The sequence below is a fragment of the Jatropha curcas genome, chromosome 7, assembly GCF_041381405.1.
Source record: "Jatropha curcas cultivar XTBG-Jc1 chromosome 7, XTBG_Jcur_1.0, whole genome shotgun sequence".
In the NCBI taxonomy this organism is placed as follows: Eukaryota; Viridiplantae; Streptophyta; class Magnoliopsida; order Malpighiales; family Euphorbiaceae; genus Jatropha; species Jatropha curcas.
In genome coordinates, this window is record NC_143157.1 from 14,618,551 (window position 1) to 14,762,729 (window position 144,179).

Consider the following 144,179-nt stretch of genomic DNA (forward strand, 5'->3'; position numbering starts at 1 on the left):
AAAAACAAATTATGTTCATATTTTATCTTCATAAGCTTCTCTTCCTCCTCTTGTTTGCATTAGCTCAAAATACGAAGCTCATTCCTAACAGTGCAGGGAAAAATTCCTAAATTTCAGAAAAAAAAACTCTAATTTCAAATCAATAAAACAGAAATTGAAAAAGAGAGAAGCTTACCTTTACCCAATTATCACATAAGAGGATGAGGAATTTCAAGAAAGTGGAAAAAAGAAGAGAAAAAAAAAACGAAAAAATCGAAATCAACTGAAGAAACAAAAACAAAACACAAAGAAAAGGAGGCTCAGAATAAAAATTGTTAATAAATGATTAACAATTTCCAAGAATATGAGCAAATGAGATAAAAATCCCATTATGCTATAATTTCCAAGAATTGCCTCGGCAAGATAAATAATTTATGACAAAATATCATCATAGCCTCTTTAAAGGGATGTTTTGCATATAATTTGGATGAAATCGTTGACTGCACTGACAATCAGACAGTAAAAGGCAACAGTAAAGGCAATTATACTAAAATTTGATAGTTGCATGAGAGCAAACCCTGATTCTCAAATTAATAAAATACACACATTGATACTTTGTAAAGTTGGAGAGCAACTCATTTTCCTTTATAGATCATGTCATTGTAATAGGAAAAATGATTGTATGAAAATGAGCAATAGACAACAAAAAAAGTTAGAAATAAAACAATGAAATTCATACAAAATAAAATAGTAGAATGATAATTGTGGAAAAAAAAATAATCAATACTAAACCTTCAAATAAGTAGTAGCTTTTTGTCTCTGACAAAAAAATAGCGAAGTTGATAATAAAATTAGCACTAATTTTATTCTATAAAATGTGATTATCAAAATTAAATAAAAACTTCAAAAATTCATATATTATGAATTAATAACAAACCTTTAAATAAGTAGCAATAAATCTGATAGCAAATTTACACCATTCTCATACCATGAAATTTGAATTATCGTCCAAATCAAATCAAAACTTGAAAAAGTCAATATAGCACAACAATTAAGTATAATTAAGTAAAGTTCATATTTTTATCGCCTTATTCCAATTTCTGTGCAGTAAAACAGTACATCACTAATAAATAAGTAATCCATTGAAACTACAAAAAGTCCTCAAAAGAACATAAGCAAATAAAAAAATATTACCACTCATCTAAATAAAAAAAAAGTTTTCCAACACTTGTAGACATTTAGGATAAGATCTAGCTGCATTAGGAAACTTATCATGCCCCTTAGAATTAGTGATTGCGTCATCTTGGGATACTGATTTACCGGTGTTCCGCCTAGAAGGTCGCTTTGCAATTATCCATGGACCAAATTTGTCCACCACCTCCAGCAAGATCACTACCTCTGGCACCGCCTGGACCCGAGCAGCTCTCGAGTTAGAATGGTTATGCTCCGAGTGTGCATTGTGATGAGACTGAGAATGAGAGACAGTAGACGAGTAGTCCTCCTTGTGATGGCCATAGATACCACACTCAAAACAGATGAGACTTATACTTTCATACTCAATGCGTCTAATCCTTCGTCGAAATTGGAACTTAGACAACAATTGTTTAGATAGGTCTACTTCCACACACATTCGCGCAAACTTGCCACGAGAAACGTCAAGAGTAATATCATCTATTCGGACTGGCACTCCAATGTGTTGCCCTAATTGCCATAGAAACGTACGAGAATAATATTCCACTGGTAAGTTAGGAATACGAACCCATACCATCGCTTTTTCAATTTGAGCCACATCAAGATCAAAATTTGGCCGCCATTGACACACGGAAAGATAATGGCCTGCCACCATCTAGGGACCATCATACAACATTTTCTCATACTCGTTTTGATTAGTGAAACGAGCTAAGAAGTATCCATTCACTAAATCAATAAGCTCATAAGGGGACATAAGCCCCCATAATGTACGGAGATGATGTTGGAGATAGTTAAACCCTATTGACCTTCCTAAAACCTTTAGGATAACCGTAAACCGCCATGGCGCACGTAAAAATTTCTTTTCATCCTCAGAAAGCCAAATTGTAGGACAATTAGGATTGTCTTCCAATTCTGCGTCCTCATCCGATTCATCCTTCGAGATATCGTCCTCATATTGCCAAACTATTCCTGTGTACTGTCATGCATAATCATATCCCTAAATGATTTTTTGCGCCTCTGATCTGTACCAGTCCCATGACAAACCTCCTCAGTGTCAGCATGGTCACCACCATCACTCAAACCATCCCTTAGCTTAACCTTTTTGTTGCTTCTGTTCAGTTGATTCCACTGCTTTGTTAAGGAAGGAACAGCATTAACTTCAGAGCTCAAGACGGGAGCCATTTTACTATTCTCCATCGGCAATAAAATTCCATTGAAACGTTTTTTTTAGGTGAGTTTGAGTTTTATTCTTAATAATAATTTTTTATTTTCTTTTTCGCTAATGAATAATTTGTAACTATTATCATTTTAATTTAGTAAGAGATTTATATCTCGATTGCAGTAAATAGTTGGCCTATTGATGATTAAACATTTTTAATTTTTTTGATATTTTTTTCTCTTATATCCTAAATTTGTTTGACTTAAAAAGAAAATAGTATTTAGAAAACTAGAAAAAAAAATTATATATTTCTATTTGGGCCACTTTTTGGGATTTCAAAAATTTATGTATATGTGCATATATTCATTTCTCTAATGCACTGGATAAATAATACGACCACTGTGGCCAAAGTGACTTCCATTATCAATTCAGATCATCTTCTCATTTCTTTTCTTTTACCTAGCAGTAAAAAATAATTTATTATTATTTTTCATTATAATTATATATAGATATTGATTTGGTATTGAGGGCAGGGGTTAGAGATTGAGTAATGACTTGATTTTCTTTTTGGACATCTAGTATGATTTTAAAAATCTGCATTTATAAATTAAGGACTAAAGGATTAGGTCTAGGATTTGGGTTCAACATTCTTCTGAGACCACTTCATTATATAAAAATAGAATTAATTACATAAGAAGTAGCATTGTAAATAGTTCGTACGACAAATTGTAATATAAATTAACCACTTGTATTTATTTTAATCTAAACAAAACTTATGCTTTAATATTATATAGATAAAAAAATGAGTATATGACAAACATAGTAAATGTGCAACGCACATTATACAAAAGACTAGTTATCTCAAAAAAGGGACAGACGTAAAACTATAACTTTTCATGAATGACTTATCACAAAACCATAAATATTTGAACCTGATTCTATAATAGAATTATATATCCAGATGCATAATAAATAAAATTTAAAGTGGGATACTTTATAAATACCAGCCAAACAAAGAAGAAAAAGAGCCTTCCTTTTTGCTAGATACTATCCCTTTTATATCAAAAAATGGATAGATAAAAATTTTGACTATAGCTTTTTATGAATGACTTGATAAAATATAAATTAACTGAGATAATATAATTCATAGGAGAAAAAAAATATATTTAGAACTTATCCGCAGTGCCGGATGACTGAAGAGGAGCGGAGGTGATTGAAAATGGAGCTGCAGATTGTAGCTTTTTAATTAGGGTTATTGATGTTATATCACAATAATTTAATGTTTGAAATTGCAAAAAATGGATGGAAGGGGTATAAATTGTAGCAGACTGAAAATATAAAAATATGACAATCTATTTTTAAAAATATAAGAGTAAAGTAGTTTTTTCGCAAAACATAAGGGTATAATTATAATTTTTCCTTAAAATAATTAAGAATTATTAATTTTTTCTACTAAATGAAAAATAATGTGGCTATATTATCAATCAAAATATAATTTTTTATCATTAAAATATAAATAATATAAAAACAAAATACGTAATTAAAAAGTAGTATTTATTAATTGAATTTTTATGCCGTATTATGGAATTCTTGGTAAGTAACAAAAATTTATTAAAATTTTAATTAGTACATTTATCTTAAAAATTAGAAATTTAATATGTGCAACATCAATTAGGTAGACTAATGAATTCTATATTTTAAATTTTTATTATTGTCACATGATGATCTTAAAATGGATTTAAATATTTTTTTTATTTACAATTTCATTCTTAATTATAATTGAGAAAGCTATTGCTATACAATGTTGAAATTGAGATAAAATTAACAGAAAAATCAAAATAGAGTAAAATTGTAAAAACTTCTAAAGTTCAGGGTATTTTGATAGATTATGCCAACTAGTATGCAGCTTTAGAATTAGATCAAAATTAAAAATGAAATATTATAAATCTTAGGGTAGTTACTAGTTGAGTTAAAATTAGGTTGTTTTGAATTTTAAACTAATTGGGCTTTAGATGGGCTCATAAAACATGAGAATGCCTGTTCGGCCGACTCATATATGGGGTAATTATTATTTTTATCATATTTTGATTTTTGTACGCTATGGACTTAAGTTATGGGCTTGTAGTGAGCCTTTAAAATATTTGTGGCCCATAATAAGTTTATTAATTTATAGTTAGATAAATATTGTAGGAGTTAATAAGAGGTGATTATCAAAAAGAATCAAGAAACTTTCATCCCCACCGTTAAGAGCAATCGTGTTCTTCGCGTTAAAACATAATCTAATAGTAAGTGTATATATGATTTGACAGTAGATTCAGATTCAAATCCTCTTTTCTCAATATTAAAAAAAAGAGCAATTGAATCTTCAATTGCACTAGTAATTCGAGCGATTAAAATAACGTACGCTTGGTTTTGATAATCACCTAGTATTTTATAAAAGTCAAGCTTAAACATTAGAAAAGGCCCGACAATCAACACTAAGAATCAACTCTAACAAACAATCAATCGAATCAAAAACAAAAATCAATTTCAATTTTAATTTCCTTTCAAGCATTGTCTTTTTTTTTTTTTTTTTCAAAGCTTCGTCAATTTATAATTAATAATTTCAATTTCAATTATTGTTAAAATCTATTTTCTACATAGTTCTCCTGCGATTTTTATTCCTTGCGATAGCGAAGTGCTTGCCATATATCCAAAGCGTTAAAATCTACTGGTTAGATATTCAGAGGACGCAAATTTTTTTCATCTCAATTTACTCTCTCTTTCCTCACTTTAAACCCTAATTTTCCTATTAATTAATGATTGTATCCTGAGCTCTAATTTTACTTGATACTTATATATTCAAACTCTAATTACAAAAAATTTTACAGGCCAATCACCAAAAACTAATTAACTTTTACAGTAATGCTCTAAATCATCCTTTTGGGCGAATAAAGCATTAATCATCACGTGTATTATCTTCGTTCCTAAATACTCGTAACATTGGAGAAAATATTATATTCTAAAATACTAGTCATATTTGTGATTTCAAAGAGTAATATTGCTTCAATTTCTCAAAAAATTTGGTGTTTAGATATATTAAATTAAAGGTAATATAATCAATGATATGAAATTCTAAATGTGACGAGAATTATTTTTTATTTTATTATTTTTTATTTTATTTTTATATAACCATGAGGTTTGATTCCTCTCGAGCCATAGAACGTAGTGCGCTACTGGAGATCGAACATGTGTTCGATCCCTTACAAGAATTGAGGACCCCAACCAACATCTTGTTGGTCATTAAAGTTAATTTTTTTTAATCTTTAAATTTGTATATTTGTGTTTCTCTTTTAGCAAAATTATGTATTAGTTATTGATTTGGTTACTTCTCACTGCAACTTATAGTGAGGTTTTTCAAGATAGGCTCATTATTGTTGTTGCTATGTTTATAAATTTGAGGTTCAACGCAACAAATAACGATGTCATTATAGTCTCTGTACCCGCACCATATCTACCACTTAACAATTTGATTTTTATTTTTTAACTTATATTTTAAAACTTAATTTTATAAACCATTTCTATAATGTTTTTCCTTCTTTAATCGTATATATCAAACACAATAGTATTGATATTCTTTCTTATGATTCCTTTTCGATATTAAATTATTGTGAGATTAATTTATTTAGATCTGACTCGTCTATAAACCAAGCTAATTAAAAAAGGAAAAGTGATAAGTAAGTCCTTAATATATTAATGATCTTTATAATCCAATCTATAAAGCACTTATAGAAAGGGGGCAGCCATGAACCTTTAAAATTAGTTTTTATACTCAAAAATATTGTGAGGAATGAGAACACTCATGGAAAAGAAAAGAAAAAAAAAAAAAAAAATCTTTTTGAATGGTTATTATTATTATTTATTAAGAATAGGGTGAAAGGAAATTTAAACTTGAAACTATGTTGAAGTCATATTCATTTACTGACAAACTATGTCTCTTGTGAATGCTTGGATTGGATGATTCTTATAAGAAAGGGGGACGAATAAATTGGAAACACGGTGGGACGCCATTGCTGGTAGACATTGCAGAATCGAGGATGACTGGTTCAGAATGAGGCTGAATGTTTATGTGTGTGCAATTTATAGTTAGAGGATGTTTTATATTTCCATAACATTGCATGTGGTAGGGTTCATCCTGTCCCTCAATTCCATTGCTCAGGTTGCAGGTGACAGTTTGCAATTCTTGGTTTTTAATTGAAATATCTGAGCTTCTTGTGCTTATTTTCAGAAAGGGACTTGAAAAATATCCAGCACATCTTTTTGGATTTTGATGGGTCTTCTTCCAGTTGGAGTTGTTGGAATTTTCAGATTGTAGATATTTACTACCCAAAAATGTTGGAAATAATTACATAGTGAAATTATTATTATGTTTTCGTAAATCATCAAGATTTTTTTTAAAGAGATTATTGTTGGCTCAAGGGTTAAATCTCGGATTTTGATAATTAATACAAAACAAATAAATTTAAATTTATGCTATTTGTGCTAATTTTATTTTATGCAGAATTTCTTTGGAAAGAATATCATACAAGGCAAATCCTACTTTGAGTGAGAAGATTTTGAAGACCTAGTAGCTAGGTATTTAGGGAAACTTTGTAGGATAGAGAGAAAGTCCATATATGAGCACAAAAATCTTTTTCTCTCTCAAAAATATTTTTCGGAAAATTAGTTTTCTTCAAAATTATTTATTTTCGAAACTATTCCTTCAAATCGAAAAGATTTATTTTTCCTAAAAACTAAAGAGATTTTCTTCTCTAATGTTTTTGGTAATAAAATCATTTACTTTTTCGGAAATATATTTTGAAAGATCTAAGGTGTTTCAAAGTTACTCGCTTACCTTAAAATGAAAGGGAAATCTCTTTCGGTTTTGGTAAGTGCATCTTTCCGCAAATAATTTCTCTCCAAAATAAATGTTGTCGAAGATCTTTTCTAAAGGGAAGTGAAAATCGGGTTTTATTCTCTTACCAAAAAGGGATAAAACAATTTTTGGCAACAAAGATTTTTAACATCTTCAAAAATTAGGAAAGGAGATATTCTGATTTCTTTCCAAAAGGTGACAGCTCTTTTGTTTCCTATATAAAGGAACATTCGTGCCTTAAACATTTGGTGAAGTAAGAGTATTTGTTTTAAGAGCACTCTCTCTCATTGAACGAATCCTTTTCTCTCAAAACTTACTCTACCCCCATTTTCTTTTCATCTCTATTCTTAACGTTTTCAATATTTAAAGTGAAAAGAATTTTTACAATTTCTTTTGAAAAACAATTCTGTGTTCTAATCGATCTTCTAATCTGATAAAATTGTTTTTCCTGTGCTTATATAGGCATTTCTTTCTGTCTATTAGAATCTGTATTCTATAGTAGACAGGCTCTTTATTTGTGAAACTTTTAAGTGTAATAGCTTAGGTTAGAAGCTATTGAGATAAAGGTTATCAAGCGACCTTCTCCATGTGTGGGATAATAATGTCTTGAAACGAGTTTTCTGTACTCTACCAAAAACAGAAAGGGTTGAGGTTAACTAGAACCTTTGGAAAATCTAGTGGGACAAAAGGGTAGATCTAGGTTTTTGATCTATTGCCTTGTACTGTTGGTTTGTCTCTTACCCTTTAAAAGAGATAACTTAGTGGAGGATCTCAAGATGCGTCTTGGGAAGTGGATGTAGGCGAGTTAGTGCCGAACCACTATAACTCTCGGTGTTAATCTCTTTATTTCTGGAGTTTGGTTGATACTGTCTCTTTTACACTCTTGTTTAATTTTAGAAACGCTGAAATTGTTAATAATTCAGATGTTCTAAAACAGCAATAAGTTTATCTATCCTGAACATTAGAATTCTGGTATTCTAATATAGTGAATATACAATGTTCTAACTGTTGTTCTATTTCCAGTATAATTCACTGGTTGGGTTTCTATTTTGTTTTCTAAACTTTATGAGGATGTTCTAATCTTGATAGCTCTCCATCGTAAAGTTGTTCTAATTTTTCATTAAAGCTCTGTGAAGAAGTTCTAAACTTAATAACTATCTTTCACTTTGCTTTATATATGGTTTTGCAAACTTTATGAGGAAGTTCTAAGTTCAATAACTTTCCTTCATAAAGAAGCTCTGATATTGTACAAGTCAGTGTGAAGCTGTTCTAATCAATAGCTGCACTTTGCACAGACTTTCTATATCTGAAATTAGAACATTGTGAGGAGATTCTAATTCATATTCTACTCTCACAAAGTTCTATGTGTGTTTTTCCGCTGCACTTAGAATTCTAATTCTTGTTTAGAATTTCTAAAATTCATTTCAATTCTTAGAAAACCCAATTCACCCCCCTCTTGGGTTGTGCCATATACATTCGGGACCCACAATCTGGTATCAAAGCGTTGGCTCTTGACTTACCTAAGCTTAACCGCTTAAGAGATAAGATCCCATGGCAACCCCACTTCCTCTTACTTCTTTAGAAGGACAATCTGTTTCTAGACCTCCTTTGTTCAATGGCTCAAATTACTCTTACTGGAAAACTAGAATGGAGAATTTTATGAAATCAGTTGATATAAATTGTTGGAGAAATGTTATAACTGGTCCTCGCATTCCCATGAAAACTGTAGGAGATGAGCTAATTAGAAAACTGAAGAAGAATATACCGATGGTGACTGGAATGATATTGCTGTAAATGCAAAGGCCATTAATATTCTTCATTGTGCTTTAGATGCAACTGAATACAACAAAGTGTCTGGATGTAAATCTGCAACAGAGGTATGGGAAAAACTTAAAGTAACCTATGAGGGTACAGATAGAGTAAAAGAATCCAGAATAAATATCCTTTGGAGAGAATATGAAATGTTTAGTATGAAAGAAGGAGAAACTATTGCAGAACTAAACTCTAGATTTACCAATATAGTTAATCCTTTGAGAACTCTCGGAAAGGAAATTTCAGAAGATGAGCTTGTTAAGAAAATCCTTAGAATTCTACCTAGAAAATGGGATTCTATAGGAACTGTTATGAATTACAAAGAGACTCCCGTCACCTATGATTATCTTATAGGAGCTCTTGTTTCAGAAGAAATGAAATCTTCCTTGACAACGGAAGATAAGAAAAAGAAAGGACTGGCTTTGAGGGTAGATTCTAGTGAAGAAAGTTCTTCTGATCTTGATAGTGATGATTTAGCACTTGTTGCTAAAAGATTTAAAAAGTTCTATCGAAAAGGTGGAAGGCCACAGAAAAAGTTTAATAAAAAGAACTTTTCATCCAAAAATAGTAACTTGCCCAAGAAAGAACCTTCTGAAGTGGTTTGTTATGAATGCAACAAACCTGGACATATCAAGCCTAATTGTCCTAAATTGAAAAAGAAGTCAATGAAAGAGAAGCTGAAGCAGGCTTTCGTTGCTGCTTGGAGTGATTCAGATGATTCTAATCCCGAAAGCCATGATGATCAAGAAGAAATTGCTAATATCTGTTTAATGGCTACTATTGATTCTGACTCCAAAGAAATCAGCACTTTAACTTCAACACAGAAAGCTGGAATCAATGAAACAAATGCAACGATCCATGAGAATGATGAAAGCACTGTAAGTATTTCTGAACCCGAATCAGAAAGTGATCTTCTAAATACTTACAATAATCTTTGCAATGAGTTTGAAAAACTTGTTAGAAAGCATAAAGTTCTAAAGAAAGATTTCAGAAAATTAAAATCTGAAAGTAATCATTTAAAAGATGCTTTTTATCAAGAAGTTACATGCAAAGATCTTATTATAGAAATCAAAGATCTTAAAAATTGTAATAATCGTTTTTCTGAAAATCTGACACATCTTGAAGAAAAATGCAAAAATCTGAATTTTGAAAATGAATCTTTGAAAACTGAAATTAGAATTCTAAAGTCAATTTCAGAATCATTTTCTAAAGAGAAAACAAGTTCTAATAGCATTTCTAAACTGAATCGTGTTTCTAATCAGAAAAATGCTATTTCTAATGTTGTGACTTTAGAACATCAAAGTTTCAACAAAAAGAAGAATCATAGTGCACCTGTTACCACTAACCCTCCAGGACCCAATATGAGTTGGGTACCTAAATCTGCTTGATCTTTTCAGGTGTGCCTAAGGAGCGAGCTGAAGACAGAGATGTGGTACATGGACAGCGCTTGCTCTAGGCATATACTGGTGACAAAAAGAAGTTCACCAGATTAGAAAAGAAAAAGGGAGGTACGGTAAGCTTTGGAGACAAAGCAAAAGGTAAAATCGTTGGTATTGGTGTGGTAGGGTCTAATCCTTCAATAGAAGATGTATGCTTAGTAGAAGGATTACATTATAACCTGTTAAGTGTGAGTCAGATTTGTGATAAAAATAGAAGAGTGATCTTTGAACCTTCTCATTGTGAAGTTCAGAACATGCAAGATAACAAAACCTTATTCGTTGGAAAAAGGTTTGGAAATATATACCTAGTTGATCTCTCTGATATGCATAACCAGGATATATGTCTAGTATCTATTGATAATTCTAGTCGGTTATGGCATAGAAGACTTGGACATGCAAGCATGCACCTTATTTCTAAACTGTCTAAGAAGGATTTGGTTCGTGGTTTGCCAAAGTTGAAATTTGAAAAAGATCACATTTGTGATGCTTGTCAAATGGGCAAACAAACCAGAACTTCTTTTAAATCTAAGGGCATGGTTTCTACTTCTAGACCTTTAGAATTACTGCACCTTGATTTATTTGGTCCAATTACTCCTTCTAGTCTTGGAGGAAAATTCTATGTATTTGTTATTATAGATGACTACTCTAGATTCACCTGGACACTCTTCCTTAGAAATAAGGATGAGTCATTTGACATGTTTATTCATCTGTGCAAGAAAATACAAAATGAGAAAGGATACAACATCACAGCAATTAGAAGTGATCATGGAGGAGAATTTGAAAATCAGAAATTCAATGCTTTTTGCAACGAGACAGGAATCTTCCATAACTTCTCAGCACCTAGAACACCTCAACAAAATGGAGTGGTGGAACGCAAGAATAGAACACTTCAAGAGATGGCCAGAACCATGCTAAGTGATTCTAAACTACCAAAGTATTTCTGGGCAGAAGCAGTCAACACTGCTTGTTATATTCTAAACAGGGCTTTGAAAGTGATGATGTTGTAGATTCTAATCCTGAGAAGCAGAATGAGCAATCAAAACAACTAGAACAGCCAGAAAGCGATCAGAATATCAATAATCAGGCTGAACCTGAATTAGAACTTGAAGATCAGAATATAGCTGAAAGCCAAATGCCAGAAACAGAAAATGAAGATTCTCAATTACCAAAAGAATGGCGATTTCACAAGTATCATCCCCAGGAAGACATAATGGATAATCCCTCAAAAAGGATGATGACTAGAGCTCAACTTAGAAGATATTTTGGTAATGTTGCTTTTGTTTCGCAATTAGAACCTAAAAATTTAGAAGATGCTCAAAATGATGAAAGATGGATTCTTGCTATGCAAGAAGAGCTAAATCAATTTGAGATAAACCAAGTTTGGAAACTTGTTTCTAGACCTAAAAACCATTCTGTTATTGGAACAAAATGGGTGTTTAGAAATAAGCTTGATGAACAAGGTAATGTTGTGAGAAATAAAGCAAGATTAGTGGCTCAAGGGTACAACCAAGAAGAAGGCATCGACTTTGATGAAACCTTTGCTCCGGTTGCTAGACTTGAGGCCATTAGAATGCTTTGTGCATTTGCATGCTTTAAAAACTTCATGTTGTATCAAATGGATGTGAAAAGTGCTTTTCTAAACGGTTTTCTAAATGAGGAGGTGTATGTAGAACAACCTCCGGGCTTTGAAATTTTTGATAAACCTAATCACGTTTACAAACTTACTAAAGCTCTTTATGGTTTAAAACAAGCTCCTAGAGCTTGGTATGAAAGATTGAGTAAGTTTCTATTAGAAAATGGTTTTTCAAGAGGAAAGGTTGATACAACACTTTTTATTAAAAACAAAGCACATGATATTCTAGTTGTACAAATATATGTTGATGACATAATCTTTGGTTCTACTAACGACCTTTTGTGTAAGGAATTTTCTAAGATTATGCAGGGTGAATTCGAAATGAGTATGATGGGAGAATTAAATTTCTTCCTAGGGCTTCAAATCAAATGATGTGAGAATGGAATTTTCATCAATCAAGCAAAATATAATAGAGAGTTGTTGAAATGATTCAAAATGGAAAATGCCAAGGTATGTAGTATACCAATGAGTCCATCGTCAAAATTAGAAAAAGATGAAAAAGGCAAAGACATGGATATCAAGCTGTTTAGAAGTATGATTGGTTCTTTGCTATATCTAACGGCAAGCAGACCAGACATACACTTTAGTGTTTGTCTTTGTGCTAGATTTCAATCGTGTCCCAAAGAATCTCATTTAATTGCTGTGAAGAGAATACTAAGATATCTTTGTGGAACTTCTAATCTGGGTCTGTGGTATTCTAAAGATGATACATTTGATCTTGTTGGGTATAGTGATTCTGATTTTGTAGGAAGTAGAATAGATAGAAAAAGCACGTCTGGGACTTGTCAATTTCTGGGTAGCGCCCTTGTATCATGGTTTAGCAAGAAACAGACATCAGTTGCTCTTTCTACTGCAGAAGCAGAGTATGTTGCTGCTGGAAGTTGTGTTGCACAAGTTCTATGGATAAAACAACAGTTGGCAGACTATGGACTAAAAATAGAAACAGTACCTATCAAATGTGATAACATAAGCGCCATCAATTTATCCAAGAATCCAGTTCAACATTCTAGAACCAAGCATATAGAACTCAGACATCACTTCATACGTGATCATGTACAAAAAGGTGACATCATAATTGAGTTCATTCCCACAGAAAAACAATTGGCAGATATCTTTACAAAACCTTTGAATGAAAGTCAATTCTGCACAATTAGAAGAGAACTTGGTATGTTAGTTCTAAACTCGTAACTTTAGAACTCTGTAAGTATGTTCTAAACTGCTTTCTAATTTCAAGAATAGAAGATTTGCTGTGTTCTAATTTTTTATTCTGTGTGAAAACTGATTTTTGTCTAAAACGCACGTTGCCCTGATATGACTTTCTAAAGTCATTATCAGAATCTTGCTTTAGACTAAAACAATTATTTTATTGTGTTTGTTTTTATTATGTTTTTTTTTTTTTGTCTTTAGTGCTTTGGCGATTTTAGGGTTTTATTTTATTTGTTTTATTTCCTTTATTTATTTTGTTCCTTGTGTCTTATTTATCATTTTAAATTCCATTTAAAAAATGTTTTTTCTTTCGCCACTTAAGTGTCTCTATTTTGTGTTAACCGCTTAATATTCTCTTTATCTTCTCTTTGAAAACTGAAACCCTAAGTTGTTTTTGAGTTTCTGCAACTATGGCCGAATCTAGTTCAAACTCCTCATCTGACTCTCTTACCGACCAAGAGCTTCAACTTCTAAAGAAGCTTTCAAAGAAGTATGAACAGAAGAAGTTGAAGGAGAAAAAGGCAGAAGAAAAACCTAAGAAAAGAAAAATCGAAACGGGTACTTCACAGAAACAAGCAGCAAAAGCTCATGACAAAGGTAAGTCGATTCTCTCAACTTACCCTCTTATGCGCTCTTATGTGATTGACTGGAAGTTTTTTGGTGGTGATGAGTTTAACTTTAAGGAACTTTTTGAGTTCCAAGGCTGGATGAAGTTTCTGTCTTTAAATGTGCTATGTTATGAGAACCTAGTTAAGGAGTTTTATGGCTCATTGAAAGTCAGTGGGACAGAGGAGATCTCTGTGAAACTTCAGGGTGAAACCAGGGTAATTTCGTATGATGATTTTGGGAGAATTTTTAATATACCTAATGCTGGGTCCAGAGTGACCAAAATCAAAGATGTGGCTAAGGTTAGCGACTATAAAAAGGAAGATTTTGTGAGAAAAATTGTGAAGAGAGTGTCTGCAGATAAACAGGGCTCGATAGAATGCTCTAACCTAACAGAGAGCATAAAATGATTGTATAAGCTTATTGTTCATTATATCTATCCCAAGAGCGCATCTTTGACATATGTGAACCAGGTAGAACTTTGTATAATGTGGCACATTGTTGAGAGAAAACCCCTCAACCTATGTCACATTATTTTTTATAAGCTGCAGAATAATCCAAAGAAGCTACCTTACGGGATGATTCTTACACCAGTTTTTGAATTTTTGGATATTGACTTGGATGAGCATGTTGGGAGTTCTGTTTCTAAGTTGGACAGCGGGTCCTTAAAGATGAAAGATGGGGAAGAAGAGAAAGGAAAGGAAGTAAAGGCAGAAAAGAAGGAGAAGGAAGAAAAGGAAAAAGAAGAAATTGAAAAACAAAAGAAAGTAAAAAGTGAAGCTGAAAAGAAGAAGGAAAAAGGAAAAGGGAAGCTAGAAGAAATAGTAAAAGAAGAGAGGGAATCAGAAGAGAAAGAAGAGGAAAAGGAGTCAGCAGAAAAGGCTGAAGAAGAGGAAGAAGAAACACAAGAAGAGGAATTAGAAAAGGAAAGCTCTGTAGAAAAAGAAAAAACAGAAAAGGAGAGCACTGAAGAGAAAGAAGAATCAGAAAAAGAAACAGGAAAGAAAGAAGAGCCGAAGAAATCAGAAAAAGGGAAGAAAGCTGAGGAAGAAAGTGATGCTGAAACTGAAAAAATTGAAATCAGTGATGAGGAAAAGACTACTGAGGGCAAGGCAGAGCAAGAATCTGAGTTATTGTCAGCTCAACGTAGTAGGGATGCTATGCTAAAAAGAATAGAAGAAGATCTAATAGCAGAACATAACAGGGAACTTGATGAGGCGATTCAACAGTGCAAGACTGTGATTGAACAAAATCAGTCTCTCATCGAGGTTCTGGAAAGGATGAAAGATGTAAATGCCACGAAGTTAGCTACTCTAAAGGTGAAAGGAACGCCTTACGTTCCCTCCTCAGAGAAGCCAAAGAATGTGAAGTATACTGCTGGCAAGCACAGAACACATGGAAGAAAGCCTCCACTACATCCATCTTCTAAAAGGACAGAAAGCTCTTTTGAAACTGCTCCAGCTCAGCCTTTGAGAAGTTCTAAGAGACTTAGAACTGGTCCTAAGCCTATCTAATCTGTTTTCTATATGTTGTGAACAATTTATTTTTTTTCTTTATCTTCGTAGGATTATTTTTTTTTGAACTGTTTATTTTCTTTATTTGTGCTGTGATCTTATCTAACCCTTTTTATATGATGACAAAAAGGGGGAGAACAGGTATTTTGGTGATATTTTGAAAACCATTGGTACGTACTTGGCAACCAAAGTACTGATATATAGTGGTTATCTGTGTGCTAATATTTTGTGTGCTAATATTTTCTAAGTTGTATGTTTACAGATTATCATTTTCTATATGGTCTATGTTGTTGAGCTACATGATAAGCTATGTGATTTTAGAACTTAGATTTTCATTTTAATAACTGTTTTGCAGGTTGAATGTGAGTTCTTTTGTTCTATTTCTAAATATTAGCTTTTATTCTTTTGCTCTGATCATATATTTTGTTTGTTAGAACTTAGAACATCTTGTCAATATCTGCTAGTTCTAATATATATATACATGCTCTGATTATTAGAACTTAGAATTTCTTGCCTATTTTTTGTTGTTAGTTCTAAAATCATTTTCTAAAAAGGCCTCCCTAGTTCTAATTTTCATAAAACAGTTTTATTGCATCTATTCAGGGGGAGCAAACTACATGTTCTAAATTGCTTCATATTAAAAATCTTTTGGCATATTTAGAACTTATAAGCATAAAATTCAGGGGGAGCACATGTTTTTGTGTTTGCTAAATTTATTGGTTTTGTCATCATCAAAAAGGGGGAGATTGTTGGCTCAAGGGTCAAATCTCAGATTTTGATGATTAATACAAAACAAATAAATTTAAATTTTTGCTATTTGTGCTAATTTTATTTTATGCAATAAAACAAATAAACAGTTTTATTGCATCTATTCAGGGGGAGCAAACTACATGTTCTAAATTGCTTCATATTAAAAATCTTTTGGCATATTTAGAACTTATAAGCATAAAATTCAGGGGGAGCACATGTTTTTGTGTTTGCTAAATTTATTGGTTTTGTCATCATCAAAAAGGGGGAGATTGTTCGCTCAAGGGTCAAATCTCGGATTTTGATGATTAATACAAAACAAATAAATTTAAATTTATGCTATTTGTGCTAATTTTATTTTATGCAGAATTTCTTTGGAAAGAATATCATACAAGGCAAATCCTACTTTGAGTGAGAAGATTTCGAAGACCTAGTAGCTAGGTATTTAGGGAAACTTTGTAGGATAGAGAGAAAGTCCATATATGAGCACAAAAATCTTTTTCTCTCTCAAAAATATTTTTCGGAAAATTAGTTTTCTTCAAAATTATTTATTTTCGAAACTATTCCTTCAAATCGAAAAGATTTATTTTTCCTAAAAACTAAAGAGATTTTCTTCTCTAATGTTTTGGTAATAAAATCATTTACTTTTTCGGAAATATATTTTGAAAGATCTAAGGTGTTTCAAAGTTACTCGCTTACCTTAAAATGAAAGGGAAAACTCTTTCGGTTTTGGTAAGTGCATCTTTCCGCAAATAATTTCTCTCCAAAATAAATGCTGTCGAAGATCTTTTCTAAAGGGAAGTGAAAATCGGGTTTTATTCTCTTACCAAAAAGGGATAAAACAATTTTTGGCAACAAAGATTTTTAACATCTTCAAAAATTAGGAAAGGAGATATTCTGATCTCTTTCCAAAAGGTGACAGCTCTTTTGTTTCCTATATAAAGGAACATTCGTGCCTTAAACATTTGGTGAAGTAAGAGTATTTGTTTTAAGAGCACTCTCTCTCATTGAACGAATCCTTTTCTCTCAAAACTTACTCTACCCCCATTTTCTTTTCATCACTATTCTTAACGTTTTCAATATTTAAAGTGAAAAGAATTTTTACAATTTCTTTTGAAAAACAATTCTGTGTTCTAATCGATCTTCTAATCTGATAAAATTGTTTTTCCTGTGCTTATATAGGCGTTTCTTTCTGTCTATTTAGAATCTGTATTCTATAGTAGACAGGCTCTTTATTTGTGAAACTTTTAAGTGTAATAGCTTAGGTTAGAAGCTATTGAGATAGAGGTTATCAAGCGACCTTCTCCATGTGTGGGATAGTAATGTCTTGAAACGAGTTTTCTGTACTCTACCAAAAACAGAAAGGGTTGAGGTTAACTAGAACCTTTGGAAAATCTAGTGGGACAAAAGGGTAGATCTAGGTTTTTGATCTATTGCCTTGTACTGTTGGTTTGTCTCTTACCCTTTAAAAGAGATAACTTAGTGGAGGATCTCAAGATGCGTCTTGGGAAGTGGATGTAGGCGAGTTAGTGCCGAACCACTATAACTCTCGGTGTTAATCTCTTTGTTTCTGGAGTTTGGTTGATACTGTCTCTTTTACACTCTTGTTTAATTTTAGAAACGCTGAAATTGTTAATAATTCGGATGTTCTAAAACAGCAATAAGTTTCATCTATCCTGAACATTAGAACTCTGGTATTCTAATATAGTGAATATACAATGTTCTAACTGTTGTTCTATTTTCAGTATAATTCACTGGTTGGGTTTCTATTTTGTTTTCTAAACTTTATGAGGATGTTCTAATCTTGATAGCTCTCCATCGTAAAGTTGTTCTAATTTTTCATTAAAGCTCTATGAAGAAGTTCTAAACTTAATAACTATCTTTCACTTCGCTTTATATATGGTTTTGCAAACTTTATGAGGAAGTTCTAAGTTCAATAACTTTCCTTCATAAAGAAGCTCTGATATTGTACAAGTCAGTGTGAAGCTGTTCTAATCAATAGCTGCACTTTGCACAGACTTTCTATATCTGAAATTAGAACATTGTGAGGAGATTCTAATTCATATTCTACTCTCACAAAGTTCTATGTGTGTTTTTCCGCTGCACTTAGAATTCTAATTCTTGTTTAGAATTTCTAAAATTCATTTCAATTCTTAGAAAACCCAATTCACCCCCCTCTTGGGTTGTGCCATATACATTCGGGACCCACAATCATATACCTAAAGAAAGAACGTCTAAAGCTTTAATTATTATTATGGTTTGGTAGAACTTCTCTGTGAACTCTTCAAGTTACCTATCCACATTACCATGATAATCGACAGCATCTCTTAATGGAAACAACCTGCGATGACAGTCCTAGTAATAAGCATCCCAACACAATAAATCAGCAATACTATTGGTGTTAGATTATTTAATAATCTATACATGAACCATGTAATTAAAGGGCTTGTTCTAATTAAGGTGGTCCAAGATAATGGTTATTGGTCTTAATGGATAAGGACCCGTTAGGGTTTTAATACACTTCCCTGTTAGGCATCAGCTCTGATACCACTTGTTGGGATTAATGCTCTGATACCACTTATTGGATATCAGCGCAGTGATAAACTCCAAGATTGATTAATAATTTATAACACCAAAAATAATAACGGGAAAGGCAACCAAAATAATACTAACACAAAACACCAAATATAATTGTATTAATAAGAAGCAAACATTCACAAAGCTTAAGGAAAGGATTACTTACTTGGTTTTTGCTTGGTGTTTGCTTGGTTGGTTACAAATGAGAGGAGGGGTGGTATTTATAGGCATTTCCACCTCTTCAATGTACAGCTAAGATTTGTTTACAAAAATGGACGGTCTAGATTACAAGGAACATTCTAGAGTTAGGTAAGACATTTTCATTACATCTCATTTGTGGAGAATTGTGGAGTATTCTAGAATGTGGGCTTAAACCTCCAACTTTGGGCTTGGGTTTCCACCTTTGGGCTTGAAGCTTGCCAAGTATTTAACTTATTATGGTAGCCTATTTTAGTGGTTGTCTTTTCTTAATTAATCGATGATATTTTAATATTCCCCTGCCTTATAAAAGATTAAGGAAATCAACAGCGTAGGTTAAGAGAGGGTGATGGCTACCTCAAACACATACAGTGATAGGTTGTTTGAGAGAGCGCGGAAAGAAAACTTCCGTGCTGTTGATAATTCTCTGACCATTAAGAGAGCACTTACGGACAAAAGGCCAGAGTGAAGAAACATAGATATGCTATTACGGTGAGAATCAAATTGCTGCAACGAGGTAATCCATAACATAGATCTGCTGTTATGGATCAAAGTATGCTTCCGCTTATTATGTATTCTTATTGAACAAATTCTACGAACTATAAGATCTAGGCTATATTAAAGTTATTTTTAACATGTGGTATCAGAGCCTAGTCCCTGTTCTAGATTTGTTTGATAGTGTTTTATTTGGCTTAATTAATGGAAATTAATTTCGTATTGTGAAGTTGATTTATCTAGAATAAACAAAGCCAAAATTATAGAGATTGAAAACTGTTTGTTTTCTTTATGCTTTATAAATAATTCTGCTTATATTTATAAAAAGGAAGGTTATGACATCTTATTGTGTTATGTCGTTAAAGTTTTGAGATCTTAATTTAATCTCATAAAAGTTTTGCATATATCAATGTTTAATGAATGGAAAACTTGTTAGTCACCAAAGTGGCCTTGTTTGGATTAATTTAGACATCGATTATGCAGCTTTCAATTGTTCAAGTATGCGTGATGCCGTTAAATGACATGACAGTTAAAATTGAACAATTGAGATCATTGATTATAATTTATTAGGTTACCCAAAGGTAGACCATTAATTATAATCAATGGAATTAAAGAGACTTATCATTGTTCTAATTAATATGAATGTACTAATTAAAATTGAACAATTGAGATCATTGATTATAATTTGTTAGGTTACCCAAAGGTAGACCATTAATTATAATCAATGGCATTAAAGATACTTATCATTGTACTAATTAATATGAATATCTATCCAAAGATAACATGCATATTGTATGGAGCATTATGGAATAGTTGAAAGGAATAAAAAAAAACATAACTGACTTCCAGAGAGAAGCACGGGGCGTGCTGCAATGAGCACGGTCTTGCCTTGACTTCTAGAGAGAAGCACGGGGGGTGCTGCAATGAGTACGGACGTGCCCTGACTTTCGTAGAGAAGCACGGGGCGTGCTGTAGTGAAGCATGGGCGTGCTTCTCTCTGACTTGCATAAAGGTTCGCAAGTTGCTCCATATCAATGAAAGTCTGTTAAAGTATTTTTCTTCTTGGCATCATTATTGATTAAAGCTATGCATTTAAATATTACCCAATGGTGAATCTAGATGCATAATTAAGGTTGTTATTTGTTTGAATCCATTTTATGTTTACTCAAAGTATTAACATATGAGGATATGCATAATGTTGCAGCTTCTTTTAACATGTTTGCTATGTGTTGCGTCTCCTTTGAGTTCCCGCAAGTATACAGATCGCAACGTAGTAATAAAAGATCGATCCCACGAGGAACGGGTTGAGTTCACTTGCTACTTTACTCTTAATGATGTGTTTACAGGAATACGAATACAAAAGTGATTAATTTCTATTTATGCTAAGGTTAATGTTTAATTAAAATTAAAGATAAGTTTGTAGTCAAATACTTAGAATAATTAATCATAAAGACAAGTGTGTAGTAAAATACTTAGACTAATTGATCATACACAGGATTTTCCCTTTCTATGCAAAAGCTTGTAATATACAATAAAGAATTCTTTAATCACATATGGTAAGATATGATTATACTATCTATTATATGTTTTTCTACATATAACAAAAACCTTATCCTATTAAATATTAAACCTAATTCTTATTCTTTAATTATTTCAATAAGACAGATTTAATTTCAACAGAAATAAGTGAAATATGCATATGTAAATTCAACTCAATGAACTAAATCTCTTTGATCTTTACTAAACTATTTCCTTCTGAGAATATAATCTAGTAATTTTGATTAAACAAAGACCAAAAGATAACTTAAGGAATTTTTATTGAATACTACCAATTAAAATTGTTGCTTTGCATAGAAGAGTTATGAAGAACAACATACAACAAGTCTATAAAACAAGAGAAAGAAGTAATCTAACTCAAGCCTCCGGAGGGCGTCACACCTCGAGGAACTTCTTGGTGTTTTTGGCACAATCAATAACAAGTGACTCTCGTCAATCTTGCTCTAAGTACTACTAACACACTTCTCCTAATACAATCTAAGTGTTTCTGTTTCTGAGTCTAATTTTTACTATGAATCTCTATGTCTGTCTCTTTTTTTCTTTCACTTTGATTGCTATTTATAGAGGAGGAGAGTGATGGTGGTTTTGGTAGTGATTGGTTGGCCAAGAGGTGCTTGAAGTGACTTCTCTTGGGAAGAGTCCCGACCCTTGCATGGAAAGATATGATCTTCTGATGAAAAGGCATCAATTACGTCTCCTGGAAATCTTGACTCGCGCTCGCGCTTGTAAAGGTCGCGCTCGCGACTTCTGCTCCAAATGCTTCTGCCTCTCAAAAGTTCTTTTCGCGCTCGCGCATATGGAAGTCGCGCTCGCGAACTTTGCTGGCAAACCTTCTGCCTCTCAAAAGTGCTTTCTCGCGCCAGTGCAGAAGGAAGGTGCGCTCGCGACTTCTGCTCCAAATGCTTCTGACTCTCAGGCCTGCTTTTCGCACCCGCATATGTGAATCTCGCTCTCGCGACTTGCCTTTTCTGGGTGTAGGTTGCACGCACGACCTCTGGTAGCGCTCGCGACTTGGGCATTTTTCTTTGTTGCGACTTGCTTCGCGGCACGAGGGCTGGATCAAGGATTTCTTCCATTTTTTCAACTTGTTTTGGCCCTATTTTTGTATAGAACAAATCTTTGCTCCAACTGTGTTCCTGAAAATTACTTTGAAACAAAACAACACGAACAAACGTAAAATATATAAAAACAATCATGCATTCATGCAATTTATATTAAAATAACATAACAAGATTTGCCTGCTTTGCGAGGCTATCACTATGGGCACTGGGTTGATTAAGTTCATTGGATTGAACTATGCTGATTGGTCCAAACAAATCCATTATCAGTTAGGAGTTCTAGACTTGGATTTGGCATTAGTCTCTGAAAAGACAGCAGCCATTATAGAGACCATCACTAAAGCTGACAAGTCCCATTATGAGGCTTGGGGGCAGTCTAACAGGCTGAGCTCGAACTTAATGAGGATGACAATGGCTGAAAATGTTAAGCCATCAATGCCCAGAACAAACGATGCTAGAGAGTACATGCTGAAAATTAAGGACTACTCCCAATCGGACATAGCTGACAAGTCCATTGTAGGATCCTTGATGAGTGAGCTAACGACCAAGAAGTTTGATTGGTCACAATCCATTCATGATATTGTGACTGGCATGCAGAATTTGGCAGCCAAACTAAAATCAATGGGAATGGATGTGAGTGAATCTTTTTTATTTCAATTTATTATTAACTCACTTCCTCTTGAGTTTGGTCAGTTCCAGGTGAATTACAACACCCTCAAGGAAAATGAAACATTCAAGAAATCAAGTCCATGTTGATACAAGAGGAAGGGAGATTAAAGAAATTGAAGGAAAACTCTATCAATCTCACATTTCATAATGGAGATAGTAGCAGCAACAACAAATCAGGGAAGAAAGGCAAGAAAAGGGACAGTGCCCCAATGAAGGTTAATGAGGGCCAAATCCGTAAGAAGTTGAAGTGCTACTTCTATAGGAAGAATGGTCACTTTAAGAAGGACTGTCTTAAAAGGAAGATTTGGTTTGAAAAGAAAGGGATTCCTTTTGATCCAACCCATAAACGGAACTAAAAAGGTTTCTATATATGGGGAACAGAATGAAGGCACGAATAGAAGGAATTGGGACTTATAGATTGATCCTGGACATTGGTTGTTATTTGGATCTTGAAAAGTGTCTCTATGTTCCTGAATGTGCTAGAAATTTAGTTTCTGTAAGGAGGTTGGATAATGTTGGTTTCAGTTTTAAGATTTGTAATGGTGTTTTTTCGTTATACAAACATAAGTACTATTATGGTTCTGGTACTATGATTGATGGTTTGTATCGTTTTAATCTTGATGCTGAATTTATTGAATCCCTATTTAATGTTGAACACAATATAGGTAATAAATGTAGTGCACATAAAGAATGTTCTGCTTTCTTGTGGCATCAAAGGTTAGGTCACATATCCAAAGAAAGGATTTTGAGGTTAGTGAAAGGTGAAATCTTACCTCAATTAGACTTCACTGACTGGGACGTGTGTATAGATTGCATTAAAGGTAAGCAAACTAAGCACACATTAAAGAATCCAGCCACAAGAAGCAATGAATTGCTTGAACTTATACACACTGATATATGTGGTCCTTTTGATGTTCCCTCTTGGGGTGGTGAAAAATATTTTATTACCTTTATCGATGATTTCTCACGGTACGGTTATGTATATTTGCTGCATGAAAAGTCTCAATCGGTGGATATTCTTGAGATATTCATTAATGAGGTAGAGAGGCAGTTAAATAGTAAAGTTAAAGTGGTGAGATATGATAGAGGTGGTGAATATTATAGTAAATTTAATGAAAATGGACAATGTCCAGGTCCATTTGTAAAGTTCCTTAAAAGTCGTGGCATTTGTGAGCAATACACAATGCCGGGTACACCTCAACAGAATGGTGTAGCTGAAAGTTGGAATCGTACTTTATGGAAATGGTTAGGAGTGTGCTGAATAATTGTACTGTACTTTTATCATTATTGATGCATGCATTAAAGACTACTGCATACTTACTTAATAGGGTTCCTAACAAAGCAGTTCCTAGACCCTTTATGAACTGTGGACCGGAAGGAAACCTAGTTTAAGACATCTTCATATTTGGGTTTCCCTAGCAGAAGTCAAGATATATAATCCACATGAAAAGAAGTTTGATGCTAGAATGGTTAGTGGATTTTTCATAGGATATCCTGAAAAAGTCAAAAGGGTACAGATTTTATTGTCTTAACCATGGTACGAGAATTGTAGAATCTGTTAATACTCGTTTTATTAAAAATGACCAAACTAGTGGGACTAGTGAACCACGTAAAGTGAATGTGCAAGAGATTCAGATTGAAAATTCAACTCAGGTGGATTTTCCTAATGTCTCTTCTTCGGTTATTGTTCCACTTGTTGTATCACGGTTTAACAACATGGTTGAACAATAAAACAACATTCCGAACCCACAAAATGGCCATATAAATGATGAACTAGTAAATAATGAACAATGCACGAATGATCTAGTGGTTTCACAAGAAATAGCATTACGGAAGTCACAAAGCCAAAGAAGGCCAGCTATTTCTAGTGATTATGTGGTTTACTCACTTGAGCATGAATGTGAATTGAGCATTGATAAGGATTCAGTCTCTTTCCAGAAAGCCATGGAATGTGATAATTCTAAAAAGTAGTTTAATGCCATGAAGGAAGAAATGCAATTAATGATTGATAATAAAGTCTGGGATTTAGTCGAGTTGTGTGAGGGGTCAAAACAAGTTGGTTGTAAATGGGTTTTCAAGACAAAATGGGACTCTAAGGGCAACATTGAAAGATATAATGCCAGACGTGTTGCTAAAGGTTACACTCAGCAAGATGACATTGATTATAAAGAGACCTTTTCTCTAGTTTTCAAAAAGGACTCTTTAAGAATTATTTTGGCTTTGGTGGCTCATTATGATCTAGAGCTTAACCAAATGGATGTGAAGACAACCTTTCTTAATGGTGACTTAGAGTAGGAAGTATATATGGACCAACCAGAGGGGTTTGTGGTCACAGGAAAGGAAAATTTGGTGTGCAAGTTAAAGAAATCAATATATGGACTGAAGTAAGCTTCCTGTCAATGGTATCTTAAGTTCAATAATACCATCACTTCATATGGTTTTATAGAAAACACTGTTGATCGGTGTATTTATATGAAGGTCAGTGGGAGTAAGTTCATCATGTTAATCTTATATGTTGATGACATTCTTCTTACTGCGAATAATGTTGGGTTGTTGCATGATGTAAAGGGTTTTCTCTCTAAGAAATTTGAAATGAAAGATATGGGAGAGGCATTCTTTGTGATAGGGATAGAAATATTCCGTGATAGATCACAAGAACTGTTAGGATTGTCTCAAAGAGCTTACATTGATAAGGTATTAGAGAGATTTAGAATGGAAAAATGCTCCCTAGGAATAGTTCCAATTCAGAAGGGAGATAGGTTTCAGCAAAATGCAATGTCCTAAGAATGATTTGGAACGTAAAGAGATAGAGTCTATTCCATATGCGTCAGTGATTGGGAGCTTAATGTATGTTAAAACATGTACTCGACCTGATATTAGTTTCACTGTAGGAATGTTAAGGCGAAATCAAAGTAATCCCAGGATGGACCATTGGAAAGCTGCAAAGAAAGTACTTAGGTATTTACAAGGCACTAAGGATCATATACTCACTTATAGAAAGTCCAGCCATCTAAAAGTGGTGGGATACTCAGATTCAGACTATGCCGATTGTGTATATTCGAGAAAGTCTACATTTGGCTACTTGTTTCTCCTAGCTAGAGGAGCAATATCATGGAAAAGTGGAAACCAGTCTGTTATTGCTACTTCCACAATGGAGGCTGAATTTGTGGCATGCTTTGAGGCCACTGTTCATGCATTGTGGTTGCGGAACTTTATCTCAGGTCTAGGCATTGTCGACAGTATAGCTAGATCGTTGAGAATTTACTGTGATAATCTCGCAGCTGTCTTCTTCTCTAAGAATTACAAGTACTCTAAGGGTGCAAAGCACATGAATTTAAAGTACCTATATGTGAAAGAAGAAGTGCATAAACACAAAGTGTCAATTGAGTATATCGGTACTGATTTGATGATAGCGAATCCGCTAACTAAAGGCTTACCACCCAAAATCTTCACTGGCCATGTTGATAGATGGGCATTATAGATAAGTCCTTGTTAGCATGATGTTTAAACTTGTATATATATATACATATGGTTATTTTGCTCATATTATTGTGACATTTGTGAAGTCAATTAAAGATGTGTTTTGCTTATTTATGTGTTATCCACATTATAGATGTATACAATAATGGTTTGGGTGAGATAACAATGAAGTTGATTGTAACAATGTATTGTTTATTGAATAGTTTCTCCATTGAAATTTTATGAATTGAGGTGGTCTGTGATATATGGAAGGAATCATGTCGATTAATGACTTGTGACTGTCATAATTCGATAATTTTAATTATAATTAAGGTAAACATGATAGACTTAAGAAATGCACATGGGCCAAGTGGGAGATTGTTAGATTATTTAGTAATCTATATGTGGCCCATGTAATTAAAGGGCTGGTTCTAATTAAGGTGGTCCAAGATAATGGTTATTGGGCTTAATGGATAAGGACCAGTTAGGGTTTTAATACCCTTCCTCTGCCTTATAAAAGATTAAGGAAATCAACAGCGTAGGTTAAGAGAGGGTGATGGCTACCTCAAACACATACGGTGATAGATTGTTTGAGAGAGCGTGGAAAGAAACTTCCATGCTGTTGATAATTCTCTGACCATTAAGAGAACACTTACGGACAAAAGGCCAGAGTGAAGAAACATAGATCTGCTGTTACGGTAAGAATCGAATTGCCACAACGAGGTAATCCATAACATAGATCTGCTGTTATGGATCAAGGTATGTTTTCGCTTATTGTGTATTCTTATTGAACAAATTCTATGAACCGTAAAATCTAGGCTATATTAAAGTTATTTTTAACAATTGGTTCCTCTAAAAATCTACTGAAATTGCACCTTCCATGCACGTTGAAGAAGCTCTTTACATGCATAAATCAAATATTATTTATTTATTCATTTATTTTGATATGAATAAAATAAAAATCCAATGACATAATGGGCAAAAACTCCATAAGTTAAAGGATTCAATAATAATAATAAATTAGTATATAATTCAATAATAAATTGAAATATATGATTTTTCAAATTTAAAATTAAATAACAAATTATAGAATTAAATTGAAATCTAAGCTTTTATTTTTTGAGTAATTCTAAAATTAAATTTATTCTAGTATAGTACTCAAATTAGAAAAGTAAAAGCATTAATTTTGAAGTACATGCCAGGAGCAATAGGGAGCCCAATTTCACAAAGCACAAGAAGAGAATTTCTTTTTTTGTTTTTTTGAAAAGAGGAAAAAAAAAATCTACTGATGACTAAAAAAGCTAATGGATCGCGTCACAATTGAAAGCTTGATTAAGAATCGCTGGCCAATAGCTTTTGGTGAAATAATTTTTGATTTAATTTTCTTTAGTTTTCGGTAAGTAAAAGGGTTTAATATTTGCAAATTAAAAATGAAAATAGGATATGAAGTTTCGTTGATTTCAACGAAAAGAATATTTTATTAGCCTTAGGTTTTTCTTTTTCAAGGGGAAAGGGAAAAGTATATTTAGTTTTATATTTTATAGGTTTTTATCCTATGTAATTAGTAGCTGAGTTAAAATTAGATTCTTTTGAATTTTAAATTACTTTGCCCTTAAACGGGCTCCTAACACATACAGAAAGTCTAATCTGCCAATATCACGATAGAAGGTAATTGTTTGGCTGAATACGTAAATTTATCCGTAGTTTTGTAATTTTATGGTACTCTGAACTTTACAGATGATCTATTGTGCATTTAAATTTATAAATTTTAGTAATATTAAGTACTTTTCAATAACAATATTAATAATTTTTAAGATTTTTGACTATTATCTGCCGAATATCGACTTGATATGTAGTTAGTATGACTTTTGAAATAATAATTTTCATAAATTTCAACTTTTTAACGAGTGTTTAATTGATCTAATTTTGCATGATGAAGTGTTCGAAAAAATAATTTGAAAAATTGAAGTGTTTGATAAGTGTAATTTTATAAATTGAAGTGTTTGACAGGTCAAAGTAAAAAATGAGCATGCTACAAGATTAAAATAAAAAATTCAGAGGTGAATTTATGTGTTGAGCTGTAATTGTTTTCACCATATTTTGAATTTAATGGATATGGACTTGAGTTATATGAGTTTGTATTTTATTTACATCTAAATCAATTAATTTGCCATTAAATATTTGTGCCCTATAATTAGTTAATTAATTTATTACCGGTAAATATCAGCAAAAGTTACCTATAAATTGTGGCTCAGTTGGTAATACAGGCTGAACATATAGAAATAATTCTAGAGTTCGGCGAAGAGAAAATATCATAGCATGAGTTGATTTACATCAATGCACATCAAAGAAATTAAGGAAATCGGGGATTTAATAATCATTTGATACTCTATAAAATTCAAATTCAAGGCAGAAAAAGAGTCTTACCATCAATCTTAATACTTTAACTCCAAATACATAACTCCAAGAATCAACTTAAAAGAAACGATCAACCAAATCAAATAAAGCAATATTCAATTTCAACTACAACAAAATCAGGCAATTTGAAATTCAATTCCTTTCTAGCATTGTCTTTTTTTTCCAAACTTTGTCAATTTATAATTTGAATTGTTGTTAATATAATCTTTTTCAATTTCAACAGTCTTCTTGCAATTCTTATTCTTTGTACTGTCTATTTCATTTAGCATTCGGTGAAGCATTTACCTTATATCTAACCCGTTACAATCTTCTGGTTAGAAGTTCATAGAATAGATTGCAAAATTTGGCACGTTCACTTACAAGCCATTTGTGTAACCTTAACCGTTTTTATATGTGACCAGGAACATTAAAGAAAAAAAAAAAAAAAAAAAAAAAAAAAAAAAAAAAAAAAAAAAAGACTAAAGAGTTTTTAGTTGTAGGTGAACATTGGAAACGCACAAGAACCAATATCAATAAACTTAAAGCTCTCGACAACTTTAGATTTGGTATAATACATAAATTCACTTCTGAACTTTTTTAATTTAATATTGTGGCAATGTTAATTTTATTTTGACCCATTAAACATTTCAACTTATAAAACTACATCAATTAAATACTTTATTTTTCAAAATTATTTTATTAGACACTTAAACTTACAAAATTATGTATTCGATCCTTTATATTTGTGTGTGTATTATTACCAAATTTTATAAGTTTAAAGTAACATAATTGGTCATCCAAAAAATGTAGGATGCTACAAGGTTAAAATTGTAAAGTTTAGAGGTGAATTTATGTATTTGTTCCTTTATATTTCCTTAAGCTCTATTAAATTTTTGTCTCTTTCCTCACTTTAAACCCCAATTTCCCTTTAAAAAATATTGAGGATTTTCCTAAACTAAATATTCTAACCTGAAATCACCGTACCTGATGCTTATATATTCAAACTCGAATTACTGTTATATTTTATAAGCCAAACAGCAAAAATTAATTAACTTTTAGTTCTAAAATATAAATTTGACTGTGTACTTTCGCAGATTATCCTTATGACCTTCTGAATTTTGCAAGGTTCAATCATAACATTATACTTTCACATTTCAATAATAACAATGCCCCTCGTAATAAAATATAAAAGTGCAGGATTATAATTGAATCCCACAAAATTCAAAGGAATACAAAAAGAATCGATAAAATCTCGGGATAAAATTTATGTATTAGGCCTTAACTTTTCTATACTATGAACTAAATCACGATGTCTATAAATGGCAATATTTTTTTTGAATATTTAAATTTGTATATTTGCTTCTCTTTTAGCAAAATTATGTATAAGTTATTAATTTGGTTATTACCGACTGCAACTTAGTGAGGTTTTCTGAAGAGAGGCTCATTATTGTGCTCTATAATGTTGTTGGTTCTTTGATTCTTTTAATCTGTGTGTTTGCTATTATCCTTGCAAATTGGATAATTGCATTTGTCAGATGACAAAGAATCATGAACATGCCTTGTATATCAAACAAGATAATATTAACTTTCTTTCTTATTATTTATCACATCATTGCAAGAATGACTTAACTAGACTCAGTATATGATTACATTCACGGACCAAATTAATGAAAAATAATTTTATTATCTTTAACAACGTCTAACAGTTACTAAAATAACTAACAATTATAAAAATTGAAACATAGCTGAACAAGCCACGGTCATTGATCAAGTTGGATTTCCAATTCTATTTTAAAAACACTAGTTACAAGTATTTGATGGGTTCTAGCACATTTGAGTAAAATGTTTGCGGAATATAAACTTTCACCACAAAGAAAGTAAGATGAAAATTACGTCCTCAATGTATTAGTGGTCCTTATAATTCAATCCATAATATATTTAATTGTCTTATATCAATCAATCATGTATTGAGATAGTTGAGAATCATCTTCAATGGAATAATATCTTTATTACATGTTGCCTTCTCAGGTCCCATTAACCACACAACTCTTTGATAAGTAATTAATTTATATAAAAAATATTCTATATTTTAAATAATTTACATTTTAATAAATTTTAGAATCCTTGTAAATTGTACAAAATTTCTCTCTTTTTTTAGTAAAATAATCTGATTACATTGACTAATATTATTATAAAATAAATATTTATATTTAAAACATGTTTTGATATGTAGGAATTGTTCGAAGGTTATTCCTACTTTATTCTTTTTCCTCGAGTATATGATTAAGAATAACCTTTATTTCAACAAAAAAATTTTAACTTTTATTGGTTTGATTCGTGGAAGGAGCCATAAATCCGGAATAGACAAATCAATCTCAAAATTTTATATCTTTTTGCATGAAGAAAATGGAAAAAAAAAAAAAAAAAAGAAAAGTCTGTCTGATTCAGGTGAAAGGAAATTTGAATTCAAGTCGTACAGATTTTGTGACAGACTATGGCTCTTGTGAGTACCTGGATGGTTTTTACAAGAAAGGAGGACGGATATATTGGAAACAGGGTGGGACTGAATTGCTGGTAGACATTGCAGAAATCAGGATGACTGGTTCAGAATGAGTTTGAACGTTTATGCGTGTTCAATATATAGTTAAGGATGTTTTTTCTGTCTCTAACATTGCACGTGATAGAGTTCATCCTGTCCCTCAATTCATTTGCTCAGGTTGCGAGTGACAGTTTGCAATTCTTTGTTTCTATTTGAAATATCTGAGCTTTGTGCTTATTTTCAAAAAGTGAACTTGAAAAATATCCAACGCGTCTTTTTGGATTTTAATGGGCCTTTTTCCAGTTGGATTTTTTGGACTTTGTGTGGAAATAAAAGCACCATAGATCAGGAGAAATTCTTGAGTAGATTTCGCCCCATTATTTTACCAGTAGACTAAACCAATATTAGCTCGGTTACTAAATATTTATTACATTTGACAAAATACTATTTTTTAAAATATTTGTGATATTTGTAATTTCAGAGAAAAATAATTTTTTTTTCGTGTTTACCCATTGTATATGACCAACAATTATTATTTCAATTTTTAAAAAATTCGGTGTTTGGATATATTAAATTAAGGGTGATATAGTTAATTTATTAAATAATTTATTGTAACTTAGACAAATTTAATGATTTTCTTGAGCGACGTGAAATTCTAAATATAACAAATATTTAAGAGGAGAGGTATATATATATATATATATATATATATATATCCCTCCGTCCTAAAAAGATAGTCTACTTTTTTTATTTTCACACAGATTAAGAAATATGGTTAAAGGACAATTTTATTTATATAACTTTCCTATTATGCCCATCTTAAATAACACATAAGTAATTGTTATATTGAAATAATAACTAAGAATTAATGAGATTATTGAAAATAAGATAAAATTTAATAAGGGTATAGTAGACAATTTACGGATTAATTATAATGCAAAAAAGGAAAATGAACTATATTTTGGTACACAAAAGAGAAATATAAATTATCTTTTGGAATAAAGAGAGTATTTCGTTGCGGCATCAATTGCTTAAAAGTCAAAAGTTGGGAAAACAACCCAATTAAAGACTAAATCATCTTCTTAATAACATTTGCTTTTAATTATAATCTCTCTTGTTGAAAAATAAACTCCTTTCTTTTCCTTAACCAAACGGCACAAAGGAAAAAAAGAAAAAATTTGTTACGAGTTTTCTCTCTTCTTTACTTCACTTTCTTTGTTCTTTTCTTTTCTGTACTAACTGATATTTAATTTGATTGTCAAAAAGTGCATGGCTATAATATTATGTATGCATCTCCTCCCCTCTTTCTTTATATTTGATTGATTTCTGTGTGTGGAGATTTGAACAAGGAGCAAAAGTGAACTAGAAAAATTTTTATGGATAGAAAGTAGGGAGGCATGTGTAAATCTTGTTGGCCTCTACATACAAAGGTTTGAACAAAGAGCAAAAGAAATTGAAACATTTCTCTTCCTAGCTTCAATTTCCATGAATCCAATAATGGGTAGAATCACAAATCTGACTTTTTTTTTTTTACATCATGATATTAGATTTAATATTTAATGAATTTAAAATCAAATGACAAGGCATGATATTAAACAAGGGTTGAAGCAAAACTGGTAGTCATGAATTTTGAATTATCTATATCCATATCCATTCTTGTACGCGTTCTAAACCCATTTAAGTATTCATATCTAGCATACTTATATCCAACCCATTTATAGAAGGCTAAAGGTGTACTCTAGCCGTAGCAAAAGGGGGCGGCGCTATTGGACTAGGGTGTGGCAGCCACAGGGGAGTTGGCAACTGACACATGCTACCTATAGTCACTACCAACTTGTGGCTGCTGCAAATGAGAGTGTGGCCTCAGCACACCCTTGCCCTAGTGCCACTTGGCTTAGTCTAATTTGCTCTAAATTTTGCCTCATTTTCAGAATAAGCCCTTATGTTACGGACAAATTCCGTAACCGTGCAAGGCCAGCATTGAAGAGCGTACCTAGCTGTGTTTCAACCTGCATGGGTTGGGGCGGCTTAGCGGATTAGGCGTTGTTATGCCCTAGTGGTCCTTACTCCATGCAAAGCCTGCGTGCAGGCGGGGTATTGTGCCGCGGGGACAACTGGTCGAGAGTTGGGCCGCTCTCCTGATGAGCCCATGGCAGGGCAAAACCAGTTCGGTACGGTATGGCAAGGCTTGCCTCGGAGCTATGCGGGAGGGCTCCCGGGGCGCCGCACGGGCGCAGTGCTGCGCGAGACTCTATGCCCGTGACAGAGTGGTATTAGAGCAGACTTGCTTTACATCAATGCCCAGCAGTTCACTCGATGATGCACAACTCCAGGGCCAGCGTCAAAAGTACCGCCCTGTGTCTTGTCTCCTCGTGGTGTCGAAGCAATGGCGGAGTCCTAGGCACCACAGCTCCGCGTGATGTCCGAGCAATGGCAGAGTCCTAGGCATCACACATCTTCGGGCGATGCAGATGGCGGCTAGGCATCGCACCTCTATCCGGTGTCAAACCAATGGCGCAGACCTCAGGCACCGAGCGCGTATTTCGGAGCATGTGTTTCGGGGGCAGGCATGGCTACATAAAGCTAGAGGAGTGGGTCGAAGTGGGGCGTAAAGCAAGGACGGTCCAAGGGCAAGTCGACTTCCCTCGGCACGAGGACGTGCCTGGTTTTGAGTGGGGGAGGATGTTATGGACAAATTCCGTAACCGTGCAAGGCCAGCATTGAAGAGCGTACCTAGCTGCGTTTCAACCTGCGTGGGTTGGGGCGGCTTAGCGGATTAGGCGTTGTTATGCCCTAGTGGTCCTTACTCCATGCAAAGCCTGCGTGCAGGCGGGGTATTGTGCCGCGGGGACAACTGGTCGAGAGCTGGGCCGCTCTCCTGATGAGCCCATGGCAGGGCGAAACCAGTTCGGTACGGTATGGCAAGGCTTGCCTCGGAGCTATGCGGGAGGGCTCCCGGGGCGCCGCACGGGCGCAGTGCTGCGCGAGACTCTATGCCCGTGACACTTAGCTCTAATTATTTCACTTTCTTTTGTAATAAGAAATTCTCTTTCTTCTCTCTTTTTGCAACACTTGCATTCTATGTAAGTAAGGTTAATTTAGTCCTATGAACAAGTGGAGCAAAGATTTGATCGTTGAGTTATTCAAGTGATCCCTAAAACTAAGACACGATTCTTTTAATAACTCAAAACTGTTATTTCTTATATTCTTCTTCAATCTAGGTAAAATATTATCCAAAACATGATAAGTGAAATTAAAATGAACCATACTACATAATTCTAATTCCCGATCTTACTAATTCTCTTAGAGATATACATGCAGATTTACAAAAGAATCCTTAAATTGCGAACCAAATTAACTTAAAATAACTTTCTCCACTTTTCGCCTTCTTTTTCTTATTTTTGCTTTTACTTTGCTTTTGGAGATGTGTGATCATTTTAAAGTCTGTATCAAGAGGCTAGAGTTGATACTCTCTATTTTGATTTAATGTTTTTGGTTTATTGCTTTTGGAAGATTTGTGATTACCCTTAAATCTTCATAAAGAGGCGAGAGTTGCTTTATTCTTTATGGATGAAATACACTATTTTTATTCATATATTTTTATATGCCCTTGCATTATATTGAAATTGCTCATTAAAATTGCTTTCATTAGAAGCATGTTTTAATCTTAAGTCAAATAACTCAATTGCTTTATATCAAAAATCTATTCCCTAAGTCCTCTTTGGTTTCAAGTTCTAATACACTTTTCCATTAGACAATTAATTTGGAGTTAAACTTGTGATTTTTCTTCAAGTTCTTCCTAAATTGAACTAAAGATAGCGATTTGTTAAAACAAAAAGATTAAACAACCTTTTCTTTGTGTAGTTCAAGTCCAAATGAGAGTTTCGATTCCTTGAGCGGATTGGATATAATGCTTGGGTGGAATCTCACAGTTGACAAATCTACTAAGGAGTTAAACTTTAATGAGTAAGGTTGTACTGTAGGACCTAAATGAAATTCTTTATTTCACATGTGGTAGACATGTTCCCTCGTTAGTGGACAAAGAATGGCTTTAGAGTTGTATGAACCATAATGAATGAAAGACCTTATTATGTTCATGAAACTTTGTTTTCCACACTCGTACATGCATAAACATAATCGCATATCGCATACCAAGCAAACATACTCATAAGACTAAGAGCCTTGATTCAACTTAAGAAGTCAAAACCTTTACCTCCAAACAACACTGTTCCAAACTTCAAGACCTTTGAAGAATTTTTTGCCCTCTACCTATACCCTCCAAATGGGAAACACTTGACCTTAAACACCATACATCCTGATATCGTAGGCACCTTCCAAATTTGTACCATTTAAGAAACCATTGATCTTAAACACCATGAAACCCTAATATCTTAGACACCCTCCAAATCTCAACCTTTTGGGGAAACCTTAACCTTGAAGCCTTAAAAGCGTCAATCTTTGGGAAACCTTATCCTAAACACCTTGAGATACTTAACCTAAAAAACTTTTTGACAACCATCCTCGTTTAAATACTTCCTTTTAGGTAACCTTAGCTGAGATAGTTAACTTGAAAAATGTTATAGGAAAACCTTTCTCACATAAACATTTCCCTTTAGTTAAACATTACCTTAAACATACACATTTGGGTTAGGCATTAGCTTAAACTTCCACTAGGTAAATATTACCTTAAATATATCCACTTGGGTTAAGCATTAGCTTAAACTATTGCTAGGTAAACATTACCTTCACTAAATATCCACTTAGTTTAAGGCTTAAACTGCCACTACCTTTTAGATAAATATTACCTTAAACATACCCACTTGGGTAACTCTTGCTTGAACTGCTAATGCCTACTTGGGTGAAACTCTTACCTTAAACTACCAAAGCCCACTTAGATAAAGCACTTGCTTAAACTTTCCACACCTTTTTTTGATAATCTTTTACACTTTATCAACTCTAATCATCAAGCTCTTTTCAGGATATAGAACGAGCCAAACACCTACTTATTGAAACCGTGTCCTAAACTAATAAGGGCATCCATTAATGAGACAACCTTTTCTAAATAAGCCCTTACATCCTAAGGCACCTCTCATTTTCCAACGCTCTTACATGGTAAATACCCATCAGCCTACATGTTTAAATCAACCTAACCCACTTCTCTTTGTTTACATAAAAGGTACTAATGGTTCTCAATAACATTGAAATGAAACTAATGATTATGACCCTCCTCGCTCAACAAAAGGAATCCTTTCTTAGCTCTTGTTCTTATTCATTTTTTAAGAAGTCAAGGGTATTATGACATCCCGACCCAGCAAAGCGATCCTAAGAGGGCGGGTAGAGCGAAGCTCCTGGCTAACTTCTAGGATGGCAGGCTAGCTAGGGTAGTGGAATGCGGGAAACAGGAATGAATCGAATCATATATCGAAAAGGGGGAAACTAATCATGAGAGGCGCCTTTTGGTGGAGTGGCTGGAGAGTTGGAAGAACTCCAGGGTTAAGTGTGCTCGCTTAACAAAAATCTCAAGATGGGTGACCTCCTAGGAAGTTTCCCATTTCACCTACGGGACAAAACCGTGCGGATCTTGCCATCTTGTATGGGCGATTTGGCTTGATCCAAAGCGGACAATTCCTCTGGTGATTAGAGTCGGGTGTGACAGGTATGATCCAACAAACTTTACCACCCATTCTCCTATAGTATTTGGTAAAGGAAAATTTCTAGTCTGTAACCTAGCAAATAGATGGGATCCAGCCCAATGATCCACACTCGTTAATCCATGATTCCCTTTGAAAAATGGACATACTACTCCAAGGCTAAATCAAGCTGCCCTCAACCAAAGATACTCCAGTAGGACCTTTACTAATTTTGCATTGCCACTAAGCATGGTATATAGAAAAGTCTTAGAAGCTAACTTGATTGAACTCGAAGTGACAAAAGCACTCCCTCAACCTATTCCCAAGGGTTTGTAATATTGTTAAGCATTGTGAATACTATCAAAGACTAGGGCACAAAACAGATTTGTGCAAAACTTCTTTTTATTTCGAAGTCTGTAATCGACCTTCATGGTCCATCTTTTCAGATTTGTATAAGTCATGACTAGTGGCATTTGCTTTAATTATAAAATTTCAAAATTTTCAAGCTCTTCCTTCTATTTATTCCTTCATTTAAATTTTGCTTGAATAAAACACAAAACAATAATAAACAAACAAAAAGAAAAAAATGATGATCGCAAATTAAATCCGGGACAAAAGAAAATATTAAGAGATTATAAGAACATGTCTAATTGAAGACTGCTGTTGAAAATGAAGGCTAAATAATCCTCGAAGACCAAAGAGGAAATTACTTATGTGTCACGGTTAGAATTATTCTCCTTGGCTTAGTTAGCAAATTCGTTTCTTCTTACTTTCCAAGTTAATTCTATTTTGTATAATTTGTTTAGTAAATTTATTGCTTCTCTTACTTTCTAAATAAATTCTCCTTTATATAATTTGATTTTGCTTCTCTTACTTTCCAATAAATTCTTTTTTGTTTAAATTGGTTTGTAAATTCATTACTTTTCTTGCTTTCCAATTAATTCTCTTTGTATAATTTAGTTAGCAAATCCATTGTTTCTCTTACTTTCTAAATTAATTCTCTTTTGTATAATTTGGTTAGCGAATTCATTGCTTCTCTTACTTTTTAAATTAATTCTCTTTTACATTATTTAGTTACTAAATACATCGCTTCTTTTGCTTTCCAAATTAATTCTCTTTTATATAATTTAGTTAGCAAATCTACTGCTTCTCTTACTTTCCACATGCATTATAACTAAGTATAAGTGGTATGAATTCTCTAAAAAACTAATTTTTTGCAGAAGTATGGAGTCTACAAAATTGAGATATATAGGAAGCCCAACTGGGGATCGGTCCCAAATAATCAACATTTTCTCTTATGCCAATGACATATATTCATTGTCTTTATCCAAAAAAAAAAAAAAAAAAAAAGAAGAAGATGTTTCATTCAAGTTAAGTTCAAAAAATTAATTTATCCCTCTTGTTTATTTAGCTAAAATCAAAACATAGCCTACATTTATTTTCCTTTTATCTAGAAATTCAATTCTCTTCTTGTCTCTTTTCAAGTCATCACAACTCTCCTCCTCTTAGGGCATATATCCCTCAAGTTATTGCTATACTTAGTCCCACAACCTTCCTTGTAAAGAGCAATATCTTCTTTTGAGTTGTACATCATTTTGAGTCATCATTCAAACTTTTCGAAACTTGAGATCTACAACCCCCTCTTTTGCAATATCAATGTTTCCTTGCATGTCAATCAATAAAGCTTTTGGCCTTCTCATGGAGCTACTTTTCAAGACTACATTATACCCATAAAAAACTATTTCTTTATAATGGAAATGACAATCAAATAATCACTGACTCTATCATTTGTTTTAAACAAAGAAAATGATCCTTAAGACAAAAGCTAGGAAAGGAATTTAAGCATGATATTTGAAAATTCGAAAGGATAGATTCTATAAAAATGAATTGAACTCTTTACTTAAGGTTAAGATTAGCAATATCATGAGATTCCTCCACTTTGAAGAAAGTCTCGCAAAGTAAGGGCATGTAACTTTAAGCATGTACAACTCTACATCTTTGAAGTCTCTTTAATCCTAAAAGTTCCAGCCAAAATATCTAGGTCGACAGTCAAACAGGAAACAACTTGTCTCTACTTCTCTAAAAAACCCAAGAGGTAACCCTGATCCTTAACCATCTTTTTCTTACTTATTTCCATATCAAATAGTCATTTGACTATCCAATTCCTGAAGTCAGACTTGTTACCAAAAGTACCTTAGCATCATTAAACTTCTCAAATGTGGGACAAAATTCAAATAAGTCCCAAAAGCATGCACCTCAAATCCTCAAGGAATTCCAACTAGCCTCTAATCCTTTGAATGCGGGGAGGGGGTAAAGCCTTCGAATTCAGCCAAGATATGTAATGTTGACCATATTTTCCCAACAAGGGCAAATTTTATACGGGCCCCCTGAAAATCTTAGTTAAATTCTTAAAAAAAGTGCAATACATACCATCCTAAATGTGACTTCTAGACTATCTCAAGACTCAATCTGTAAAATGGATTTTCTTAGCATCCAAGCATAAAAGCATTTAAAGACATTTTTACCATTGCAAGTCATGAGCATTTCATATATCACATTAGTAATCATCAATCCATAATACATGCATACATGACATTATATTCTGCTTAAGAACTAACAATGCATGTGACAAGATCAACACCTATCATAAGACCTCAAAGGGAACTCTTCTCAAGGTCAAAACTTTCATTAAGATAGATCATTAACAAGGTGAGAATCAACTTCAAATGTTATAACCATTTTTAAAATGAAATTCATGTTCAAGATCAAAATCCACTTCCAGGCAGAACTCTCCTTCCTAAGACAGAACCCTACTTAGTTAAGACAAAACTATCCTTTTAAAAATGGAAGTCTTCTCCTTAAGATGAAACTCTCCTCACAGAAAAATATCTCCTCCAGATAAAATCTCAAAATATAATATAACACAATTAGCTTGATTTCATCTAAGAAATCATTTACATTCCCATAAACTTAATAATCATAATTAATAATTATCCATGCATTTACCATTCAACTCATACAATGATCACATAAAAATAACAGCTTTTCATATTTCATCTTCACATACATAGTATATAAGATTAAATAATCTAAGTAGTTCACTACAACAAAGTACATACCTTTTTAATAAGTTCCATTAACCTAAAATCTGAAATCTTACTAATATATATTTGATAATGAATTTATAATTCAAGTAATCAAAATCCAATATCAACACATCCAAATCATGTAATTGGTTCATAAATCAATTGCACATATTAAGTGCATTCATAAGGATATGCAAATCTGTATTAATGCCTCTTTTACACATTAACTTTCTTACTCATTTTATGCATAAAAAATTTTGGTAACTCAATCATGTGAGACTCACCAAGGTTACACATTTCACTTTTATAATAATAATAAAAAAATTACCTTAGGTCATGAACATTTCAATGACATAATGTGAGGCTCCAACCAGAGCGCCAGGTCCAATTCGCTAAATGGGATCGAAATGCTCATTTAGGTTAGGTTCACAAAAGGGTTTTGTAGAGTCACCACTTTGTGGTAAACTTAAGAAAAACCCGATTTGAATCCATTTAAGAAAAGTGCACTGATAAATGAAATTAAGGAGGATTTGGGGACTAGATTGCCGGTGTAAATCTTCAATTAATTGTCCAATTATTAATGTTCATCCAAATGAAAACTTTTATAGAACTCAGATGTAGAAGAATAGCACATAAATTAAAGCAAGAAAGAATATAAACCAAAAAATAAAAGCCAATTAAAAAGTAAGGTACTATTGCTTCTAGCCCTTTAATAGGGATCCTGGGGCAATCACATGTCTCCCAATGTAAAAGGAAAAGAAAAGAAGAGGAAAAATAAGGTTTTAGTGGATTAGGTCGCAGCTTGAGTTTAGAGAGTCGAGACTGCCTGCTTATTCCTTGGAATGGGAATCAAGATCAAGCAGTTCTTTCCCAAATAGGGTTGGTGGATTTTAACTTTAGAAAAGATTCATTGAAGACCTTAATTTATCATGTTTTAGACATTGGATTGCCATTTTTATAAAAAAAGATTGGGTTTTCTTTGAATCACCAAAAATGAATTTTCTTGGCTTTAGACCGCCAAATTTTAGATTAAGAATAGATTTTGGCTTTGGATCACTGAAAGTGGATTTTCTTGATTTTGAATTGCCGGATTTTGGATTAAAAATGGATTTTGGCTTTAGATTGCCATTTGGAAAAAAAAAAAAAGGCTTTTGATGAAGCCATTTAGAAGAAGAGATTAATGTAAGGAGTTAAGAACCACAAAGGTCTTACTTAGTCTTTCGGCTAGACCTACGTGGTTGATTAGAGGATGGACCAACTTGGCTTCTCCTTCTTTGGTAAACAGGGGATGGAGTAACATTTCCATCCTGGAGCTTCAGATTGATTTAAATTTCAAGGAGAAATCTAAGCCAATTGAGTTTTGGATGACCAAGAAGGGTTCAAACCCGGAGAGGGCTTTTTGTGAAGGCATCAAAGAGGCTTCAAGCCAAAGGGGAGGGAAACTTAAAATCTAGGCTAAAAGAAGAGATTAAAGAAAAAGTGAGCTAGATAAATATCGCACCGCCCACTTAGAAGGAGATGAGAAGAAAGTTAGAAAGCCAAAGGAACGTTTCAACTAAGGCCTCTAGAATGTACTTTGCAAGGAGCAAGAGTGAGATTGTATGTTTTAAAGTGAAGGGGGGGGGGATGCCCTTTATATAAAAAAAGGTTAGAAGGTAGAATTAATTTCTTTCCAATATGGGATAATTGCAATTTTCGATTTTGGGTGTCATTGTTCTTACGACCAATTTTCAACTTCTTTCTCACATACAAGTTTTGTTTGTTCGGGCTCTTTATAAGTTCTATTTTGGCTTGCAATATGTTGTTGGAAAGACCTAAATGTCTAGCTTTTAATCTAACTTGAATTGCTCAAAAATTCTATCTGTAGCTCGAGATGTGACAATTTTAATAAAGTAGGTAATCTTTTAGCTCTTTTAATTTGTAATGATTTCAATGATTTTGTCTGGTTTGTGGCCTGTTTCAAACTTGGTTTTTGACATGCCATATACCGTTTCTATCTAGTTTCAAATGGAACAAAGATTGTGCCAATTTTCCATCTGTGAAAAGCATTATGGCCAAAAGTTTGGACAAAGGCCACCTTTGACTTCTAGGTTACCCTTCTATTCTTGGCCGATTCACAACCGGTTTGGACCACATTTTTGTTAACGAAGTTTCCATGATATGAGGGTGTAAAAATACATGTCCACATATCAATCGCTCTTAAGAAGTTAGCCAAGCATCTAGACTCAACAATATTCACGTTCACTTCACAATTCATCACAGTATAAAACATTGGTTACTTGACCAACTAAAGATTACCAAAAAGAAATCACTTTAAGCCTAGTAAATTCACTTTAAGTCATATTCCTTATAAGTCTCATAATTATTTTTTATACTTGAATTAACACCTTAAATTACTTATGGTTAACTTTCTCATAATCTAATCATTTAGTTTACTTATTTATTTCCATTAATTAACTCAAGTCGTTAAAGTTACTGATGTTTATAAATGCATGAACACTCATACATTTCATTGAGTCATAAATTTTGCGCATTTTTTAGATTGACATTTACTTTATCAATACTCATTTTAAAATATTCATTTGATCACACAGATTTGTCTCGTTAAAACCAATTTACTTACAAATATTCACATGAAGGCATAGTCAAATAATAAGGATCCAATATCCAATACCATAGCCTATACTTATGTTTTACTTATTTGTTCCAATGTTAAGTGTTAGAATCAAATCTGATTGTGAATCCTAGTATCTCAATCTGATCCTAGTATCTAAATCTAATCCTAGTGTATCTAAATCTGATCCTAGTGTATCTGATTATGTATCTTATTATGATCCTATTGTATCTCATTATGATTCTTTGTACACCTATATAAAGGGTGTTGTATAATGTAAATCACACATCAATTCATACACAATTCCTTCTCATTCAACTTTAAGTTCCTGAAAAAGTATCATAGAGAATTAAGTTTACTTGAAGATAGCTTAAAAATAATCCATTTGAGTTTTAGAGAAATCCAATTAAAAACCACAGTTTCTTTAAGCAACATTTAGAGACTTAAACAATAACTTAGGTTTTAAACACATTTGATGAAAATGAAATTTAGGAGATTAAGTTTCGAATTACTAGTTTAACTTTTAAACTATTTGTCCATCATAATAACCGTTTACAACATCAATCAATGCTCAAGTTTATGCTTTAGCCATATAATTAGGTTTCTTAGGTGAATTTAAGCTCTTTTTAAAGAGGGTTTAGTAAGAATATTAAAACAAAATAGGAAATTCACCGTGTATTTATTTGGGAACAAATCTAATATTTATACAAGAGTGTTTAACCTTGAATAGAAAACGGATAAGCTACTAGAGGAAGGAATTATAATATTGCCTATTATACAAGAAAAAAATAATATCAAATATAATAAATATATTCTTCATTACCCCCTCCTCGCAAGTTGAATAGGGGTGGTAAACACGGTCAATTGGTCACGAAGAGCATGAAAATGAGCTTTGACCAATGGCTTTGTTAAGAACTAAGCTACTTGATCATGAGAAGAGATATACTTCACCTGAAGCTTCTTTTGACATACCAAATCAAATAGAAAATGGAAGTTAATCTCCATGTGTTTGGTACAAGTATATAGCATGAGATTGGCTGTGATATTGATAACATTGAGATTATCAGACCAAAGAATAAGAGATATAGCAATGGGCATACCTATTTCAGAGGGTAAGTTACAAATCCATATTAAAACTGATGTGGCAACAGCTATAGCTTGACACTCAGCATCGGTGGAAGAACGAGAAACAGATTGTTGTTGCTTAGCTGACCACGGAACAAGAGAAGAACCATAAAAGATAGCAAAACAAGTAGTGGATTTACGATCATCAACATCTCCTGCCCAATCTAAGTTACAAAAACCACACAAGGAGTGGGTGTTATGAAAGGGAAGGAACAAACCATTAGTAGCAATAGTTTTCAAGTATCATAAGATCCATTTAACATCCGCCTAATGAAGAACAGAAGGTGCATGCATATACTGACTCACTTTATTGATAGAGAAAGCAATGTCAGGCCAAGTAAACGCAAGTTATTATAGCCCACCGATAATACCGTGAAATAAAGACTCATCATGAAACTTATCACCATCACCCAAGGAAGGTTTGTCTATTGGAGAAGGAGTAGAGATATCATTTCAAGAAGACATATCACTCTTGTGCAAGAGTTCTTTAATATATTTAGATTAATGAAGTTGAAGTTTATTGTCTTGCCAAGTAGCTTCATGACCTAGAAAATAATGGAATTTGCCAAGATCACAAATAACAAAACGAGATTGCAGACTGATAAGTGTAAATTTTATAGTGTTTTTAATATAGTTTTTATTAGAATTTTAGTAAGCTTTTATTACTTTAATTTGATTTTAAATCACTTTTAATATAATTGTGTTCAAAAGCTTCTTTGATCTTTAATCCGCTTGATCTAAAAGAAAATTGTAGGAATTTGGCGTAGAAAAGATCTTTATAATACAAGGCACTTAGCCTCTAGCACGCCCAGGCCGTACTAAAAGGCACAACCGTGCTAGAAGCCAAGGAAACCAAAGGAGAGACAGAAGAGAGCACGGCCAAGGAGTGTCAAAAGGCACGGCCGTGCCACATTGGGACCACGGCGTGTCAAGCATAGCACGCCCATGGCAACTCTAGGCAGACTTCCAGAGAAAAGCACGCCCTGCCTGTGCTTTGTAGCACGCCCGTGCCTCAGTGCTTCACTAGCCCGTGCTACCTAGCACGCCCCGTGCTTCACTAGCCAGACTTCCAGACTAAAGCACACCCAGCCCGTGCCATGAAGCACGCCCGTGCTGTGCAGGCGGAACCAGCGTGAATTTAATACGCAAATCAAGCTTTTTTTCACATGGGCCGACTTCAGGGAATTTCCTAAACACACTAAACAAGACCTGGACCTATTCTTGGAGAAAAAGGAGTCCTAATCAAGAAGAAATCAAGAGCCTAAACAGTCATGATCTCCTATAAAGGATTTTGCACTAAATAAGGATTCTATTTCCTAAAAGGAGTCAGACTTGCCTTCAGGAACTCTATATAAAGAAAGGAACTTCTCATAACAGGGGATCTCGTTTTTATGCAATTTCTTTACATAATTCTTTCTCTCTCTCAAAGATTTCAAGCATCAAATAATTGTGCCAAGATTCAAGGAAGCCATCAACATAGTTGTGATACAGTTTTTATTCTAAACTCTTCATCTTGTTTCTTTCTTTATTGACTGTCTTTAAATATGATGAATGATTCAAGTATGATTGAATTTAATTTAATTACTATGTCTAGCTAAACTCTTATACTAGGGATTTGATGTAATTTAATTCGATTCCAGTTTATAATATTAAATTTATTTTTCTTTGTTCTTGTTATAACTTATTATTGTGCTTAAGGCTTCCAGGCAGAAATTATTTCCCCTGGATTGATCTATTTCAATAATCACATTCGGGAGAATGGTTATTGATATAAAAAAGATAATAATTTACTTGAGAATAATAACTTGATGCGGAAGCTATATGGTTTGACTCAAGGGGTGTTTTCATAAGTTAATAAAGTATTAAGTTGTGAACTCACAAAACAACCACAAAACCTAATAATCTGAAGGGAAGGGAATTGGGGGAAGGGAATTTTAGCTAAAACAGACGATCAGTAAGATTCTGAACAGTACAAAATTAGAGCCAATGATAACAATATCATCGAAGACAGCATAACGTGTCTGCTCCTAATGGCAAATAAAATTGTGAATTGTCGAACTTAGCACTAGAGAAGCCAAATTCATGGAACGCATCAGTAAGGCACTGATTCCAAACCCGATGAGCTTGTTTTAAATGTTAAATTGATTTCTCTAGTTGATATACGTAATTCGGATGCATAAGATCAACAAAACTAGGAGGTTGAGTCATAAACATTAACTTATCGAGTTTACCATGTAAGAAGGCAGTCAAAATATCCAATTGACAAATTGACCACTAATCAGCAATAATAATGGAAAGTAATAGGCGAATGTAGTAGGCTTGACCATAGGACTAAATGTATCTAAAAAATCTATGTCAGGTCATGGATGGTAATCGTTCACCACTAAACGAGCATTATGTCGCTCAATAGTGCCATCAGAATGAAGTTTAGTTTTGAAAACCCAGCGATGACCAACAACATTATACGATGAGATGGTGGAACTAAACACCAGGTGCCATTACCAAGAAGAGCATTATATTTAACCACCATTGATTCATTCCATTGAGGTAATTTTGCAGCTTGGGTGTAGGAAGTGGGTTCCAAATCAGTCAATAAAGATGCATGAGATGACTGAGGCTATCTTGGTTTTAGATTGCCCGTTTGGGCATGTGTCACCATAGGGTGAATACGAGTAGGAGGAGGCTGTGGAGATGCCTTTGAAGACGATACAACACCAAATGGAGGACAAGGAGACTCATCCAATGAGATAAGTAACCCAAGTCCTATGCCATTTGTAGTCGATGTATCCATCGAAGAAGACTGAATTGTATCAACAGAGGGTATATCGATGTGTTGAGGTGTAGATGGATCAGAAGTTGTAGAAGTCAAATAAGGAGATAAAGTAGTTTGCAGTAGTGGAAATGGAGATACAAGAAGGCCAATTATAAGAGGCAAATCAGTCATGGATGACAAAGTAGAAGCTATACTATTTTTTATGTGAAAAGGGAAAATAGATTTATCAAAGAGAACATGATGAGAAATATAAAACTTAATAGAATCAATATCAAAACATTTATATCCTTATGAGTTCTATTATAACCCATAAAAACACACTGTTTAGATATTGAATCCAACTTATTCTTGCTATACGACTGTAACCAAGGAAAACACAATGAACCAAAAACTCTAAGAGGAGTGTAGTCAGGCTTGGTGAATAAAATCTCATAAGAAGTCTTATGTTGCAAATGAGGTGTAGGTAATCACTAAAAACGAGAGGGAATAAATGCATGATGCAACAAAGTATAACCAGTTTCAATTACATGTCAATGTTTGCACTCAGCACATCCATTTTCTTCTGGTGTATGGGGATGAGAAATTCACTAGCTAATACCATGAGTTCATAAATATGAGGTTAGTGCTTGGAATTTGCCACCCCAATCAGCTTGGAATTGTTTAATGGGACAACTAAAGAATTCATGAACTAAGGTGCAAAATTGGTGAAAAATATCTAAAAGCATCAAATTTATTTTTCAAGAAATATATCCAAGTGTATTTGCTGAAATGATCATAAAATAAGACATAGTAATGAGAACCATCATTAGAAATAATATCAGAGCAGGGCCCCAAACATCCAAACAAACTAAATCTAATGGTCTAGTAGCATGATAATTTGAATTGGGAAAGATAACTTATGAATTTTGCTTACAGCACAAGCCTGACACAAACTATTATTAGAAGACACAAATTATTAATAGAAATTAGTTTCTTAACAGGAGTAGTAGATGCATGACCAAGATGTGCATGCCAAATGCCATAACCAGTAGACTTTGACAACGCAACATAAGATAAACAAACTGGAGAAATGAAAGGCAAGGATTTTGAAGATGTTGCGGGAATGACATAGAGATCATTGTTATTCATGCTTCTATAAAAGGACGTCCTTTGTTGCCAAATCCTTCATAATAAAATAATCAAGACAAAATTCAATGGAAACATGGTTAGATTTAGTAAAAGCTTTAACAAACAAAAGATTTTGTGTTATAGTAGGTCCACATAAAAGATTATCTAAAGGAAAGGAGCGATTAGAAAGAGCTAAATTTGATTTACCAACATGAGAAATAGATAATCGAGAACCATTACCAACTGTAACTTCATCAAAACCTTACTATTTAGCAAGGTTATCAAGATTGGCAGTAAGATGATGTGAAGTGCCACTATCCATTAACCGTGACTGATTGGATGATGAAGAAGTGCTAGCAAGGTGAGAAACTGGGCAACAAAAATGATTTATTGCCAGTCTTCGAAGAAGAACACTCACGAGACATATAACCCGAGCCACCACAATTATACCAAGTCATAGTAAAATAGTCCAAAGGAGTAAATTGCGAAATACCCAAGAACCCAGTATCAGTATTCTGTCGTAAAGCAAGAGGTGGCATAAAGGGATTAAAAATATGAGTGTTCTAGTTTGAAGAAAAGGAAGTCCCTCTACCACCACGACCTCAATAGCCTCTGCCACAGCCACCTCCACACTTTGCAAGCTACGTCTGCCTAAGAAAGTAGTGGTACAATAATAGGTGATTCATTAAGCCGTAATTGCCTTTCCTTATTTAACAACATACCATAAAGATTATCGAAAGTAATATCCTTATGAAGAGCCTCCAAAGCACGAGTAAAAGGGCGATAAGAAAGCCATAAGCCAGCTTTAACAAACTCAAATAAACCATCATCAGCAACAAGACTTTGTAGGGCCGCTAACTTGTGAGCAATATAGTTAGCTTTCTGCATGTAGGTTTTTATACTATCAAAACCACAATGCAAATTATAAAGTTAGGCTTTTAACTCACGAATATTTGGTTTTAAGGCTATAGCATAAACCACCACAAGTTTATCTCGTACCTCACGAGCATTATAGTGCCAATAATCTGAGGCAAAATCGATTCTAAAACAGTAGTGACAATCTAGTTAAGGACCATTTGATATTGAAAAAGCCAAAGTGTATATGCTGGATTAATTTGATTATCAACAATGAACTGATCAGGGATCATAGAGGAGCCATCAACATGATGATCAAGAGCACAACCTCTAAGCATAGGCAAGATATGCATCTTCCATAACAAGAAATTTATGGAAGAAAGTTTTAAGGGGAATCTGATGAGAGATATTGGGCAATAATGAAAAGGACATTGTGCTCCTGAAGCAGAAGTTACGACACCTGAAGTCTCAGTAATCACAGTAGATTGTGTTTCAGGCATAATGAAAAGAAAGAATAAAATTTAGGGTTTCAAGAGCAAAAACCTAGCTTTTATATGTTGGCTTAAGGGTCAATTTCTAATATCAGAATTTTGATGATTAAAACAAAAAAAATAAATTTAAATTATATTATTTGTGCTAATATTATTTTATGCAGAATTCTTATGGAAAGAAAACGAACAAGGCAAGTCCTACAAAATCCATATTGTTTGAAGATATCCGAAGACCCTAGTGGTTAGGTATTTAGGATACATTGTAGGATAGAGAGAAAATTCATCTATAAGCACATAAACTAATTTTTCTCTCATCAAAAATATTTTTCGGAAATTAAAATTCTTCAAAAATAAATTCTTTTGTCAAAAGTTTGTTTCGAAAATATGCTTTAAAAATAAAAAAGATTTAATTACCTAAAATTAAAGAGATTATGTCTCTAACGATTTTGGTAATAAATCATATACTTTCTTTTTCAGAAATTACCTTTGAAGATCTAAAGAATTTTAATTTATTCTCTTACCTAAAACGAAGGAAGATTGTATCTTTTCGTTTTTAGTAAGTGGTATCTTTTCGAAAAATACTTTCCCAAATAAAATGCTTTCGGAAAATCTTTATGTTTAAGGAAAGGAAGATCATCTTTTATTCTCTTACCAAAACGATAAAATAAATTTTTGGTAACTAAGATTTTCGTATCTTCTAAATAAGGAAAGCAAATATTCTGATTTCAAAATAAAATATCCACTTTCTAAAAACGAGAGTCACAAATCTTTCTATAAAAAGGTGTTTTCACGCCTTGAACAAAGTGGAAGAAAGAGTTTTCGTTTTAAGAGTATTCACCTATTGATCACATCCTTTATCTCTCAAAACTTACTCTCTACCCCAATTTTCTTTTCATCTTTACACTTCACATTTTTATCTTTAAAGAGAAAAGAATTTTGATAACTACTTTTGAAAAACGGTTCTGTGTTCTAAATGATTTTCTAATCTGAAAAACTGTTTTTCTTGTGCTTATATTTGCATTTCTTTCTGTCTATTTAGATTCTGTAATCTATAGTAGACAGGTTTTTATTTGATAAACATTTGTGTAATAGCTTAGGTGAAAAGCTATTGTGAAAGAGGTTATCAAGCAACCTTCTCTGTGAGAGAGATTCTAATGTCTTGAATTGAGTTTCTGTACTCTGCCAAAAATAGAAAGGGTTAAGGTTAACTAGAACCTTTGGAAAATCTAGTGGGATAAAGGGTAGATCTAGGTGTTGATTTATTACCTTGTACTGTTGGTTTGTCTCTTACCCTTGAAAAGAGATAACGTAGTTGAGGATCTCAAGATGAGTCTTGGGGATTGGATGTAGGCGAGTTAGTGCCGAACCACTATAAATCACTGTGTCAATCTTTTTATTTTTTGAAGTTTTGCTTGATAGTACTTTACTTACACTTCTGTTTATATTTTAGAAATGCTAATGTTGTTAATGATTTTTGATGTTCTAAAACTATAATAAGTCTTATCTTCTCTGAACATTAGAACTCTGGAATTCTGATAAGTGAATATACCAAGTTCTAAATAGTTCTTCTATTTACAGTATATTTCACTACTTGGGTTTCTAATCAGTTTTCTAAACTTGATTAAAGCTTTGTGAAGCAGTTCTAATTTCACTAACTGTCTCTCACACAGTCTTATATGTTTTTCTAAACTTTATGAGGAAGTTCTAAATACAATAGCTTTCCGTCATAAAGAAGTTCTAATATTGAATAAGACATTGTGAAGCAGTTCTAATTAATAGTTGCACTTTGCAAAGTCTATTTATAGAACATTGTGAGGAAGTTCTAATCCATAATTTATTCTCACAAGTTTTCTATTTTTCCGCTGCACTTAGAATTCTATATTCTAATTTTAAATTCTAAAATATTTTTAGAAAACCCAATTCACCCCCCTCTTGGGTTGTGCCATACATATACGGGATCCACAATCTGGTATCAGAGCCTTGGCTCTTGACTTACCGAAGCTTAACCGCTTAAGAGATAAGATCCCATGGCAACCTCACTTCCTCTTACTTCATTAGAAGGTCAATCTGTTTTTAGACCTTCTTTGTTAAATGGTTCTAATTACTTTTATTGGAAAACTAGAATGGAAAATTTCATGAAATCAGTTGATATAAACTGCTGGAGGAATGTTATCACTGGTCCTCGTATTCCCATGAAAATTATATGAGATGAGATTGTTAGAAAAATAGAAGAAGAATATACAGATGCTGATTGGAATGATATTGCTATAAATGCAAAAGCTATCAATATTCTTCATTGTGCTTTAGATGCAACAGAATACAACAAAGTGTCTGGATGTAAATCTGCGACAGAAGTATGGGAAAAACTTAAAGTTACCTATGAGGGTACAGATAGAGTAAAGGAATCTAGAATAAATATCCTTTGGAGAGAATATGAAATGTTTAGTATAAAGGAAGGAGAAACTATTGCAGAATTAAATTCTAGATTTACTAATATAGTTAATCCTTTGAGAACTCTCGGTAAGGAAATTTCAGAAGATGAGCTTGTTAAGAAAATCCTTAGAATTCTACCTAAAAAATGGGATTCTATAGGAACTGTCATGAATTACAAAGAGACTCCCGTCACTTATGATTATCTTATAGGAGCTCTTGTTTCAGAAGAAATGAAATCTTCTTTGACTATAGAAGATAAGAAAAAGAAAGGACTGGCTTTGAGAGTAGATTCTAGTGAAGAAAGTTCTTCTGATCTTGATAGTGATGATTTAGCACTAGTTGCTAAAAGATTTAAAAAGTTCTATAGAAAGAGTGGAAGGCCACAGAAAAAGTTCAACAAAAAGAACTTTCCACCCAAAAATAGTAACTTACTTAAGAAAGAACCTTCTGAAGTGGTTTGTTATGAATGCAACAAACCCGGACATATCAAGCCTAATTGTCCTAAATTGAAAAAGAAGTCAACAAAAGAGAAGCTGAAGCAGGCTTTTGTAGCTGCTTGGAGTGATTCAGATGATTCTAATGATTCTAATCCTGAAAGCCACAGTGATCAAGAAGAAATTGCTAATATCTGTCTAATGGCTACTATTGATTCTGACTCCAAAGAAATCAGTACTCCGACTTCAACACAGAAAGCTGAAATCAACGAAACAAATGCAATTGTCCAGAAGAATGAAGAAAGCACTGTAAGTATTTCTGAACCTGAATCAGAAAATGATCTTCTAAATACTTACAATAATCTTTACAATGAGTTTGAAAAGCTTATTAGAAAGCATAAAGTTCTAAAGAAAGATTTCAGAAAATTAAAGTCAGAAAGTAATCATCTAAAAGATGCTTTTATCAAAAAGTTACATGCAAAGATCTTATCATAGAAATCAAAGATCTTAAAAATTATAATAATCGATTTTCTGAAAATCTGACATATCTCAAAGAAAAATGTAAAAATCTGAATTCTGAAAGTGAATATTTGAAAACTGAGATTAGAATTCTAAAATCAATTTCAGAATCGTTTTCTAAAGAGAAGACAAGTTCTAGCTACGATAGCATTTCTAAACTGAATTGTATTTCTAATAAGAAAAATGCTGTTTCTAATGTTGTGACTTTAGAATATCAAAGTTTCAACAGAAAGAAAAATCATAGTAAGCTAAATGCACCTATTACCACTAACCCTCCAGGACCCAATATGAGTTGGGTACCTAAATCTGCTTGATCTTTTCAGGTGTGCCTAAGGAGTGAGCTGAAAACAGAAATGTGGTACATGGACAGTGCTTGCTCTAGGCATATGACTGGTGACAGAAAGAAGTTCACCAGATTATAAAAGAAAAAGGGAGGTACAGTAAGCTTTGGAGACAAAGCAAAGGGTAAAATTGTTGGTATTGGTGTGGTAGGTTCTAATCCTTCAATAGAAGATGTATGCTTAGTAGAAGGATTACATTATAACTTGTTAAGTGTTAGTCGGATTTGTGATAAAAATAGAAGAGTGATCTTTGAACCTTCTCACTGTGAAGTTCAGAACATGCATGATAATAAAACCTTATTCGTTGGAAAAAGGTTTGGAAATATATACCTAGTAGATCTCTCTGATATGCATAAATAGGATATATGTTTAGTTTCTATTGATAATTCTAGTTGGTTATGGCATAGAAGACTTGGACATGCAAGCATGCATCTTATTTCTAAACTGTCTAGGAAAGATTTGGTTCGTGGTTTGCCGAAGTTGAAATTTGAAAAAGATCACATTTGTGATGCTTGTCAAATGGGCAAACAAACCAGAACATCTTTTAAATCCAAGGGCATGGTTTCTACTTCTAGACCTTTAGAATTGCTACACCTTGATCTGTTTGGTCCAAATACTCCTTCTAGTCTTGGAGGAAAATTCTATGCATTTGTTATTGTAGATGATTACTCTAGATTCACCTGGACACTCTTCCTTAGAAATAAGGATCAGTCATATGACATGTTTGTTCATCTTTGCAAGAGAATACAAAATGAGAAAGGATACAAGACCACAGCAATTAGAAGTGATCATGGAGGAAATTTGAAAATCAGAAATTCGATGCTTTTTGCAATGAGTCAGGAATCTTCCATAACTTCTCAGCACCTAGAACACCTCAACAAAATGGAGTAGTGGAACGCAAGAATAGAACACTTTAAGAAATGGCCAGAACCATGCTAAGTGATTCTAAACTACCAAAGTATTTCTGGGCAAAAGCAGTTAACACTGCCTGTTATATTCTAAATAGGGCTTTGGTAAGATCTAAACTCAAAAAGACTCCATATGAGCTATACAAAGGTAGAAAACCAAATATTGGTTATTTTCACATTTTTGGGTGCAAATGCTTTATCCTAGATAACAAGAAAAATCATCTTGCTAAATTTGATGCTAAATCTTATGAAGGTATTTTTCTGGGATATTCTAGTAATAGTAAAGCATATAGAGTATTTAATAAAAAGACTCTAGTTGTAGAAGAATCTATTCATATTGTGTTTGATGAATCTGAATCTACATCTAGAACATTAGAAAGTGATGATGTTGTAGATTCTAATCATGAAAAGTAGAATGAACAATTAGAACAACTAGAACAGCCAGAAAGTGATCAGAACATCAATAATCAGGCTGAACCAGAAGTAGAACATGAAGATTAGAATATAGTTGAAAGTCAAATGCCAGAAACAGAAAATGAAGATTCTCAATTACCAAAAGAATGGTGATTTCATAAGTATCATCCTCAAGAAGACATCATGGATAATCCCTCAGAAAGGATGATGACTAGAGCTCAACTTAAAAGATATTTTGGTAATGTTGCTTTTGTTTCTCAATTAGAACCTAAAAATTTAGAAGATGCTCAAAATGATGAAAGTTGGATTCTTGCTATGCAAGAAGAGCTAAATCAATTTGAGATAAACCAAGTTTGGAAACTTGTTTCTAGACCTAAAAACTATTCTGTTATTGGAACAAAATGAGTGTTTAGAAATAAGCTTGATGAACAAGGTAACGTTGTGAGAAATAAAGCAAGATTAGTGGCTTAAGGGTACAACCAAGAAGAAGGCATCGATTTTAATGAGACCTTTGCCCCGGTTGCTAGACTTGAGGCCATTAGAATGCTTTGTGCATTTGCATGTTTTAAAAACTTCATGTTGTATCAAATGGATGTGAAAAGTGCTTTTCTAAATGGTTTTCTAAATGAAGAAGTGTATGTAGAACAACCTCCTGGTTTTGAAATTTTTGATAAACCTAATCATGTTTACAAACTTACTAAAGCTCTTTATGGTTTGAAGCAAGCTCCTAGAGCTTGGTATGAAAGATTAAGTAAGTTTCTATTGGAAAATGGTTTTTCAAGAGGAAAGGTTGATACAACACTTTTTATCAAAAATAAAGCACATGACATTCTAGTTGTACAAATTTATGTTGATGACATAATCTTTGGATCTACTAATGATCTTCTTTGTAAGGAATTCTCTAAGATTATGCAAGGTGAGTTCGAAATGAGTATGATGGGAGAATTAAACTTCTTCCTTGGACTTCAAATCAAACAATGTGAGAATGGAATTTTCATAAATCAAGAAAAATATACTAGAGAATTGTTGAAACGATTTAAAATGGAAAATGCCAAGGTATGTAGTACACCAATGAGTCCATCGTCAAAATTAGAAAAAGATGAAAAAGGTAAGGATGTGGATATCAAGCTGTTTAGAAGTATGATTGGTTCTTTGCTATATCTAATGGCAAGCAGACCAGACATACACTTTAGTGTTTGTCTATGTGCTAGATTTCAATCGTGTCCCAAAGAATCTCATTTAATTGCTGTAAAAAGAATATTAAGACATCTTTGTGGAACTTCTAATCTGGGTCTGTGGTATTCTAAAAATGATACATTTGATCTTATTGGGTATAGTGATTCTGATTTTGCAGGAAGCAGAACAGATAGAAAAAGCACGTCTGGGACTTGTCAATTTCTGGGTAGCGCCATTGTATCATGGTTTAGCAAGAAACAGACATCTGTTGCTCTCTCTACTGCAGAAGCAGAATATGTTGCTGCTGGAAGTTGTGTTGCACAAGTCCTATGGATCAAACAACAGTTGGCAGACTATGGACTGAAATTAGAAACAGTGCCAATCAAGTATGACAATATAAGTGCCATCAATTTATCTAAGAATCCAGTTCAGCATTCTAGAACCAAACATATAGAACTCAGACATCACTTCATATGTGATCATGTACAAAAAGGTGATATAATAATTGAGTTCATTCCTACAGAAAAGCAATTGGCAGATATCTTTACTAAACCTTTGAATGAAAATCAATTCTGCTCAATTAGAAGAGAACTTGGTATGTTAGTTCTAATCTCATAACTTTAGAACTTTGTAATTATGTTCTAAACTGCTTTCTATATTCGAAAATGAAAGACCTGTTATGTTCTAATTTTTCTTTACACGTGTGTGAAAAATGTTTTTGTCTAAAGAGAAACGCATATTGCTCTGATATGACTTTCTAATGTCATTATCAGAATCTTGCTTTAGACCAAATCCAAAAATAGTTAATTTATTATGTGTGTTTGTTTTATTATGCTTTGGCAGTTTTATTATTTTGTTATTTTTATGATTTTATTTCTTTTTTTCTATTTGTCATTTTGAATTCCCTTTAAAAACTGTTCTTTATTTTCTTCCGCCACTTAAGTGTTCTTGTCTTTCCATTAACTGCTTCATATTCTCTCTATTGCCTTCTTTCTAACAAAACCCTAAGTTGTTATGTGTTTCGAAAATCTCAACAATGGCCGAATCAAGTTCCACCTCTTCATCCGATTCCTTGACTGGGCAAGAACTTCAACTCCTAAAAAGGCTTTCAAAGAAATATGAGCAAAAGGAGTCGAAACAAAAAAAGCCAGAAAACGAACCAAAGGAAGGAAAAACCGAAACTGCTACTTCAAAGAAACAAGTGGCTAGGGCACGCGACAAAGGTAAATCTGTCCTCTCACCATATCCTCTCATGCATTCGTATGTCATTGATTGGAAATTCTTTGGTAGTAATGAGTTTGATTTCAAGGAACTCTTTGAGTTTCAAGGCTGGATGAGTTTTCTGTCACTAAACAGACTGTGTTATGAAAGTTTGGTTAAAGAGTTCTATGGTTCTCTTAAGGTTAGTGGAACAGAGTCGATCTCTGTTAAGCTTAAGGGTGAGACCAAAGCGTTGTCTTACGCTGACTTGGGAAAGATTTTTGATTTGCCAAATGCTGGGTCTAGGGTGACGAAGATTAAGGATATTTCTAGGGTTAGTGAGTATAAAAAGGAAGATTTTGTGAAGAAGATTGTGAAAAGGGGTTCTGCTGACAAACAGGGCACTATTGAGTGTTCAAATTTAACAGATAGTATGAAATGGCTATACAAACTAATTGTGCATTACATTTATCCCAAGAGTGCCTCACTCATATATGTGAACCAGGTTGAGTTGTGCATAATGTGGCACATAGTTGAGAAGAAACCTCTCAACCTATGTCATATTATTTTTGACAAGATGCAGAACAACCCTAAGAAACTGCCCTACGAAATGGTACTTACACCAGTGTTTGAGTTTCTTGATGTTGATTTAAGGGAGAGTGATGGCTTTAATGTTTCAAAGCTGGACAGTGGCTCATTAAAAATGAAAGATGAAGAAGGAGAAGAAGAGAAGGAGAAAGAAGAGAACGGAAAAGAAAAGAAAGAAAAAGGAAAGAAAGAAAAAGAAAAGGTTGAGAAAGAAAAGGAAAGAAGAGAAGAGGCTGAGAAAAAGAAGAATAGAGAAGACAAAGGAAAAGCAAAATTAGGAGAAATAGAGAAGGAGGAAAAGAGAGAGGAAGAAAAAGAAGAAGAAAAGGAGTTAGAAGAGGAAACAGAAGAGGAAGAAAAGTTAGAAAAGGAAGTAGAAGAAGAAGAAAAGTTAGAAGAGGAAGCAAAAGAAGAAGAAAAGAAATTAGAAGAAGAAAGGAAGGAGGAGACAGAAAAAGAGAAAGCTGCTGAGAAGGAAGCAGAATTAGAAAAAGAAGAAGAAATAGAAGAGAAAAAGGAGTTTGGAAAAATTGAAAAAGGAAAGAAAGTAGAAGAAGTCAGTGATGCTAAGACAGAAAAGCTAGAAATAAGTGATGAAGAAAAATCAACTGAGGTCAAAACAGAAAAAGAATCTGAGATGTTATCAGCTCAAAGAAGTAGGGAAGCTATGCTAGGAAGGATGGAGAGAGAGCTAATAGAAGAGCATAACAAGGAACTCGATGAGGCAATAAAACATTGTAAGACTGTGATTGGACAGAATCAGTCTCTCATTGAGACCTTGGAAAGGATGAAAGATGTGAATGAAAGGAAATTAGCTACTCTAAAAGTTAAAGGAACACCCTATACTCCTACCTCAGAGAAACCAAAGAGAGTCAAGCACACTGCTGGTAAACATAGGACTCATGGAAGAAAACCTCCATTGCATCCGTCTTCTAAAAGGCCAAAAAGTTCTTCTGAAACTGCTCCAGCTCAGAATATGAGAAGTTCTAAGAGGCTTAGAACTGATCCCAAGCCTCTCTGATTTGTCTTTATGTGTTGTGAACAATATTTTTTCTTTGTAGGTTATATTGTTGGAACTCTGTTTAATTTTCTTTTATTATGTTCTGACCTTTTTCTAACCCTTTTGTATGATGACAAAAAGGGGGAGAACGCAGGTATTTTGGTGGTATTTTGAATATTTTGGTACGTACTTGGTGACCAAAGTACTTATATCTGTGTGTTTATTGTTTTCTATATTGTTTTCTAATGTTTATTGTTTTCTATATGGTCTATTTTGGAGAGTTACATATTTTATATAATGAACTGAGTGTTTTAGAACTTAGATTCTTATTCTAACGTCTGTATCTGCTCTATAGGTTGGTTTTAAGATCTTTTGTTCTAATATCAGTTTCTATTCTATCTTTTTGCTCTGACCATTGTGAACCCCTTCCCCCAAAAGCTCATAGGCATGTGAATGCATGTGATGAATGAGAAGAAATACACGTGATGTGTGTGAGTCGCCACCTTGTTTAATTATTTAAGGGTAAACTAGGAAAAAACCCTAAGTGACTCCATTTTTAATTAACCTAGTTACTAGATTAATTATCCCAATGTTTAAGGCACAGTCTGCGAACCCGAGGTGGATCCCGAGACTATGTCATGTTGATGAACTAACCGATGAATGAATGCTTTGCAAGGTAAATGATGGATTAATGAAATGTTTGAGTGATTTTGACTTGCCACCCGGGTGAAATCCCGAACGTGCCTACGTACTTCCGTTTGAATGGAAGATCAAAGTCAACGTAGTTCGATAGGCCTTCTTTGAAGGGCTTTGAAGGTGTATGCTTAATGCATGAGTGTGTGTATGCTTTGTGCATGATTTTGTGTATGCTTTGTGCATTTTGTGTGTATGCTTTATGCATGATTTTGTGTATGCTTCGTGCATGATTGTTTGTATGCTTCGTGCATGATTGTGTGTATGCTTCGTGCATGATTTTTGTTTAGGCATTTTGCCAAAGAGTTGATTGATTTGATTTTAGGCATTTGATGCCAAAAATGTTGATTTTGATTGATTTTAAGGCATTTTGCCAAAAAGATTGATTTAGGCAATTAGATTGCCAAAATGATTGATTTTAGGCGATTGTCGCCAAAATGATTGATTTATTTTATGGCGTTTTGCCAAAAATGTTGATTTAAGCGATTTGTCGCTAAAATGGTTGATTTTAGGCCTTTGGCCAAAATTGTCCGGTTTTACGGCTTTGAGCCGAAAATGGTTGATTTTAAAGGCATTTTGTCACAAATGTCGATTTTACGCGATTTGTCGCTAAAATGGTTGATTTTAGGCCTTTGGCCGAAAGTTGGTTCATTTTAAGGCATTTTGCCAAAAATGTCGATTTTATGGCTTTGAGCCGAAAATGTGTTGTTTTAGGCAATTAGTTTGCCAAAATGTGCGATTTAGGCTTTTGTCGCCAAAATGGTTGATTTTAGGGCCTTTGGCCAAAATGTGTTGTTTTAGGCAATTAGTTTGCCAAAATGTGCGATTTAGGCTTTAATGCCACGATTATCGATTAATCGGGCGTTCGAGCTTAATCACAATTTACTGTTTAAACATGATTGATTAAAGCTTTTAGCCACAATTATTGATTAATTGGACTTAAGCCAGATTTATTCGAAATAAGGCGATTGAACCGTAGTTATTAATTAACTAGGCTCTTTAGCCAATATTGTCGGATTTAAGCTTAACTACCACAATTATTAATTAATCGGGCGTTAAGCTTAATCATGTTTGTTTTTATTAAAGCAGTTTATTTACCAAAAAATAATGACGTGGATGCATTTATGCAATTGTAGAATTATTAAGAGTAGAAGAGAAATATGCATGAAGTGCTGACATTAAATAGGCAGAGTTTTGTTTACATACCTGATTTAATCGACGACCGCTTCTTAACTCCCGATTAAGCTCCTCGCTTAGGAAATATTAATTAATTTTCATGTCCAAATATCACAATAAAAATGCAATAAAAAATTAAATTAAATGCAAAAAGCGGTAAAGAAAATGCAAGGAGCGTGAGAGGGAGAAGGATTCGTCCGTCAAAACGGACAAGGTGTCAAAATTGGACTGAAAATGGCCTATTTATAGGCCATTTTCGGGTCCCGGGCGGCAGGTGCCGCCGAGAGGGCGGCAGCTGCTTCCCGGGGGGCTAGGCGGCAGGTGCCGCCCAGGAGGGCGGCAGCTGCCGCCCTGTCGGTGGGGCGGCAGGCCCCGCCTGGTCTGGGCGGCAGGTGTCGCCCAAGCTGGGCGGCAGGTGCCGCCCAGGGGCGTAGGGGGGCAGGCCCCGCTCGCGCGAGCTGGGCGGCACGCCTCGCCCGCGCGGGGCGACAGGCCTCGCGCGCGCTGGGCGGCTAGCCTCGCCCGCCGCGCGCGGCAGGCCCCGCCCGCGCGGGGCGACAGGCCTCGCCCGCGCGCGCTGGGCGTCAGGCCTCGCCCGCGCGGGGCGACAGGCCTCGCCCGCGCTGGGCGGCAGGCCCCGCCCGCGCTGGGCGGCAGGCCTCGCCCGCGCTGGGCGGCTGCTGCGGCCGGCTCCGCCGTGGCCGGTGTGGACACCGTGCCTCGTTCCGAGGGCCTTTTTGGGAGTTCCGGACCTCCGAAAAATATTCCGGGACCTGTTCCGCGATCCTCGCGATATTCCGGACGTTTTAAGTACCATATTGACATATTTCCAGTAAATGTCCAAAATGGCCTCCGGTCTGGCCGGACTGTTTGCACAGTTGCTGCAGCAAAGTCAAATTTACTGTAGCAAAGACAAACTAATTGGCATGGCACTGTAGCAGCGTGTTTTCCTCCGTTTAAAGAGTTTCACATGCCACCAACAACATGAGAAGCCTCAAAATTTAAGTATTCACAGTTGCCCCCCACTGGCTATCATAAAAATGATTTATGAGAGCCAGTGGTTGTCTGATGGAGCAAATTTTGAAGGCGAAAACTCGGACCTTGGGCCAAATTGGGATTGTGGGGCCTTGGTCTGAGTTGTGAATTTTCGGACCCTAGGCCGAGTTTTGAATTTCGGGCCTCTGTGGCCTGAGTGTGAATTTTCGGGCCTCTGGGGCCTGAATTGTGATCTTTCGGGCCTCTGGGGCTTGATTGTGATTTTATGGGCCACTTTGGCCTGACTGTGATTTTTCGGGCCACTTTGGCCTGAATGTGATTCTTCGGGCCACTTTGGCCTGAATGTGATTTTTCGGGCCTCTGGGGCCTAAATGTGATTTTTCGGGCCTCTGGGGCCTGAATGTGAATTTTCGGGCCTCTGTGGCCTGAATTGTGATTTTTCGGGCCTCTGGGGCCTGATTGTGATTTTTCGGGCCACTTTGGCCTGAATGTGATTTTTCGGGCCACTTTGGCCTGAATGTGATTCTTCGGGCCACTTTGGCCTGAATGTGATTTTTCGGGCCTCTGGGGCCTAAATGTGATTTTTCGGGCCTCTGGGGCCTGAATGTGAATTTTCGGGCCTCTGTGGCCTGAATTGTGATTTTTCGGGCCTCTGGGGCCTGAATGTGATTCTTCGGGCCACTTTGGCCTGAATGTGATTTTTCGGGCCTCTGGGGCCTAAATGTGATTTTTCGGGCCTCTGGGGCCTGAATGTGAATTTTCGGGCCTCTGTGGCCTGAATTGTGATTTTTCGGGCCTCTGGGGCCTGATTGTGATTTTTCGGGCCACTTTGGCCTGATTGTGATTCTTCGGGCCACTTTGGCCTGAATGTGATTTTTCGGGCCACTGGGGCCTGATTGTGATTTTTTGGGCCACTTTGGCCTGACTGTGATTTTTCGGGCCTCTGGGGCCTGAATTGTGATTTTTCGGGCCTCTGGGGCCTAAATGTGATTTTTCGGGCCACTTTGGCCTGATTGTGATTTTTCGGGCCTCTGGGGCCTGATTGTGAATTTTGTGGGGGCCTGTTGCTGTCATTATTCGGCGGCTGCTGCCGCCGTTATTCGGTGGCAATTCGGCGGCTGCTGTCGCCATCATTTCGGCGGCTGCTGCCGCCCTTATTCGGTGCATTTTTCTATAAAAACTTGTTCTTTGTTTCGGCTCTTCACTCATTCCTTATCTTCTCTCTTCTTCTTTTTCTCTCTGTGTTTATCTTTTCCAAAGAATGAATCCTTCTTTCAATCATAGCATGCACAGCTGGGCTAGGAGTCTCTCCAAAGTTGAAAAGATCAATTTGGGGAGGTATGGTCTCTCTCCTATTGTTACTCTCAGGGGGGTAGTAATCGACTGGAATTTTTTATGGGCCTGCATCCGGCTTTGGGATCCAGAGGCCCATGTTTTCCGGTTCGGAGCTATGATGGAGGAGATGTGCCCTCTTTTTGAGGAGTTCTGTGCCATTATCGGGTGTGACCCTAATGCCCCTTTAGTCAGGCATGAGGTCAAAGTCGGATATGTTCGGTCATTTGAAAGTTTATTTCAATTCAGCCGGCCACAAGCTAGGGCGATGATTGTTGACGACCAGAAGGCAATTCTGCTGCCCCTGATTGATGAATTTTCAGAGGTTCTTTCAGATGACCCAGACCGGATGAGGCTGAGGATGCGGGCTTTTGTATTTTGCTTATTATCTGGTTTCTTGTTTAACAAGGACCCAGGCTTCGGGGACTTGCGACTCTGTCCTATGGTTCGGCAGATGGAGGACATGGGTTGCATTGGTGGCATTGTGCTGGCAGAAACCATCAGGGGCCTTGACAGAGCTGCTCTAGGCTTCGAGGACTGGACAGTTTCCCCGATTATACTCCAGGTATATATATATATATATTTTTTTTTTTGGTTCATGCCTTTGTAATAGAAAGGATCCATTACTCAGGTTTGGTTGAAGGACCACCTTCAAGTGGTTGCTGCTCCTACCCGTTTGCCTTACAACCCTTCTCAGTATCGTATGCGGAGGATTCTGATCACATACCCGTCTGCTGATGCATGGACTTCATGGTTAATGGAATTGGGTCCAAACGAGGTGTTGTGGTTCGTACCTTGGTATGATATCAACCGGTTTATTCAGGTTAGCTTCCGCCATACTCAGGTTTACCTGTTGGGCCTTACACATTGCACCTGGTACTGTGCTTCGCGCGTTCTGAGACAGATGGGGATAGATCAGACTGTTCCGACCATGGATGATTCTTTAGCTAATTCAGCCATCACTCCGGGAGTTACCCGAGCCGTTCTTAGGGCATGGGTTAGAGACCATCACATGGTTAGGCCCTTACCTAATCCTGCTGGTATTCATACTTCTCCTGAATATCGGACCTGGTTCATGACCGTTGTCTGGCCAGTGGAAAAGCCAAGGAGGAACGCATTGCTGAGTGCACTCGAGGGTTGGACTCAGGCTGACGCTGGTGATGGGATTAGGACTGATGAGGAGATCATGTTGGCTCCTCGGACAGGCGAGGCTGGAGGGAGTTCAGCAACTGGGGATGACTCGGAGGACGTTGCCCCACGGAGGCGACGGGGTGCCTAGACTCTAATAGGCTTTTGGACCTTTTTTTTTTTTTTTTTTTTTGGTGTTTTGGCTTTGTTTGAACTCTTTTGTCTTTTACTTGGGACTTTGGGTGTGGATTTTGGTGTTTTGGCATTGGATTTTTGGATGTATGTTTTATTTGGACGTGGACTCTACTTTCTTTAGTTTTCTGCTTGACTTTGGACTGTTTGACTTTATTGCTTTCAATTGGGCATGTCATTTGACTTTTAAGCTTTCAAAGCATTTTCCAACTTTATTTATTCAAGCTCTGATTTTTGCCTAAGCCGCCCTTTCGGGTTTTCAACTTAGCGAGCTACCCATCTTTGCCTAAGCCGCCCTTTTCGGGTTTTCAACTTAGCGGGCCCCGATTTTTGCCTAAGCCGCCCTTTCGGGTTTTTCGACTTAGCGGGTTTTTCTTTTCTTGCCTGAAGCCGCCCTCTCGGGTTTTCAACTTCAGCTTTGATTTTATTTTTATTTATATTTTTTTTTTATTTATTTGGCAAAGAAGAATGACATGATTTTGTTTATTAATGCTTAGACCGTGCCCAAACAAGGCTGCCTACATATCTCCGATATATAATTTCTTTTTTTTTTTTTTTTCGAAGAGAATCAGGTCTAATGTAGTTCATTTTACATTATGCAATGCTTATTACACAAAATATCTTTTTAACTGATCTAAATTACATGGATTCGTGAATTCCAAACCATCTAAATCAGTCAAGATGACGGCTTCACCGGACAATACTTTCTTCAACACATAGGGTCCAGCCCAATGAGGACGAAACTTCCCACGTGGGTCCATGATTGGCTGTCTAATCTCCTCCAGGACCAAACAACCTTCTTCCAGCTTCCGGTCTTTGACCCTCTTATCAAAATGCCGTGCCATTCTTCTTTGGTAGACTTGAGTTTGGTGGATTGCTTGCAATCGCTTTTCATCCATACCCAAAAGTTGCAAGTGATAATTCTTAGCCCAATCTGCTTCGTTGATCTGGCTTTCCTAAATAATCCTTGCCGACTGAACTTCCAGCTCAATAGGCAATATTGCTTCCATACCATGTACCAAAGAATACGGAGTTGCTCCGGTGGGCGTTCTGATTGAAGTCCTATATCCCCATAGGGCATTCGGTAACTGTTCGTGCCAAGCTTTGTGCTTTTTAACAGTCTCCTGCAAAATGACTTTTATAGCCTTATTCGCAGCTTCTACAGCCCCGTTTGCTTGTGGACGATAGGGTGAGGACTTATGATGTTGAATTTTCTTTTGCTTCAGCAGGTCAGAAAATTCACTTTCAAAGTGAGACCCATTATCCGTGATGATCTCGAACGGTGTTCCATACCGACAAAGGATGTTAGTACGAACGAACTGTGCTGCCTTCTTGGCATTTAAAATCGAATAAGAGGCTGCTTCGATCCATTTAGTGAAATAATCTACAGCAACCAGGATGGATTGATGGCCGTTAGAGGCCTTCGGGTGGATTTTTCCGATCACGTCTATGCCCCAAGTTGCGAAAGGCCATAGACCAGGATGTTAGTACGGACAAACTGTTTCTGTAGCCGCACTGTCAGAGGTCGAACGACTCGGTCTCCTTCTACATTGACCATGGAGGCTAAAGTAGCCAGAGCATCTGCGAACTGATTTTTTTTGGCTCGCGGCAAGTAGTGGAAGGATAAATCCTCAAATTGCTGAGCCAATTCGTCCAAGCGTCGTAGGTAAGGAACCAAATGCTCTTCTTTAATTTTCCATTTCCTTAAAGCTTGGGAGACTATTAAGTTGGAATCTCCGAAAACCTCGAGGATCTTTATCTCCTTTTCCAAGGCTACTTCTAACCCTCTTACGCAAGCTTCATACTCGGCTTCATTGTTAGTGCAGTTGAAATCCAATTTGACTGCGATTGGGATGTATTCTCCACAAGGAGTTTTGAATACAACTCCAACCCCATTTCCATGGTAATTCGAAGCTCCATCGAAGTACATCTCCCAGACTTCACTTTCTAAGCTTAACAAGTCTTCATCAGGAAATTCCACTTCCAGCATTTGGTCTCCGACCGGTAATTCAGCTAATTGATCAGCTAAGGCTCTGCCTTTCACCGCCTTTCGTTGTACAAATTTTTAAATCATAAGCTGCGAGCACCGACACCCACTTAGCCATTTTACAGTCAAGAACCGGCCTCTCCATAAGGAATTTCAAGGGGTTCAATTCAGAAATGACGTAGGTGGTGTAAGATGAGAGGTAGTGCTGCAGCTTTGTACAGGCCCATACTAGAGCCAAACACAACTTCTCTATCTTATTGTATTTTAGCTCATATTCTAGCATCCTCTTGCTAAGGTAATACACGGCATTTTCTACCCTCGTATCTTCTGCTTGTTGAGCTAGCATTGCACCCATCGCTTCTTCTGTCACTGATAGGTACAACAGCAAAGGCTTTCCTAGCCTTGGTGGCTGTAAAACTGGTGGGGATAACAGATATTGCTTGACTTGGTCGAAAGCTTTCTGACAATCCTCATTCCATTTTACGGCTACTCCTTTCCTGAGCAATTTGAAGATCGGACCACAAGTATTAGCCAATTGATTGATGAACCGGCTGATGTACTGTAGCCTTCCTAGGAAACCCCGAACTTCCTTTTCCGTCCTCGGTGCTGGTATTTCCATAACGGCTTTGGCTTTTGAAGGATCAATTTCTATGCCCTTCCGACTGACCATATGCCCCAGAAATACTCCGGATGTAGCTCCAAACAGACATTTTGCCGGGTTGAGTTTTAAATTGTACTTTCGAAGTCTAAGGAAGAACTTCTCAAGCGCTGTTGTATGTTCTTCAGCTGTTTTTGATTTAACAACCATATCGTCCACGTACACTTCTACTTCTTCGTGAATCATGTCATGGAAGATGGTCGTCGCCATTCTTTGATAGGTTGCCCCGGCATTTTTGAGCCCAAAAGGCATGACCCTGTAGCAGTAGGTTCCCCACTCCATGATGAATGCCGTTTTCTCTTTGTTTGGCACATGCATCATTATTTGGTTGTACCCGACAGCAAGATTGGTCAAGGAGACCATCTCGTGTCCCGCCATTCGGTCTACCAACAAGTCGATATGCGGCAGGGGGAAGTCGTCCTTTGGACATGCTCTATTCAAATCCCGATAGTCCACACACATTCTGACTTTGCCATCTTTCTTCGGCACTGGCACAATATTTGCTAACCATGTCGGGTAGGCAATGGGTTCTATGAATCTGTTCTCCAGTTGCTTGGCTACCTCCTCCTTGATTTTCAAGGACCATTCGGTCTTCAGCCTTCTTAGCCTCTGCTTCACTGGCTTCGCCTCGGGATATACTGGAATCTTGTGCACCACTATTGCTGGGTCAATTCCCGTGATGTCACTTGCCTTCCACATGAAACAATTGGCAAACTTCCTCAAGCATTCACTGACCTGTCCCTTGTTCACACAGTCAAATGCAATGTATGTATGTTCATTTTCTTTTTTGCCAATTATTATTTTTTCTTTTTCATTTTTTATTTCATTTATATGATTATTTTTGCTTGGAAATGCTTGGAAAGATAGACACGCGGGGTAGTCAATAATTTGCAAGCCTTTATTGATCATGACAGAATCGTCTTCAAAGATTACATCAAATTTGAAATCTGGATTTTCAAAATCCGACACAGATGACTCAGGAATGGAACTAGACTCTGACTCGGTTTCAGACTCGGGGTCAGACTCAGACTCAATACAAGACTTGATTATAGATTTTGACTCTAGGTTTGACTCGGGAGGGGGTTTATCAGCAGCGCGCTCCTCCTTGACGTACCAATTGGTGAGAGGGCCTTCGTTCGGCTTGATCAGGCTCAGCAGATCTTGGTCCCCATCATTTCCTGTGATAACTGCAATTTCGTCAAGGAGACTAGGTTGCATGAAGTCTTCCACTTCGAGTTCGGTTGTTACCTCTTCGGATAAGTCATTCAAGTCCAGGACACAGGTGTCATTCATTTCTAGGAATAGCTCGAAAGGATCGATCAATTCCTGGTCAGAAATAATAGCATTTACCCCGTGATTTGGTAAGGGATTAGTGCTAATGTTTGACTCACTTCTTGGGATGATTGAACCATCGTCTACCAGGTCTTGGATACGGTTCTTAAGCGTCCAGCACGCTTCAGTCTCGTGCCCATGGCCTTGATGATATTCACAGTATTCATTAGTTCGGTAGTTTCTTGGTAAAGGGTAGGGTGGCGGCCTTGCTTCCAAGGGCTTGATGTAGTTGGCCTTGACAGCCTCTCGGAAAACCAAAAGGATTGGCATCCCGAGATCAGTATATGTCCTTCTTGACCGATTGCCATTTCTCATATTGCCCACATGTAAAGGATTCGTAGGGGTGATGCTTGCCACTTCATGGACTTTGCCAGCTTGGCTAGGTTTCTTGTATTTTGAGGAACCCGAGTCTTCTTTCAGTTGACCCATTTGAATCAAATCTTCTACCTTCGTAGCAGTGGCAATGAGCGACTGGAATGTTGGTAGGTACTGTGTTTGTAGTTGCTGTTGGTAGACTGGTTGTAGGTTCTTTATTACAATGTCCACCTGTTCTTGCTCAGAAGGCCGGTTAATCATTTGGGCGACCTTGGCCCTTTTTCTCGTAAGGAACGAGGGAAAGGGTTCATTATTTTTCTGTTTGGTGGTTTCTAGCTTTTCTCTCATTCTCTGAGCTTTCAGCTCAGAAGCAGTTTTGGAGGGCATTTCTTCCAAGTTAGGGATAGGGTTTGAGGATGCAGATGTAGCACCAGGTCCTTGATTGGAGGTAGCATTGCCATTTCCCCCAACTGGAGCCCCATTTCCATTACTACCGCCTAGTTCAGCTAATAGGGCAATTCTTTGGGCATCCAATGCCTCATTCATTCTAGCCTCCATTCTGGCTTCCAATTGTTCAATGAGGTTTTTGATGTCAGAAAGTGATGCCATTGGTGCAGTTGAGATTGGTGAGGTCGGTGATAGCACAGTAGGTGTGGTTGGCACTAATGTTGGCACTTGAACAGGGGGTACCTGTAAGTATGAGGGTAACTGGATTAAGGGTATAGTAGTATCAGGGTAGCTGATATGAGAGAGAATGACTCTTTGTCCAACTGTGCATGACTGACAAACAGAAGGATATTTTTGTGTCCCTCCACTCTCTTCTCTCTTTTTTTTTTTAATGCTTATGGTATGTCATGAATGCGCACAACAACACGTCATAATTTATTTTAATGAGATGATTCGTACCATTGGGTGCATATAGTCCTAAAGGATAGGTTCTATAGGCTATGACACAAATAGAGAATCGGCTTATTAAGGGACCCTTGAACCTTGAGTATGGATATACCTAACCACATGTGAAACAAAGAGTTTCGCGTGGGTCCAACGGTACGCATACTCATGGGCCACCTCCAAAAGGATTAGAGATGGTTTGCGGTAACAGGGAGGACGCTTTGGCTGTCCGTCGGCATAATCAAAGAGACCTGCCGATCAGCGCTACTTGCTATCCAGACTCAGAAGTTTGAACAGAAGAGAAGAAATTCATTTGAAGTTCATTTTTATGCAATGGGGAAAAAGATTCTCAATCGTGCAAATAAATCAACAAGTTTTAATGTCTTAATTAAATTTTTCAATTAAGTTCAAATTTCCTCATCAAGTATTCTTAAAGAAAGAACACTTGATTCGTGCTAGGATACCCTGCAAAACAAAGCATTGTAAAATAATACCCTAAAGAAGGGCGGATTAGTTTACACAACAATCGTAGTCCGCTTTATGTAAAATGATTACATAAATCCCCAGCAGAGTCGCCAAACTGTGAACCCCTTCCCCCAAAAGCACATAGGCATGTGAATGCATGTGATGAATGAGAAGAAATACACGTGATGTGTGTGAGTCGCCACCTTGTTTAATTATTTAAGGGTAAACTAGGAAAAAACCCTAAGTGACTCCATTTTTAATTAACCTAGTTACTAGATTAATTATCCCAATGTTTAAGGCACAGTCTGCGAACCCGAGGTGGATCCCGAGACTATGTCATGTTGATGAACTAACCGATGAATGAATGCTTTGCAAGGTAAATGATGGATTAATGAAATGTTTGAGTGATTTTGACTTGCCACCCGGGTGAAATCCCGAACGTGCCTACGTACTTCCGTTTGAATGGAAGATCAAAGTCAACGTAGTTCGATAGGCCTTCTTTGAAGGGCTTTGAAGGTGTATGCTTAATGCATGAGTGTGTGTATGCTTTGTGCATGATTTTGTGTATGCTTTGTGCATTTTGTGTGTATGCTTTATGCATGATTTTGTGTATGCTTCGTGCATGATTGTGTGTATGCTTCGTGCATGATTGTGTGTATGCTTCGTGCATGATTTTTGTTTAGGCATTTTGCCAAAGAGTTGATTGATTTGATTTTAGGCATTTGATGCCAAAAATATTGATTTTGATTGATTTTAAGGCATTTTGCCAAAAAGATTGATTTAGGCAATTAGATTGCCAAAATGATTGATTTTAGGCGATTGTCGCCAAAATGATTGATTTATTTTATGGCATTTTGCCAAAAATGTTGATTTAAGCGATTTGTCGCTAAAATGGTTGATTTTAGGCCTTTGGCCAAAATTGTCCGGTTTTACGGCTTTGAGCCGAAAATGGTTGATTTTAAAGGCATTTTGTCACAAATGTCGATTTTACGCGATTTGTCGCTAAAATGGTTGATTTTAGGCCTTTGGCCGAAAGTTGGTTCATTTTAAGGCATTTTGCCAAAAATGTCGATTTTATGGCTTTGAGCCGAAAATGTGTTGTTTTAGGCAATTAGTTTGCCAAAATGTGCGATTTAGGCTTTTGTCGCCAAAATGGTTGATTTTAGGGCCTTTGGCCAAAATGTGCGATTTAGGCTTTAATGCCACGATTATCGATTAATCGGGCGTTCGAGCTTAATCACAATTTACTGTTTAAACATGATTGATTAAAGCTTTTAGCCACAATTATTGATTAATTGGACTTAAGCCAGATTTATTCGAAATAAGGCGATTGAACCGTAGTTATTAATTAACTAGGCTCTTTAGCCAATATTGTCGGATTTAAGCTTAACTACCACAATTATTAATTAATCGGGCGTTAAGCTTAATCATGTTTGTTTTTATTAAAGCAGTTTATTTACCAAAAAATAATGACGTGGATGCATTTATGCAATTGTAGAATTATTAAGAGTAGAAGAGAAATATGCATGAAGTGCTGACATTAAATAGGCAGAGTTTTGTTTACATACCTGATTTAATCGACGACCGCTTCTTAACTCTCGATTAAGCTCCTCGCTTAGGAAATATTAATTAATTTTAATTTGTTTAATTTTAATGTCCAAATATCACCATAAAAATGCAATAAAAATTAAATTAAATGCAAAAAGCGGCAAAGAAAACGCAAGGAGCGTGAGAGGGAGAAGGATTCGTCCGTCAAAACGGACAAGGTGTCAAAAATTGGACTGAAAATGGCCTATTTATAGGCCATTTCGGGTCCCAGGCGGCAGGTGCCGCCGGAGAGGGTCGGTAGCTGCCGCCCGGGGGGGCTGGGCGGCAGGTGCCGCCCAGCCGAGGGCGGCAGCTGCCCGCCCTGTCGGTGGGGCGGCAGAGGCCCCGCCCACGCTAGGCGGGGGGTTGCCGCCTAGGAGCGGCGGCAGCTGCCGCCCAGTCGGTGGGGCGGCAGACCCCGCCTGGTCTGGGCGTGCAGGTGTCGCCCAAGCTGGGCGGGCAGGTGCCGCCCAGGGGCGCCCTAGGTGGGGCCATGGCCCCGCTCGCGCGCGCTGGGCGGCACGCCTCGCCCGCGCGGGGCGACAGGCCTCTGCTCGCGCTGGGCGGCTGGACCTCGCCAGCGAGCGCGGCAGGACCCCGCCGCGCGGGGCAACAGGCCTCGCCCTGCGCGCGGTAGGCGTCAAGCCTCGCGCGCGCTGGGCGGCAGGCCTCGCCCGCGCTGGGCGGCAGGCCCCGCCCGCGCTGGGCGGCAGGCCTCGCCCGCGCTGGGCGGCTGCTGCCGCCGTTCCGGCGGCTGGCTCCGCCGTGGCCGTTGTGGACACCGTGCCTCGTTCCGAGGGCCTTTTGGGAGTTCCGGACCTCCGAAAAATATTCCGGGACCTGTTCCGCGATCCTCGCGATATTCCGGACGTTTTAAGTACCATATTGACATATTTCCAGTAAATGTCCAAAATGGCCTCCGGTCTGGCCGGACTGTTTGCACAGTTGCTGCAGCAAAGTCAAATTTACTGTAGCAAAGACAAACTAATGGCATGGCACTGTAGCAGCGTGTTTTCCTCCGTTTAAAGAGTTTCACATGCCACCAACAACATGAGAAGCCTCAAAATTTGAGTATTCACAACCATATGCTCTGATTAATAGAACTTAGAATATCTTGTCTATCTTTGCTAGTTCTAAAATCAGTTTCTAAAATGTCTCCCTAGTTCTAATTTTCACAAATAGTTTTATTGCATCTATTCAGTGGGAGCAAAATACATGTTCTAATTTGCTTCATATTAAGATCATTTGGCATGCTTAGAACTTTTATGCATAAAATTTAGGGGGAGCACATGCTTTTATGTTTATTAAATTTATTGGTTTTGTCATCATCAAAAAGGGGGAGATTGTTGGCTCAAGGGTCAATTTCTAATCTCGGACTTTTGATGATTAAAACAAAAAAAATAAATTTAAATTATATTATTTGTGCTAATATTATTTTATGCAGAATTCTTATGGAAAGAAAACGAACAAGGCAAGTCCTACAAAATCCATAGTGTGTGAAGATATCTGAAGACCCTAGTGGTTAGGTATTTAGGATACATTGTAAGATAGAGAGAAAATTCATCTATAAGCACATAAACTAATTTTTCTCTCATCAAAAATATTTTTCGGAAATTAAAATTCTTCAAAAATAAATTCTTTTGTCAAAAGTTTGTTTTCGAAAATATGCTTTAAAAATCAAAAAGATTTAATTACCTAAAATTAAAGAGATTATGTCTCTAACGATTTTGGTAATAAATCATATACTTTCTTTTTCGGAAATTCCCTTTGAAGATCTAAAGAATTTTAATTTATTCTCTTACCTAAAATGAAGGAAGATTGTATCTTTCGTTTTTAGTAAGTAGTATCTTTTCAAAAAATACTTTCCGAAATTAAATGCTTTCGGAAAATCTTTATGTTTAAGGAAAGGAAGATCATCTTTTATTCTCTTACCAAAACGATAAAATAAATTTTTGGTAACTAAGATTTTCGTATCTTCTAAATAAGGAAAGCAAATATTCTGATTTCAAAATAAAATATCCACTTTCTAAAAACGAGAGTCACAAATCTCTCTATAAAAAGGTGTTTTCACGCCTTGAACAAAGTGGAAGGAAGAGTTTTCGTTTTAAGAATATTCACCTATTGATCACATCCTTTATCTCTCAAAACTTACTCTGTACCCCCATTTTTCTTTTCATCTTTACACTTCACATTTTTATCTTTAAAGAGAAAAGAATTTTGATAACTACTTTTGAAAAACGGTTCTGTGTTCTAAACGATTTTCTAATCTGAAAAACTGTTTTTCCTGTGCTTATATTTACATTTCTTTCTGTCTATTTAGATTCTGTAATCTATAGTAGACAGGTTTTTATTTGATAAACATTTGTGTAATAGCTTAGGTGAAAAGCTATTGTGAAAGAGGTTATCAAGCAACCTTCTCCGTGAGAGAGATTCTAATGTCTTGAATTGAGTTTCTGTACTCTGCCAAAAACAGAAAGGGTTAAGGTTAACTAGAACCTTTGAAAAATCTAGTGGGATAAAGGGTAGATCTAGGTGTTGATTTATTGCCTTGTACTGTTGGTTTGTCTCTTACCCTTGAAAAGAGATAACGTAGTTGAGGATCTCAAGATGAGTCTTGGGGAGTGGATGTAGGCGAGTTAGTGCTGAACCACTATAAATCACCGTGTCGATCTTTTTATTTTCTGAAGTTTTGCTTAATAATACTTTACTTACACTTCTGTTTATATTTTAGAAATGCTAAAGTTGTTAATGATTTTTGATGTTCTAAAACTGTAATAAGTCTTATCTTCTCTGAACATTAGAACTCTGGAATTCTGATAAGTGAATATACCAAGTTCTAAACAGTTCTTCTATTTATAGTATATTTCACTACTTGGGTTTCTAATCAATTTTCTAAACTTGATTAAAGTTTTGTGAAGCAGTTCGAATTTCACTAACTGTCTCTCACACAGTCTTATATGTTTTTCTAAACTTTATGAGGAAGTTCTAAATACAATAGCTTTCCGTCATAAAGAAGTTCTAATATTGAATAAGACATTGTGAAGCAGTTCTAATTAATAGCTGCATTTTGCAAAGTCTATTTATAGAACATTGTGAGGAAGTTCTAATCCATAATTTATTCTCACAAGTTTTCTATTTTTCCGCTGCACTTAGAATTCTATATTCTGATTTTAAATTGTAAAATATTTTTAGAAAACCCAATTCATCCCCCCTCTTGGGTTGTGCCATACATATACGGGACCCACATTATACCATGCAAAAGTGTTAATTCACTGTATATTTCTTTGGTAACAAATCTAATATTTATACAAGAGTATTTAACCTTGAATAGGAAATAGGTAAGCTACTAGAGGAAGGAACTATAATACTGCCTATAATATAGGAAAAACAATAATATCAAATATAATGAATATATTCCTCATTAAGAATTTTGTTAGGATTCATTAGGTATAAGATCAAGGTAGTAGGCAACTCAAATATAAGCAAAATCATGCATTTCTTGGCAAGACAGAAAGTTGCACAGCCATGTTTTTCTGTCAACTTACAATCACACAAGTTAGCAAGTTACACAGCATGCCCACGATTGTGTCTTTCTAGGTCTTCTCCTATGAAATTTTCTCATCTTTTAAGCCTTAAACACCCCACCCCAATCATCACCCATTCATACAATAATGATCAAACCTTAATTCTCTAACAAACATAGAACGCATGGAAGATGCAAAAATCAAAAGGAATATAGATATCAATTTCAACCAATGATTTTCGCTTAATAAATATTATTCAATCATCTACCAATTCATCATTCAGTCCCAATACTAATCCAAATCTAAATTCCCCCAATTGAAATAAAATCCTATAAATTACAATTCATGATATGATGATGGTTTGACATATATACGTATATATAGAACACTAACCTTAATTAATCAAAAGCTTTCCAAAACCCTTCTCTATTTACAATCACCAGTGCAAATCACCATTTTTCCTCTAATCTCCAAGCTCCAAGCTCCTCTTCTAATTCATGGAAATTTATATGAAAGAGAGCCAATGATATGAAGGAATGAAAATGAAGAAGAGGAGAGACATAATGGGTGTTTGGCTTATTATAGGAGATGAGAATAGGATGACACAAATCCCCTATAGTTTCATCTTATTCTCTTAACATTAAAAAAAAAGTATATTAGAGGACGTTCAAAATTCTCTTTAATTAAAAAATGCCTTCAATAATTTTGGGGACAATTAGCATCGCCCTTCTGAGCATCCTATTAACAAGCATAACTTATTCTATAGGGGGTGATTTTTAATAAGTTGTTCCTTTTCTGGTGGATGATATTTATCCTGAATTTAAGAGTCATGCATCATCCCTCTAATTTTAGACAATAATTGTATTAAATAAATAATCATATAGAACAAAAAAATGTAACAATATTTATCCCCCAAAATTGGTGACAATAATTGATGAAAATAATTGTCCTTAGTGTATAAGACAGAAGTTTTCAGCAGGTATCAACATCGACATCATCAAGTAAGGTTGTTTCATGCATAACTAAGGCGGTAAGTTTTAAGGTACAAGAAGAATCGGCTAAATGTTGTGTAGAGAGCTAAGATTTCGAAAGGGTTAGAATCAGTCTATTGCTAGACCAAGCCTAACATTACGTGGATCACTAGAAAAAAAAGGATGTTTCTCATCAAAGTACTTCCATGCTGACTATTAGCTGGGTGTCACATTCTACCATCGTCAACCTTTTTCTCCTTATGCCACCTCATATCAGAAGCTATTTTTGAAGACATAAATAACCTCTATAATCTAGGTTTCAGAAAAAATAACATAACACTTTACGTGGAACTTTCTTACCATTATCTGATTCCCCATCAGATTTCCATCTAGATAAGTTACAAACCTGAGATGATGTTGCATCAGCATGTAGGCCCCAATACAACGTACCATTATTTTTACACACATCATATTTCACATAATTCAACCCCAGTTCGACAATGTACTTTCTCGCATTGTTATAGGATTCTGGAAAAATTTCCTTCCCATTAGGAATAAGTTCTCTCAACAAGCTAAGCAAATCGTCGAATGAATGATTTGTCCATTGGTGCAAACTTTTAAGTACAAGAGTTTGACAATGGCACCTAATTTTGAACGGTCACATTCTAGATATAGTTTTTCCCACCTTCTCTAAGAGGTGATAAAACATGGCAGCTTCATGGTTTGGTTCCTTTTTTGAGTTTATAGCATTTTCTCCATAGGATTATCGATCGAGACTCCAAAGACATTTTAGCAAATCAACCATTTCATTATCGACCATATCCTCAACATCAGCAATTTGGTCATTTTGTTGCCTAGTATTTTCAGCCCAAGTCTCACCATGAAAATGCCAGAAGGTATAACTTTTCACTATACCGTACTTTAGCAAGTGAAACTTAACATCGAACTTTGACTTAACCTCAATGTTCCTAGGTAGCTTTGTGCAAGGGCAATGAATTTGACCATCAGTTTTTAAATCACTAAATTCATAGTCTATTAATTTGAAATACTTCTTGTACATATTCAAGATCTCTTATGTTACTTATTTCCATCCAATGCTTATTAGGAACCATTTCATATTGTTGTTCGTTCACATTAGTAGAATGTAATTGATAAGAAACAAAATCAATAAATCATATGTTTTAAAAATATTGGTTCAAGTGGTCATTAGTTGAAAAAATATTTATATCACACACACACACACATATAAATGTACACACATCGAATTTTTGTGCTAAATTACTTTATGAATTTCCTACCTCAACAAACTATTATTAATCCCTACTATCTAAAGGAAGAATAAATATATGATGAAATGCTATTAGAATATACACAAACAATGGTCATGCATTGAATGGGTTTTTTTATTATATATAGCTTCTACTTCATATTCAAGAAAATGTGTCGGTACGAATGCAAAATTCCAAATTGAACCTAGTCCTATCTTCTTCTTATTATTATTTTTTATGTGACCTTATGGTGTTCCTAATTTTGCAGATCCTCATTGCAAAAGGTGCCAGTCGGATGACATCAAAATACAATGGGTAAATTGTATTGGCTCTTGCTTTTGATACCATTTCCTTTTCTTATTGGTATTTCATGATTAATAGGAATAAATAACAAACAAATTTAACTACTTGAAAATAAATTGTTGCAATTAATAATAGAAATGAAGAAAATTTAATTCTTTTTCCAAAATTTATTGTTGACACTGGAATAAAAACATATGCATTACTATATAAAGTTGGTAAAATATTTCTTTTGAATTTTAGATTTATATGAATCGGCTTGTGTCAGTTTGTCTCTTGACCAAGCATGCTTTTGAATTTTTTTTTGAAAGTAGGTAAAATCTTTTTTTAATATTTTGTATTTTGATTTATTGCTATTAGATATTAGATGATATTACTAACTGAAAATGATTGATTATTATATGGCTGATTAATTATTTTTTAGTTCAAAATGATGACCAATAATGTGGAATTTCTATTCCAAAATAGAGTGTTTGGTGATTTTTTGGTGTTGTTTGGAATTTTGTGTTGTGAATTTAGTATTTGTTAAAATCACAAGCAGAAATCTTTTTGTTTTTAACTACTATTATTATTGAATAATAATTTGTGCATGTAAACTTTTAGTGAAAATTGCTAGCAAAAAATAGTTCCTTTTGCATTTATTTTATAATGGACTTCTGGCTTGAATGCTCTTGCAAGTTGGTTTATGTATTTGTATAAGTTAACTGATTTATAAGTTAAATTACATTTCCCTCATTAGTTGTATGACACATGACAGCCTAGGAAAACTTAAAGTCTTAGAATTATAAGACTAGGGATAATATTTTCAAAAATCAAGAATTAGTCTTTGAATATCAATGTCGTAGTTCTGATTTTCTTTAGCTCTCTCAATCAATAAAAAAGAATTAAGTTATTCCCAATTTTTTAACTCATAGAGATGATATTGTTAAAAGGTTAGTTAAGCTTTAAATGATTACTAGAATAACTAAATTGTCTTTGCATGTCATTACGAGATTTAAGTTTGATTTGGGTTTGCCTCATGACTATATTACTTCTCTTTTATCTGATTGTCCCGAATATTTTCATATTTGTAAAGTTCAAGGTTGCTTTAGTGATAACAAATTGCTTCACCTAGAGTTGGTTTCTTGGAGAGATGAGTTAGTTGTCTTTGACATGGAGAAAAGAGTTGCAAATGGGGATATGGGAAATATCAAGAAAAGATAGCATATTGGGTGAAAAATTTGAGGACATTGAGGTAACATTTTGCTTTGAGGACCTCTAATTTCTTTAATGTTGCTTTTAGTTTGTGAAAATTGTCTGCTTTTCTATTGGGTGGTAAGTAAATCTAAGAAGATAACTTGTATTTGAAAATTCTTTCATTAGGTTCACTAAGATATGGGACTGGTGTATTTCTTTAGTTATATGCCAAGTGATAATTGTGTTGGAGTGATGATTTGATTGTTTAGGTGCAGAGGTCTTGGGTTTGAGGTGGTTTGCATTTAAAGCATTGTATTTGATTTATTGATTGCAGATGTATAGAATAGGAATCAGCCACTGATTATTTCAATGGAATGGTGTATGCATACATGGTATATTGACACTGGTTTTCAACCCTCTACATGGGTATTTTATTTTATTTTTCTTTTCTTTCCTTTTTTTCTTGGGTAAAATTTACCTTTTAGGAAGGACAAAAGTTTATCAAATATGACCAATTTTATTGACTGAAATCTTAATTAAAAATGCATTACAAGCATGGTGTTTATAGACCCAAACTAGTCCTAAAACTTACTTAATATTACTTCAAAACTAGTCCTCATCCTTCAAGGATTTGGACTCCCGAAATAAACCAAAAAGGAATATCATTCTCCTAAACCAAAAGGAATCTAAAATGATTTAATATAAATAGAATTTTTTTTTTTTGTACCAGTGAGATTTTTGTTGAGATACCTTTTAATTAGCTTGCACTTTGGATGATTTCTTTGGTTGAGCTCTTTCATCTTGATACAAATACATGTTGCAGATCATCTCATCAATAAGATCATAGTGAGGATGGCTATTTATTTTTCCATAAAGGGAATGGAATGGAACTGTAACATCCCTTCCCGGTCCACCTGTAAACCCGAATAAATCGAGTCGAGACGTTACAAACTGGTTGACTTTATGTCTTGTCATGCTGATATCATAATGTATATTGAATATAATAGCATGCTGATGTTGTTTACAAAAATAATGTAATTTATATTTACAAACATGATACTAGTGTCAAAATGAAATGGGCCCAACTGTGTGCCCTGTACATGCCATAAAAAGGGTAGACAAAGATACATATTAAAATGAGTAGCTACCCTGAAGACTGAGTCTTCTACAGATGAACTGCAGCAGTTGTAAGCCGACTCTCTATGGTCCAAACTCAAAACCTGCGAGTTAAATAGGTAACTCGCTGAGCAAATAAAGCTCAGTGGATATCTCAACATATAAAGAAACAATTAAGCACATACATAGATAGAAATAAGCATGTAAATGCATATGGATAATTAAACATATAAGCTCATATAGCATGATCCTTCATTATACCTTGATTATCTTTCTTACTGTTTATAATACTGTATGATTCATGAAATGTTATGTCAAGATATCTGTATGGCTCCATAAGGTTATAGTGAAACCGAAGTGATAAGAAAAACTGTATGAAACTGGATGAATACTGTATGCTTGGCTGCTATGGCCCATATATAATCATATCCACTCAACGGCCTGTAGCCGGAGTATCAAACTGTATGGGGTGCAGATCTGCTATCCTATATCGCGACATAGCCTTATCTACATGGTTTCTACCTAACCTCAATGGAGCATAATGTTGGTATGTCAATAATATCACACAACATCATATTCATAGTTCATAACTTCATAATTCATAATGTTTATTTGATTTCACATCATTTGCATGCTTGCATGTTGTTTTGATACATGTTCTCATGTTGTATTTGATGTTAAAATGATTGGAGGCATATAAGTGAAGCAAAGGAATACAATTGCATTGAAAATGAAGTCCAAAAATGCATGAAAACACAAGTCACGAGCGCGTACTTGAAAGTCGCGAGCGCGTAAAGCACCAAATGAGAGATAGTGAGTTATCAGGCACAAGTCGCGAGCGCGTACTTGAAAGTCGCGAGCGCGAGAAGTGCCAAATGAGAGACAGTGAGTTCCCAGGCCAAATTCGCGAGCGCGCGATGAAGGTCGCGAGCGCTTACAGGCCAAGGGCCAAGTACGCGAGCGCGCACTTGAAAGTCGCGAGCGCGAGAAGTGCCAAATGAGAGTCAGAGAGTTTTAGGTGAAAGTCGCGAGCGCGCATTTGAAAATCGCGAGCGCGAGAAGGCAACGCGAGCTCGTCATGCAATTCGCGCGCGCGCGCTTCGCGTTTTCCAGCCTGCACAGTCTGTACTCTTTTGGTCATATCTCTCAATATACAACTCCGATTTGGATGATTCAAAAACCCATGTAAAGCTAACACATAGAGGAACAAATAACGCTTCTATGACACTTCCTAATTCCATCATTAAATGGGGTCAAAATCAAGATGAAGTTACTGGTAAATTTCCAGCAAAACCTGTTTCAGCATAAACTCACTATTTACTTCATTTATTCAATACTTCCCCTATTTTCCCCTGTTTTCTCACCATTACCAGTCCTCCCACTCAACATGAAGCAATATTGTCTCATTAGCAACACACCACACAAATTCTCATGCAAAGAAAATGGTAAATGAAAAGAGATATCAAACCTTTACTCCAAAAAGCTTGAGTTCTTCTTTAACTTCTTTTTTCTACACTCTTAGAACTCCCTTCACCTATAAATAAGAATTCTTATGAATTCTAAAATAATAGCACCAAATGATTCAATTATGAACTTCAAGAAGGTTTACTTACTTGGATAGAAGAAAAATTGAAGTTAAGGCTTAACTACCACTAAAATTGAAAGGAAGGTGGAAGAGGAAAGGAAGAAAATGAAGAAGATGAAGATAAAGATGAAAAATGGGAAAGTGAAGTGATAATCACGGGTAGGCCATCAAAAATCAAGGGATTTTATGTAAAACTTCCTAAATGGTACCTCAATTAGCAAAAGGCTATCACTAATACCCAAGCTTGATCTTTTAATGCAAATAAATCCTCACCCATATGCTTTGATCTTTTTCTCTCACTCAAGTAACTCCACTTATAAACCCATTCTACCCCAACCGGGTTTGGTTTGGCCCGACTCAACTCGACTCCATGAAACGACTCGACTCAGTGCTAAGACTCGACTCGGTAGGATGTCACAATTCTCCCCTCCTAAATAAAAACTTCGTCCCGAAGTTTACCTGTTGTGAACAAATGTGGATACTGTTGTCGCATGGTGTCTTCAGATTCCCAAGTTGCTTCTTCTGTCTTATGATTCCTCCAAAGAACTTTTACCAATGCTATTTTCTTATTCCGCAATTCTTTAATTTCTCTGGCTAAGATCTGAACTGGTTCTTCTTCATATGTGAGATCCGGCTGAATTTCAATCTCTTCTGCTGATAACACGTGTGATGGGTCTGACCAATACCTCCTTAACATTGATACATGAAAGACATTATGAATCCGATCTAAGGTTGAAGGTAACGCTAGGCGATAGGCTAATGGTCCTACGCGTTCAACAATCTCGTATGGACCAATGAACCTAGGGCTAAGCTTACCCTTCGTCCAAACCTTAGGATCTTTTTCCATGGTGAAACTTTCAGAAATACCTTATCACCAACCGAGTACTCCATATCCTTTCTCTTTAAATCAGCATAAGACTTCTGTCGATCACTTGCTTCTTTCAGCCGTTTTCTGATGATTTCCACTTTCTCTTCTGTTTCTCTAACCAAATCTGGACCCAAAATCTTCTTCTCACTCAGTTCTGTCCAACACACAGGTGTCCTACATGATCTACCATACAATGCTTCATATGGTGCCATCTTAATGCTCGATTGGTAGCTGTTGTTGTAGGCAAATTCCATGAGAGGTACATATTTGTCCCAACTGCCTTCAAATTCTATCACACATGATCTCATCATGTCTTCCAGGATCTGAATGACTCTCTCTGATTGGCCATCTGTCTGAGGATGAAATGTAGTGCTGAAATGCAATTTCGTTCCTAATGCTTCCTGCAGTTTACCCCAAAACTTCGATGTAAACCTTGGATCACGGTCAGATATAATGGATGATGGAACTCCATGTAGTCGAACTATTTCTCTAACATAAATGTCTGCTAACTTGTCCAGAGAATAGTCCATCCGAACTGGTAGAAAGTGTGCGGACTTAGTTAATCTGTCCACGATCACCCATACTGCATCATGCTTCCGCTGCGTCTGAGGTAATCCAGTAACAAAATCCATCGTGATCTGATCCCATTTCCATGTTGGCACTGTTACTGGATGAAGTAACCCAGTTGGCAGTTGATGTTCTGCTTTTACTTGTTGACATGTTAAACATCTTGTTACAACATTTCCGATATCTTTCTTCATGCCCGGCCACCAATAGCCTTTCTTCAAATCTTGATACATCTTGGTACTACCTGGATGCATTGTATATGGACTGTTATGAGCTTCATGCAGAATCTTTTGTCTAAACTCCCCTGTCTGTGGTACAACAACTCTGTCTTCATAGAATAAGACTCCACTGTTATCCAATCTGAATTTCCCACCATGATCTTCCTGTACTTGTTTCACCCATAGTGCTGTTTGTGCATCTTTCTTCTGTGCCTCTGCAACTTCCTGAACCCAAGATGGCTGTACTTGCATCTGTGCTAGAATAACTCCCTGCTGTTGCAACTCTATGCTAATTCTCATTGCTCTCAAAGCAAACAATGATTTCCGGCTAAGGGCATCAGCTACCACATTAGCTTTGCCTGTATGGTAATTAATGACATAATCATAATTAGCCAAAAGCTGCATCCATTTCCGTTGTCTTGAATTTAAGTCCTTTTGTGTCGGCAAATACTTTAAACTCTGATGATCTGTGTAAATGTAACACTTTTCACCGTACAGATAATGCCGCCATACCTTGAATGCTAGAACAATGGCTGCCAATTCTAAATCATGGGTTGGATAATTCAATTCATGTGGCTTCAATTGTCTGGAGACATAAGCTACCACTTTTCTGTCTTGCATGAGTACACACCTTAACCCAATATGAGAGGCATCACTGTAAATCTCAAAGTCTTTACCTGACACTGGCTGAGTCAACACTGGTGCTTCAGTCAACTTTTTCTTCAAAGTGTCAAAACTCTGCTGACATCTATTATCCCATTGGAATACAACTGCTTTCTTCAATAATCTTGTTAAAGGTGATGCAATGATAGAGAATCCCTTTACGAACCTTCTGTAATAGCCGGCTAAACCCAGAAAACTTCGAACTTCTGTGACATTTCTGGGTGGTCTCCAATCAACAATAGCTTCAATCTTATGAGGATCCACTCTGATACCCTCCGATGACACCACATGTCCTAAGAAAGAAACTTCTTCCAGCCAAAACTCACACTTACTAAGCTTGGCATACAGCTGTTTATCCCTCAATGTCTGAAATACAATCCGCAAATGTTTATCATGTTCGACCTTATCTTTGGAGTAGACCAGAATGTCATCTATAAACACCACCACAAACTGATCTAGATATGAATGAAACACGCGGTTCATGAGATCCATGAAAATCGCTGGTGCATTTGTGAGACCGAATGGCATGACTAAAAATTCATAGTGACCATATCGGGTCCTGAATGCAGTCTTAGCGATATCTTCTTCCTTTATCCGCAACTGATGGTATCCCGACCTAAGGTCGATCTTAGAAAACATACCTGCACCTTTTAGCTGATCAAACAAATCATCGATTCGAGGCAATGGGTACTTATTCTTGATTGTCAGTTTGTTCAGTTGTCTGTAGTCAATGCACAATCTGAGTGATCCATCTTTCTTCTTTACAAATAATACCGGTGCTCCCCAAGGTGATACACTGGGTCTGATAAAGCCTTTATCCAATAACTCCTGTAGCTGAATCTTTAACTCTTTTAGCTCTACTGGTGCCATTCTGTAAGGTGCAATTGATACTGGTGCTGCTCCAGGATAGACATCTATGGTAAACTCCACTTCCCTCCTTGGTGGTAACCCTGGTAACTGTTCTGGAAATACATCTGGATAATCACACACTGTTGGTATATCTTGCACTTCTGACTGTTCTTTCTCTGCTTGTAATGCACATACCAAGTATGCTTCACAACCCTTCTGAATTAATCTCTTTGCTGCCATGGCTGATATCACATTACCCAGAAAATCTCGCCGCTTCCCGACTACTGTAATCTCTTCCCCTGCTGTTGTATATAATGTCACCCTTTTCTTTGCACAATCAACTATAGCCTGATGTCTGGATAGCCAATCCATACCCAGAATAACATCAAATTCTCTAAATGGCAACTCCATCAGATCTCCTGGAAACTCTTTTCCATGAATAACAATTGGACATCCTTCGACCACTGTATGAGTTTTTACTACATCTCCTAATGGATTTGTAACCAACATACCCTGACTCACATATGCAACTTCTAACCCTTTAACCCAAGTTTTAGGTACACTAATGTATGAATGAGATGAGCCAGGATCAATTAAAGCATAAACTGTATGATCACATAAGGAAAACTCACCAACTATTACATCTGGAGCTTCCTCATCTTCCCTGGTTCGCATAGCATAGACCCTGGCTGGACCTCTTGTATCAAGTCTGTCCACAGTCTCTGACTGCTGTCTCTGCCCTCCGGAGCTCTCACCTCTTCCTCTGCCTGCTATGAACTGTGTAGGAACTTTTGCCCTCTTCGGACAATCCTTCTTCTGATGGTCTGATGCTCCGCATATCCAACATTTACCAGTCACCAACCAACAATCTCCACCATGCCGTCTGCCACAATGCTCACAAGGTGGAAAAGTATAACAGGCTGACTCTGCACCTCTACTGGTGCCTCTACCAGTTCCTCTGCCTGAACCTCGACTACCACCGGTAGAACTAGCCACAACTGATACCGCTGGCGCGTTAGCACCCCTAGCTGCGCCTTGACTAAAGGAAGGTCTAGAACTAGCTGAACTACTAGCACCTCTGAATCTCTTGCTTTCTGACTGATAGGTACTGGGTGCACTCTGAGTTTGGTCTCTCCTCTGCTGAGACCGTTGGCGTCTGGTACGCTGACTGGCCTGAATTCGCTCTATCTCCTGAGCTGCCTCTACCAAAGCTGAGAACTCTCTGAATCTGGAAGCTACCACTCCCATTTGAATCTCATCGTTCAGGCCTTCCTGAAACTTTTTACACCTCTCGGCTTCTGTAGTCACTATCCCTTTACCATACCTGCTGAGCCTGGTGAATTCTCTTTCATATTCGGCAACTGACATTCTGTTCTGCCTCAGGTATAAGAATTCTTTCCTTCTCGCATCTAGGTAAGCCTCTGTGATGAACTTTTTCTTGAATTCATCCAAGAAGAATTGCCATGTACGCTGCTCTGCTGATACCCGCTGCTGAATAGTAGTCCACCATGTATATGCCTCATCTATGAGCAATGATGTGGCACAAACCAACTTGTCCTCTGGTGTACACTGTAATTGTTCCAGAACTCTCGATGTCCCATCTAACCAATACTCAGCTCTTTCTGGATTATCATCCTTGTTAGCACTGAATTCTTTCGCCCCATATTTCCGAAGCTTCTCTAGTGGGGGCTTTCTTTCTCTTTCTACTACTATTGGTGCTTGAGGTATCACCCCTGCAATTTGTCTAAAAGTATCTGCAAGTTGCTTTAACAACACCTCTTGACCCGGTGCCTCACCCTCCACTGGCCTGGAGGCGTGTGACTCGCTCTCACCTTCCTGTGACATCCTCCTAAAAGAACAACAACTGCTTAGTTCATCAGGGTAGTCATGGCATGTACACTATACTGACTTATGCATGTAAGCCCGGGGAAACTAAACCTAGGGCTCTGATACCAAAATTTGTAACATCCCTTCCCGGTCCACCCGTAAACCCGAATAAACCGAGTTGAGACGTTACAAACTGGTTGACTTTATGTCTTGTCATGCTGATATCATAATGTATATTGAATATAATAGCATGCTGATGTTGTTTACAAAAATAATGTAATTTATATTTACAAAACATGATACTAGTGTCAAAATGAAATGGGCCCAACTGTGTGCCCTGTACATGCCATAAAAAGGGTAGACAAAGATACATATTAAAATGAGTAGCTACCCTGAAGACTGAGTCTTCTACAGATGAACTACAGCAGTTGTAAGCCGACTCTCTATGGTCCAAACTCAAAACCTGCGAGTTAAACAGGTAACTCGCTGAGCAAATAAAGCTCAGTGGATATCTCAACATATAAAGAAACAATTAAGCACATACATAGATAGAAATAAGCATGTAAATGCATATGGATAATTAAACATATAAGCACATATAGCATGATCCTTCATTATACCTTGATTATCTTTCTTACTGTTTATAATACTGTATGATTCATGAAATGTTATGTCAAGATATCTGTATGGCTCCATAAGGTTATAGTGAAACCGAAGTGATAAGAAAAACTGTATGAAACTGGATGAATACTGTATGCTTGGCTGCTAGGGCCCATATATAATCATATCCACTCAACGGCCTGTAGCCGGAGTATCAAACTATATGGGGTGCAGATCTGCTATCCTATGTCGCGACATAGCTTTATCTACATGGTTTCTACCTAACCTCAATGGAGCATAATGTTGGTATGTCAATAATATCACACAACATCATATTCATAGTTCATAACTTCATAATTCATAATGTTTATTTGATTTCACATCATTTGCATGCTTGCATGTTGTTTTGATACATGTTCTCATGTTGTATTTGATGTTAAAATGATTGGAGGCATATAAGTGAAGCAAAGGAATACAATTGCATTGAAAATGAAGTCCAAAAATGCATGAAAACACAAGTCGCGAGCACGTACTTGAAAGTCGCGAGCGCGTAAAGCACCAAATGAGAGACAGTGAGTTATCGGGCATAAGTCGCGAGCGCGTACTTGAAAGTCACGAGCGCGAGAAGTGCCAAATGAGAGACAGTGAGTTCCCAGGCCAAATTCGCGAGCGCACGATGAAGGTCACGAGCGCTTACAGGCCAAGGGCCAAGTACGCGAGCGCGCACTTGAAAGTCGCGAGCGCGAGAAGTGCCAAATGAGAGTCAGAGAGTTTTAGGTGAAAGTCGCGAGCGCGCATTTGAAAATCGCGAGCGCGAGAAGGCAACGCGAGCTCGTCATGCGATTCACGCGCGCGCGCTTCGCGTTTTCCAGCCTGCACAGTCTGTACTCTTTTGGTCATATCTCTCAATATACAACTCCGATTTGGATGATTCAAAAACCCATGTAAAGCTAACACATAGAGGAACAAATAACTCTTATATGACACTTCCTAATTCCATCATTAAATGGGGTCAAAATCAAGATGAAGTTACTAGTAAAATTTCCAGCAAAACCTGTTTCAGCATAAACTCACTATTTACTTCATTTATTCAATACTTCCCCTGTTTTCCCCTGTTTTCTCACCATTACCAGTCCTCCCACTCAACATGAAGCAATATTGTCTCATTAGCAACACACCACACAAATTCTCATGCAAAGAAAATGGTAAATGAAAAGAGATATCAAACCTTTACTCCAAAAAGCTTGAGTTCTTCTTTAACTTCTTTTTTCTACACTCTTAGAACTCCCTTCACCTATAAATAAGAATTCTTATGAATTCTAAAATAATAGCACCAAATGATTCAATTATGAACTTCAAGAAGGTTTACTTACTTGGATAGAAGAAAAATTGAAGTTAAGGCTTAACTACCACTAAAATTGAAAGGAAGGTGGAAGAGGAAAGGAAGAAAATGAAGAAGATGAAGATAAAGATGAAAAATGGGAAAGTGAAGTGATAATCACAGGTAGGCCATCAAAAATCAAGGGATTTTATGTAAAACTTCCTAAATGGTACCTCAATTAGCAAAAGGCTATCACTTAATACCCAAGCTTGATCTTTTAATGCAAATAAATCCTCACCCATATGCTTTGATCTTTTTCTCTCACTCAAGTAACTCCACTTATAAACCCATTCTACCCCAATCGGGTTTGGTTTGGCCCGACTCAACTCGACTCCATGAAACGACTCGACTCAGTGCTAAGACTCGACTCGGTAGGATGTCACAGGAACGGACTTGTTTGATTTTATTTAATAAAGTGGCTTTCTCTTATTAAAACTGTTTATTAATCCTCAGAAATGACAATCCTTTTGAAAAAGGGATTGTAAAAAATCTCTTACATTAGTAAGAGTTTTAGTTTTTAGGAGTCGCCAACCTATTTAAGAAAAATTCTCAAATTAGTTGATTTTTTGGAACGACTAACTCGGTTCAGAGATAGGATTAGGGAGTTAGGTACGATATTGGGAAAGTGTTAGACACCCATATCGCCTGGTTAAACCGGCCTCCTCATTGTCCATTAATTCACAATAAATAATAATAGGATTAACTCTAATTGAGGTGTAAAACTTATTTTGATGCAACTTTGAAAATCGTGTTAATCATGGAAATTGATGAAACACATAAAAGATAAAATAAAGCATCCACAAGAAAGGAGGGAGGGGAAAAGAATACAATCAATCTCCTAAAATACAATCTACCCTTGACCCTCTCAAAATTTCTCAAATCCCAATTAATATTACAAGCAAGCAATTACTAGGAATTCATTTAGGACCCTTTACATTTGGCCAAAGTAAACTCAAAGCAATAAAGAATCATCCATACAACATGAATGACATTTACAAAATCATACAACACACCCAGAATCATAAGACATTCATTCACTCAACTAATGATTAAAATAATGCATGTTTATGTTCAAAGGTTAATGTATAATGGGTTAGTGCAACAATAATCATAATATAATGAATAAAAAGGCATAAATTTAAAGGACAGAATATTATTAAAAGTGTCACACATTACCCCAAGGGACGTGACATGTCGCCCATAATATGCTTGTTTAGCACTTATTCTAAATAACAACTCAATAAACATAGTACAAGGGACTTAAATAAAATAATTTTATTAAAAATACATCTTTATTAGCTAATTATTTTCAAAAACATTACTTAGAAGTAGGGTCAAAAGCTCTTTCCATTTTTAAAATATACATTATATGTATAGGGAAAGGTATTTATAACATCATAAACTTTTGTTTTACAATTATACATGTCAATTTATCGCAAGTGGTTCCTGATACGGATCCACTATCACCAATCACCTATGGAGCTCAAGGGAACAAGGACCACAACAATAGCAATCCATTAGCACTTCCTAGTGGACCAATTACAAAGAGCCATGCAAAGAAATATGGAGCAACCATCTACTTATACATTCAAGAACAAGTTACACAAGAGCTCCATGAACTTGCTTTCAACAAGTGCTATGAAGAACTTAAAGGAACACCTAAGTTTCTGACATTAATGGAAGCCCATGTTGAGTTGGAACCTGAATTTCCAGCATATGGCACGCCCAGACCGTGCTAGGTTAGCACGCCCGTGCAAGGTGGCACGCTCCAGGCCGTGCAAGTCTCTGACTCTCGCGAGGAAACACTTACCTTGAAGCACGCCCGTGCCAATTAGCACGCCCCAGACCAAAGAAACACTTACCTTAAAGCACGCCCGTGCCAATTGGCACGCCCCAGGCCGTGCCCGCCTCTGCCTCTAGCTAGATTAGTTAGTTTATTTTGAGTTTTAACAATGTTAATGGGTTGGACCTCCTATAATTCAGCCACCCTTGGTTATTTTCCTTGATTTGTTTAGATTTGGTCAATCTTTAGTTGATTTGGATTAGTTAACCAAATCCTTAAGTTGTTTAGATTTGCTAGTCTTATCCTTAGTTGGTTTAGATTTGCTAAATCCTAATCCTTAGCTGATTTAGACTAACTATTCTAAATCCTTTAAGGATCAGGACCTTTTAGAATTAGTATAAATAGCTTGTTATATTGTACACATTATTATTATTCAATGAAATAGAAATTCTTCAACTTCATGCTTAGGCGTGTTCATTGCTTTAAAGAGAGTGTGAGATTGCATTCTTCTAATTGCATCAAAAATCAAGGTAAACTTATCAATTCACTTGTGGCGTTTATCTTATTCTTTTACTCTATGATTGGTGTTCTTACTTCTTTAAGCTTTGGGTGCCATAGAGGGGAGTTTAGTTTGATCTTTGATCTCTTCCAAATCTTATCATAGAGTTCTTGGAATTAATTTCCATAGGGTTCCGCGTCAGTTTGGTATCAGAGCCAAAGATTAAGGTAAATTCTTATTTATCTTAGTTCTAGGGTTTGTGATTATTTGTTTTTTTGTCTTCTTAAATTCTTGTGTTTGTCTTATTGTTTTGCTTAGTTTTAATTTAGAATTTGCATCAATTGTGTTTGTTGATTTCTTTCTTGATAAAAAAAAAATATTCTGGAAGTTGTGATCTTAGATCTTGTTAGTTAGATTTGCAAAAAAAAAAAAAAAAAAAAAAAAGAGTAAGAAAAATTCATCCACCATTAAAGCTTGTTTGTGTTGTGTGGATTTTATTCCTAATTCATAGGGATTTTGTTCCTAATTCATAGGGATTTTGTTCCTAATTCTTAGGGATTTGGCCTTTTTTTGTGGGATTAAGCTTATCCACTATAATCTTTTGATAAAATCCAATCTTAACTACTTGTGGATAAGGTAACAAGAATTAGTTGTCCATATCTTTTTGAGATTTAGTATATCCACTACAATCCTTGTCAAAATCTAAATCCTACATAAATTGGGTTACATTGAAAGGATAAGGGAGGAAACAAGGCAGCATGCCCGTGCTTCACCATAAGCACGCTCGTGCTCGGTTCTGACTTCCAATTGTCGGACCAAGCTATACACGCACGCCCGTGCTTCCATCTAGCACGCCCGTGCTCGGTTCTGACCATATAAAAAAAAAATTCTTTTGAATTTTCTTTGATTGCTTGCTTTGTTTTGGGTAGATTAATTAGGTCCATATTTGGTTTGCTTTGTAGTAAGCTAAATTCATACATTATACCCAGAAATTGTCTTTTAAATTCTAGTTTCTTTATTCTTGTTTGAGCTTTCTTTTGCTTCTATTACATTATTAGGGTGTGCTTGCTTGTTTACTACAATCTAATTGATAATTAAGTAATGCATTGTTTTGTTCTTGTGCTGCTATCCATCTCGTTTTTGAGTCTTCTTTCTAGAATTTGTGCTTGCTTTTCATTGTTAAGTTTTATTCCTTGTTTCTAAACGTGCCTTTGAGTTGGTTGGTTGACCTAAGATTCTGAAGTACAATCGGAGGAATTGCAAGGAGTGATTAAAGAGTGTAAACACGTGAGGGAGTGCATTACTATAAACTCAAATCTTTTTTTGTTTTCTCTTTTGAGTACTAACCATGAGTTCAGGCAAGTCTGGAGATGGTAATGGGGATGGAAGTCAAATTAAAGATCCTCAATTGAAATTTTTCATGGAAGCAATTCAAGGCCAGTTTAGAACCTTCAACAATCTTGTCCAAGACATGAGGGAGGAATTGCAAGAGATAAAAGCTTCACAAAGCTCTAATACAACAAGAACTCGTCCACAAGCTAGATTTCAAACCCATGAAGATGAGGAGACTGAAGATACTAATTTTAATAAAATTGATGGAGACTTGGGATCAATTAAGATGAGGATTCCAGAATTCAAGGGTAACAACAATGCTGAAGAATACCTTGAATGGGAGAGAAAAGTATAACAAATCTTTGAATGCCATAACTATTCTCAAGAAAAGAAGTCCCATCTTGCTGCTGTTGAATTCAAAGGTTATGCTATGTTTTGGTGGGAACAATTGCTATTAAAAAGAAGAAGAAAGGGAATGCGACCTGTACCACCATGGGAGATCATGAAGGAGTTGATGCACCAAAAATTTGTCCCTACTCATTACTTTAGGGATTTACACAATAAATTAGCAAGAATGGTGCAAGGAGGGAAGAGTGTGGAAGAGTACTACAAGGAGATGGAGATTTGCATGGCTAGAGCCAAGATTGAGGAAGATGAGCAAATCACCATGTCACGATTCCTTGGAGGTCTAAATAAAGACATTGCTGATGCTTTAGAGATGTATCGCTATGATACCTTGGAGGAGATGATATATATGGCTATGAAAATTGAAAGGCAGAAAAAGGGGAGATCCACCAACAAGTTTTCTAACAACACATGGGGATGTAAATGGCCCAAAGAAGGTGAAAGGAAGGATTTTAAGGGTTCCAATCTCCAAAGGACAGAATCAACTTCAAAAGGTAAAGAGGCTATCCAAACTCCAACTAAAAGCAATAAAGGTACTTCTAACTCTACAACCCCTTCTAGAGAAATTAAATGTTTTAAATGTTTGGGGAAAGGGCATTATGCATCTCAATGTCCTAATAAAAGAGTTATGATTGCTAAAGATGACGGGAATATTAGTTCTGAATCTGAATGTAGTGATTATGATGACATGCCTAAATTAATTGATGATGATGATGACGATTCAGATAACTTAATACTTCCTAAACATGGAGAAACTTTAGTTGCTAGGCGTGCTTTGAATATGCATGTCAAAGAGAAAAGCCTTGAGCAACGTGAGAACATATTTCACACTAGATGTTTGATTAGTGGAAAAGTGTGTACCCTTATTATTGATGGGGGTAGTTGCACTAATGTTGCTAGTGTAAATATGGTAAACAAACTGAACTTAACATGTCTCAAGCATCCTAAGCCTTATAGGTTACAATGGTTGAATGATTGTGGGGAGGTGAAGGTGACTCGACATGTACTTGTGCCATTCTCTATTGGATGGTATGAAGATGAAATTTTATGTGATATAGTACCTATGCAAGCTGGCCATTTATTGTTGGGAAGACCATGGCAATATGATAGAAGAGCACTTCATGATGGATTCCACAATCGATACTCTTTGGTTCATAACGGTAAAAAGGTGGTTCTTGTACCATTATCACCTCAAGAAGTATATGAAGATCAAAGGAAGATAGTTGAGAGAGAGCGAGAGGTTTCGGCCTTGAGGAAAAATGAGAGTGAGATTTCAAAAGAACAAAAGAGAGAAAAGAGTAAGGATGAGGGAAAAGATGCCACAAAAATAACAAAACAAATTAATGGCCCAATTGTGAGTGAAAAATAAAGAGAGGAAAAGAAGAAACAAACTTTTTAGGTGAGAGCTAGGGAGGTTAAGTGTGCCATTGCCTTGGAGAAGCCCGTGTTGCTTCTTAGGTATAAAGAGGTTTTATTTGCTGAAACTAACACTAACCTTGACAATTTGCCTTCTATGTTTGTTTCTATGTTGCAGGAATTTGATGATGTCTTTCTTAGTGAATTAACTAGTTGTTTACCACCTTTAAGGGGAATAGAACATCAAATTGACTTCAGTCTTAGATCCACCATTCCAAATAGACCTGCCTATAGAAGCAATCCAATGGAAACAAAGGAGTTGCAAAGGCAAGTTGATGAGCTTATAGAGAAAGGTTTGGTGCGAGAGAGCATGAGCCCGTGTGCCGTTCCCGTGCTTCTAGTACCTAAAAAGGATGGAACAAGGCACATGTGTGTTGATTGTAGAGCGGTCAACAAAATCACTATAAAGTATAGACACCCTATCCCTAGACTTGATGATATGTTAGATGAATTGCATGGGGCAACTTACTTTACTAAAATTGATTTAATGAGTGGTTACCATCAAATTAGAATGCAACCAGGTGATGAATGGAAAACTGCTTTTAAGACTAAGTATGGTTTGTATGAATGGTTAGTTATGCCTTTTGGATTATCTAATGCACCTAGTACATTTATGAGGCTCATGAACCATATATTGCGTACCTTCTTAAGAAAATTTGTGGTTGTATACTTTAATGATATACTCATTTATAGCAAGTCTCTTAATGATCATATTGAGCATGTTAGGATAGTATTACAAACATTGAGATCTGAAAAATTGTATGCTAAGCTTAACAAATGCACATTCTGTATAGATAGACTTGTATTTCTTGGATTTATTGTGAGTGCACAGGGTATTGAAGTAGATGAGGAGAAAGTGAAAGCTATCAAAGAATGGCCAACTCCCAAATCAGTTTCTGAAGTTAGGAGCTTTCTTGGGTTGGCAAGCTGTTATAGAAGATTTGTAAAAGATTTCTGTTGGCTCAAGGGTCAATTTTATCTTGAGATTTTGATGATTATACAAAACAAATAAATTTAATATTCTTGTATGTGTTAATATTATTTTATGCAGAAATTATTATTGAAAATTATTGAAGAAATGAAGTTCCTACATCCCAAGATTTTTATTTGAAGACCATGAAGATTAATGAAGATATTTTCTATTGGTTAGTATTATAATAAGTCTTAGGAAATTATTGTAGGATAGAGAGTAAATGATATTATAAGCACAAATCTATTTTATCTCTCTCAAAATTATTTTGAAATGTTTTTGAATAAATTTATTAAGAGGATATAGCCAAAATCTTTACTCTTCACGTTTTTCCATCTAAAATATCTTTGGAGTAAATATTCTTGGTAGCTATTAAATGAAATTCTGCAAAAAGCATTTTCTGATCTAAAAAGCAGTTTCTAATTTAATACAGCTGTCTGTTTCTAATACAGCTGGCTGTTTCTGATATAAATGCTACACTGTTTTCTAAACTGAACATTTCATCTTCAAACCTTGCATGTGTGAATATTAAATGTGGTCAAACAACCCTTTTAATTGCAACCCATGCATTGCCTCGTTAGTTTAAAAACATCAGAAACTTTATTGCTCATTATAATCTCAACGTTAACTTCAAAAGAGAATATCATCTTTTCATATAAAAACCATTTCCTCTCTTAAAAAGAATGGGGTTTTTGCAAAAGAGTATGAGTCCATTGTTTAAAGCTTAAATCTCTCAAAACTCTCTCTTTAATCCCCCTATTTCTTTTCGTCACTTTGCTTCAAGAAAAATTTTTAAGAGAAAAGAAAATTTATTAACAACATTTTCTGAAGAACAGTCCTGATCTTTAAATCTATTTTCTAAATTCGTTTTCTGTTCTTCCTGTGCTTATATTTGCATTTCTCTCTGTCTATATAGATTCTGTAATCTGTTGTAGACAGGCTCTTTATTTGAAAAACTTTTGTGTAATAGTTTAGGTGAAAAGCTATGGTGTAATAGGTTATCAAGCGACCTTCTCCTTGTGTGAGATTCTAATGTCTTGATTTGAGTTTCTGTTCTCTGCAAAAACAGAAGGGGTTGAGGTTAACTAGAACCTTTGGAAAATCTAGTGGGATAAAGGTTAGATCTAGGTGTTGATCTATTTCCTTGTATTGTTGGTCTGTCTCTTACCCTTGAAAAGAGATAACATAGTGGAGGATCTCAAGATGCGTCTTGGGGAGTGGATGTAGGCGAGTTAGTGCCGAACCACTATAAATCTCTGTGTTTATCTTCTTTTACTTTCTGAAGTTCTGCTTGATTATATTCTATTTACGCAACTGTTAATCTGTTTAGAAATGCGATGTTGTTAATGAGTTTCTGATTCTAATCGTGAATAAGCTTTATCTCTGTGGAACATTAGAACTCTAGAATTCTGTATTGTGATTTTACCAAGTTCTAATCTGTCCTTCTATATTCAGTGTAATTCACAATATGAATTATAATCAGTTTTCTAATCTTGCTTAAAGCTTTGTGAACCAGTTCTAAAATGCAATAACTGTTGTTTACAGAGTCTTTCTAAAATTGCTTAAGCTCTGTGAAGCTGTTCTAATCGCAATAGCTGTTCTTCACAGAGTCTTTCTAAAATTGCTTAAGCTTTGTGAAGCTGTTCTAATCGCAATAGCTGTCCTTCACAGAGTTATTCTAAAATTGCTTAAGCTTTGTGAAGCAGTTCTAAATGCAATAATTGTTCTTCACAGAGTCTAAATGCAATAATTGTTCTTCACAGAGTCTTTCTAATCGTGCAATAAGCTTTGTGAGGAAGTTCTAAACTTGATAACTAACTCTCACAAATGCTTTCTAATTCCGCTGCAATAGAATTCTGATTTTTGTTTTTGAAAGTTAAATTTTTAGAAAACCCAATTCACCCCCCCTCTTGGGTTGTGCCATATATAAACGGGACCCACAATTTCTCTTCAATTGCAGCACCACTAACAGAAATTATCAAAAAGGAAGTTGGGTTCAAGTGGGGAGAAGAACAACAAAGGGCGTTTGAGACACTTAAAGGAAAGTTAACATCTGCACCTATACTCTCTTTACCTAACTTTGAAAATACTTTTGAAATTGAGTGTGATGCTTCTGGTGTGGGAATTGGGGCGGTCCTAATGCAAGAAAAGAAACCAATTGCCTACTTTAGTGAGAAATTGAATGGAGCTTTATGCCTTGGTAAGAAGTCTAAATGTTTGGGAACACTACTTACTACCTAAGGAGTTTGTCATCCATACAGACCATGAGGCCCTAAAACACTTAAAGGGTCAAGGTAAGCTTAATAAAAGGCATGGTAAGTGGGTTGAATTTATTGAACAATTTCCATATGTGATCAAATACAAGCATGGAAAAGATAATGTTATTGCTGATGCATTGTCAAGAAGATATGCTCTAATTACTGCTCTTAGTTCTAAATTGCTTGGATTTGAGTATATTAAAGACTTATATGTGAATGATTCTGACTTTGGCAATATATATGTGGCATGTGAGCATGGAGCATTTGATAAGTTCTATAGACATGATGGATATTTGTTTAAAGGCAGCAAACTTTGTGTGCCTAAATGTTATATGCGTGAATTGCTTGTACTTGAATCTCATTGTGGGGGATTGATGGGACACTTTGGGGTACATAAGACTTATGATATGCTGAATGAACATTTTTATTGGCCTCATATGCATAGAGATGTAGAAAAAGTTTGTAATTCTTGTATTGCTTGCAAACAAGCCAAATCTAAGTCTATGCCTCATGGATTATACATGCCTTTACATGTTCCTAGTTCACCCTGGACTGATATATCCATGGACTTTGTACTTGGTTTACCTAGGACTAGGCATGGTAAGGACAGTATATTTGTTGTTGTTGATAGGTTTAGCAAGATGGCTCATTTCATTGCTTGTCATAAAACTGATGATGCCAACAATGTTGCTGATCTATTCTTTAGAGAAGTGGTAAGGTTGCATGGAGTACCACGAACTATAGTTTCCGATAGGGATGCAAAGTTCCTTTCACAATTTTGGAGAGTTTTGTGGGGTAAGCTTGGAACTAAATTACTTTATTCTACAACTTGTCATCCACAAACAGATAGACAAACTGAGGTTGTGAATAGAACTTTAGGAACCTTGCTTCGTGCCATTGTGGGTAAAAACTTAAAAACTTGGGAAGATTGTTTGCCATTCATGGAGTTTGCATATAATCGTAGCATACATTCTACTTCAGGTTTTAGTCCATTTGAGCTTGTTTATGGCTTTAACCTACAATCTGTATTAGATCTTGTTCCTTTACCTTTGAATCAACTTTCTAATTTAGATGGTGCTCAAAAGGCAGAATTGGTAAAGTCTTTGCATGAGAAGGCTAGAGCCAACATAGAAAAGAGAAACAAACAATATGCTGAAAGAGCAAATAAGGGCAGGAAGAAGTTAGTGCTTATGCCAAGTGTTGACACGTGGTTTTATGCCTCCACCTAACCCAATGATGATATGAGGACAAAGGATAAGGTTTCACAATAAACCAGAAGTGCCCGAACCAAAAATTGAACCAAACCGCCCAAAGGAGCCTGACCCACGTTAGGGCTGCGTCACGCAGCTACTACCTGCGTGACGGCACTTCTAGCTGCGTCACGCAGCTCTAACGGGTCTGACACCTTTGGCGCGCGCCCGTGCAGTGGCTGGCACTGTTTGTATGGATACGCGGCAACTGTACGGAAAGTAAGTCGCGCCACGCAGGCTTACGGGTGCGTCACGCAGCTACTACCTGCGTGACGCGACTGCCCTGTTGCCCTAGCCATATAAATACTACATTACACAGCAAAAACGGGACCTTTTTTTAGACTTTGGCATTTTCAGTTTGCTCTCATTTTTCCTCTAAGAACACATAATCTTCAAAGTTTAGACATCTAAAAAGATGACTAGAGCTCTTTCTCAAGAACTCCATTGAGTAAACTTGGGGTAGATCAAAGTCATAGATATTTAGATTTAAGATTAAAGAAAGATAATAGCAAAAAGATAAGAAAAAGAGGAAAAAAGAGAAAGATAATTTCATTTTTGCAAAAGAACTTGGTGATTGCGCTTCTGGAATTGTGAAAAACCACTTCTGAGTTAATTTCAGCATATGCAATCCTCAAATCTGAGGGTTAGGTAACGATTCTAACTCTATCCTTTCTATTTTTATTTATTTCTAGCATTTTTATTTCTTAAAAATCTCATTTTTGTATTGATTAATTGGTTTACCATTGACAAAACGTAAGTTTACCCATTATTGAACTTTTCTGGGTTTGTTCTAACCACTTTGGACCAAAAAGAAACGTAAAAAGAACTAGTTTGAATGGTAGTTGCGGACCAGAGCAGCCGCGTCACACAGCTACTACCTGCGTGACGCGACTGTTCATGTCCAAAAGCCCCTGACCTGGATTAGATCTCTTGCGTGACGCAGCTGTTTACGACTCATATTTCATGTTTGTTTCTATATCTGTATCTAATATTTTGCTTTAAATAAATAACCCATATACTTAAAGATTTTAATAATGTCACGAACAGTGTCGTCGCGTAGCTAATAGTTGCGTCACGCGGCTGTTCTTCGTAGGATACCTGCGTGACGCGACTGTTCTTAAATCCAGAATAAAGGCAATAGTTGCGCCACGCGACTGTTCTTCCATAGAACACCCGCGTGACGTGACTGCCTCCCAGTTCCAGTGTATTTCTATTATTTTGCTTAGTTTCATTTAGTTAAATAAATTTTCAAGCTCAATCCGAGAAATAGACAATCAGGGGTAAACTGAGTCTTAATCAAACTAAACCAATTAATCATTGATGATCATGGGATTTTTAGAATTTGTTTGTTCATTGTTTATCATTAATTACATATTATTACAATCGGTTTGTGGCCCGCCTTTAACCATAAGGCAAGAGCGGGTCTTTTATTTTATTTGATACGCATTATGGATGAATGATGGATGATATGATTTATTTGTGATGAATGCAATGAATGGACCTATTTGGGACGGTTGATTAATTTTCCACTTAGGAACTCGGTTCGATTTATTCGGGTTGGGTTTAAATAATTAGCTTTTCTAAAATAAAATCAAATTAGAGATTGTAGGTTAAAAGAGGCCGGTTTTTTTCGGGCTTCGGCTTCCAATGGGCCGACGTACCCAATTCCCTTACCTAGAACCTCATTGGTTCGCCTGACCAGTCTTTTTAAAATAATCAGCCTTAAATAAAAATGGGTTTAGAATGGAGTCATTTTATAAATTAAAATTGGAAAACGGTCCCATTGCCGAAATAATGGGTGGCGACTAAAAATAATTTATAAGACCGATTTATCGGCATCGCATATCCAAAAAGATTTTTTATCACCTTTTTCCAAAAACAAACAACATTGATTTTCTCCGGGGGAAAACACCAGGAGATTGGGTTTGGGTACATTTTCGCAAGGAAAGGTTTCCCAACCAAAGGAAGAATAAGCTCGATGCACGTGGAGATGGTCCATTTCAAGTCTTGGAGTGCATTAATGACAATGCCTACAAAATAGACTTGCCAGGTGAGTATGGTGTTTCTGCTATTTTCAATATTAGTGATTTGTCTCCCTTTGACATGGATGCAGATTTGAGGACAAATCTTTTTAAAGAAGGGGGGAGGATGATACGGATCCACTATCACCAATCACCTATGGAGCTCAAGGGAACAAGGACCACAACAATAGCAATCCATTAGCACTTCCTAGTGGACCAATTACAAGGAGCCGTGCAAAGAAATATGGAGCAACCATGTCCTTATACATTCAAGAACAAGTTACATAAGAGCTCCATGACCTTGCTTTCAACAAGTGCTATGAAGAACTTGAAGGAACACCTAAGTTTCTCACATTAATGGAAGCCCATGTTGAGTTGGAACCAGAATTTCCAGCATATGGCACGCCCAGACCGTGCTAGGTTAGCACACCCGTGCAAGGTGGCACGCCCCAAGCCATGCAAGTCTCTGACTCTCGCGAGGAAACACTTACCTTGAAGCACGCCCGTGCCAATTAGCACGCCCCAGACCGTGCCCGCCTCTGACTCTCGCGAAGAAACACTTACCTTGAAGCATGCCCGTGCCAATTGGCACGCCCCAGGCCGTGCCCGCCTCTGCCTCTAGCTAGATTAGTTAGTTTATTTTGAGTTTTAACAATGTTAATGGGTTGGGCCTCCTATAATTCGGCCACCCTTGGTTATTTTCCTTGATTTGTTTAGATTTGGTCAATCTTTAGTTGATTTGGATTAGTTAACCAAATCCTTAAGTTGTTTAGATTTGCTAGTCTTATCCTCAGTTGGTTTAGATTTGCTATATCCTAATCCTTAGTTGATTTAGACTAACTATTCTAAATCCTTTAAGGATCAGGACCTTTTAGAATTAGTATAAATAGCTTGTTATATTGTACACATTATTATTATTCAATGAAATAGAAATTCTTCAACTTCATGCTTAGGCGTGTTCATTGCTTTAAAGAGAGTGTGAGATTGCATTCTTCTAATTGCATCAAGAATCAAGGTAAACTTATCAATTCACTTGCGGCGTTTATCTTATTCTTTTACTCTATTATTGGTGTTCTTGCTTCTTTAAGCTTTGGGTGCCATAGAGGGGAGTTTAGTTTGATCTTTGATCTCTTCCAAATCTTGTCATAGAGTTCTTGGAATTAATTTCCATAGGGTTCCGCGTCAGTTCCATAACCCATAAGCCCAATTGAAATGCAGTTACATGTTGGGTTGATTTAGTTTTCATAGATAGGTAATAGTAAGAGTAGACTACTTTAAGTAATAATAAAGGCATATATATATATATATATTCATATATATAGCTTGTATTATGTACTAGTTGACAGTTTTATATAAACTTCAATTATATATGCCTGCTTATACACATTTGGCTGTTCTGTTAATGTTTTCATACATCATTCAAAATCCCAAAAAGAAACAATATACACAATAGCGACAATACTAGCTCTTTTATCTACATTAAACAAAAAGAAATCCCACAACTAGTAGGACTCAGTCTCCTGCTTTCTTCTTCTCTTTCCCTACGATAGTACAAAAAACACTATCACTAAGTAAATTGCTTAGCGGTTCATACATATAAAATCAAGTGTAAATACACATTTTTTTTCAATGTTAACGATAATTGTAATTAAAACTTCATATGAAAATTCTTTTCATTAAATCTTTCTTGAAAATCATCTTTCTTTTAACTCACTAAAGACTTTAGTAAAAAAGTATATCACTAATATGATAGAAATTCTTTACTTAAAAGTCAATAATTATCTTTGTGAGAAAATGAGTACAGAGCATCATAATTATAGGAAATACATCAAGTCAAGAAATTTGACATTATCCAGTTTAGTCTTAGCAGCTTAAATAGACTCAATCCGAAGGAACATCAGTGTCCTATGAGCTCATTAAGACAAAGTTATCTCAACCTCAATATATGATATAAACATCAACAAAAGAGGGACAATCTCAACCGCATTTAGGAGGGAATGGTATCATTTACAATTTTATTTGCAACATCAATCACAATATCAACTTCAACAAATGAAGTGATATCGACAATAACCATGTCTATCAATTGTTGTGAGACTATAAATCATTTCATAACTGAAAACACATTGGGCAACAATCCAATTTCATCAAACACTACAGAAAACATTAATTTACGGCCTCCCCTCATACTACAGATAATAATTGGCCAGCATCCTCCTTTCTCATATAAACAACTTTCAATCTTTTTTTTTTTAAATCATTAAAAACATAAGGTATCAAGTCATGCTTCTTTCCTTTCAAATCCATAAAACTCTTATTCTAATATTTCCTTTTTTATACATAAACCTTTTTATGAAATTAAATGTGAAATGAAATACATTTTGATTTTAACAAAGTAAGAAAGTAGTAATACACTAACATGAATTGGAAGGCTCCCCTAGCCTTTCTCCTCTAGATATTGACTTATCTTCCAATCCTCTCCTCTCAAAAACTATAACATGGAATTAATATTAATATTAATTTCATACTTCACATTAGACCTACGCATACTATTACAAGAATGTAAAATAAGTAATAGAATGTAATGTTCATGCTTTTCCTTTAATTTGTCTATGCTTGACCAAGTATCATTTGTCTTTATTTTAAGTATGAACTACTCCACTTCTAATACTTAATCTCATTCTAGATTTATAAAAATAAAAACTAAAATGATTGGACTTAATTACACATCAAAAATATGCTAAACTCTTTACAAACTAATGGAACACAAGGTTTCCATCATATGAGTAGTTTGTCTTCCTTTAGCTATATCTCTAGTTCCTTAAATCTATTTATTCTGAAATTTTTACAGAATCTTCCGCACATCTCAGGCTACTCTCATTAAAAATTTCATGAATTTTGGAGCTCATTTGCATAGCTAAATAATCTAAAAATTTTACCCGATTTTTAATCAGAGTTTTCATTGAGCAGCCTGCACATTTAACTATAACTCCATTTTTCCTTATCCATTGCACTAGCCCTTTGACCACAACCTTCCCAACAACTTAAAATAGTCCCTTGTAAAATTTCATAATTTTTAGAGTTCATTTTACCTATTTAACTAATTCAATTTCTATGACTGAATTCCAGACAGCTTAATAGCATTAAACTCAAAAATAGCTTTAAGTTTCTCCTATATGATTTCTTATTCAAAGATTCAATTAAAATCTTAGAATTATCATTAACCAATATACAACTAACATGAATTTACTTAAGCACAAATTAATAAACCTTCTCAATACAGTCAAGGTATGGCTAAACCCTTCAACAACATCAAACTAAAGTAGGTCCTTTCACTCTTTCCATTCCAAATACAGTTTCACCATTAAACCAACTTGAATAACTTATTATACTTTTCAATTCTAATCAAAATTACTCAATTACAAAACCCCTAGTTCACATATTCAATATCAATACTAATATACTAAACCACATGTATAATTATCAATTAAATCATATAGTTATGAAATATAGGAAGGATTACTAACCTTTTTCACTTCCTAGCTTGGTTTCCACCTTTAATTAAGTTCTCCTTTATTTCCTTAGTACTTGGCCAAATATGGAGAAGAAGAAGAATAAGAGAAAGCTACGTTGAAGAATAAAGAAGAAAGAAAGAATTGGCCAACTATATAAGAGAAAGAAAGAGGTGGCGCTTGTCTTTAGTGCCTTAAAGTTATTTATACATCCTAAGCTTCTTTATAATTCCCCCTCCTTCTCCTACCTGGCCAAATTCCTTTTAATTATTTTCTTTTCTTTTTTTTTAATTCTTTACTTTTATTTTTTTTTTAAGCACTAATAATTCAATTTTACCAAGTAGGTTCTTAATCAATAAATTAGACAATTAAATACTAATTGTTTTAAGTACTAAACCAAAATGTTTGATTGAGGAGCTTCACGTGCTGTCTTCTCATCGCCATGGCTTAAGCTCACTTAACTTTATTCCAATTTAATTCTCATGACTTAATTTAACTCTAATTTGCATTATAACTTACAATTAGTAGTCCTACATTTTAAAATTAAAATAATCTTAATTATTCTAGCTATTTGGATAATATTAATTAACCCGGTAACTAGAATTTCTAGAACTACCAAATTGAGGGTATTACAAAAAGTGCTTAAAAGTAAATGACATTAAATTAAAAGCAGGAATTTAAAGGTTAAGACAAGATTAGAGTTCAAGGTCTTGATGTTCATCATGAATGATGAATAAATACACCTATCACTACTCAAAATCTTATTTATTGATGTTTATTAAATCCATTTGTCGGCAAAAACGCATCCTAAATCAATATAGTCTAGAGCTTTGCCACTAGATATCCGAATCGGGTCAGTTTTATTATTATTTATCAATCTGGACCTATGAATGAAGTGCCTAGCGCCACAAACAAAGTGGCTTGCCCCCCTGTGAATACTCAAATTTTGAGGCTCAAAAAGCCAGTTTTCCCAGACTCCAAACAGTCCGGCCTGCAACAGTGTCATGCCAATTAGTTGGACTTTGATACAGTAAATTTGACTTTTCTACAGTAACTTTGACCTACATGGCTCAAAGAGCCAGTTTTGCCGGAATGTAAACAGTCCGGCCGGACCGGAGGCCATTTTGGAAACTCATCGAAAGTATGTCAATATGGTACTTAAAACGTCCGGAATGTCGCAACGATCACGGAATAGGTCCCGAAATATTTTTCGGAGACCCGGAACTCCCGAAAACTCCTCCGGAGTGAAAAAGCCCAAGTAACCGCGGCCGAGCACGGTGGCTCCGGCCACCGGCACCGGCGGCACCTGCCGCCGGCGACCCATTTTTTGCCTATAAAAGTCCACTTACCTCTTCAATTTTGACACCCCTGTCTGTGTTGACGGACGATCTTCCTCCCTCCCACGCTCCTTGCGATTTCTTTACCGCTTTTTGCATTTAATTTAATTTTTATTGCATTTTTATTGTGATATTTGCCCACTAAAATTCAACAAATTAAAATTAATTAATATTTCCTAAACGAGGAGCTTAATCTGGAGCTAAGAAGCGGCCGTCGATTAAATCAGGTACACAAACGAAACTCTGCTCATTTAATTTTAGCACTTCATGCTTATTTCTCTTCTACTCTTAATAATTCTACAACTGCATAAATGCATTCACGTCATCATTTAGACAAATAAACTGTCTCAATTAAACACGATTAAGTTTAAATACCCGGTTAATTAATAATCGTGGTGTTAAAACTTAAATCCGACAATATTGGCTAAAAGAATCTAGTTAATTAATAACTATGGTTCAATCACCTTATTTCGAACAAATCTAGCTAAAAGTCCAATTAATCAATAATTGTGGCTAAAAGCCTTAATCAATCGCGTTTTGGCAACAAATTGCCTACAGTTTAATCAATCACATTTTGGCAACAAATTGCCTACGGTTTAATCAATTTTGGTAAACAAATTGCCTATAAATTAGATTAACCACTGTCTAGCGACAAATCGCTTAAATCGAACTTTTTGGCAAAATGCCTTAAATTAATCAATCTTTTGGCCAAAGGCCTTAAAATCAATCAATTCTGGCGACAATCGCCCAATCAACACTTTTGGCAAACAGGTTGCCTAAATCGACACATTTCGGCCAAAGGCCCTAAAATCAACCATTTTGGCGACAATCGCCTAAATTACACATTTTAGCAAACGAATTGCTTAAATCAACACTTTTTGGCTAAAGGCCTTAAAATCAATCATTTTGGCGACAATCGCCCAATCACATCATTTTGGCAAACAAATTGCCTAAATCAACTCATTTCGGCCAAAGGCCCTAAAATCAACCATTTTGGCGACAATCGCCCAAATCACATCATTTTGGCAAACAGATTGCCTAAATCAACACATTTTGGCTAAAAGCCTTAAAATCAATCATTTCGGCAATAATAAGCCCGAACATCAATTTTGGCAATAATAAACCCAAATATCAATTTTGGCGACAAATCGCCCGACAACTGTTTTTTGGCACAAATGCCTTAAAACCAACATTTTGGCGACGAACGCCTAATCGAATCAATCGATCCTTTGGCAAAATGCCTAAACAAACATGCACAAAGCATACACACACTCATGCATTAAGCATACACCTTCAAAGCCCTTCAAAGAAGGCCTATCGAACTACGTTGACTTTGATCTTCCATTCAAACGGAAGTACGTAGGTACGTTCGGGATTTCACCCCGGGTGGCAAGTCAAAATCACTTAAACATTTCACTAATCCATCATTCACCTTGCAAAGCATTCATTCATCGGTTAGTTTATCAGCATGACATAGTCTCGGGATCCACCTCGGATTTGCAGACTGTGCCTTAAACATTGGGATAATTAATCTAGTAACTAGGTTAATTAAAATTGGAGTCACTCAGGGTTTTTTCCTAGTTTACCCTTAAATAATTAAACAAGGTGGCGACTCACACACATCATGTGCATTTCTTCCTTAGTCACATGCATCCATATGCATATGATATTCGGGGGAGGGGTTCACACCCCCATGTAATGGCTCCAGGCATTTCCCTTATTAGAATGGTCACAGGTTGAAATAGAGCTTAAAGGGGTGAGTCTGTGTAGAACTGAAAAACAATGATTGATCATAGGTTTTCCTCACAACCAGACACAAGAATGGTGATTTAACACCAAAATAAAATGAAAAAGAGATGGGGAAATAGATTAAAGGCCTTAGAAACTACCTTTTTGGAGATTTCCCAAGGTTTGTGTAAGAATGGATAAAAGAAACCCAAGAGTTGATTTTTTTTATCCAAAAATCTGAGTTTGAGATTAGATAAACGTGTTTATGGACTTTTCAATGAATCCTTAAGGTTTTTTAATAAAAAAAAGATGTGAAGCAACTTAGATCAAAGTAGGAACACTAGTTTTACTTTAATTCTAGGTTGAGTTTTGAAAATAGTAGAGTTTCCTTAAGGTTTCCACAAAATCCTCATCAACACAATTCGTAATGCCCTATTTATAGGCAAATGGATGTGTTACCCTCTTTTAGGGCTTATGTGGCAAAAATGTCACTAATGGGCCCCAAAATAGGGCCGGGTCCACTTTTACAAAATTGGATTGGGTGGCATGCAAAATGATGTAGTGCACTGAGAAGTGCACCAAGCGGTTCCGTCGTGCTTCTCGGGCCTTGTTTCGTCACGAAATGCCTAGTGATCCGAAAAAGTAAAAATGGTTAACCCGTGTATTATCTCAGCCATGTACCATTAGTTTGAAAATCGAAACGATCGGGAATCCCAATCCAAACTTATGTTAGAAACGGTTTATCATCACTGAGCCTTTAAGGGAAAAATTTGAGTGTCTACAGTTTGCCCCCACTTTGATGATATTTTACTTTTTGGGCAATATGTCATCAAAGTGTAAAGTAGATGCGGAAGTAAGAAATACTTACCTATTATTTGGTAAAATACCAAGTCTGGTTGAGACAAGGTAGGTGTCCTTCGGACAGCATTTACATTCTTTGAACGGTTTGGATGAATGAAGTGCGCCACTTTGGCGACTTTGCTGATGTGAGGTGTCATTTTGGCAGTTTTAACTGAAATGCTCCGCCTTGGGAGGTTTGTTGCTGAGGACATGGAATACGGATGAACTGAGCCATGGTGATTGTAGGCAGCTTCAACGAATATGTGCCTTCTTTGAAGGGTTTAGGTGTGCCACCTGGGACGAGTTAATTCTGAAATGCTCCATTATGGGAGGTTGTCACTGAGGACATGAAATGTGGATGAACCGTGCCATAGTGATTGTTGGCGGCTTCAACGGATGTGTGCCTTCTTTGAAGGGCTTAGGTGTGCCACCTGGGATGACTTAGTTCTGAAATGATCCACTGTGAGAGGTTGTCCTTTCATTTAATAAATATCTCAAAATGGAATTCCCAGGTAGGGTAATTTTTGCCATTAAAATGAATTAAAAAAGATTCACACTTGTCTAAAGACATGAGGCTGCGAGAACTTGATCAAGATAACTAAGGGAAAAAAATGAGCTAGAGCTAAGGAGAACAAGAGACAATAGATTTCAGAATTGTGGCTTTGATACCATGACAAACTTAAGAGAGTTTAGGAGAAAATGGTATGTCTTTTCTTGGTGGAGAATTCCACTTATATACTATTTATAAACTAATTTCTAGCCCCTAAAATAGCTATATAAAGATCTGTTTACATCTTAATTAAGGAAAGAGTAAAATATTTACAAAATAAAATCCATGGTCTTTAAATGACCAGCTAGAGGCCTAAAATCATCCAAAATAAAATTTGACACAAAATCAACAATATTTAAAAGCAGATTCTTTTAACATTTTCTGCATTAGACGTGTTGAGCAGGGTTGATGGTTCTAGTTGGCCACAAGAGATTCGATCTTAGATCATTGACTTATTTCTTCTCACCAACAAATTATCTCTTCAGCTATAGAGATACAGTCTTTTATTAAAGACTCCATAACCAAAAGAGACAGATATCGGCAAGTTGTTGCGAAAGTGAATATTGCAGCTCATCAAGTTTCAGAGTTAAAGAAATGCAGAGAAGATCTTCTAGAGCAAGTAGATGCTTTAAAGGCAAAGATTGCTCTATTAGAAGGTGAAGCAGTTGCTATCGCTGCTTTTGAGGAATGCCTTAACAAAGAATACATTACAAAGGCTGACTTTGTTAAGACCAAGATTAAGATGATTAAGGATGAAGCACCTTAGGTACAGGCTTCGGTAGAGAGCCACAAGATATACTCCTCTGCTATTTCACAGCACCAACAGACTTGGTGCTAGTTCTAGCATATTAATCTTGACTGATTCTTCTTTATTCGATTTCTTTTTATTTAGATTGTGTTTTGATGTACTTGGGGATCTTTCCTGAATATTTGTTTGGTATTTATTTAAAGTCGTGAATTGTCCTTTGCACATTTATATAAGAAATGGCCAGTAGGCCTATTCATTTTATTCATGAATTATCATGGGATTGACTATTTACATGCTTTATTTTATGGCAGAATATTGCCTACATTTATTTTTACATACCTAGCCATGGTATCGATATATCATCTATCTATAGTTATTGAGCTATTTACTATAGGTGACCTTTCTTTTCAGGGCTATGGGGTCGGACTACTTTTATTGTTGTTGTTCCTTCATCTCCCACATGGTGGGATGGTACCTCTTGAGGTATCGACCATTGATGTTTCTCTTCTATGGCTCTCCTAACAGACTCAACTAGTAGGCATTTCCCCTAAGGACCTTATAACTCGAAAGGGACCCTCCTAATTAGGAGACCATTTGCCATATTCCCTATATTTAGAACCCATGGCTAAAATTACTTTCCACACAAATCTCCTTCTTGGAATGATTTCTTTCAAATTCTTTTATTGTATGCCTTTTTGCACAGACATTCTACTAAAAGCATGAAGTCGTGCTTCATTAAGTTCCTCTAGTTCCATTGCCATAGCTTGTGTATAGTCATCTAGAGTTAAGCCATTTTGTTTGGCTGCTCTAAGTGAAGGAACCATAACCTCCATTAGCAGAACCGCATCATGGACAAAGGTTAATGCAAAAGGACTTGTTTAAGTGGCATTCCTTTTTAAAGTATGATATGCCTATAAAGTCTCTGACAATAGATGATGCCATTCCTTGAAAATCCTCAATCATCCTCTGTAGAATATTGATGAGCACTTTGTTGGAAGTTTCTGCTTGACCATTCGTTTGGGCATAATAAGGACTTGAGGTAAGGAGCCTAATACTATAATTCTCTATGAAGTTCTTAACCTCATATCCCATGAACATGGTCCCCTAATCTATTGTAATACTTTGGGGAATGCCAAACTTGTGGATGATACGCTCTTTGATAAATTCCACGACATCTCGTTGCTCAACCTTCTTAAAGGGAACTGCCTCTACCCACTTGGTGAAATAATTTATAACTACCAACATAAAGGAATGGCCTTTGGAGGATGCTGGATAAATTTTGTTGATGATGTCCATGGCCCAACCCCAAAAGGGCCAAAGCTTCAAGATACGTTGCAATTCTTTTGTTAGGATCCTTTGAATAGATCCGTATTTCTAACATTGTTGACACCCTTTGGCATAGGTGAAGTAATCCTTTAGAATGATCGGCCAAAAATAACTGTGTCTCCTGAGGAGCCATCTCATTTTGAGGCCTTTTTGATGAGCCCCACATACGCCTTTGTGAACCTGCTTCATAACCTCCATTGCCTCTGAGAATCTCAGGCACCTCAGTAATAATCCATCAATGCTCTTTTGGTAGAGGACATCCTCTATCAATACATAGTGTAAAGCTTGAATTTTAATATTTTAAGGAGTCTTCTTGGATGGGAACTCTAAATATTTCCTCAGAGGTCCTCTCCAATCATCTGTAATATTAGACTTAAGGTCAGTATTAAACTATTCAATTGGTATACCTCTTTCCTTAATTGAAGGTTGTCTTCTCTTTCTGATGCACATTGTTTTTTCTATTAGTTCTTCTGACATCCTCAAACCAGAAGCAATTCAGCCTAGTTCATCTGTTTCCCAATTTTCTTCTCTTGGGACATGTGTGAATGCTACTTCCTTGAAACCATCTAACAATTGGATAGCAGTTGCAAAGTAAGTTATTAAAGCTGGACTGCCACACTTGTATTTCCCAAGCAATTGTTTGATAACCAACTGAGAATCACCAATGACATGTATTTCCTCTACTCCAAGCTTCCTAAGAATCTCCAAGCCAATGATCAAAGCTTCATACTTCGCTTGGTTGTTGGTGCATTCAAAATCTAGATTAAAGGACATAGTAGTTTTCACTGTAGTTGGAGATATAATTATGATACTAACCCCTGTAGAACTTTTACTGCTTGATCCATCAAACTTGAGGACCCATGGAGCTTTCTCTATATCGAACACTGCCAGATCTTGTGGTTCCATTCCCTCTAGCTCAACACACGGATGATCGGTAAGGAAATCAACTATAGCCTGTCCTGCCATCACCTTCTATGGAAAATAAATAAGGTTGAATTCTGACAGAGCAAGGGGCCACTTTCCGATCCTACCTATGATGATGGGTCTAGAGAGCATGTTCTTCATTAGATATGTTTGAGATACTACATATACTTGGGAGTTAATCAGGTAATGCCTCAACTTAGTACAATTGAAGTACAAAGCCAATCATAACTTTTCAATTGGAATCAATCTTCTACTCAAATAATAAGTTGCCTGCTCCTGACCACTTTGACTATTTTGTGCTAGCAAACATCCAATAGAATAAAAAAGCGGCAGAAATATAAAGTTTGAGAGGAATACCTTTGGAAGAAGGGGCTAGTACCTGCAGCTTCATAAGATACTCCTTCAACTTTTCAAAAGCCAGTTAGTGCCTCTCTTCCCATTTGAATTCTCTCTCCCGATGAAGTTTGAGTAAGACGGTAAATTCTTTGACTTTTCCCGCCAAGTTAGAATGAATCTTCTAAGGTAATTGACCTGCCCTATGAACCTCTGCAATTCTCTTTTATTTTGAGGCAGTCTTACTACTTGAATTGCTTTTGCTTTGTCTAATCAACCACAATTACTCTCTAGTGGACCAAGAAACCTAGAAAATTTCCCACTCAAACTCCAAAAGCACATTTTAATGGGTTGGTTTTCAATTGATGTTCTCGCATCCTTTAGAACCCTTTCTTTAAATGCTCTACATGATCTCCTTCCCTTTTTTGCGTTGATCACAATGTCATCAAGGTACACCTCTATGAAGTGCCCCAGCATGTCATGAAATATAGCATTCAGGGTCATTTGGTATATGGCACCTGCGTTCTTTAAACCAAAGGGCATGACCAGCCATTCAAAAGTGCCAATAGAACCTGGGGACCTGAAGGCTGTCCTTGGAACATCTTCTGGAGCAATGAGGATCTGATTGTAACTTAAAAGCCATCAAGAAAAGATAAAAGCTCATTTCTAGTAGTTGTATCTATCAACATATTTGCAATGGGCATCACATAAACATCCTTAGGCATTGCCCTCTGAAGTCAATACAGACCCACAACTTCCTATTCTTCTTTATCACATGTACAATGTTTGACAACCACTGACTGTATTTGGTAGGACAGATGATCCTACCTTAAGGAGCTTTTCTATCTCTTCCTTAACATTCAAGATTACTTCTTCTGACATTCTCCTTGGTGGCTGACAATGTATCTTAAATTCAGGCTTAATAGGTAATCTATGATCCACCAAACTCCTCTTTAAGCTAGCGATCTTATGGTCGTCCAATGTGAAGCAATCCTTATACTCGTGAAGCAGAGGTATGATGTTTTGCTTTATCTTAGGTTTTAACAGGTTGCTAACATATGTTAATTTTGGATCCTCATGTGTGCCAAGGTTAATTTTTTCCAAAGGATCTTGGACTCCTATAAGAATGTCATCCAACTTTGGTAGCGCAGGGCTAAGCTCATGCAACTGGATTTCTTCCCTAAAATCGTCAATTGGTTCTTCCCCAAAGGTCACCTCAGCCCTATCAACTTTTGGTGACTCTTCTATAGCTAACCTATCAAACAGTTGCTGCAAATAAGCTTTAGAGATAGCAGCTACAACTGCTGCCATCTCCTCATTAGAATATGTTTTCTTAATCATGGAGCTCTGTCACCTCAGGCTCCCACCTCGGCCTCTTTTACAGCACGATGGCTAATGATGGTGTTGAACTGACTTTACGAACATCTGATGGCTATCAAGAGATGAGATACTCTCCTCTGAAACTTCGGTAACTATATACTCAGTCTGATTCAAGGCGCCATCTTCCTTAGAAGAAAAATCTTCTTCAACTTTCACTATTTCAAATTCCACAATTTCTCCTCGAGTCCACCCTCTTCTGACACAATGGATGAGACTGGAATCCACATCATACAACTGTGCTTCTAGCGCATTGGAGTTGGCTTGAAAAGGTTTAGGATTCGCCTACACAACTTCCACATCATCACCTTTCCAAAATAACAGAACTGATGCAAAGAGAACGGCACACACCGGTTGGCATGAATCCAGTCCCTTCCTAGTAACACACTATAACTAGCAGTGGACGTAACAACAAAGAAGGCTAACAAAGATGTTTTACTACCAATAGTAATCTCTAATGGTAGTACTCCCATGGTTTTTGACACATCACTAGTAAAAGCTGACACTAAAATGTTGGTAGCTATAAGATCTTCCTCTATCCTCCTAATAGCTAAGAGTGTTTTGTATGGCATTATATTCAACGTCCATTTGTTGTCTATAAGAAACCTTGAAATGGGTTTCCCATCAATGTGTGCAGTTATATATAATGGCCTGATATGTCGAGTCATTCTTTTTGCAGGCTTCTCAAGCATTACTCGTTTTGGTTTTCCAGGTTTGGAACATTACATAGTCACTCTACTGCATATCTCAGGTTCCTCACAAGTTGGTTCCTTTTGAGGTACACATGTCTCTCTTGGGAATTTCCAGAACTCTAGTGGTAAGACTATTCCTGTAACTGCACAACCAAAAGGTAAAGGTATACCTTTAAATGAAAAGTTATCTTAAACCTCTTTTTCTATAGAACTTCTTTGGGATTCTATGTCATCATCTGTGGCTTTACGCCTGAACTTATTTTTCTCATTTTCGTAGTTGGAATTGGCTAAAGCTGCCTTTTGCCACTTCACCAAGACTCTTTTTTTCCTCAACCTCCTCTTTTGAGTTTGAGTCAGAGGCTGAGCGAACTTCGAATGTCGTACCACCATGCACTTCTTGCTTGATTCAATAGGTAGAGGAACAATAAATCTTGATTAGTTCCTTTGGAACTTTGGCTCAGCTCTAACCATTTTTTTCTTAGTGGGAAAGAAGTCAACAGATGGACCAACTACCTTAAAAACTTATGCTGCAAATGTTGTTGCAACTTATTAAGTGTCTTTGAGAACTTCTGATTAACCTGCAACTTCTTTAACTAATCAATGATACTCTTGAGATCTATTTCCACAGCATTTTGGGAAATAATCCTCATTAATCAACATCTGCTCTTTATCAGGAAACCTCAAGACTTCTCTATTAATGCGATCCTATAGAGTATTCCTGAAACTCCAGTAGCTATAATATTATGGTTCTAGGAATCATGGTACTTACAATATTGTTTTCCCTTCATCTTCTCTTTCGTAGGCAGCTTATGACCAAATGGGAGAGATATAAACTTTTTCTTCAGCAAAAAATCGAAGATCTCCTCAGTTTAGACACATCAAACATGAATTGAGTCTCCAAACTGGAGTTTTTCTTCTGAGGTGCTGTCTTTATTAGGGCTTCTAAGTTTGGACACACACAGGAATGTAAGTTCACCAAATCACAAATCAATTCCCCAAGTCACCAAGTTTGGATTGGATGGCTGATGGACTGGTTAACTCACAAATCAATTTCTGATCTAGTTGATATGACCTAGTTTTTTACTGTAAACCGGTCAGTCTTAATCTTGAATAAAAAAAAATTAAATTTTTAGCTATAAATCAAATAGATAAGTGGCTAAAATATAAAATTATCAGCTCAAATCTTGGAATGCACTAACTTCTTTTTCTTAAAAAATTACATAATAGATAAAAGATCCAGAAATTCTTATTTTATAACTAATAATTATTTATTTATTTATTTTAATAAAATTATAAAAAATATAATTTCATTAGCACACAATATTTTATACTTTATGTGATTTATGAATGATTTAAATGCTTTTTATTTTTGAAAAACTTGACAATTTATAAATAATGAATATAAGCTGAATACATTATAATATTTCTATCGGAATAAGAAATAAAAATATAGAAAATTGAAATCTTATGTTTGGAGATGATTTTGATCTCGGTAGAAAAGGTGAATCTTCAGGATAAAAATTGGTCCATTTTCAAATAGGATAACACAAGAAACTTTTCACAATAATATTTCGAATATTGTTTTTTCAGAAACTTACTACAACCGACATCTAGTCAAAGAGTTTAATATATCAAATTTTAATGCAGGAACAGGCCGCACTACCAACTTCCATTGATAAAGAAATTTATTCGAACTTGAAGATCTAAAGCCTCCAACCACAAGCGATCAACAATTTATTTTGTAGTTCGAACTGTTAGAGAAATAAAAGATCCATATAAAAAGCTCCTCAATAACAATGAAAAACTCCATGAAAGGAAAGAAATAAATAACCCACAAATAGAGTACCAAATACTCAAGATCTATAAACTATTACAGATCTGAGAGACTACATCCAAGTTTTGTTCCAAAAACGATCATAAGATTGGAAATTATTAAACAAAAAAACTAAATAAAATAAAGAAAACCAATAGAAAGGAATGAAAAGAAACCACCACCGACTAAAGAAGACGATCAGCAGTGATTTAGAAAACAAAATCTGAAAGAACACCAAAAAAGAGAGCGAGAGAGATGAATGATTTAAATATTATTATCATGTTGAATATGTAATATTTGGTTTGTACAATGAATGACATAAAAATTATTAGTCATAGATTAATATTAGATAATAATGAGTCGAAAAATAATTATAAATTTGTAATTACATTATTATTTTTATATTATAAAACTGTTTATGAGTATATTTGTTAACTTATATATAAATAAATAAATAATATAGTTGCACTGAATTGATCCCATATGATCGGGATCCACTCATTAAATCGGTTTGATGTTCGGTTTGATTTTAAGGACATCGGTTAGCGTGCAATCACGCGTCACAAGAACCGGTCGTACTGTTTCTTTTTTAGTCAATCAATTCTCTCTCTAACGTCACGGCAAGAAACAGTGAAGTCGGTCTCCTTGGCAAGGACAGTAGCGAGAATTTGCCACGTGTACACCAACACTCGTGGCGGACAAAATATCGGTCCCATTTTCAACTAAGAAGAAAGAATCACTTCTCATTTTCATTTTCTTTTTGATTTTTTTTAATTACCACTAAACCTCTGTTTCTTACGCTTCGTTGGCCTCTTCTGATCCTCTTATTTTCTTTGAAAGATCTCGAAGTCTCCTTCTCCTACTCCTAGAGTTCCTAATTTTAAGTTGAGAAATATCAGAAAATCTATGGTTATTTTTCAATTTTCTTTTAGATAAACCTACGCTTTTAAAAAGAAATAAAAACAGATAACCAAAAAGGGTTTTAAGGAAGGTTTTAGAGAGAGAAGGAAGGGGTTTTAGGAAGGTTTTAGAGAAAGAATCAGTAGATAGAGAGCAAATTGTAGTTTTTTATGTTTCTTATAATTGTTTTATATTTGATAGAGAGTACACAGATTTAGGAAAGACTTGGGAATTATTTTTTATTGGATCTTTGTTTTGTTTATGATTTTGAACTTGAAGTTTGTGGAGGATGAAGATTCAGTGCAACGTTTGTGAGGCGGCGGAGGCGAACGTTCTTTGCTGCGCAGATGAGGCAGCGTTGTGTTGGGCGTGTGATGAGAAGGTTCACGCCGCCAACAAGCTTGCAAGCAAGCATCAGAGAGTTCCTCTTTCTAGCTCCTCCCCTCATATGCCTAAGTGCGACATTTGTCAGGTATTGCATTCTCTCTATCGAATACAATATTATGACTGACCAAATATAGGCATAGTGTATACATAGGTATTTGTTTTGCAATTCTCTATTTGTTGTGATAAATCATGTTGGTTATACGTATAGAGCTCCAACCAACATGAAAATTGGATGTTTGCACTTGTCCATGCTTAAGAAAATACTTACTCATAGGCAATCATTATAAGCTTGAGCTTCTGGATGGAATTGTCTATCTGAAACAGCAAATGCTGTCCATTTTGTTATAGGGAAAAGAGAGAGAATAGAATCCGAAGTGGAGTTGCTCATTTTTGAAGAAAGGTTTTTTGATAGAGTTAAAATGTGTGTTTCTATTTATGCCATTTCCAAAATTTTGACTGTTTTTTTGTGAAAAAAAAAAAAAGAAAATTTCATGTGATGTCATTGTATAAATGGCAATTTTTTGGACCATTTAAGTATGATGACAATTCTAGTCATTTTAATGTGTTAAGAAATAAATTTATTAATTAAATTTTTTATAATTATTTTTTATCTTTAATTAATTAAATTAAAGCGATTATATATAAGTACTAATTAAAAAAAAGCAGTCGTTATTTTCATAAGGCTAATAGATTCAAAATATAATATAAATATGAATCAACTAGCTGTTGATAGGAAAAAGCTCTGAAACGAAATGGAACTTTTATTAGATTAATATACTTACCAAACACTTATAACCTAGCTATCGAGAATAAATAAGCTATCATGCATGGCTAAACAAAATGCCCTAACAATTAAGCAAAGTTTCTTCTTGCATAGGCACCACAAAATTGAATTCAGAATAAGGTTGGATTTTTCAAATTCAATTCAATAAGACACCAATCAATAAATGGGATCATTCTAATTTAGAACGTCACAATCATATTAGGATCAAAGGTCTAAGGGATGGTAGTCAACTTTTTGTCGAAGCTCATCCGAATCAGTGTCATTATTATCATTGATAGTCACCAGGTCATTTTAGTTGTTACTTCATGTACAAAGATATCTTTCACGATGTTTTGCTATGGACTGAAATTATTTTACTATTGGAAAGCTACACCTGAAATCTTGATGCCACCATTTATAGAATCTTTGACATTGCAAACCAAAGGCTTTCATATCACTTGTTATGAAAACTTCTCTAAAATAGATGTCAAAAAAAAAAAAAAAAAAAAAAAAAAAAAGAACAAATTTAATGTGGTTTGGCATAAGCCTTAGCCAAAAATAATCTACTGCGAACTTAATCAAACAATAGAATCACTAATTGGTGATTAATCTCTCCCAAAACTCATAAATCAACCTGCTATTTGCTCACCAAGTTTTCACAAAATCACAATCTAAACAAATCCCAATTAATGGGTCACACATACCTTGCAGCATCGCTACACAAACTATAACGGTCAAAACAACCTTGGCACACAAAGCACAGCCTCAAGTATAATTGCAAGTTCTACTAGAATGAATTGCGATCAAGTAAAACTTTTTGCTTGAAAAGACACTTAGATTGCAAAACTAAATCCAAGATGATTGGACTTTAATAAATCTTTTACAAATTCAATTTCTTATTACTTTCAATTAATGTCCATTTTGGACTTGTGGACTCTAACTGCATGCACTTTTTTGTCCTTTTTGATTCCAGCATTGATGCTGTTGGATTATTATGTTCAGTTAAAACTGAAGGAAAAGTTAATTTATCTTTCCAATTGTTTCACATCGCCACTCCACAAACAAAGAGGTCTTTTTGCTGCATTTTTTGTCGATAAATAAAAAAGCTTATTTCAGTTAATAGTAATTTATGCAAATTGATGCCAAGAATCAAGATGTTCTCAAGTGGTATTGGTCTGATATACGGTTTGATGGTAAAATAGAGTAAGAATTGGATAGGAGTTGAATGGATTCTGTTTTCTTCAGACCATTTTGGAGTAATTTGAGAAAGCATCGCTGTATATGGTGCCAGCAAGTTAGCTTCATAGAGATTATTTTAACCTGATGACTTCTCTGAAATGCTCTAGAGTTTATGAGTATGTAGTTTATGGATTGTTTCTTTGTGGATTAACTATTGATCACAAGATTCATTCATTTCATACAGGAGACGGCTGGCTTCTTCTTTTGTCTAGAAGACCGAGCTTTACTATGCAGAAAATGTGATGTTTCCGTTCATACAGCAAATGCTTATGTCTCTGCTCATCAGAGATTTCTGCTCACTGGAGTAAAAGTAGGTCTAGAACCTGCCAACCCTGGTGCATCCTCTTCATCTGGGAAGTCAACTTTAAATGAAAAAACCTCTGAAACAAAATCAAATTCTGTTTCTAGAAGGGAAACCCCAATACCATTGACTAGTCCATCCAATGAAGTTCTGCCTGCACAGCTTGGAGGAGGGGAGTTTGGACCTTCTAAGGTGTCATTTTCTGGGGGTTCTGCAGCTGTAAGCATCCCACAGTGGCAGATAGATGAATTTCTTGGACTCACTGATTTTAATCAAAATTATGAGTATATGGATAATGGATCATCTAAGGTATGCAATTAGGTGTGCAGAATTACTATGCTGAACTTCATTACCATTTTTTAGGCTGCCATCTTATTGGCCTCCCAAGGCCTGTACTCCTTCATTTTATGTTTGTTTTGTTATAAATGATCTTCTTTTTCTCTAAGAAAATTGCAAATTAGTTGCCCTTCACCTGTCTATCTGATACTGGCAGCAAGTTTATCTGTCTATTGCATAGCCATCCGGCATGCCAAAATTAACATATGCTGATGGATTGTGGATGTGGGACCTTAATCAGAACTTCAACCTGTAATAGTGACATTGAGACTTCACTTGGCTATCTGACCTTGTAGAACACCCTTTTTAAGGCTAGTGGACGCTCAAGTTCCTGATGCAATTGATGCTTCAATGAAAATAATTTTGTGGGTGATCTGATTAGTTTAATGTGATTATTCAGAGTGGTCTGATGGTAATGTGGAGCATGAAACAGAAATTGTATTTTGCAAGTTCAGATTTAAATGCTTCTGACAGCATCTATTCATTGGTTATTAATAAAATTTGTAGTAGAATAAGTATCTTTCTCATGGACAAGCAAACTGCTGTACCTGTCGCTAGTTTATTATGGTTGAATTGTCTGGGCTGAAGTTGTCATAGCTGTTAGAGTTAGCTGACGCGGTTCTGGCTTGAAATTGGTTACTTTGAACATTATTGCTGCTTTATTGTCTTCAGAATTTGCAAATGTTAGTTAAAAGTCTATCAAAACATGACCAATTGGAGCACACGCCATCTTTAGTGTGCACACTGAGAGGGTCAATATGTATATAACACAGCATATTACTCGAGTCTATATGTTTTTTTAATTCAAGCCTGCTATACTTTTGTAACCTATTTTTTAGTTCTAGTCATCTAGCTGTTAATTGCCTCCTTGTACCAACTTCATTCAACGCTTGTGGCTGCCACAATTTTTGTAATGTTAGGTTCTTTTAAACAATATATGTCAGGCTGACAGTGGTAAGCGTAGTGACTCGGATGGCTCTGCAATCTTAAGATCTGCTGAGGATGAAGTAGATGATGAGGAGCGCCTGGGTCAGGTGCCGGACAGTTCCTGGGCAGTGCCACAGATCCCTTCTCCACCTACAGCCTCAGGACTACATTGGCCCAAGAATGTTCAGAATCAATATGATAGTACAGATTTTGTGCCTGACATAGGTTGCTCAATTATGCGAAAGAATCACCATTACCAGCAGCATGGCACTCTTGTTACAAAACAGCGGCGTCGGCTTTGAGACTCTCTACAGCTTCTTACTTGACTCCGAAGCTTGTGTTCAACCATAATTCATCTGATGTAAGCAGATTATGGCAGTGGTACGAGCAAATTTATTCAAAATTGATACTTGTTGCTTTTGCATCTGTATGTTCTGCTATTGCAATCTGCTGCTTAGAGCTGGCTACATTTAGTGGATGAGATGGTTAAAATATTGTGCATCAGCGAGGAAATTTGTTTTGGGGAAAAAAAAAAAAAGAATAAATAAGCCAGATTTAATGCTTAGGGTTAAAATATTGTTTTGTAAAATTAGCTCATCGTGTATTACCTGAAGTGGATAGTGTAACATGTTCTGTTCTCTCTCAATAACTCTTGGTGTCTAATGTATCAAAATATATCCCGAGTTTTGCGATATTTTGTAACTTTTACTTTGTTTTTGTTGTGGGGTCCCTCTAACATGTAGGACCTACACACATTTGAAAAAAAAAAGAAAAGGAAAATAAACACGTTTTTTGTTGGGCAAAGAAAGAAAGAAAAAAAAATGGAGAAGGAGCCACGTATGTTTGAATGAAGAAAAAAAAAAAGGAGAAAAACACGTGTGGTTTAAAAGTTCAAAGAAAGCTTACCTACAAAAATGAAAATGGATGCGTTAATTGCGCAGACACATTGATTAATGCATCCACTTCTCCCATAAATAGGAGAAGTTTTCTTCAACTTAAATGTACAAAAACATACAAAATAGAAATAAACAATTGAGTGTAGAAAATTTTAGGAAAGGGTTCCTAAAATTGGGAAAGAGAGAAAATAGTGAGGATTGTAATTTTGGGGTGTTTTTGTTAAAAACTTAGAGTACCACTATTTTTGTAATCTCTTTTTACACCTATTATTTTTAGTAGAAGAATTATTCGGAGTTTTTGTTCCGTGAACGTAGCCCATACAGTTGAAGGGTGAACCGCGTAAATCTCGGTGTTCTTATTTTTCATCTGGCATTTACGGTACTTATTTAATTTTTACCATGGTTATTATTTCTGGTGGATTCGATCGTCAATATCCAATACAAAATTATTAGAGGTATAAGTGGTAATAGTAATTTTATTTTACTTTTAACATCGGTATTTTTCTGCGGGCCTCATTCGAGATCAGTTATAATCCCAACAACTGGTATTAGAGCCTTTGGTTGGTAAATTCTGTCAAAGTTACTATTCACGTTAATAGTGAATTTCGTAAATAGTGAATTTTTGTCAGATTTAGAATTCGACATGGTTAACAACGGATGATCAAATTGACGGATTCGAATTATTCAATGTGGAAATCCAGAATGGAGGATTACCTCAATTGTAAAGATCTGTACGATCCAATTAAAGGTGATAGTGCAAAGCCAAAAGAAATGAAAGAAAGGCAGTGAGAGAAATTAAAAAAGCAGACATTGGGTACAATACGCCAATGGATAGATGCTAGCCTCTACAATCACGTGAGAAATGAAAAAGATCCCCAAGTTCTCTGGAAGAAATTAGAGAATATGTACGAGGCTACGAATGCTCAAGGAAAAGTCTTCATGATGCGTAAAGTCATGAACTTGAAGCTGTCAAAGGGACAATCAATTACACAACACCTGAACGATTTTGAAGGACTCATAACTGAGTTAGCAGTTAGCGGTATGTCCTTAGAAGACGAGATGCAAGCATGCCTACTGTTGGGATCTCTATCGGATAGCTGGAATACTCTTGTAGTATCATTGAGTAATTCAGCTCCAAATGGTGTGGTAACGATGTCTATGGTAAAGAATAGACTACTTAATGAAGAACTACGAAGAAGAGATGTTGCCAGTACCAGTTCACAAGCCCTTGCCATAGAGAATAGGGGCCGGAGCAAGAGTAGAGGTCGAGGGCATGTAAAGTCAGGTGGTAGATCTAAGTATAGAGAGATGAGAAAATGTCACCATTGCAGTAAGGAGGGTCATCTCAAAAGAAATTGTCGTTTACTCAAACAGGATAATATAGACCGAAGACAGGAGAATGACAGAAATACATCTGCTACAGTCTCAGGAGAAGATGGTGAGGTGACTTTAGTCACTCATGATGCAGATTATTATCATAATGCAGATACCGAGTGGATAGTAGACTCTGGTGCTTCATACCACTGTGTTTCAAAAAGGGAATACTGTTCCACTTATAAAGCAGGAGACTTTGGCACTATTAAAATGGGAAATAATAGTGTCTCGCAAGTGGTGGGAATCGGTGATGTCTGCATAAAAACAAGTGTCGGGTGCACATTAACACTTAAAAATGTGAGACATATTCCCGATCTTCGGTTGAACCTGTTGTCTGTGAGTGTACTGGACAAGGAAGGCTATCACCATCATACAGGTGACGGTAATTGGAAACTCACCAAAGGGTCTTTGGTGGTGGCAAGAGGAAAATTATGTTGCTCGCTGTATAAGACGCACGCAATAATATGTGCGGGTCAACTAAATACATTTGCAGATGATGCTTCACCAAATTTGTCGCATAGGCGGCTGACGCATATTAGTGAGAAAGGGTTGAATATGTTGGCTAAGAAGTCCCTCATATCATTAGCCAAAGGTAAAATAAACCCTTGTGATTATTATTTATTTGGGAAGCAACATCGGGTCTCATTTTTAAAAAGCTCTAGAAGGAGAGACAATAAGTTGGAGTTGATACACTCTGACATATGTGGTCCCATGGAGGTAGAATCACTTGGAGGAAGCAGGTATTTTCTTACCTTCATTGATGATTTCTCACGAAAAAACATGGATATACTTGTTGCGCACAAAAGACCAAGTATTCAAGCACTTTCAGCAATTCCACGCGATGGTGGAAAGGGAGATTGTAGTGGCATTGAAGTGTTTGCGCACGGATAATGGTGGTGAGTATATCTCTAAGGAGTTTAGAGATTATTGTAGTCAGCACGGTGTCAGGCATGAAAAGACAGTTCCTGGTACGCCTCAACACAACGGTGTTGCTGAACGGATGAATCGCACCATTGTTGAAAGAGCAAGATCCATGCTCAAAATGGCCCACTTACCTAAGCCATTTTGGGGAGAAGCTATCAATACTGCTGTCTACCTAAACAACCGACTACCTTCAGCACCATTGGATTTTGATATCCTAGAGAAGGTCTAGACAGATAGAAATATTTCATACTCTCACCTGGGGGTATTTGGCTGCAAGGCATTTATGCATATTCCAAAGGAGCAGAGATCAAAGCTTGATGACAAGTCAGTTCCTTGCACTTTTGTTGGTTATGGAGACGAAGAGTTTGGCTATAGGTTGTGGGACCCAGTGAAAAAGAAAGTTGTCCGGAGCCGAGACGTAGTATTCCACGAGAATGAGACGTGTTAGATAGAACTTGTGAAGAATCCACAAGTGATGGTCTTATTGATATTACACCAGGAAGCATTCCTACAAATGATGCCACAGGAGGAGGAATGCCAAAATCAGAACGAGAAGAAGAAGAGCCAGTCGTAGGGGATCAAGAGACAATTGTAGATGATAACAGTGATGTAGAGGGTGTTGAGCAGGGGGAGCGAGAGAAACCCATTCCACCAGAAGGAGTCGAACCTCAGTTAAGAAGGTCAACCAGAGAACGCCAACCATCTACAAGGTACCCTAGTTCTGATTACATTTTGATTACTGATGAGTGGGAGCCAGAGAGCTTCAATGATGTGCAATCTTGCAAAGACAGAGATTGATGGACAAAGGCCATGCAAGAGGAGATGAATTCTTTGAAAAAGAATGACACATATGAGCTGGTGAAACTTCCAAAAGGGAAGAGAACACTCAAGAATAAATGGGTATACAAACTGAAGAAAGAAGATGGCAACCTAGTGAGATACAAAGCTGGATTGGTCGTCAAAGGCTTTACTCAAAAGAAAAGTATTGACTTTGATGAGATTTTTTCACCAGTTGTGAAAATGAGTTCTATTCGAGTTGTGCTAGGTCTTGTAGCCAATTTGAATCTTGAGTTAGAACAGCTTGATGTAAAGACCGCATTCTTGCATGGGGATCTAGAGGAAGAAATTTATATGGAACAACCAGAAGGTTTCAAGGTCAAGGGAAAGGAGGACATGGTTTGTCGCTTGAAGAAGAGCTTGTATGGGTTGAAACAAATGCCGCGACAATGGTATAAAAAGTTTGATTCTTTCATGGTGAATCAAGGATACAAAAGGACAGATGCAGATCCTTATGTATATGTTCAGAAATTCCTTGATGGTAAATTTATCATCCTTCTCTTATATGTTGATGATATGCTAATTGTTGGACCAGATGCACATATGATTAGCAAGTTAAAGAGTGATTTGTCAAAAGCGTTTGACATGAAGGATTTGGGATTGGCAAGGCGAATTCTTGGAATGGAGATTATTCGAGACAGAAAGTCCTGTAGGTTATGGTTATCGCAGGAAAAATATATTGAACGAATTCTAGAGAGGTTCAATATGAAGAATGTTAAACCAGTTAGCACTCCGCTTGCCGCTCACTTCAAGTTGAGTAAGAAATCCTACCCATCAACAGAGAAAGAAAAAGGAGATATGTCAAATGTTCCATATTCTTCAGCGGTCGGAAGTTTGATGTACGCAATGGTGTGTACGAGACCAGATATCGCTCATGCAGTTGGCGTTGTGAGCCGATTTCTGTCAAATCCTCAAAAGACACATTGGGAAGCGGTAAAGTGGATCTTCAGATACTTGAGAGGAACTTCGAAGTTATGTTTAACTTTTGGAGGTGAAAAGACTGCACTTGTTGGTTACACAGATGCAGATATGGCCGGTGATCTTGATAAAAGAAAGTCTACATCAGGATACCTATTTACATTCTCAGGGGGAGCTATTTCATGGCAGTCAAGATTACAAAAATGTGTTTCGTTATCAACGACTGAAGCAGAGTACGTTGCAGCAACGGAAGCAGGAAATGAAATGCTTTGGTTAAAGCGATTCTTTCAAGAATTGGGTGTGCAGCAGGAAGAATATATAGTTTATTGTGATAGTCAAAGTGCGTTAGACTTGAGCAAAAATACTATGTATCATGCACGGACAAAGTACATTGATGTAAGATATCATTGGCTTAGACTTGCCATTGAAGAAAAGTAATTTCAGTTGCGAAAGATCCACACAGACAAAAATGCTGCGGATATATTGACAAAGGTAGTTCCGAAGGAGAAGTTTGAACTGTGTGTCAAAGCGGCAGGAATGGAGAGTCCCACCATGTAGTTGGGAGGGGGAGAATTGTTGTGGGGTCCCTCCAACATGTGGGACCCACACACATTTGAAAAAAAAAAGAAAAAGAAAATAAACACGTTTTTTATTTGTTGGGCAAAGAAAGAAAGAAAAAAAAATGGAGAAGGAGCCACACACGTTTGAATGAAGAAAAAAAAAAAAAGAGAAAAACACGTGTTGTTTAAAAGTTCAAAGAAAGCTCACCTACAAAAATGAAAATGGATGCGTTAATTGCGCAGACGCATTGATTAACGCATCCACTTCTCCTATAAATAGGAGAAGTTTTCTTCAACTTAAATGTACAAAAACATACAGAATAGGAATACACAATTGAGTATAGAAAATTTTAGGAAAGGGTTCCTAAAATTGGTAAAGAGAGAAAATAGTGAGGATTGTAATTTTGGGGTGTTTTTGTTAAACACTTAGAGTACCACTATTTTTGTAATCTCTTTTTGTACCTATTATTTTTAGTAAAAGAATTATTCGGAGTTTTTGTCCCGTGGACGTAGCCCATACAGTTGAAGGGTGAACCATGTAAATCTCGGTGTTCTTATTTTTCATCTGGCATTTACGATAATTATTTAATTTTTACAGTGGTTGTTAATTCTGGTGGATTCGATCGTCAATATCCAATACGAAATTATTGGAGGTATATGTGGTAATAGTAATTTTATTTTACTTTTAACACCGATATTTTTCTACGGGCCCCACTCGTGATCAGTTATAATCCCAACAATTTTCATATTTATATTACTGTTATCACAACTTCAATGTTTTAGCAGGAGCACTGCAGTTGCATTTAAAAAAACATATTTTCATCCTCTTTCCATATTATATAAATGAGGAAATATAAGATGAGATTTTCGATATTACTCTTTATAGATTTTAGAATATGCTAAAATAAGATTAGTGATAGTTAATTATAAAATTATATTTTATTTATTGATGAGATATAATTTATAAAAATTATTTTTAAATAAATACACATGGATAATTAAGAATTTTAAAATTTTAAGTCTTATTTTTTTAAATTTATTTTTTAATATATATATATATATGATAACAAGACATTTGAAAATTTTTATATTTTATGTTTTAAATATTTAATGTTTTATTTTTTTAAATATTTAAGAAAGAATGTAGTTTTCATTTTGATTATAGTTTAAATATTTTATTCAGGAGATACAAAAAGAAAATGTTTCTTTATTGATATGTTTTTTATATGTTTATATGATTTGATTAGATGTATTTTTATAAAACTAAATTTTTGAATATAATGTACATAAACATCTAATTTGGGAGAGCGAAAAAAAAAAAGAGTATATTCTTTTCATTAATATTTTTTTCTTTGTACTTGTATGATTTGATTTAATATATTTGAAAATAAATTTTGAAATAGAATATACATAACGAAGCCTTTCAAAATTTATTTTTAAATATTTTATTTTATTCCAAAACCAACATTCCAAAATCTACACTCACACCATCTAATTTGTTTACTTGTGTCTGGGAGTTTTCCAGAAGGTGTTGGTTTCGCTTCATAAATTGTGACGTACTTTACAAATAAACAAATGAGAATCGAGCATTTCTCTAATATGATCAAGTCATGGTATTAGAGCTATTAAATATTTTGACTTTACTTCCTTCCACTGATCACAACTTTATCAGTTCTTAAAGCAATTAACAACGTGCATTGTTGGTAAATTAGGCTAATGAATTTTTGGTAATGGCAGTTATGAGTAGTGAATTATTAAAAGCTCTATAAAATTCACTTCTTAGTTAACTACATTTATTTAGTTAAAAATTAAATGAAATTTATAGATTTGGTTTTTTTTTTTTTTTTTTTTTGGAAATTCATTAATTTTTCTTATGTACTGTTTGTATCTTTGTAGAGATTACATTAACAATTAAATATCTACCAGTCGTAGGACAATGTCAGCTTCTATTGTTCATATTGAGAGTTTGAAAAAAGAGGTTCAAGGCCATGGAGACACATGAGCATGGGGAAGAGCAAGCAAACTGCCAGTTATTATTGTTGGCTGACTAAAACTTTTCCAAGTGGGTAAGTTAATAAAATGTAGATCTTATATCAACAAAGTGGAGTTCAATTTTATACTACAAGCATTCTAAAACTTGCACCTACAACTGCCCCACTTGTACATACACCACCTGATTTGTTCACTTATGTCTAGGAGTTTTTCAAAAGGTTTGGGTTTGCTTCATGAATTGTCACGTCTTTCACAGATAAAAAAATGTGAATTAGACCATTTCTCCAATATGATCGAGTCATGGTATTAAACTTATTAATTATTTTGTCTTTACTTCCTTCCACCAATTACAACTCTGTCAGTCTTCTTCAACAAAACAATTAACCACGAGCATTCTTGGTGAAGTATGAGTTATTGGTAAATCAGGCTAATGGGTTCTTGGTAATGGCGGTTATGAGTTGTGAATGATTGGAAGACAAATAAAATTCACTTCTGGTTTAGTTGCAATTAATTGGTTAAAAATTAATTGCAATGTTACAAATTTGGTTAAAATTTTCTTTTTGAAAATTCATTAATTCTTCGTATGTATTGTATTTTATTTTGTATAGATTACATTAACAATTAAATATTTATCTGTCGCAGAACAATGTCAGCTTCTACAGTTAATATTGAGGATCTAAAAGAATGACTCAAGGCCATAGAGGTGCATGAGCATGGAAAAGAGAAAGAAAACTGTCATTTGTTATTACTGTCTGCCCAAACTTTTTCAGGTGGGGAAGTTAATAAAATGAAATGTTGGCTCAAGGATTAATTTTATCTTGAGATTTTGATGATTTTGCAAAACAAATAAATTTAATATCCTTGTATGTGCTAAAATTATTTTATGCAGATTTTTGATATGGAAATTGTTAAAGAAGGCAAGTTCCTACAAATCCAAAATTCTTTAAAGACCATAAAGATTATTGAAGATTTTTAGTAGTTAGTATCTTTGGAAATATTGTAGGATAGAGAGAATATTTTTTTATAAGCACAAAAATATTTTCTCTCAAAATAATTTTCAGAAATTGTCTTAAAAAGAAAAGTCAAAACTTGCTCTTTTAATTTCACTTACCTAAATGAAAAAGATTTTGGCTTAATTATTTTTGGCAACAAATATTCAAGTATTTGTAAAAGATTCACATATCTTTTATTTTCAAAAATTGCCTTAAAAAGAAAAGTCAAAACTTGCCCTTTTAATTCTACTTAACTAAATGAAAAGATTTTAACTTAAATATTTTTTGCCAACAAATAATTGAGTACTTACGAAAGATTCGTATATCTTTTTGTTTTCAAAAAGTCTAAATACTCTTTAAAGCTAAAGATCAACGTTTTCTAAAAACGTGATCCTCACCTCTCTTATAAAAGACGTTTTTCTTCTTTTGAAAACGTGAGGTTTTGTAAGAGTAAGAGTCCATTGAATAAAAGTTTTAAATCTCTCAAAACTTTCTCTTCAAACCCCCTTATTTCTTCTCATCTTTTTGCTTCAAGAAATATTCTTTAAAGCGAAGAGAAAATTTAATAAGAACTTTTTCTGAAGAACAGTTCTAAACTTTAAATCTGTTTCCTAAATATGTTTTCTGTTCTTCCTATGCTTATAATTGCATTTCTCTCTGTCTATATCGATTTTTGTGATCTGTTATAAACCGGAGGTTTTTTTTAAATGAAAAACTTTTGTGTAATAGCTTAGGTGAAAAGCTATAGTTTAATAGGTTATCAAGCGACCTTCTCCTTGTATGAGATTCTAATGTCTTGATGTGAGTTTCTGTCCTCTACAAAAACAGAAAGGGTTGAGGTTGACTAGAACCTTTGGAAAATCTAGTGGAACAAAGGTTAGATCTACGTGTTGATCTATTTTCTTGTAAAGTTGGTGTGTCTCTTACCTATGAAAAGAGATAATGTAGTGGAGGATCTCAAGATAAGTCTTAGGGAGTGGATGTAGGAGAGTTAGTGCCAAACCACTATAAATCTCTGTGTTTATCTTTTTTTATTTTCTGAAGTTCTGCTTGATTATATTCTATTTACGCAACTGTTAATTTTTTCAGAAATGTAAAGTTGTTAATGAATTTCTGTTCGAAACGTGAATAAGCTTTATTTCTGTAGAACATTAAAACTTTGGATTTCTGTATTGTGATTATACCAAGTTCTAATCTGTCCTTCTACATTTACTGCAAATCACAATATTAGTGATAATCAGTTTTCTAATATTTGCTTAGTCTTTGTGAAGCAGTTCTAAATCCAATAACTGTTCTTCACAGAGTCTTTCTAAACTTGTAATAAGTTTTGTGAGGAAGTTCTAAACTTGGTAACTAACTCTCATAAACGCTTTCTAGCCGTTGAAACAAAATTCTGATGTTATTTTTGAAAGTCAAATTTTTAGAAAATCCAATTTATCTCCCCTCTTGGGTTGTGCCATACATAAATGGGACCCACAATCTGGTATCAGAGCACTTGGTTCTTGACTTACCGAAGCTTAACCGCTTAAGAGAAAAGATCCCATGGCAGCCCCACTTCCTCTTACATCTTTAGAAGATCAATCTATTTCCAGACCACATTTGTTCAATGGTTCTAATTACTCTTACTGGAAAATCAGAGTGGAAAACTTTATAAAATCAGTTGATATAAATTGCTGGAGGAACATTATTACTGGTCCTCGCATCCCTATGAAAATTGTAGAAAACGTAAGAGTCTGAAAGTCAGAAGAAGAGTATACCAATGCTAATTGGAATGACATATCTATAAATGCAAAAGCCATCAATATTCTTCACTGTGCGTTAGATCCAACAGAATATAACAAAGTCTCTGGATGTAAGTCTGCCATGGAAGTTTGGGAAAAACTCAGAGTTACCTATGAGGGTACTGACCGAGTTAAGGAATCCATAATCAATATCCTTTGGAGAGAATATGAAATGTTTAGTATGAGAGAAGGAGAGTCTATAACTGAACTAAATTCCAAATTCACAAATATATTTAATCCTTTGAGAACTCTTGAAATGGAAATTTCAGAAGATGAGCTTGTTATGAAAATCCTTAGAATTCTACCTAAAAAATGGGATTCTATAGGAACTGTCATGAACTACAAGGAGTCTCCAGTAACCTATGATTATTTGATTGGAGCTCTTGTTTCAGAAGAGATGAAATCGTTTTTGAATGTAGAAGATAAGAAAAAGAAAGGACTGGCTTTGAAAGTAGTTTCTAGTGAAGAAAGTTCTTCTGATCTTGATAGTGATGATTTAGCACTTGTTCCTAAGAAATTCAAGACGTTCTATAAGCAAGGTGGAAGACCACAGAAAAAGTTTATCAAAAAGAACTTTTCATTTAAAAATAGCAACTTTCCTAAGAATGAACCTTCTGAAGTGGTTCGTTATGAATGCAATAAGCCCGGTCATATCAAGCCTAACTATCTTAAGCTGAAAAAGAAGTCAAAGAAAGAAAAGCTGAAGCAGGCATTTGTAGCCGCTTGGAGCGACTCAAACGATTTTAATTCTAAAAGTCAAAGTGACCAGGAGGAAATTGAAAATATCTGTTGATGGCCACTATCGATTCCGATTCCAAAGAAATCAGCACTTTGACTTCAACAAGAAAGCTGAAAGTAGTAAGGCAGATGCAATAGGCCAAAAGCATGATGAAAGCGATGTAAGTATCTCTGAACTTGAATCCGAAAGTGATCTTCTTGATACTTAAAATAACCTTTGCACTAAATTTGAAAAGCTTGCTAAAAAGCATAAAGTTCTAAAGAAGGATTACAGAAATTTAAAAATTGAATGTAATCAATTGAAAGATAATTTTTATCAAGAAGTTACATGCAAAGATCTTATTATTGAGATCAAAGATCTTAGATTTTCTGAAAATCTGAAACACTTTGAAGAAAACGTAAAATTCTGAATTCTAAGAATGAATCTTTGAAAACTGAAATTAGAATTCTAAGGTCAATTTCAGAATCATTTTCTAAAGAAAAGACAAGTTCTAGCTATGATAGCACTTCAAGACAAAATCACATTTCTAATAAGAAAAATGCTATTTCTAATGTTATGACTTTAGAACATCAAAAGAACTTTGAAAATTTTGGTAGTCTCAACAGAAAGAAAAATCACAGTAAGATGAATGTAAAAGGATTGACACCTGTTACCACTAATCCTCGAGGACCTAATATAGGTTGGGTACCTAAATCTGCGTGATCTTTTTAGGTGTGTCTAAGGAGTGAGTTGAAAACAGAAATGTGGTACATGGATAGTGCTTGCTCTAGGCATATGACTGGTGATAGAAAGAAATTCACCAGATTAGAAAAGAAAAAGGGAGGTACAGTGAGCTTTGGAGACAAAGCAAAAGGTAAAATTGTTGGTATTAGTGTGGTAGGTTCTAATCCTTCAATAGAAGATGTATGCTTAGTAGAAGGATTACATTATAACTTCTTTAGTGTAAGTCAAATTTGTGATGAAAATAGAAGAGTGATCTTTGAACCCTCTTATTGTGAAGTTCAGAACATGCATGATAACAAAACTTTATTTTGGAAAAAGGTTTGGGAACATGTACCTAGTAGACCTTTCCGATATGCATAACCTAGACATATGCTTAGTTTCTATTGACAATTCTAGTTGGTTATGGCATAGAAGACTTGGAAATGCAAGCATACACCTTATTTCTAAACTTTCTAAGAAAGACTTGGTTCATGGTTTGCCAAAGCTAAAGTTTGAAAAGGATCACATTTGTGATGCTTGTGAATTAGGCAAACAAACCAGAACATCTTTCAAATCTAAGGGCATTGTTTCTACTTCTAGACCTTTAAAATTGCTACATCTTGATTTATTTGGACCTGTTACTCCTTCTAGTCTTGGAGGTAAATTTTATGCACTTGTTATTGTTGATGATTATTCTAGATTCACCTGAACACTCTTCCTTAGAAATAAGGATGAGTCATATGACATGTTTGTTCATCTTTGCAAAAGAATACAGAATGAGAAATGATACAATATCTCTGCGATTAGAAGTGACCATGGAAGAGGATTTGAAAATCAGAAATTCGATGCTTTTTGCAAAGAATTAGGAATCTTCCATAACTTCTCAGCACCTAGAACACCCTAGCAGAATGGAGTAGTGGAACGCAAGAATAGAACACTTCAGGAGACGTGCAGAACCATGCTGAGTGATTCTAAGTTACCGAAGTAGTTTGGGGCAGAAGCTATTAACACTACTTGTTATATTCTAAACAGAGCTTTAGTAAGATCTAAACCGAAAAAGACTCTATATGAGCTATACAAAGGTAGAAAGCCAAACATTTGTTATTTGCACATTTTTGGGTATAAATGTTTTATTCTAGATAACAAGAAAAATTACCTTGCTAAATTTGATGCTAAATCTCATGAAGGAATTTTTCTATGATATTCTAGTAATAGTAAAGCATATAGGGTGTTTAATAAGAAAATTCTATTTGTAGAAGAATCTATCCATGTTGTTTTTGATGAATCTAATTCTACTTCTAGAATTTTAGAGAATGATGATGTTGTGGATTTCAATGAAGAAAATCAGAATGAATAGTCAGAACAACTAGAACAGCTAGAAAGTGAGCAGAATGTTGATAATTAGGCTGAACCAGAAAATGAACATGAAGATCAAAACGCAACTGAAAGTTAAATGCCACAAACGGAAAATAAGAATTTTAAATTATGAAAAGAGTGGCGATTCCACAAGTATCATCCTTAAGAGGACATCATTGATAACCCTTCAAAAAGGATGATGACAAAAGCTTAACTTAAGAGATATTTTGGTAATGTTGCTTTCGTTTCTCAATTAGAACCTAAGAATTTAGAAGCTGCTCAAAATGATGAAAGTTGGATTCTTGCTATGCAAGAATAACTAAATCAGTTTGAGATAAACCAAGTTTAGAAACTTGTTTCTAGACCTAAAAACCATTCTGTTACTGGAACAAAATGGGTCTTTAGAAATAAGCTTCATTAACATGGTAATGTTGTGAGAAATAAAGTAAGGTTACTGGCTTAAGGTTATAACCAAGAAGCGAGCATCGATTTTGATGAGACTTTTGCTCCGGTTGCTAGACTTGAGGCCATTAGAATGCTTTGTGCATTTGCATGTTTTAAAATGTTGTATCAAATGGATGTGAAAAGTGCTTTTCTAAATGGTTTTCTAAATGAAGAAGTGTATGTAGAACAACCACCTAGTTTTGAAGTTTATGACAAACCAAATCATATTTACAAACTTACTAAAGCACTTTATGGTTTAAAATAAGCTCTAGAGCTTGGAATGAATGATTAAGTAAGTTTTTGATAGAAAATAGTTTTTCTAGAGGAAATGTTGATACTACACTATTTATTAAGAATAAAGCATATGATACTCTAGTTGTGCAAATCCATATTGATGACATAATCTTTGGTTCTACTAATGACCTTCTTTGTAACGAATTTTCTAAGATTATGCAGGGTGAGTTTGAAATGAGTATGATGGGAGAATTAAACTTCTTCCTTGGACTTCAAACCAAACAATGTGATAATGGAATCTTCATAAACCAAGGCAAGTAAATTCGAGAATTGTTAAAGAGGTTCAAAATGGAGAATGCCAAGGTAGGTAGTACACCATGAGCCCATCTCAAAATTAGAAAAAGATGAAAATGGAAAGGATGTGGATATTAAATTGTTTAGAAGTATGATTGGTTGTTTACTATATCTAACTGCAAGTAGACCTGACATTCACTTTAGAGTGTGTTTACGTGCTAGGTTTCAATCACGTCCCAAAGTACCTCATTTAATTGCTGCAAAAAGAATTCTAAGATATCTTTATGGAACTTTTAATTTGGTTCTGTGGTATTCTAAAGATGATACATTTAATCTTGTTGGGTATAATGATTCTGATTTTACAGGAAGTAGAATAGATAGAAAGAGCATATCTGGAACTTACCACTTTCTAGGTAGTGCCATTGTATTATGGTTTAGCAAGAAACAGACTTTTGTTGCTCTCTCTATTATAGAAACAGAATATATTACCGCTAGAAGCTGTGTTGCACAAGTTCTATGGATCAAACAACAATTGGCATACTATGGTCTGAAATTAGAAACAGTTCCAATCAAATGTGACAACATAAGCGCTATCAACTTATCTAAGAATCCAGTCCAACACTCTAAAACCAAGCATATAGAACTCAGACATCACTTCATATGTGATCATGTTCAAAAAGGTGATATAATGATTAAGTTCATTCCTACAGAAAAGCAATTGGCAAATATTTTTACTAAACCTTTTAATGAAAGCCAATTCTGCTTAATTAGAAGAGAACTTGGTATGTTAGTTTTAAACTCTTAACTTTAAAACTCTATGTGTATGTTCTAAATGCTTTCTATATTTGAGATTGAAAAAGTTGTTCTATGTTATATTTTAAAATTCTATTCTGTGTGACTTTCTTTGAAAACTGTTTTTGTGTCTAAAAGAGCTATATAAAGTTCTGATGTGGAATTTTAATGTCACCATCTACACCAGATTCTATTTTTAAACAAATCGAAATAGTCAGTTTTTTTATGTTATTTTTACTTATCTTGTTTTGTTTCTTTATTTTATTTTATTTTATTTCACTTTCATTTTATCTTTTAGCGGTATTTTCTTTTATTATGTGTTAGTTTTTTATTTTAAATTTTGCTAATTTTTTTTAAGTCGATTCAGTTTTCTTTTAAACCGTTATATTCTTTTTTATTTTCTTCTCTCTCACACATCTGTCGCAACTTCTTTTTTAAGTTGTTTTTCTCTTTCCTAAGATCATAACTTCTCTAAATTAATTTCTCTTTCTTCTACCAAAACACTATTTGCTTTTCTCTATCTCTCTCTCACAATGAAACCCTAACTCCTGTCTGTTCCAAAATCCTAAACATGACCAAATCTAGTTCCACTTCCTCCTTTGATTCTATGATTGAAAAAGAATTACAAGTTCTCAAGAAGTTAACTAAGAAGTACGGAAAGCAAGAGTAGGGATTGAAGATATCGATAATGGAATCGAGTTCAGGAAAGGAAAAATCGAAAAGCAAACCATAGAAATCGAAAAGGAAAGAAAAAGCGAAAGAAAATATTTCGGCTTCTCGTGGCAAAGGTAAATCTATCTTTTCCCCAAATCCTCTTATACGCTCTTACGTGATTGATTGGAAGTTCTTTGGGAAACCAGAGTTCAATTTTAGAGAGTTCTTTAAGGTTCAAGGGTGGATGGAGTTCTTATTTGTAAATAAGCCTTACTATGAGAGTGTGGTGAAAGAATTCTATGGCTCTTTTAAAGCCATTGGTCCAGAAGTGTTCTCTATGAAAATTGGCAGAGAAACTAGAGTGTTATCCTACACAAACCTAAGCGACATTTACAAAATTCCAAACAGTGGGTCTAGGGTAACTAAAATTAAGGAAACCACTAGGGTTGATGAGTATAAAAAGGATGAGTTTATAAGATAAATTACTAGAAAGGGATCTGCAGAAAAACAAGGTGTGATTGTATGCTCCAATCTTAATGAAAATATGAAGCGGTTGTACAAATTAGTTGTGCACTACATCTATCCTAAGAGTAGGGGTGGCCAAAATCCGGTTTTTGGAACCAGAACCATCGGTTCCAAACCGGTGGGAACCAGAACAGAATCGGTGGGAACTGAAATCGGTCCGAACCGGAACTGAAATCGGAATCATTCTAAACCGGTTTGGTTCTGGTTCCACCAGTTTTGGAACCGTGAATCAGTGGTTCCAGCTCCAGTCGGAACCGACGGTTCTAGTTCCATCTGAAATCGGCCGAAACCATCCAAAACCGGCCAAAATTGGTCTGAAACCGGCCGGAACCGTCGAAAAACCACCGGAGAACCGTCGATTTTGGAACCATTGCGGAACCGGAACCAGAACTGAAACCGTTCGGTTCCAAATTGTAACCGAAACTGTTAATTTTCAGTTCGATTCCGGTTCTAGAATCGAAATCGGCGGTTCCGGAACCGTGGCCACCCCTACTTAAGAGCAGCTCTCTCACTTATGTGAATTAGGTTGAATTGTGCATAATGTGGCACATAGTTAAAAGGAAGCCTTTCAATTTGTGTCATGCTATCTGTGATAAGATGCAGAGCAATACCAAAAAGCTATCCTATGGTATGGTGTTGACTTCTATTTTTGGGTTTCTAAGAGTAGATTTGGAAAAGAAGGAGTGTCACAATGTTTCAAAGTTAGATAGCTATTCTTTGAAATTGAAAGATGAAGAAGATGAGGAAGAAAAATGAAAAGAAGATGTTTTAGAAAATGAAAGAGTTGAGAAAGAAAGAACAGAAAAGAAGAAATTAATTTTAGAAAAAGAGGAAGTTGAGGGTAAGAAGAAAAACACTACAAAAAATTTGCTATTTTGCAACCGATAATTCGATCGCAAAATATAAGAAATCGATCACTAAATTTGATCAGCGACCGATAGTAATCAGTCTCAAAAGTGCTTGTCGCAAAATCTTTTGTGACGAAAAAATCGGTCGCAAAATTATAAAGGTCGGTCGCTAATTTTGGTAGTGCTTCCTTCTGAAATCCTGTCGCAAATTGGTTGCAGATTGTGTCTGTCGCAATTATGAACAGTGGTCACAAATCGGTCACAAATGTTGAAAGCGGTTGGTCGTGATATGTCGCAATTTTAAATTTAACGATTACAATTTTGGTTACAGTTCAATCGCAAATCAGTCTCAAATATACAATTACAAAAAAAAAAATTAATAATATCAAAAACCATAATTTTTTGCACCTGTGAATACCGACACACACACACACACACACACATATATATATATATATATATATATATATATATATATATATATATATATATATATATATATATATATATATATATATATATATCTCACAATCAGAATATCATCATCAAGATCACAACACAATAACAATGTAAAGATGTAAATGTTAATGTAATGTAATGTACAAAATATGAAAAAACCACAAAAAGCTAAAAAGGTCCAAAATCAAATCTACGAGGTTGGTCATCTGCATGATCTAGTGTCGTATCGCCGGGAGGAGTACCTACTGGATGTGTCGTAGTGTCGACAAGAGTGACCAAGGTATCATCTGCAGTATCGAGATTAAGAGGAGACAGTAATGGCTACTGTTGACCTATCGAAACATCTCGATCTGTAGCAGGTGGAGGATCAGAGGAAGAAGTACCAGCACCAAGCTGACTAGACATCCGCATGACATGCGCTCTAAGCTCTACAAGCTGTCTCTCCTGCTCATCAACACGAGCCCATAATGCAGTAATCTCCTCGGCACTATGGTCGGGCTATGGTCCTGAGCTGGCTACAGAAGCGTACGATGCTTAGCCGCAGTAAAACTGTGATCCCTGAGACCCGATGCCATATACTTTCCTCTTCTTTTTGCCCTCTACGGCCTCCAGATAAAGTGCTAACTCATCAATTCTTGACTCAGCTTCAAATTCAGCTTGAGAAGAAACAAGACGCTCGAGAGTTGTACTGTAATTCTCCTAAAAATAATAAATTAATAAATCAATGCAGTTGCAAGCTTTATTATACTGAACTTGTACAAGTAAGAAATGACTAGAAGGTACATGTAAATATTCTTCATTGTTACTTACGTTGATGCCGAATGCACGTCTATCGACAAATGTATGGCAATTATGGTCCTTTGTGTGAGTGTAAGTAAACACCTCCATCGGTGTGGCTCACGACCATATTTTTCAGCCTGTAATGAATTTTTATGCATGATATATTAATATGATGTCATTTCATTAAACATCAGTTTTGTAACTGTGACTGGTTGACTCACATATAATCGAGATGTCTCTATAGCAGATACTGATCCGTCAGTGTGTCGAGAAGGTCCTGCTCCATCACTGCCAGTCTCACTGAGCCTATTTTGTGCAAATATCTCACGCTTTCTCTTGAATGCAGGATCCTCCCAAGCCTTTTGCCAGCTCTCCCATATCTCTTGAGACACGCATTACTACTTCTTACCGCTTTTTCACATCCTATAGGTTAAGTCAGCATATCATAGAGCACATAATTTCTCCCATGCCACTTTTAGCATAGTCGTAATTGCCTCTTCCCATACGAAATGCTTCTGAAAAAATGAAAAATAAAATTTCAATAAAGAGAGGTAGCTTGATTAATTGTAAACATTGAATGAAAATATAACTTAAACAAAATCGTACTTGAAACTCTTCCCAATAAAAGTCTCTCGCCTCTTGTGGTACGACATCCCATGTGTATCCATCTTTATTGAGATGTAGCTTGATTATCCTCATAATTTGCCTTGATGCTCGAGAGGATGGATATATGCTGAGAAAAAAAAAACATAAGTGAAATATAAGTAGACGAATGTATCAAAATCTGAACAAAACCAAGTACAAAGGAAAAAGTAAATAAGCACTTACTGTCCCGCTACCAAACTAAGCTTGTTATGTGGCTCTGATGAAGCTGCAAAACAATTGACAAATGCTATAAATACAGATAAATAATTAATATATAACTGAAATGACAGTAATGACATTTATGATTACCTGGTGTAGTAGGTGACTGTGAAGCTGGTGAAGACTCTACTAGTCTAGGAAGTGGGGTAGAAGAGGAAGGAATAGAAAGAAGTGATGGCAGCACGGGAGGCTAAGCAGAGGATGAAGCCCCAGACGTACCTGAAGTAGAAGAAGGGGGGATAGTCCCTCCTCATCCACGTGTATTGCATCCGCGGCCATGACCTCCAAATGGACCACTACCAGATCCATCTGAATCAAACGCCCTGCCTCTAGCCATCTGTACTACAGATAACAGAACCTATATATGTATGTATACAATTATATGAATTGTAGAACATGTGGTAAATATGTATGAACAAAGTGAATAACATTGAAATTCTTCATTAATAATATTATATATACATCTATTAATTTATTATCCATAATACATGTGGTTCGAAGTATTAAGTGTCTTCATCATCATCTACTTCCTCTTCTTCTTCTTCTTCCTCTTCTTGATATTCGTCTTCTGAGTTACCCATGATGATTTGATTTTCTTCCTCTTCATCATTTGATGCTCCTATTTCAACATAAGTTCTGCTTTCATCATCCAATCTATCCATTAAATCTTCAACAACTTGTATCGGTTGCGTATCCACCGCAACTTCTTGAAATGGCTCAGATACTGTGAGTGAAGCAGATTGTTTGGTTTCAACTGCATGAATAACTGATCCAGGCTTGATTTTACACACTACCATCCAATCGCAATGATCTCGTTTCAATGATGGATATGGGACATAGTACACATGTGCAGCTTGCATTACCAACACAAAAGGTTCGTACTTCGTACATTTCTTTTTTTATTAATATCCACAAGATTATACTTAGGATGAACCTTCATGCCAATGTTTGGCGTAGGATCAATGTTGGCTCAAGGGTCAATTTCTAAGTCTCGGATTTTGATGATTAATTCAAAACAAATAAATTTAAAATTATGTTATGTGTGCTAAGTTTATTTTATGCAGAATTTCTACGGAAAGAAATCGTACAAGGCAAATCCTACATCGAGTGTGAAGATTTCGAAGAACCTAGTAGCTAGGTATTTAGGAAACTTTGTAGGATAGAGAGAAAATCCATATATGAGCACAAAAATCTTTTTCTATCTCAAAAATATTTTTCGGAAAATTAGTTTTCTTCAAATAATTTATTTTCGAAAATATTCCTTTAAATCGTAAAGATTTATTTTCCCAAAACTAAAGAGATTTCTTCTCTTAATGTTTTTGGTAATACAAATCACTCTCTTTTCGGAAATATATTTTGAAAGAACTAAAAGCACTTAAAATTATTTTCTTACCTTAAAAACGAAAGAGAATCTCTTTCGGTTTTAGTAAGAGTATCCTTCCGCAAAAATATCCTTCCAAAATAAACACTGTTGAAAATCTTTTCTAAAGGAAAGTGAAAATCGAGTTTTATTCTCTTACCAAAAAGGGATAAAATAATTTTTGGTAACAAAGATTTTCATATCTTCTAAATAAGGAAAGAAGATATTCTGGTTTCAATCTCTTTCCAAAAGGCGACAACTTCTTTGCTTCCTATATAAAGGAACGTTCACGCCTTAAACATTTGGTGAAGTAAGAGTTTTTGTTTTAAGAGCACTCTCTCATTGAACGAATCCTTATCTCTCAAAACTTACTCTCTACCCCCATTTTCTTTTCATCTTTACTCTTAACGTTTTCAATATTTAAAGTGAAAAGAATTTTTACAATTGCTTTTGAAAAATAATTCTGTGTTCTAATCGATCTTCTAATCTGATAAAATTGTTTTTCCTGTGCTTATATAGGCGTTTCTTTCTGTCTATTTAGATTGTGTTATCTATAGTAGACAGGCTCTTTATTTGTTAAACATTTGTGTATAATAGCTTAGGTTAGAAGCTATTGAGATAGAGGTTATCAAGCGACCTTCTCCTTGTGTGGGATAGTAATGTCTTGAATCGAGTTTTCTGTACTCTACCAAAAACAGAAAGGGTTGAGGTTAACTAGAACCTTTGGAAAATCTAGTGGGACAAAAGGGTAGATCTAGGTTTTTGATCTATTGCCTTGTACTGTTGGTTTATCTCTTACCCTTTAAAAGAGATAACTTAGTTGAGGATCTCAAGATGCGTCTTGGGGAGTGGATGTAGGCGAGTTAGTGCCGAACCACTATAACTCTCGGTGTTGATCTCTTTATTTCTGAAGTTTGGTTGATACTGTCTCTTTTACACTCTTGTTTAATTTCTTAGAAACGCTGAAATTGTTAATAATTCAGATGTTCTAAAACGGCAATAAGTCTTATCTATTCTGAACATTAGAACTCTGGTATTCTAATAAAGTGAATATACAATATTCTAACTGTTGTTCTTTTCCCAGTATAATTCACTGTTTGAGTTTCTATTTTATTTTCTAGACTTTATGAGGATGTTCTAATCCTGATAACTTTCCATCATAAAGTTACTTTAATATTTGATTAAAGCTCTGTGAAGGAGTTCTGAATTTTAATAACTATCTTTCACATAGCTTTATATGGTTTTGCAAACTTTATAAGGAAGTTCTAATATCAATAACTTTCCTTCATAAAGAAGCTCTGATAGTATATAAGTCAGTGTAAAGCTGTTCTAATCAATAGCTGCACTTTGCATAGACTTTCTATCTTTTGCAATTAGAACATTGTGAGGTGATTCTAATCCATATTCTATTCTCACAAAGTTCTGTGTGTTTTCCGCTGCACTTAGAATTCTAATTCTTGTTTAGAATTATTTATTTCAGTTTTTAGAAAACCAAATTCACCCCCCCTCTTGGGTTGTGCCATATATATTCGGGACCCATAATCTGGTATCAGAGCCTTGGCTCTTGACTTACCTAAGCTTAATCGCTTAAGAGATAAGATCCAATGGCAACCCCACTTCCTCTTTCTTCTTTAGAAGGACAATCTGTTTCCAGACCTCCTTTGTTCAATGGCTCTAATTACTCTTACTGGAAAACTAGAATGGAGAATTTCATGAAATCAGTTGATATAAACTGTTGGAGAAATGTTATCACTGGTCCTCGTATTCCCATGAAAACTGTAGGAGATGAGCTAGTTAGAAAAACTGAAGAAGAATATACCGATGGTGACTGGAATGACATTGCTGTAAATGCAAAAGCCATTAATATTCTTCATTGTGCTTTAGATGCAACTGAATACAACAAAGTGTCTGGATGTAAATCTGCAACAGAGGTATGGGAAAAACTTAAAGTCACCTATGAGGGTACAGACAGGGTAAAAGAATCCAGAATAAATATCCTTTGGAGAGAATATGAAATGTTTAGTATGAAAGAAGGGGAAACTATTGCAGAACTAAATTCTAGATTTACCAATATAGTTAATCCTTTAAGAACTCTCGGAAAGGAAATTTCAGAAGATGAGCTTGTTAAGAAAATCCTTAGAATTCTACCTAGAAAATGGGATTCTATAGGAACTGTTATGAATTACAAAGAGACTCCCGTCACTTATGATTATCTTATAGGAGCTCTTATTTCAGAAGAAATGAAATCTTCCTTGACAACGGAAGATAAGAAAAAGAAAGGACTGGCTTTGAGGGTAGATTCTAATGAAGAAAGTTCTTCTGATCTTGATAGTGATGATTTAGCACTTGTTGCTAAAAGATTTAAAAAGTTCTATAGAAAGGGTGGAAGGCCACAGAAAAAGTTTAATAAAAAGAACTTTCCATCTAAAAATAGTAACTTGCCTAAGAAAGAACCTTCTGAAGTGGTTTGTTATGAATGCAACAAACCTGGATATATCAAGCCAAATTGTCCTAAATTGAAAAAGAAGTCAACGAAAGAGAAGCTGAAGCAGGCTTTCGTAGCTTCCTGGAGTGATTCAGATGATTCTAATCCTGAAAGCCACGATGATCAAGAAGAAATTGCTAATATCTGTTTGATGGCTACTATCGACTCTGAATCTAAAGAAAACAGCACTCTGACTTCAACACTGAAAGCTGGAATCAACGAAACAAATGCAACGATCCATGAGAATGATGAAAGCACTGTAAGTATTTCTAAACCCGAATCAGAAAGTGATCTTCTAAATACTTACAATAATCTTTGCAATGAGTTTGAAAAACTTGTTAGAAAGCATAAAGTTCTAAAGAAAGATTTCAGAAAACTAAAATCTGAAAGTAATCATTTAAAAGATGCTTTTTATCAAGAAGTTACATGCAAAGACCTCATTATAGAAATCAAAGATCTTAAAAGTTGTAATAATCGATTTTTTGAAAATCTGACACATCTTGAAGAAAAATGCAAAAATCTAAATTCTGAAAATGAATCCTTGAAAACTGAAATTAGAATTCTAAAGTCAATTTCAGAATCATTTTCTAAAGAGAAGACAAGTTCTAATAGCATTTCTAAACTAAATCGTGTTTCTAATCAGAAAAATGTTGTTTCTAATGTTGTGACTTTAGAACATCAAAGTTCAACAAAAAGAAGAATCATAGTGCACCTGTTACCACTAACCCTCCAGGACCCAATATGAGTTGGGTACCTAAATCTGCTTGATCTTTTCAGGTGTGCCTAAGGAGCGAGCTGAAAACAGAGATGTGGTACATGGACAGCGCTTGTTCTAGGCATATGACTGGTGACAAAAAGAAGTTCACCAGATTAGAAAAGAAAAAGGGAGGTACGGTAAGCTTTGGAGACAAAGCAAAAGGTAAGATCGTAGGTATTGGTGTGGTAGGTTCTAATCTTTTAATAGAAGATGTATGCTTAGTAGAAGGATTACATTATAACTTGTTAAGTGTTAGTCAGATTTGTGATAAAAATAGAAGAGTGATCTTTGAACCTTCTCATTGTGAAGTTCAGAACATACATGATAACAAAACCTTATTCGCTGAAAAAAGGTTTGGAAATATATATCTAGTAGATCTCTCTGATATGCATAACCAGGATATATGTTTAGTTTCTATTGATAATTCTAGTTGGTTATGGCATAGAAGACTTGGACATGCAAGCATGCACCTTATTTCTAAACTGTCTAAGAAAGATCTGGTTTGTGGTTTGCCAAAGTTGAAATTTGAAAAAGATCACATTTGTGATGCTTGTCAAATGGGCAAACAAACCAGAATTTCTTTTAAATCTAAGGGCATGGTTGTAACATCCCTTCCCGGTCCACCCGTAAACCTGAATAAACCGAGTCGAGACGTTACAAACTGGTTGACTTTATGTCTTGTCATGCTGATATCATAATGTATATTGAATATAATAGCATGCTGATGTTGTTTACAAAAATAATGTAATTTATATTTACAAAACATGATACTAGTGTCAAAATGAAATGGGCCCAACTGAGTGCCCTGTACATGCCATAAAAAGGGTAGACAAAGATACATATTAAAATGAGTAGCTACCCTGAAGACTGAGTCTTCTACAGATGAACTACAGCAGTTGTAAGCCGACTCTCTATGGTCCAAACTCAAAACCTGCGAGTTAAACGGGTAACTCGCTGAGCAAATAAAGCTCAGTGGATATCTCAACATATAAAGAAACAATTAAGCACATACATAGATAGAAATAAGCATGTAAATGCATATGGATAATTAAACATATAAGCACATATAGCATGATCCTTTCCTTATACCTTGATTATCTTTCGTACTGTTTATAATACTGTATGATTCCTGAAATGTTATGTCAAGATATCTGTAT

At 35.5% G+C, this 144,179-nt stretch overlaps 1 protein-coding gene, 2 long non-coding RNA genes and 1 pseudogene across 4 annotated transcripts; 1 reads left to right on the forward strand and 3 right to left on the reverse strand.

Moving 5' to 3' along the window:
- Window positions 1–43,108: 43,108 nt before the first annotated feature.
- On the reverse strand, window positions 43,109–74,723 carry LOC149494731 (uncharacterized). The gene is made up of 2 exons (XR_016321872.1): window positions 74,493–74,723; window positions 43,109–43,748 (listed from the first exon to the last, which is right to left on the reverse strand). It is a non-coding gene; the product is annotated as an uncharacterized LOC149494731 (long non-coding RNA).
- Window positions 74,724–75,297: 574 nt separating this feature from the next.
- Window positions 75,298–76,130, reverse strand: LOC149494732 (uncharacterized; annotated as a pseudogene).
- Window positions 76,131–115,384: 39,254 nt separating this feature from the next.
- LZF1 (light-regulated zinc finger protein 1) lies at window positions 115,385–120,149 on the forward strand. 2 transcript variants are annotated; one of them, XM_089724274.1, is made up of 3 exons: window positions 115,385–115,974; window positions 118,076–118,501; window positions 119,449–120,149. In XM_089724274.1, the coding sequence occupies exons 1-3, from the start codon at window positions 115,792–115,794 to the stop codon at window positions 119,755–119,757; spliced, it is 918 nt and encodes a 305-aa protein (XP_089580400.1). In that variant the 5' UTR covers window positions 115,385–115,791; the 3' UTR covers window positions 119,758–120,149. The 2 variants fall into 2 exon arrangements, with proteins under 2 accessions (XP_089580400.1, XP_089580401.1); XM_089724275.1 differs by having other exon boundaries at window positions 115,391–115,974; window positions 119,473–120,149.
- A 16,794-nt stretch (window positions 120,150–136,943) lies between these two features.
- Window positions 136,944–139,353, reverse strand: LOC149494734 (uncharacterized). The gene is made up of 6 exons (XR_016321840.1): window positions 138,511–139,353; window positions 138,385–138,427; window positions 138,163–138,289; window positions 137,778–138,071; window positions 137,587–137,693; window positions 136,944–137,475 (listed from the first exon to the last, which is right to left on the reverse strand). It is a non-coding gene; the product is annotated as an uncharacterized LOC149494734 (long non-coding RNA).
- Window positions 139,354–144,179: the final 4,826 nt, after the last annotated feature.

Bases quoted from the DNA above. Each gene is read 5' to 3' on its own strand.
- LZF1 (XM_089724274.1), top strand. From the start codon at position 115,792: ATGAAGATTCAGTGCAACGTTTGTGAGGCGGCGGAGGCGAACGTTCTT. The intron at 115,975-118,075 runs GTATTGCATTCT...CATTTCATACAG, and splicing joins CTAAGTGCGACATTTGTCAG to GAGACGGCTGGCTTCTTCTT. The intron at 118,502-119,448 runs GTATGCAATTAG...TTGTAATGTTAG, and splicing joins TGGATAATGGATCATCTAAG to GTTCTTTTAAACAATATATG.